This window comes from Monodon monoceros, unplaced genomic scaffold (assembly GCF_005190385.1).
Source record: "Monodon monoceros isolate NGI ecotype Baffin Bay Population unplaced genomic scaffold, NGI_Narwhal_1 Super_Scaffold_3, whole genome shotgun sequence".
NCBI classification, from domain to species: Eukaryota; Metazoa; Chordata; class Mammalia; order Artiodactyla; family Monodontidae; genus Monodon; species Monodon monoceros.
Window position 1 is genome coordinate 50,826,614 of NW_021703780.1, and position 144,179 is coordinate 50,970,792.

General features: G+C 44.5%; 1 protein-coding gene across 3 annotated transcripts; it reads left to right on the forward strand.

Annotated features, from left to right (window-relative positions):
* The first annotated feature begins 40,938 nt into the window (after positions 1-40,938).
* GPD1L (glycerol-3-phosphate dehydrogenase 1 like) lies at positions 40,939-97,992 on the forward strand. 3 transcript variants are annotated; one of them, XR_003796797.1, is made up of 9 exons: positions 40,939-41,084; positions 53,506-53,683; positions 67,220-67,360; positions 68,811-68,949; positions 75,491-75,603; positions 86,522-86,755; positions 86,994-87,100; positions 94,847-95,155; positions 96,157-97,992. XR_003796797.1 is itself a non-coding variant. In XM_029243931.1 (9 exons), exons 1-8 carry the CDS (start codon positions 41,038-41,040, stop codon positions 89,193-89,195), a joined length of 1,053 nt encoding a protein of 350 aa, XP_029099764.1. In that variant the 5' UTR covers positions 40,939-41,037; the 3' UTR covers positions 89,196-89,230; positions 94,847-94,922. The 3 variants fall into 3 exon arrangements, 2 of the variants coding, with proteins under 2 accessions (XP_029099764.1, XP_029099763.1); XM_029243931.1 differs by lacking the exon at positions 96,157-97,992 and adding an exon at positions 89,102-89,230 and having other exon boundaries at positions 94,847-94,922; XM_029243930.1 differs by lacking the exon at positions 96,157-97,992 and having other exon boundaries at positions 94,847-95,218.
* Positions 97,993-144,179: the final 46,187 nt, after the last annotated feature.

Consider the following 144,179-nt stretch of genomic DNA (forward strand, 5'->3'; position numbering starts at 1 on the left):
GACCTATTTGGGGAAAGAATCTAAAAAAGAGTAGATATATGTATATGCATAACTGATTCACTTTGCTGTACACCTGAAACTAACAGAACATTGTAAATCAACTATACTCCAATAAAAATATTTTAAAATAAAAATAAAAATAAATAAACTGGTCTAAACCAAAGTTGGGCCTCACTGTCTGGCACCCTCCCCATTCAATTACAACAACTACCGTTACTGATATGCCCGCTGCATCTTGGGAGGTGAGCATTCTCTCAGGCAGCAACCCCAGAACAATAAGTGCTAGAAGAAAGGGCCCCCCCATGCACCCCATCTGACAGAGAATGTGCCTCTGGGCTCACTAGGAGGGCTGGGCAGCAAGCAGGAGGCAGACGGCCCTCTCACTCCACTGGGCAGCTTCCTGGACTGGTTCTGCAGTAGGAGAATCTTAGAATGTGAGCAGAAAAATATTTTGCTTCTGTCAGAAGAAAGCCTCACAGGGACTTCCTTGGTGGCGCAGTGGTTAAGAATCCGCCTGCCGACGCAGGGGACACGGGTTCGATCCCTGGTCCGGGAAGATTCCCACATGCTACAGAGCAACTAAGCCCGTGCGCCACAACTACTAAGCCTGAGCTCTAGAGCCCAGGAGCCACAACTACTGAAGCCCGCGTGCCTAGAGCCCGTGCTCTACAAGGGAAGCCACCTCAAAGAGAAGCTCGTGCACCGCTAGGAAGAGTAGCCCCGCTCGCCACAACTAGAGAAAGCCCACTCGCAGCAATGAAGACGCAATGCAGCCAAGAAAAAAGAAGAAAGCCTCACGGTCACCAGAAATTGTTTTGGAAAACAGTGCAGTCCAATTCTCCATCAGCCTGAAGGGAGAAATCTGACACCTCCCTCAATGAAGGGGGTAAGAACAGTCCAGTCACCTGACCGGTGACCATCTCCTCATTCACAGAGTAGAGAATCTATACAACCTAGAAGAGATTCTGAAGCTTTCAAGGGAAAGGGAGCATCATTCTGAGGACTTCGGGGGAAAAAAAAAAAAAGTGTTTTTATATAAGAGCAAAAAAGTTGTTTATAAAATATCTAAAAGATCTGGAGTAACTGTAGCAGAGATAAGGGAGTTGCACTGAGAGTTCCAGAGATTTGCAAAAGGGTCCTCTTGAGACTTCGACAAAGTGCTGACTTCTGCCTGAATCTAGGGGGAAAACCACCAGAAAGGAGTAGGTGGACATATCTAAAAAATCAGAAGTAATGATACATGGGTGGGCCTCAAAAACATTATGGTCAGTGAAAGAAGCCAGGCACAAAGGACTGGGTACTATATGATTCCATTACATGAAAGGTCCAGAAAGAACAAATATACAGATAAAGAAAACAGACCAGTGGTTGCCTGGGGCTGAAGGTGGGAATGAGGGCTGACTGCAAACAGGCAGGAGTTATAAAGTGGCATGATGGAAATGGGCTAAAATGGATTGTGGTGACGTGTGCACAACTCAGTGCATTTACTAAAAATCACTGAATTGTACATTTAACCATGGATGAATTTCACAGTAGCTAAATTATAACTCAATAAAGCTGTTCAAAAAAAAAGAAACAAAAACCATATCCTAGACAAGAGGAGTAAAATAAATGGACAAAAAGCCTTATCTAGAAGTTAAGATGAACTAAAAGACTACTCCAAGTAAACTACAAAGACAAAATAAAAAATTAGTAACAATCTAGAAAAAAGTAAGATTAATATAAAAATTTTAGGAGCTATTAAAGAATTAATAAAGAGCTAAACTTCAGAAAAAATGTATTTTAAAAAACGATGAAAAGAACATAGAAATTTTAAAGGAGATGTGAAAAGACAAACTGAGGCTTATTGAAATTTTTGAGTTTGAGCAAAAATTGGTTCAAACCAGGCAGCATCCATCTAGCAGAGAGAAAGGAGCTCTGAGAAGCTACACAGGATAAAAGACTTTTTTTTTTTAATTGAAGTACAATTGACTTACAATATTATATTAGTTTCAGATGTACAACATAGTGAGTCGATATTTTTATACCTTACAAAATGATCACCAAGATAAGTACAGTAACCATCTGTCACCATACAAAGTTATTACAATATTATTCATGATATTCCCAATTCTACACATTATATCCCTGTGACTTATTTATTTTACAACTGGAAGCTTGTACCTCAATCTCCCTCACCTACTTCATTCATCTCCTACCCCTTCCCTTGTCAATCACCAGTTTGTTCTCTGTATCTATGAGTCAGTCTGTTTCTGTTTTGTTATATTTGTTCATTTGCTTTGTTTTTAGATTCCACATATAAGTGAAATTATACAGTATTTGTCTTTCTCTGTCTGACTTATTTCACTGTGCATAATATCCCCTAGGTCCATCCATGTTGTTGCAAATGGCAAGATTTCATTCTTTTTTACAACTGAGTAATGAAATGAAAGGCTTTTGTAGCCAGAAGGGAGCAGGAATAAGGAAGCTATACTAGGCAAAAAAGTGCGTTGGTGGGGCTTCCCTGGTGGCACAGTGGTTGAGAGTCTGCCTGCCGATGCAGGGGACACGGTTTCGTGCCCTGGTCCGGAAGATCCCACATGCCGCAGAGCGGCTGGGCCCGTGAGCCATGGCAGCTGAGCCTGCGCGTCTGGAGCCTGTGCTCCACAACGGGAGAGGCCACAACAGTGAGTAGGCCCGCGTACCGGAAAAAAAAAAAAAAATTTAGTTGGTAATCGCAGTCACTTTGCTTTAGGGCACGTCAGGGTCTATCAAGCAGATGACCTAATGGTGTTGATCAGGTGATTCCGGACTGACTAGTTTAAGATTCCTGGAACTCCCTGGTGGGCCAGTAGTTAGGACTCCGAGCTCTCACTGCCAGGGCCCGGGTTCAATCCCTGATTGGGAACTAAGATAAAACAAGCCACGCAGTGCCGCCAAAAAAGTAAAAAAAAAAACCAGAAACAAAAGAGAGATTCCATTTCTGGGAGAGGCTGAAACTGTAATTAAGTTAAGACTCTTTGGTATCATTGGGTGTGGCATAAGCAACTACATTTTGGGCCTGTTGTGTTGTTTTTAACATAGGTATAAAAACAAAGATGTAGGATTTTTTTTTTAAACTTAAGACAGAAGAAATACCCCTTAATGTTAAGAGTGATTCTCTCTCTTTAAGTTGACTATAAGTGGTATTTATTTTCTCCTTACTTTTCCAAATTCCCTGTAATAACACAATTTTGATTATAAATACTATTATACGTGTGCATGTTTATAAGTAATGATTTTTAAACTTTAAGTGAATGGATGATCTTCTAGAAAATACAAATTACCCAGATTGCTTTAAGAAGAAACAATAACCAACAAGGACCTAGTGTATAGCACAGGGAACTATACTCAATATTTTGTAATAATCTATAAGGGAAAAGAACCTGAAAAAGAAAAAAAAAAATATATATATATATATACATATATGTATAACTGAATCACTTTGCTGTACACCTGAAACTAACACAACATTGTAAACCAACTATACTTCAATTTAATAGAAAATAAACAGGAACTCCCTGGCGGTCCAGTGGTTAGAACTCAATGCTTTCACTGCGAGGGCCTGGGTCCGATCCCTGGTTGGGGAACTAAGATCCCAGAAGCCATGCAGTGCAGCAAAAAAAAAAAAAAAGTAATAAAATAATAATAAGTAAATAAAATACAGAAACAAAAAGGTATATTTGAAAATATTTAAAGTTTACGATTCAAAATGTTCTTATATTAGTATTATGTATTTTTTCTCGTGTGTGTGTGTGTGTGTTGTGTGCATGTGTTTGGACAACACTACAGGCCCCAAATTAAAACAGTCGTGTGGACAGAACACACCCTCCCCCACCCCCCCCCCCCCCTGATGTGGTCACCTGGCTGTGACTACATTCAGTCAAACAAGAAGAATGGATAAACCCCGCTGTCATCTGGTTGTTGCAGGTTGCGTACTTAGGGAAGCAGTTGCTAGGATGGAGCGGGGAATGCACGAGATTTACTGGGAGTGACACTGGCAAGAGAAAAAAGGGGAGGAAGCAGGGATGGGCAGGGTGAGATCTCAGACTGACTGTGAGGCAGACCTGGCAACATTTCTCCCTGTAGAGACATCCTCTGTAGGATGGAATTGGCCAAGACCTCCTATCGCTGTCCTACCTGGTCATTGGCCAGGGGATGCCCCAGGAGAGAGAATCTCAACTTAAAAGCTGATGCAGGTATCCAGAATATATAAAGAACCCTTCCAATTCAACAAGAAAAAGACAACGCAATTTAAAAATGGGCAAAGAGGGGAATTCCCTGGCGGTTCCGTGGTTAGGACACAGCGCTTTCATTGTCCTGGCCCCGATTCAAATCCTGGTCAAATCCTGAAGCTTAAGATCCCGTAAGCTTCAAGGCCGCCCCCCCGGGGGGGGGGGGGCGTGCTACCCACCACTGGCCAAAAAAAACTAAAAAAGAAAAATGGGCAAAGAATTTGAAAAGACATTTTTCCAAAGATATACGAATGGCTAAGGAACAAATGAAAAGGTGTTCAACATCATTGATAAATGGAATATTTATACATGGAATATTTCCTGCCATATCAGTAAACAAAGGATGTCACAGTCATCAACCCTCCAATGTGAGCCGGTGAGCTGGGAAGAAACTCAGGTCTGAAAAGAATACCTGCCATCTAGTGGCCATGAGACTGCAGCCACTCCCTGCGGTGAGCCCTGAGGAAACTCAGGAGGTGAAAATACAGGATGAGAAAATACAGGATGCTGGCCCCAGATAGCTGAGGTGCATAACAGAGGAATGATTTCAGTAAGCCCAGACTCCTGCATCTTTCCATACATAGAAAAGCGCTAAATTCCTTAACTTGAGATATCTGGTTTTCCTTAATTAACAATCTTTTGAGGTTCCCGACTACCTGCCCTTTGTTGCAAAACTCCTCCATATCCTGGTCCCTCCCCTCGCCTCCTCGGAGCATTTTCTCAGAGTTATCCGAAATGCTGTCTCCCGGGCTGAAGTCCTCATTTTGCCCCAAATAAAACTTAACTCGCAACTGGCACGTTGTGCATTTTTTTAGGTCAACATCATTAATCATTAGGGAAATGCAAATCAAAACCACGATGAGATACCACTGTCCACCCTCTAGGATGGCTATGATCAAAATGACAGATAGTAAGTGCTGGTGAGGATGTGGAAAAATTGGAAACCTTATACATTGCTGGTGGAAATGTGAAAGGGTGTAGCCACTGTGGAAGACAGTTTGGTGGTTCCTCAGTAAGTTAAACATAAAATTACCATATGACCCCGAAATTCCATTCCTAAGTTAATATACCCAAAAGAATTGAAAACAGGTGTTCAAACAAAAACTTACACACAAATGTTCACAGCAGCACTAATCACAATGGCCAATAGAGGAACCTTGTATAGATGCTGAGCGAAAGAAACCAGATACAAAAGGCCATATCTTCCATGTATTTGAAATATCCAGAGTAGGCAAATCCATAGAGAAGGAAAGTAGATGGAAAGTTGCCAGGAGCTGGGGGAGGGAGCAAAAGGGAACTGACTGCCTGATGCATTTGGGGTTTCCTTTTGGGGCGATGAAATGTTCTGGACCTAGACAGAGGTGATGGCTACACAATATTGTGAATGGACTAAATACCACTGATGGTAATTTTTACATTATGTTTATTTTACTACAATTGGGGGGAAAAAAAAAAAAACGCTGAGGCAGATTCTGAAGAAGCTAGAAGCTGGAAGCTGCCAGACAAGCACACTTCTCAGAGCTGGGCAACCAGCCCTTCCCTGAAAGGGGATGTGAGCGGTGCACCTCTGTGCCTGCCTCACCAAGCTTGTAATGGGAATGTTTTCAGCATACGAGGTGATCACTGCTCTCCCTCTTCACTCTTACCCCTTGGACCTTCTCCAGGCTGAGGAGCTGTCTTTTCCTCTGCACTGCCTCAGGGAAGGGATGACTCAGGACCTGAATCCAATCTTTACCTTTGAGTTTGGAAAAGAGAGGTCCTCTGGGCATAAATACAAAAGGTTTTGGAAGAATGTGGTCAAATTCACATTCCGAGTCCCAGGGGTTTACTGTTGGGTTAGATCTTAAGGAATCCTTGCTTGGGGTGGAAAAAAGGTAAGGGAGAGTGGTTAAAATTATTTGCTGAAAGAATGGTATCTCTCAACTTTATTTGAAATAGCAATTCAATGCAGCCTCTACTTGAAACTTGCAAGGGAGGGAACCTGGTTTTTGAGGGCAAAGGGAGTGAGGGAGAGCTGCCAGATAGATTTGGAGGTTCTAGAGGGGAAGGAGCCTGATTGTTACCTCTGAAGTCTTGAGCTGTCTCTGTGCAGCTGGCCTGGCAGAGGAGTGAAACGCAGTAGGTAGACAGAGAAGATCCCAAAGCACCTCCCAGAGCTCCCTGCAGCCCCAGGGAGGTGCAGGAGAGGAGCCAAAATGCACCCCACCCCCACATGCCCTGTGAAGGGGGCAGTTTTAGGTGAACTAGAGCCAAGTTCAAGAAGCCCAGCAGTAAGGGACAACATGGCACACCCAGCTGGAATCACATCCCAGGACAAATCAGGTACAGGCACATCTGGGCCGATGCCAGCTGGGATGGAAGTTAGCCCTGACCTCGCTCCCTCCCCACTGCATACGCCCCGGAGAAGGGAGGAGGGGGGACTGAGCTCGCTCTTGGTGAGTGACCCAGAGTGGCAGAGAACTGCCAGAATTGAGATTAAGTCTCCACGCCCTGATGGAATTTCTCAAAAGAAAAATCAGATTGACTCACAGAGAAACAAAGTTCTATTTCTTCTGTGATGTGTGGCTTCAGATATGGTGCCTGCCACAAAGGCAGTAAAGATTTTTCAAACTGGGGCTCTGGTCCGCATTCACAGCCCCATTTTCTACTCCGCGCGGGAAACTCCAGCAGTGCAGACCACTCGGCAGCTGGAAGCGCACCACATGCTCTTGTGCTTTCTCAGCAGACCTGTGACAAGTGTTTAAATGGCCATATGCCTTCCATTAAGAGGTGAGGGTCTCTGTCCTTTCCTATTGAAACTGAGCTAGCTCACCTTGGTGCCTCTTTTGTAACCCATAGGATGTGGTGGAAGTGACACGCTGTGACTTCCAAAGCTAGGTCAGAAAACTCCATGCAGCTTCTGCCTGGTTCTCTGGAAACACTCGTTTTTGGAGCCCTGGGCCACCAAGTTGGAAACCTGACCATCCTGAGGCCGGCCACCATGTCGTGAGGAAGACCCTGCCATACACAGAGGCCACCGTCAGGTATCCTGCTGACAACCCCAACTAAGGTCCCATCCAGTAGGCAGTATCAACTGCCACCCGTGTGAGTGAAGATGCTTCCAGATAATTCCAGCCCCCAGCTGTGGGGTCACCTGCAGCCTTGAAGTCCTTCTAGTTGGGGAGCCTGGATGCCCTTGTCTCCACTGTGCTCTTGTTGAATTGCTGATGCAGAGGGTCTGTGAGCATAATAAAATGATTCTTCTTGGCTACTAAGTTTTAGGGCAGCTTATTATGCAGTGGTAGGAACTAGAACATACCATCTTTCTCCACTTTGAGGGTTCAAAGTCCTATTCTTCCTTAAAAAGGCAACAAAAGCAACCCCACCCCACCCCATCCCCCGTGCACCACCAGTTCCAGGATCAGAATTGATCCTATGGTCAGCCTGCTGGGATGCTTAGTGGCACACGGCTGCCCCTCCCTTCCCTGAGCTGCCGCACTTAGTGGAGAGCCCTTCACGTTGCAGGATCTCACAGATGATTTGTTGAAAGAATCTTATAGGGAATTTCCTGGCGGTCCAGTAGTTAGGACTCGGTGCTTTCACACAAACGGCGCAGCGCGGTCAAAAAAAAAAAAAAAAGAATCTTACTTGAAATAACAATTCAATGCAGCCTCTCCTGGAAATTTGCAAGAACGGGAACCTGATTTTGGAGGGCAAACTAGGCTTACTTCTGAATGAACAGCCTGCTTTGAAAGGCTCCAGAGCAACCTAATTGTGTCTTCCCTTTAAAATTAATTTACAGTGTGAGATAAATTACAGTATTGTATTTAATTTCCCTTAACCTGCATTTTTCGTTGTTGTTGCATGCCTTGCCTTTTGAGATGACACAGGGCTGGTGCCAGGAGCTGGGGTGAGTGAGAAAGTCCGGGTGGAGCCCTGAGCGGTCTCCTAAAGGCACTTCCGAGTGTGGTTCCTGCCAGAGAACATTCCTACTCCCTCTCCATGAAGGCTCGGTTGGGCTTCTCCCAGAGGCAGGAAAACACTTGTGAGTCACTTAGGAGCTAGATTCCATTAATGACTATCAAAAGTAAATTTTAGTAGGAGCTGTTATGGTGATTATGATAAGGGTAAACTGATAATTGCGTTAATGCTAACAGATCAATCTGCAAAGAGCCGGCAGAGACGGTTGTGAAAGAGCCATATCGAGGGCGCAGAAGGTGAACCTCTGTGTACACAGCAGAGTCATCAGGAAATGGACACAACGTCAACAAGGGAAGGGCTGCAAGCTTGGCTTTCTACCTGGTGGGGGGAGGAGGGGCGGTGATGTTCCCAACTGACAGCGTTCAGCCTGCAGCCAGAGTTGACAAGCACTTTTGGAGGCGGTACTGGCCCTGCAGCTTGAAAATTCCATCAGCCTTTCAGATTTCCCGCGTGATCTTCCTCGAAGGGGAACTGGGGGAAAGCGGTGTTCTCCTCTCTACCTCCCCCACAGGGCTGACTCAGCAGCACGAAACAAAATCGCAGAAAGAATAAATGTGATTGGGACTTACCTGGTGGCGCAGTGGTTAGGAATCCTCCTGCCAATGCAGGGGACACGGGTTAGAGCCCTGGTCCGGGAAGATCCCACATGCCGCGGAGCAACTAAGCTCATGTGCCACAACTGCTGAGCCTTCGCTCTAGAGCCCGCGAGCCACAACTACTGAACCCACGTGCCACAACTGCTGAGGGTCGCATGCCTAGAGCCCGTGCCCCACAACAAGAGAAGCCACCGCAATGAGAAGCCCGCGCACCGCAACTGGGGAAAGCCCGCGCGCAGCAACGAGGACCAAACGCAGCCATAAATTAATTAATTAATTAAAAAAAAAAGAATAAATGTGATTATTCAAGGTTTAAAAAAAAAAATCCGGAATCTTAGCTCTACTGTTTGTCCTGAACCCACTTTCTTGTAGCTTCTTATTTCTTAGTTACAATACGGAAAATATTTGCATTGCAAAAATGGGGTCCTCCATGTATGAAAACACTGCTTGCTTTAAATATCCATCGACAGATGACTGGATAAAGAAGATGTGGTACATATATACAATGGAATATTACTCAGCCATAAAAAAAAATGAAATTGGGTCATTTGTAGAGATGTGGATGGACCTAGATAGAGTCTGTTGTACACAGTGAAGTAAGTCAGAAAGAGAAAAATAAATATCGTACATTAATGCATATATGTAGAATCTAGAAAAATGGTACAGATGAACATATTTGCAGGGCAGGAACAGAAATGCAGATGTAGAGACGTGTGGACACAGAGGGGGAAGGGGAGGGTGGGATGAATTGGGAGATTAGGATTGACATAAATACACTACCATGTGTAAAATACATAGCTAGTGGGAACCTGCTGTATAGCACAGGGAGCTCAGCTTGGTGCTCTGTGATGACCTAGATGGGTGGGATGGGTGGGGAAGGAGGTCCAAGAGGGAGGAGGTATATGTATACATATAGCTGATTCACTTCACTGTACTGCAGAACTAACACAACATTGTAAAGCAATTATACTCCAATTAAAAAAAATAATAACTGACACTCCACAGAATCAGTTTGGATGTACCCATCTCTCCCCTTTGCTTATCCCCCACTCCTGGTGGCTTTAGTTCTTCCATCTTCTTTAGACTCCTACTTCTCTCTACCTTTCCCTATCAAAAAAAAAAAAAAAAAAGATCAGAGATCTTCACTTTAAATGAAACCCACTTAATATAGTAACTCTTCTGGGCTTCTGCAACTAAGACTTTCTACAAAATGAGTAGCTCTATTTCCTGTGAAACTAATGCTGCTTCCACGGCAGGCAGACGGCAGGATGAGGATGCGGGAATGAGGAAGAGAGGCAGGAGGCCTTCCGTGTTCTAAACTGTAAATGTCTAAGACTGGCCCCAGAGGTAAACCAGACAACCACTCCTCCAACCTGTTCAGCCAACATTTGTCCCTCACCAACCAGGAAACAGTGTTGTTCACTCTCATCTACATGATTTCATGTGCGCCTGACAAGAATCGAATGGTGGGTACTCTTATTATCCTCATTTTACAGATGTGGAAATTGAGAGTTGTGGAACACAGAGAGTTTGGTGAAAACAAACGTACAGCTAATAAATGGAGGCGCAGGGGCATGAACGTAGGCAGTCTGACCCCACACCTGCTCCTCTGACCACTGCGCTGGGCAACATCTATTAGATTTTCCTTTCCTTTTCCTTCTCCCCAATCTTGATAGGTATCCCCCTCCCACCTCTCCACTCCCAACATCCAAAACTTCAAAGATCCAGAACCCATTCTCACACCTACCTTCTCTCCTGCACACCGTCATGGTAGCCTGGCTCTTTCCTCCATGCCCCAACCCCACATCCCACTGCCAACTGATCCAGCCATTGCCCCGGGATTGGTAATATCTGCTCTACACTGTCTACCACCTGTTGGCCCTCATGGGGGTGAAAGGGAAACGTGGAGCCTCAGGTCGGGGCACCAGCCCAGGAGAGGAGCAGCTGAGACCCACGTACTTAGCTCTGGAGCCTGAGGAAAGTAACCGATGCAAAGAAACCAGTCTGAGGTGAGAATGACCTTGATCTTTTATTGCATTGACTTGTGTGGGTATAGTGATAGGAATCATTCAAAGGAATAATAATTCATGGCATTATCAGGAAACCATTGACATTCAAAAATTATCTAATAGCATTCTCAAGATCTGTGCATTTCACTGCATATAAATTTTACCTCAAAAAAAATCTGTGGGCTTCCCTGGTTGTGCAGTGGTTGAGAGTCCGCCTGCCGATGCAGAGGACGCGGGTTCGTGCCCCAGTCCGGGAATATCCCACATGCCGCGGAGCGGCTGGGCCCGTGAGCCGTGGCCGCTGAGCCTGCGCGTCCGGAGCCTGTGCTCCGCAACGGGAGAGGCCACAGCGGTGAGAGGCCCGCGTACCGCAAAAAAAAAAAATAAAAAAAATTTGTAACCAAACCTTGAACTCTAATTAATGATATGCATGGGATTGTCCCAATGTCTGCAACTTTGAAATGCATTAAAAATCAGGTGTGGGGGGGGTGGACTTCCCTGGTGGAACAGTGGTTAAAAATCCACCTGTCAATGCAGGGGACACGGGTTCGAGTCCTGGTCCAGGAAGATCCCACATGCCGTGGAGCAACTAAGCCCGTGTGCCACAACTACTGAGCCTGTGCTCTAGAGCCCGCAAGCCACAACTACTGAGCCCGTGTGCCACAACTACTGAAGGCTGCATGCCTAGAGCCTGTGCTCTGCAACAAGAGAAGCCACTGCAATAAGAAGCCCATGCACCACAACGAAAAGTACCCTCGCTCGTCGCAATTAGAGAAAGCACGCACGCAGCAACAAAGACCCAACGCAGACATTAATTAATTAATTAATTTTAAAAATCAGATAAGGAATTCCCTGGCGGTCCAGTGGTTAGGACTCTGAGCTTCCATTGCCGTGGGCCTGGGTTCAATCCCTGGTCAGGGAACTAAGATCCCACAAGCCGTGTGGTGCAGCCAAAAACACACAAAACAAAACAAAACAAATCAGATAAATTGATGATGGCTAACTGGATATGTATGTGCTAAAGCAGCTTTAACAAAATGTTGTCAGTTACAGAAGCTAATCCGTGGGTATATGGGTGTTCTCTGTAAAACTCTTTCAACTTTTCTGTATGTTTCAAAATTTTCATGATGAGATATCCAGACAAAAACATTGACATAAATATGATTATAGATAACTAACAAATTGAGAAGAAAAAAAACACGAAAAATGTGTTTTAACTATAGAAAAGTATGGGATTTTTTGAGTCCTGACTACTTCTGTATGTTTTAACTGGCTCTGAATCAGTAAGCATACATCAAACAAGCTTGCTGGACTATTTGATTATAATATTATACTCTTGGCTTCAGGTAGCATGATACCTGTTCAGGCAGACAGTCTGATTGTCACCTTTAAAAAATGTATCAGGACAGGACTTCCTTGGTGATTCAGTGGTTAGGACTTGAGCTTCCACTGCACGGGGCCCGGGTTCAATCCTTGGTCAGGGAACTAAGATCCTACAAGCTGCGTGGCGTGGCAAAAAAAAAAAAAAAAAATTGTATCAGGACAGCTCAGAGACATTAAAGGAAGACAAGAAAGAAAGGCATTCCTGAGGGACTTCCCTGGTGGTCCAGTGGGTAAGACTCCACACTCCCAATGTAGGAGGCCCAGGTTCAATCCCTGGTCAGGGAACTAGATCCCACATGCTGCAACTAAAAGATCCCGCATGCCACAACTAAGACTCGGCACAGCCAAAACAAATAAAATAAAAAACAAACAAACGAAAAGTGCTATAAAAAATAAATAAATAAAAATTAACTAACTAACTAATGTAAATCAGGGCAGCCACGGTGGAAAATAGTTTCGAGGTTCCTTTAAAACCTAAAAATAGAACTACCATATGATAGAGCAATTCCATTCCTGGGTATATATCTGAAGAAAATGAAAATGCTAATTTGGAAAGACACATGCACCCCAATGTTCATAGTGGCATTATTTACAATAGCCAAGATATGAAAGCAACCTGTGTGTGTGTGTGTGTGTGTGTTTGTGTGTGTATGTATACATGCACAATAGAATATTACTCAGCCTTAAAAATGAATGAAATTTTGCCATTTGCAACAACACAGATGGACCTGGAGGGCATTCTGTTTAGTGAAATAAGTCAGAGAAAGACAAATAGTATATGTTATCATTTATATGTGGAATCTAAAAAATACAACAAACTAGTGAATATAACAAAACAGAAGCAGACTCACAGATACAGAGAACAAACCAGTAGTTATCAGTGAGGAGAGGGAAGGCGGGAGGGACAAAATAGAGGTAGGGGATTAGGATGGATTAGGAAGTACAAACTGCTACGTATACAATAAATAAGCTACAAGTTTGTATTGTACAGCACAGGGAATAGAGCCAATATTTTATAATAACTTTAAATGGAGTATAATCTTTAAAAATTGTGAATCACTATATTGTACACCTGAAACTAATATATTATAAATCAATTACTATGCCTCGATTAAAAAAATCAAAAAAATAAAATAAAATAGTTAACTAAAATAGCTGCTGGCTATATTCTCCTACAGGCAAGGTCTGGCCTCCTCTGCACTAGTTTGCACTTCAATCCTCCCACCTCCCACATGTATGGAGGTTAATTCAATGTGCTTCCAACAAGCTCATCATCTTTCTCTCTCCCTATCCATCAGATACCCAGGCTGGACACCATCACTCTCAATTCCTCCCTCTTTCTTATCCTGCACAGACACTCAGCTACCAAAAATAATATTGGTTTTACCATTTATCTTTATCCTAAATCTACCCCGTGCTCCCCACTTCTGCCCTCGCCAAGGGCACTATTCCCCCAGAGTAACGGTAGCCCCACTCTGTCTCCAATCGTTCTCTTCAGTTGCAGCCAGAATTAATGTTCAAGAAGGCAAATTTGACCATGTCTCTCTCCAGCTTAAAGAACACTTCATTGGTTTCCCCTGCCCTGGGGACAAAGCCCAGACTCTTTGGCATGGAGTACACAGCCCTCCTTGATCTGACACTGCTGCCTCTTCCCTCTCCTCGGAACCTTCTCCAGCCCCCTCTCTGTCCATCAGACACACAGGCGCTTCTTGGTTCCTCACAGGAGCCTCACTCAGGCTGTCCCCCAGGCCCCGTACATCACTCTTCTCCCCTCTGCATCTCACCTTCCCTGTGCATCCTTCAGGCACCTCCTCCAGAGCCCATTGTGGAGGCCAACGCTGAGAAGGTCCTCCTGCTCTGTCCCCGAGAACCCCAGACGCCCTGTCAGAACAGTCACCACATCTGATTGTATTTGTTTTTTGGTTTTGTCTTGTTTTGTTTTGTTTTTTGGCCGTGCCACGGGGCTGCTGGGATTTTAGTTCCCCGACCAGGGATCGAACCTGGGCCCTGGGCAGTGAAAACATGGAGTCCTAACCGCTGGACCGCCAGGGAAGTCCCAAGCACTTGGTTTTTTTTAAAATAAATTTATTTATATTTTATTTATTTATTTTTGGCTGTGTTGGGTCTTTGCTGCTGCGTGCAGCCTTTCTCTAGCTGCGGCGAGTGGGGTCTACTCTTCGTTGCAGTGCGCGGGCTTCTCATTGTGGTGGCTCCTCATCGTGGAGCACGGGCTCTAGGCGTTGCGGTGCGCGGGCTCAGTAGTTGTGGCTCACGGGCTCTAGAGCACAGGCTCAGTAGTTGTGGCGCATGGGCTTAGTTGCTCCATGGCATGTGGGATCTTCCCAGAACAGGGTTTGAACCCGTGTCCCCTGCATTGGCAGGCAGATTCTCGACCACTGCGCCACCAGGGAAGCCCCCCCAAGTATTTGTTTAATATCTGTTTTCCAGACAAATAGCAGGACTGTGGGTGCAAGGATGGTGTCTGCCCTTGCACCACTCTATTTTCAGGAGCGTGGCCTGGCACAGAGTAGGAGTGCGATAAATATTTGTTACGTAAGTGAAATCATAAATGAGTGATGGGATGAAGAAATGCTTTTTAAATGATCCGTAGTAAAATTAAAGTTACTTATCTATCACTAGCTTAGGTGAAGTCCTTGAGGGGAGGGCGGGGGAACCTGAGGTCCTTACAACCTAAAAACCTTTAAAGAATGCATTCTCCATTCAATTGTCAAGTTTCGCCTCCAGTCCAACGGAGGGGGCAGTTCCTATACAAGCTGCTGGATTTAGCAACTTGGAGAGCAACTTAGCCAACTTAGGGAGAGGGAGATGGCTACTTTGGGGCAGGAAAATCAATGATCTGTGTGTGCCCACTATGTGCCAGGCTGAGCGTCGATTTGGAGAACAGAGCCGGGGGAGGAAAAGGGGGCGAGAGCAGGAGCGACACTGGAGGAAATGTATCATCTAAGGGAAACCAGGGCAGAAACCTGGGGTGCTCCCAACACCCCGAATCAGAAACATGGAGGGAGGCAATGCTGGCCGCACTGGGAGGTGTGATTCTTGACCCAGCCTGACACGAACCTGATGTGTGGCCTTCGTCAGACCAACTTAGTCTCCCTGGGTCTCAGGTTCCCCATTTGCAAACAAAATGAAGGGTTTCACGCAGACGACCCTTACTAATAGTTCAGAACTTTTGTTAAATGCTGCTTTTCAGTGAGAGCTGTGAAGGAGGAAAGGTTTCCACACACTAGGAAGCCCCTTCGCAGGCGGAGACTGCAGGCGGCAGAGGGGGAAAGCTTCGGAGCCGCGAAGGAGAGCACAGCAACAGGGGTGCGGAGGGCAAAGCGGAGAGATTCCCGCACAGAGGATCGGTGCCGGCACTCACCAGCCCTAGAGGCTTGTCTGCTCACCCGCCGGGGCGGGCGGGGCAGGGAGCTGTGGCTCGGGCTTCGGTCGGAGCGGAGGGAGAGGACTGGGGTTGGCGGCGTGAACACAGCCTGCAGGGCGTTAGTGCACCACGGCTAGCCGGAAGGGAGTCCGGGGAAAAGTCTGGACCTGCCGAAGAAGCAAGAGACTTTTTCTTCCCTCTTTGTTTCCTGGTGCGCGAAGAGAGGGGATTAAGAGTGCTGCTTTAAGGAGCTCCAGAGACGGGGCGAGTCGTGGCTAAAAGCGCGGACCCCAGAGACGGGCATGAGACGCTAAGGCTGCTGCTGCCGCCACCAAGAAGGCTGTGTGCGAGCACAGGTCACCATCCACACGCCCCTTCCGGGGAGCCTGTGCAGCCCGCCACTGCCAGGGTCCCGGGATCCAGAGACAACTTCCCCAGGAGAACGCACGGTGCCCCTCAGGCTGGTGCAACGTCACGCCGGCCTCTGCCTCTGCAGGCTCGCCCCGCACTCCGTACCCCGCCCTCCCCCCAGCCTGAGTGAGCCAGAGCCCCCTAATCAGCTGCTACTTTAACCCTGTCCTTCCTGTTTGAGCGCCCTCCGGGGACCTACACACAGAGGCGGGGCCAAATCCAAAGCTGAGCCCCGGGAGCTGTGCGAACAAAGAAGAGAAAGGGAAATCTCTCCCAGCAGCCTCAGAAGCAGCGGATTAAAGCTCCACAATCAACTTGATGTACCCTGCATCTGTGGAATTCATGAATAGACAACGAATCATCCCAAATTGAGGAGATGGACTTCGAGAGCAAGATTTATGATTTTTTCCCCTATTCCTCTTTTTGTGAGTGTGTATGTATATGCTTCTGTGTGAGATTTTGTCTGTGTAGCTTTGCTCCCACCATTTGTCCTAGGGTTCTATCCGTCCTTTTTTTCTTTAAAAAATTTTTTTCTTAATAATTATTTTTTATTTTAATAACTTTATTTTATATTATCTTACTTTGTTTTATTTTATTTTATCTTCTTTCTTTCCTTCCTTCCTCCCTCCCTCCTTTCTTTTTCTTTCTTTCTTTCTTCCTTTCTTCCCTTCTTTCTTTCTTTCTTTTCTACTTTTTCTCCCTTTTATTCTGAGCCGTGTGGATGAAAGGCTCTTGGTGCTGTAGCCAGGAGTCAGTGCTGTGTCTCTGAGGTGGGAGAGCCAACTTCAGGACACTGGTCCACAAGAGACCTCCCAGCTCCACATAATATCAAACGGTGAAAATCTCCCAGAGATCTCCATCTCAACACCAGCACCCAGCTTCACTCAACGACAGAAAGCTACAGTGCTGGACACCCTATGTCAAACAACTATCAAGACAGGAACACAGACCCACCCATTAGCAGAGATGCTGCCTAAAATCATAATAAGTCCACAGACTCCCCAAAACACACCACCAGATGTGGACCTGCCCACCAGAAAGACAATATCCAGCCTCATCCACCAGAACACAGGCACTACTCCCCTCCACCAGGAAGCCTACACAACCCACTGAACCAACTTTAGCCACTGGGGACAGACACCAAAAACAAGGGGAACTACGAACCTGCAGCCTACAAAAAGGAGACCCCAAACACAGTAACATAAGCAAAATGAGAAGACAGAAAAACACACAGCAGATGAAGGAGCAAGATAAAACCCCACCAGACCTAAGAAATGAAGAGGAAATAGGCAGTCTACCTGAAAAAGAATTCAGAATAATGATAGTAAGGATGATCCAAAATCTTGGAAATAGAATAGACAAAATGCAAGAAACATTTAACAAGGACCTCGAAGAATTAAAGATGAAACAAGCAATGATGAACAACAGAATAAATGAAATAAAAATTCTCTAGAAGGGATCAGTAGCAGAATAACTGAGGCAGAAGAACGGATAAGTGACCTAGAAGATAAAATAGTGGAAATAACTACTGCAGAGCAGAATAAAGAAAAAAGAATGAAAAGAACTGAGGACAGTCGCAGAGACCTCTGGGACAACATTAAACGCACCAACGTTTGAATTATAGGGGTTCCAGAAGAAGAAGAGAAAAAGAAAGGGACTGAGAAAATATTTGAAGAGATTATAGTTGAAAACTTCCCTAATATGGGAAAAGATATAGTTAATCAAGTCCAGGAAGCACAGAGAGTCCCATACAGGATAAATCCGAGGAGAAATATGCCAAGATACATATTAATCAAACTGTCAAAAATTAAATACAAAGAAAACATATTAAAAGCAGCAAGGGAAAAACAACAAATAACACACAAGGGAATCCCCATAAGGTTAACAGCTGATCTCTCAGCAGAAACTCTGCAAGCCAGAAGGGACTGGCAGGACATATTTAAAGTGATGAAGGAGAAAAACCTGCAACCAAGATTACTCTACCCAGCAAGGATCTCATTCAGATTTGATGGAGAAATTAAAACCTTTACAGACAAGCAAAAGCTGAGAGAGTTCAGCACCACCAAACCAGCTTTACAACAAATGCTAAAGGAACTTCTCCAGGCAAGAAACACAAGAGAAGGAAAAGACCTACAATAACAAACCCAAAACAATTAAGAAAATGGGAATAGGAACATACATATCGATAATTACCTTAAATGTAAATGGACTAAATGCTCCCACCAAAAGACACAGATTGGCTGAATGGATACAAAAACAAGACCCATATATATGCTATCTACAAGAAACCCACTTGAGACCTAGAGACACATACAGACTGAAAGTAAGGGGATGGAAAAAGATATTCCATGCAAATAGAAACCAAAAGAAAGCTGGAGTAGCAATTCTCATATCAGACAAAATAGACTTTAAAATAAAGACTATTAGAAGAGACAAAGAAGGACACTACATAATGATCAAGGGATCGATCCAAGAAGAAGATATAACAATTGTAAATATTTATGCACCCAACATAGGAGCACCTCAATACATAAGGCAAATACTAACAGCCATAAAAGGGGATATCGACAGTGACACATTCATAGTAGGGGACTTTAACACCCCACTATCACCAATGGACGGATCATCCAAAATGAAAATAAATAAGGAAACACAAGCTTTCAATGATACATTAAACAAGATGAACTTAATTGATATTTATAGGACATTCCACCCAAGAACAACAGAATACACATTTTTCTCAAGTGCCCATGGAACATTCTCCAGGATAGATCATATCTTGGGTCACAAATAAAGTCTTGGTAAATTTAAGAAAATTGAAATTGTATCAAGTATCTTTTCCGACCACAACGCTATGAGACTAGATATCAATTACAGGAAAAGATCTGTAAAAAGTACAAACACATGGAGGCTAAACAATACACTACTTAATAACGAAGTGATCACTGAAGAAATCAAAGAGGAAATAAAAAAAATACCTAGAAACAAATGACAATGGAGACACAACGACCCAAAACCTATGGGATGCAGCAAAAGCAGTTCTAAGAGGGAAGTTTATAGCAATACAATCCTACCTTAAGAAACAGGAAACATCTTGAATAAACAACCTAACCTTGCACCTAAAGCAATTAGAGAAAGAAGAACAAAAAAACCCCAAAGTTAGCAAAGGAAAGAAATCATAAAAATCAGATCATAAATAAATGAAAAAGAAATGAAGGAAACGATAGCAAAGATCAATAAAACTAAAAGCTGGTTCTTTGAGAAGATAAACAAAATTGATAAACCATTAGCCAGACTCATCAAGAAAAAAAGGGAGAAGACTCAAATCAATAGAATTAGAAATGAAAAAGGAGAAGTAACAACTGACACTGCAGAAATACAAAAGATCATGAGAGATTACTACAAGCAACGCTATGCCAATAAAATGGACAACCTGGAAGAAATGGACAAATTCTTAGAAATGCACAACCTGCCAAGACTGAATCAGGAAGAAATAGAAAATATGAACAGACCAATCACAAGCACTGAAATTGAAACTGTGATTAAAAATCTTCCAACAAACAAAAGCCCAGGACCAAATGGCTTCACAGGCGAATTCTATCAAACATTTAGAGAAGAGGTAACACCTATCCTTCTCAAACTCTTCCAAAATATAGCAGAGGGAGGAACACTCCCAAACTCATTCTACAAGTCCACCATCACCCTGATACCAGAACCAGACAAGGATGTCACAAAGAAAGAAAACTACAGGCCAATATCACTGATGAACATAGATGCAAAAATCCTCAACAAAATAGTAGCAAACAGAATCCAACAGCACATTAAACGGATCATACACCATGATCAAGTGGGGTTTACTCCAGGAATGCAAGGATTCTTCAATATACGCAAATCAATCAACGTGATACACCATATTAACAAATTGAAGGAGAAAAACCATATGATCATCTCAGTAGATGCAGAGAAAGCTTTTGACAAAATTCAACACCCATTTATGATAAAAACCCTGCAGAAAGTAGGCATAGAGGGAACTTTCCTCAAGATAATAAAGGCCATATATTACAAACCCACAGCCAACATCGTCCTCAATGGTGCAAAACTGAAAGCATTTCCACTAAGATCAGGAACAAGACAAGGTTGCCCACTCTCACCACTCTTATTCAACATAGTTTTGGAAGTTTTAGCCACAGCAATCAGAGAAGAAAAGGAAATAAAAGGAATCCAAATCGGAAAAGAAGAAGTAAAGCTGTCACTGTTTGCAGATGACATGACACTATACATAGAGGATCCTAAAGATGCTACCAGAAAGCTACTAGAGCTAATCAATGAATTTGGTAAAGTAGCAGGATACAAAATTAATGCACAGAAATCTCTGGCATTCCTATACACTAATGATGAAAAACCTGAAAGTGAAATCAAGAAAACACTCCCATTTACCATTGCAACAAAAAGAATAAAATATCTAGGAATAAACCTACCTAAGGAGACAAAAGACCTGTATGCAGAAAATTATAAGACACTGATGAAAGAAATTAAAGATGATACAAATAGATGGAGAGATATACCATGTTCTTGGATTGGAAGAATCAACATTATGAAAATGACTCTACTACCCAAAGCAATCTATAGATTCAATGCAATCTCTATCAAACTACCACTGGCATTTTTCACAGAACTAGAAAAATTTTTTCACAATTTGTATGGAAACACAAAAGACCCCGAATAGCCAAAGCAATCTTGAGAACGAAAAACGGAGTTGGAGGAATCAGGCTCCCTGACTTCAGATTATACTACAAAGCTACAGTAATCAAGACAGTATGGTACTGGCACAAAAACAGAAAGATAGATCAATGGACCAGGATGGAAAGCCCAAAGATAAACCCACGCACATATGGTCACCTTATGTTTGATAAAGGAGGCAGGAATGTACAGTGGAGAAAGGACAGCCTCTTCAATAAGCGGTGCTGGGAAAACTGGACAGATGCATGTAAAAGTATGAGATTAGATCACTCCCTAACACCATACACAAAAATAAGCTCAAAATGGACTAAAGACCTAAATGTAAGGCCAGAAACTATCAAACTCTTAGAGGAAAACATAGGCAGAACACTCTATGACATAAATCACAGCAAGATCCTTTTTGACCCACCTCCTAGAGAAATGGAAATAAAAGCAAAAATAAACAAATGGGACCTAATGAAACTTCAAAGCTTTTGCACAGCAAAGGAAACCATAAACAAGACCAAAAGACAACCCTCAGAATGGGAGAAAATATTTGCAAATGAAGCAACTGACAAAGGATTAATCTCCAAAATTTATAAGCAGCTCATGCAGCTCAATAACAAAAAAACAAACAACCCAATCCAAAAATGGGCAGAAGACCTAAATAGACATTTCTCCAAAGAAGATATACAGACTGCCAACAAACACATGAAAGAATGCTCAACATCATTAATCATTAGAGAAATGCAAATCAAAACTACAATGAGGTATCATCTCGCACCAGTCAGAATGGCCATCATCAAAAAATCTAGAAACAATAAATGTTGGAGAGGGTGTGGAGAAAAGGGAACACTCTTGCACTGCTGGTGGGAATGTGAATTGGTACAGCCACTATGGAGAACAGTAGGGAGGTTCTTTAAAAACCTACAAATAGAACTACCATATGACCCAGAAATCCCACTACTGGGCATATACCCTGAGAAAACCATAATTCAAAAGAGTCATGTACCAAAATGTTCATTGCAGCTCTATTTACAATAGCCTGGAGATGGAAACAACCTAAGTGTCCATCATCAGATGAATGGATAAAGAAGATGTGGCGGGGCTTCCCTGGTGGTGCAGTGGTTGAGAGTCCACCTGCCAATGCAGGGGACATGGGTTCGTGCCCTGGTTCAGGAAGATCCCACATGCCGTGGAGCGGCTGGGCCCGTGAGCCATGGCCGCTGAGCCTGTGCGTCCGGAGCCTGTGCTGCGCTACGGGAGAAGCCACAACAGTGAGAGGCCCGCGTACCGCAAAAAAAAAAAAAAAGAAGAAGATGTGGCACATATATACAATGGAATATTACTCAGCCATAAAAAGAAACAAAATTGAGCTATCTGTAATGAGGTGGATAGACCTAGAGTCTGTCATACAGAGTGAAGTAAGTCAGGAAGAGAAAAACAAATACCGTATGCTAACACATATATATGGAATTTAAGAAAAAAAAAAACGTCGTGAAGGACTTAGGGGTAAGATAGGAATAAAGACACAGACCTACTAGAGAATGGACTTGAGGATATGGGGAGGTGGAAGGGTAAGCTGTGACAAAGTGAGAGAGTGGCATGGACATATATACATTACCAAACGTAAAATAGACAGCTAGTGGCAAGCAGCCGCATAGCACAGGGAGATCAGCTCAGTGCTTTGTGACCACCTAGAGGGGTGGGATAGGGAGGGTAGGAGGGAGGGAGACGCAAGAGGGAAGAGATATGGGAACATATGTATATGTGTAACTGATTCACTTTGTTATAAAGCAGAAACTAACACACCATTGTAAAGCAATTATATTCCAATAAAGATGTAAAAAACAATGCTGCTTTTCAGTGACACTTTTCTCAAAAGACAAAAATGAAAGAAGAACTTGGACGAATGAAACCCTTTAATGTTAAGGATCTTGGCTAGGCATGTAACAGTGCTCACTGTGGCTAAGTACTACTTTCTCACAAGGCTCTCTAACCTAATCTATGTTTTTATCTGGTTCTAATTGTCCTTTAGGATTTCAGTTGTTTTCAATCACAATAGCTGGTGTTTGAATGATATAGATTGTCTTTAGGATTTAGAAAGTTCTTTCAGGTTGGGCCAGAAAAAAACTCTTGAGTGCAGATATGGAAACTTGACCCAGGATGCAGAACTGAAAAAGGGAGAGAAAGGCTGGGGTGTGGGGTTCCAGCAGGACCTGCACTTGGTGCTCATGTGGCCATGGCCTGGCGTTACCACCTACTGACGTCTTTTACTTCCAGTTGTGAAGGACGTCGCAGTCATCAGCCACTGCAGCCACCACTGCCCTCCCACAGTGAGCCCTGAGGGAACTCAGGATGGAGTCAAAGGGCTGCCAAGCCCTCAGCCACTGAAGTCACCCCCCACTCCACCCCTACGCCCCCCCCCCCACCGTTCACCCTGAGGGGATTCAGGATGGAGAAAAGCAGGACACTGGTCCTAGATAGTTAAGGTGCATATCAAAAGAATGATTTCAGTGATCTCAGACTCTTGCATCTGCCCATACATAGAAAAGGGCTAAATTCATTAACTTGAGATGCCTGGTTTTCTTTAATTAACAGTAAGCCTTCGATGTTCTGACTACCTGTTTGATTTTTTTAAATTTATTTATTTTTGGCAGCATTGGGTGTTCATTGCTGTGCACGGGCTTTCTCTAGTTGCGGCGAGGGGAGGCTACTCTTCTTTGCGGTGTGCAGGCTTCTCACTGAGGTGGCTTCTCTTGTTGCGGAGCACGGGCTCTAGGTGAGCAGGCTTCAGTAGTTGTGGCTCGCGGGCCCTAGAGCACAGGCTCAGTAGTTGTGGCACACGGGCTTAGTTTCTCCGCAGCACGTGGGATCTTCCCGGACCAGGGCTCGAACCCATGTCCCCTGTATTGGCATGCGGATTCTTATACACTGTGCCACCAGGGAAGCCCCTATTCCCCAGTCTTGACGAGCACCATAGTGATCTTTCAAAAACCACGCAGTGGGATGTCATAAAACTTGAATTGTAGCCCTGAGTCATATCTAGGTTTTTTGTTTGTTTTTGTGGGTTGTTTTTTTTTTTTGCCATGTCATGCAGCTTGTGGGATCTTAGTTTCCCAACCAGGGATTGGACCCAGGCCCTCGGCAGTGGAAGCGCAGACTCCTAACCTCTGGACCACCAGGGAATTCGCCATTTCTAGTTTCAACTCCATTTCTTGGTTGCTGAATCAACCTGGGTATGTTTCAAGGGTACAATAGCAGAGCATTGCATTCCCTCTGGAGGAAGTGAGGAGTGATACTGATCTGAAATATCTCACTGGAAGAGGTGGCTGCTGACTATTTTTAGCACCAGAGTGACCAGTTTGTTCCCCATTTAATCTTGCATTGGGCTGGAGGCTGCCAAGGAAGCAAGGGGTTTAGAGCCACGTGAAGACCAGGAAGGCGGCCAAGTAGAAGTCCAGGGTCTCAGCTCTACAGCTCAGGATCTTTGGGCCTTAACATCAGAGTGACCAGGCCAGGGGTAAACAGACCAACACCAGAGGTTAAGGGCAGGGTCGTAAGAGTCAGATTAACCAGGATTCCTGCAAACTCACCATGTGCAATCAGGAAGACAGGGCAAATCACGTGAGCACTCTGCATCCCTGTCCCCTCCTCCATAAAGGACATTGACACAGTATCCCTTGGGACTACTTTGAAGATGAGATTCCTAGAGGATAAACCACCTGAGAACAGCAGCTGTGTCTTGGTCACAATTGTGCATTTGGCACCTGGCACTCTGCTTGACACTATATAGGTGCTCATTGAAAAATTATTGAATGAATAAATAAATGAATGATGAATGTGAAATGCTAAACAAAGAGCCTGCCTCACGGTAAATACTACTAGCATTGACTGAATGAATTACATAAAGAGCTTGGGACATGGAACACCACGGGGCTGATTTGTACAAGGGCTCACCTGGGATAAGAAATCTAAACGCAGGTGAACTGATCGGCAGTTAATGTGTCCTCTTCCCAGTAAAGCAGTCGACCTGGGAAAGCAAGGTGAGTAAAAATGTACAAAAAAGAGCACTCTTCTCTTAGATTCAACTTTAAATATGAGAACGCAAACCATCTCCCCCCACACGCAGCTTGGGCCCTGAGGACTGAGACCACCTGCCCCCCACACCCTTTAGAGGCTGTGTTGATTTAACTTTAGAATTCCACTGCCCTCGTTAGCATGACTACTGTTCCAGAAGATTACACCGAGACAAAAGGCTAGATTGTTCAGAACAGGAACTTCCTGAAAGATACACCACCCTTCAGTGGAAACCATCAACAGATACTTTGCACCCTAAGGTTCTTTGAATCCCTCAAATTCCTCGCCAGTCCTGCATAGTTGCCTCCTCATCCAGTCCTGGTCAAGGTCACAAACCGAAATCCTTATTCTAATCCCTTTCCACCTTGCCTTCCCCTGCCTTTGTGCAGGTAGTGTATGGCGAGCTATAAACTCAGCTTTGTCTTCTAGTTTGGTCCTGCTGGTGCCATTAGGGGCAGTTACATGGACAAATACAGTCATAGAATGTAAATAGTACAAAAGCAGCCGTTAAGGTGTCTGGTCCACCAAGGATGGGCCCGTCTAGCAGGTTCTCTTACAAACAGTCATGGAGTCTCTGCTCTGAGACCTCCATGCTAAGATCCCCCTTCCTGTGAGGCCCATTCTGTCTCTGTCCAGTTCTCTCTGTGACTCCCAAGAATCACGGTACTGCCTCTGGAAATACACCCAAAGACCGGTTTCTCTTCCAGGAATCAGCTGACAAGGAAACCATCAGCACTGAGTCCTTATCAGCTCTCTCTGAAGGCAGCTGCCCCAAAAAGCAGAATCTAAAACATCAGAGGGCTGCTCAGAAATCTCACCTGAACCCAAGCCCTCGGCAGTGAAGGTGCAGAGTTCTAACCACTGGACCGTCAAGGAATTCCCAGTAAATGGTTTTTTTTTGAATGGGGAATACATAAAGCCTGTTCCATCCTTTACAAACTCCTCAACCAAGATGAACCAAGCAGGACTTGAATCCCGGATGGTTTGAACATATTTTATTGCTGTTCTTTTGTTACAGAAGTAATACATATCTATTATAGAACATTTAGAAGATATACATTTTTAAAAGGTTACCTGTTCTTTCCCTCATCTAAATATTACCTCTGATCCTGAAGGTTTTACATGTTTATTGGTCCTTTGTGTTTCTGCTGGTACAAATTCTCTTTTCCTGTCTTGTGCTCATTTTTCTGCTAGGATATTCAGTTTTCTCTCTACTAAGTTATAAGAGCTCTTTTATATTAGGATATTCATCACTGATCTGTTCCATATTTTACACAATTTCCTGACGTTTAACTGGCAATGGAGGTGAAGGATCTGGACCCTATGGGAATAGAGGAAGGTACAGCTCAGGAAATGTCCACAGAGGTGGATCCTGGGGAGCATGGGGGAATTAAAACCTGGGGGAAAGTAGGGAGAAAAGACATCAAAAAGGAAAAACCAAGAACAAAGACTCAAGTCAGAGAAGGGCAACAAAAAGAGACCAAAGGCTGTGCAAGACGGTTTCTTTCCTTTTTTTTAATTTTTAAAAAATTAATTTTATTTATTTATTGGCTGTGTCGGGTCTTCGTTATTGCACACAGGCTTTCTCTCGTTGCAGAGAGCAGAGGCTACTCTTCGTCGCAGTGTACATGCTTCTCTTTGTGGTGGCTTCCCTTGTTGCGGAGCACAGGCTCTAGGTGCACAGGCTTCAGTAGTTGTGGCACATGGGCTCAGTAGTTGTGGCACACGGGCTCAGTAGTTGTGGCACACGGGCTTAGTTGCTCTGCAGCATGTGGGATCTTCCCGGACCAGGGATCGAACACATGTCCCCCGCACTGGCGGGCGGATTCTTAAACACTGCGCCACCACCACCACCACCGGATAAGTCCCAAGACGGTTTCTAAATGGATAGCCTGTCCCAAAGGACTGGGTGGGGTTCCTTTAGATTCAGCTAAATGTGATCAACTTTCCAACTTCCTCATTACTGCATGGAGAGGAGCCAAGACCACCAGGAATGGTTGCAGACGGTAGGGGAGAGAGACCCTAAGACCCTAGGTAAAGCAGCAAAGTCTATTAAGTTCCTCTTCCAAACAGACACACTTAAGGCTCTCTACATCCCCCTGACACTGTCAGAGGCTTCCTCCTTTATTTCAGACCCCTTAATGCTACCTCGGGAATGTCCCACCTGGAAGGCCTCCAAGCTTCCTGTAAACTCAATCCACACTGTCATGGAACCACTTGGTCCCTGTTTTAAAAAACAAAACAACAAGAACGTCTTGTTAAGTTTCAACTATCTTTAGACAATCCTGTCTACTGAATTCTGTCCTGGGCCCTTCCTGGATCTGTTTGAATCTAAGCTTCTCAGAATCACTGATGTGACACTTGGAAGGAAAGTGACTGTTTACAAAGGAGAGTTTACAGTCCTCCCTGTGTACCGTGCAGAGACCAGAGCTCAGCAGGCTACCTTGTTTTTACCTGCTCCCTTCTTGCTCTGTACCTAGCCCTTCCAATTTCTGCTCTTGTAAGCAGATAAGTTCAAGTGTCCCCCAAGAAAGAGAACCAGGCATGTCTTTCTTGACATAAGAGAAGCCATTTTTGGCCTAAGACATTTTATGATCTAAGCCTGGCCAATGCTTGCCCTTGAATGGGTCTCAGTAGTAATGATCTGAAGGGAACAAAAGGACAAACTATTGTTACCAAGAAAGAAAAGTAACAACAGCAAAGATAATAAACCAGTTGTAAACTCCCAGTTCTGTTTCATGGTAAAGATTAGCGTGAAGTGCTTTCTTGAGTTATTTTACAGAATTTAACCCTACCCTCCTCGGGGGGTGCTCAACAACCATATCAACTGGAACCTAAGGGATGATGATGTTGACTTTTCCTGACCACTGTGGCTTCAATCGGCTGAAGCTTGGACTCTGTCGACCTTTGTCCTGATTCTATGCTGACGCCTCACTCAGCTCAAGCCCCTTCATGAGCATGCATGTTCCCTTAGCTTAGAACTTCCCCAATTTTGCAGTTCAGGGAGACACTGCTTTGAGAAAGATCCCCAGTGTTCTCCTTATTTGCTGCAAGTAGTAAATCCTTCCTTCTCTCAATCTCTGGCTTGGTTGTGTCTTTTGGCTCGACACTCACCAAGAGGCAAACCCAGTTTTTGGATAACACTCTGAACTCAGACTGAATGGCATAGCTCTCCCTTTCCAGGCAAGCAAATACATTCAGCTTTCTCTTAGATGGGCAGTTAGTGATCTTCCTTTCTTACACTTAACACCCCATAGTTTAGTTAAGTTTAAGTGATTATCTGGTTAAAGTAATTAATACCAAGGTATGAATGACAGGTAGACTTTCATTTTCTCGGGAGTATTGGCATGTCAAAGGTTTTACCAACACATATTGATTTATTAATATATAATTGGTAGACCTGGGTTTATTTTTTAGGGGAGGGGCAGGAGAGGGGACAAGCAGGAAGGGAAACTCCCTATCTGTAAAATGGGCAGAAAGGAGTAGAGTCCCTCCCGCACCCACTCTCCCCCTTTCCCTGCAAAATACAGGTGAATCCCCTGCCTGGCATTGCCACCCCCATCACGGCAGTCCTTATCTGACCATACATTGTGATCACACCTGCTACAAACCAAAGCAGAGATGGGGTTTTTCTCAGTTTTGTCTTACCAGCATTACAAACACACACACACACACACACACACACAGAGTCATAAATATTTGTTAAATGAACAAACATGCTACAGTATGCGTATGTTATGATCCTTGGCTCACTAAAGTGAATCATTAATATCTTTATATGTGAAAGCGAGTTTGAAGTGTACATGTGATCTCTCTCCCCCTCAACTTTAAGGATGAGGCATATGCCCTCCACCCTGCCAGGAAACTACAGAATTCTCCTCTTGAGAAGTTAACCTGCTCTGGAGAAAAGTCATCAGGATAATGACATTTGGGAGTGCCTTATATAAAAGCCCTGCTGCCCCTCTGTTGACAAGCCCACCCAAGCCACCTAGAGGTGCCTCACGCTTAACTATGAACAGCTCACAACACCAAACGTGTGGAAAAGCCTCTGCCATGACAGATAACACACACAGGATAATGCAAACACAAAAGAAAATGAAGGGGAAAAAATCTATACTTAATATGTTCAAAGAGATAAAAAAGAACAATGAGAAAGAACTCTTGGAGACTGAAACCACCAACACAGCCTTTAAAAAAAAAAAAAAATAGAAGCACCAAAAGAGCTGAAAGATAAAAATCCAGAAAGTGACAGTGGGGGCAGGACTTCAGTGAAGGACACAAATGCTAAATGATGAAAGTTGCAGACAGAAACTACAGAGAAAATAGATAGGATCTAATTCCTCAAGAAATGAGACAAGAATTGAAAAACATAATAATTCCGATGGAAAGCGCATCACCGAATTTAGAAAGACCCGTGACAGGGCCATAATCATGAAATTTCAGGACACTGGGGTTAAAAAGAGGATCCTAAAAGTTTCAGAGAAAGAAACACAGGTCGTATAGAAAGGAACAGTGTAGTAGGGAATAATCTAAGTGGCTTTAACACAGAGATACATAAAATGGAGAAGTGTAATCAAAATAGAAATTTATTCCCAGCTCCAGCCATAGCTCAGAGGTAGAGCCTAGGGCTGGAAGGGTAGCTCAGGAATCCACAGTCCAGCTTCTAGTTCTGAGTTTAGGGGGCAAACCTAGGTCCCTCCATCATGTCTGCATCCCTCCTCGGGGAAGAGGGAAAAGTGAAAGGACTTTGGACACTGATTCCTTCCAGGTTACAATCTGGAAGTGGAGAGCAGGATTTCAACTCAGTCTACTGGCCAGAACTCAAGTCACGTGTCCAGAGAGCACTGCAAGGAAGGCTAGGAAATGTCATCTCCAGCGAAGCTAGAAGTCAGGCATTTTCTTACTAAAGGAAAAAGGAAGAATGGATCCTGGAGGACACACAGAACTGAACTGTATTATTTCACACATCACTGGATACTAGTGGCCAATGAATAACGTCTCCATAATTTGAGAGAAAATGATCTTTACCCAACGATGTCCTACTAGTCCAATATCAAGGTGAGGTCAGAACAAAGCCATTAAAGACGTAGAAACAGAATTTTTAAGAAGTTCTTGATTGATATGCTCTACTTAACTAAGGAGTAATCCAAGAAGAAGGACATGGGATCCAAGAAGCAGGCTTAGAGAGCAAATAGGTCAGGATGGTGTAAGAGACAGAAGACAGGGCTTCCCTGGTGGCACAGTGGTTAAGAGTCCACCTGCCAGTGCAGGGGACACAGGTTCGAGCCCTGGTCCGGGAAGATCCTATATACCACGGAGCAGCTAGGCCCGTGCGCCACAGCTACTGAGCCTGCGCTCTAGAGCCCACGAGCCACAACTACTGAGCCCGCGTGTCACAGCTACTGAAGCCTGCACGCCTAGAGCCTGTGCTCCACGGCAAGAGAGGCCACCGCAATGCGAAGCCCGCGCACCACAACGAAGAGTAGCCCCCTCTCGCCGCAACTAGAGAAAGCCCGCGTGCAGCCATGAAGACCAAAAAAAAAGAGACAGAAGACAGTGGGAAGGAAATCACTAGGTAAAGATAGGATCAATAAAATAGTCAATACATTTGATCATTTGGGGAAAACTACTGACAGGAATATACTTGATCCAATGGAGCAAATGATAAAACTTTAAGGATTGGTAGAAAAAAAAATGTCAGCAAAAAACCAAGGCAATTATTAAGTCCAAGGGGGAGAAAGAATACACGAGAGGAAATCTTATTATAATGCACTTCTCAGTGCTATAGCTAAATATGTTTACATATCATAAAAAGGCAAACTAATTACTGAATCGACCCCAAACTGTGATGCAATTACAGAGCAGAGGCTGTTGGGGAGGAAATAGGTGCATGTGGAGTGGTGGAGGTGGGGTGGGCACCAGTGTTAATGAAGTAACTCCCCATCTACTATTACAGGATATTTGAATTATACAAATCAAGAAGTAGCAGAAAACTTTATTCATAATAAGAGTGTAAAAATAATAGTGTAAAAATAAAGCGAGAATATTTTCACCCATCAAACTGGTGAAATCCCACAAGTTTGGTAATACACTCCCTCCCTTGGCAAGGCTCTCGGAAGAATGTAAACTGGCCTATTCTCTGTGGAGAGCAATTTGACCATACCTATCAAAATTACAAATGTGTGTACTCTTTGAACCAGCAATGCTGCTTATGGGAATTGATCCTAGACATATATTCACATGTGTGCAAAATAACATCTGAATATTCACTGCATCCTTTTTGTAAAGGAAACATTGGGGAAAATGCAAATGTCCATCTCCTTTAAAATAAATAAATAAATAAAGATGCTCTATTTGCTCAAATGGAGCAAATAGGGCATGATTAAATATGTTCTTTGCTGAGAAAAAGCAACATGCAGAGCGGTGTGTCTATGAGGTGACCATCAATGTGGTCCACCAGCACATCCAGCTCTCTGAGTCCTGGGCACAGGATATGTTTGCACTTCCCTGCCCCCTTTAAACAGTCAGACCCACGTGACATGCTTTGCTCAATGAACGGGAGCAGAAGTGACACATGTCACCTCTGGGAGGAAGCCTTTAGGGGCCTAAGAACAATTTGTTATATTCCCTGCCTCTTGCCATCACAAGCATGACACTCCAGATGGCAGAGATTCAGCTGGTTTGCAACCTTGCATGAGGAAAACGTGAAACCACCATGGGAGGACACAGAGCATGAATAAGAAAGAAGCCGCTAAGGTGTCTGGATGGTTTGTCACTGCAACACATTCTACTTCACCCTGATTGATGAGGGGTACTATGCCACCTTTTGTGTGAAAAAAAGAAAAGGAAATATATAATGTTATTTTCTTGTATATAGGTACATATAGAAAACTAACAGTGGTGACCTGAGGAAAGTGGATTGGGTGGGAAGTAGACTGATGGGAAATAGAAGGAGAGAGACTCTTTACTGTATCTCTTTCTACATGTCTTATTTTAGGACCACATGAACATATTACTTACTGCAAAACTTTACTTTAAAAAGAAATAGTAGCATAAGAACACTATTTAGAAATATGGAAGTAAATATCAGATGAAAGACCAAAAGTAGTTGAAAGTGGTTATTTCCAGGGAGTGGAATCTAGGGAGGTGGATTGTCACTTTCCATTTAGTAGTATTTAGTACAATACACAGTTTAAAACTATGTGTATGTATTACTTTGGTTTTTAAAAATTAAGAGAAAAAAACCCATTGAGAGTGACAGTGATATTATGAGGGCTAAGCTGTACCCAACTCTGTCTTGCATGGAGAACTGACCTAAGAATAGAAAATTTTTAATTCCTCCGAAGTGCCAATCTTTTACAAATTTAATCACATCTCTTATGCTGGCAGGTCATTTACATAAAACTACAACCAATCTTGAATACAGCTGGGCATGAATGTAACACAGGTATGGTATCTGATTTCATGGTCTGGAAAAGAGGAAAACTAGAAAAGCAACAGATGTTTTGCTTTTGCCAAGAAAGGCAACTTCTGCCTCAAAACACTCCCACCCACGCAGCGACCCAAGTCAGAAATCTGCAAGTCATCCTTAACTTCCTCCCCCCCTCACCCCTTCAAATGCAACCAGAGTGATCGTCTATAAGACAAATATGACCACATCACTTATCCGCCTAAATGCTTCAATATTCCCCCTCTGCCTTCAAAATAAAATCCCAACCCCTACAAGAGAACTCTCCATGACTTGGTCCCTGTCCACCTGTCTGCCTCATCTGTCTTTACCTCTTGCTCTATCCTCTAAGTGACTGAACTTTCAGTTCTCAAAGGAACCAAGAGCTAGGTTTCTTTTGCCTCCAAGCCTTCACATGTGCTATTCTCTCTGCCTCAGTCTTCTCCCATTTAATTACTACTCATCCTTCAGTTCAGGCATCCTTCTTCCAGAAAGTCTTACCTGGTGCTCTGGGCACAGTGAGTACCACTCCCATCTGTTCCCAGAGTCCCCTGTTTCCTATCAGAGCAACATCAGGTTGGACTCTATGGAAGATATTGTTTCTTTATCTGATCTCTTTTCCAGACTAACCTTTGCCTCTTTTCTTCAACATTGTATCCTCAGCTCCCAGCATATGGTAGGAGTTCAGTGTTGAATAAGTACACAAATAAGACTCAAATCTAGAACCAAGACCAGGTTAACATTTGATTTTTAATCAGGTGGAAACTGAATAAGTATCTCTGACTCTCTCTGGTAGGGTACAGTGCTGAGTCTGATAATTTCATCTTTAAAACTCCCAAGTTCTCCAAGTCATCCAAGGTGGCTGGTACACCAGATGTAATGAATAATAATACCCAGTGCTTGGCTAAGAGCTGGCTCCTAAATAAATGTAGGTTATAGGACTTCCCTGGCGGCGCAGTGGTTAAGAATCCGCCTGCCAATTCAGGGGACATGGGTTCAATCCCTGGTCTGGGAAGATCCCAATGCCATGGAGCAACTAAGCCCATGCACCACAACTACTGAACCTGCGCTCTAGAGCCCTCAAGCCACAACTACTGAGCCTGCGTGCCACAACTACTGAGCCCATGTGCCGCAACTACTGAGCCCATGAGCCACACCTGCTAAAGCTCGCACGCCTAGAGACCAAGCTCCACAACAAGAGAAGCCACCACAATGAGAAGCCTGGGCACCGCAACAAAGAGCAGCCCTCACTCGCTGCAACTAGAGAAAGCCCGTGCACAGCAACAAAGACCCAACGCAGCCAAAAATAAAATAAAATAAATAAATTTATATATTAAAAAAAAGGTAGGTTATAGTAGTATGATCTTTAAAACAAGCAACAAAACCTTATACCACCCCACTCTAAGGGGCTGGTGAAAAGGTACATTTGGTGGATACAACCTGGTGCACAACCCTTTTGATAATTTAATACTTTGGTATGAACAGATTATAATTGACACTGGCTACTGTTGTGTCTGGAACTCTATTTGGTTTTTTCAAGCAGCGAAATCTGCCTTTCATCTATTCTGTCTCTTTTCCCCAAGGAAGTGAGATAAAAGCCCATATACATTTCCAGAATGAGACACTGTTTTCTTTGGCCAAAAATCTGTACTTTCTAATTAGACTGTCAATACTAATACTGAAGATGGGCAATTTCAGTTGATGCCTGTTGTACCAAGAACAAATGTTACCACTGGGGGCTGTACGGTGTGTAATTAGGAAGCAGAGCAGTGATGCATGTACTGCAGGACAGAGTAGATAAAATGTTTCTCGAGGGCGACCCAAGTTTACATCTTCCCTGGAATTAGAGGAATGAATTTAACCAATACCAGCCTGTGAAAACATCTTCAGTGCCACAGAAAAATAAGGAAAAGAAAGACTTTGTGGGGAGAGTTTTCTCAAGAGCTTAATTTATTCTTTACATCCTTCATTTTGCGTTTTAATTATGTGCATAGTTTTTGGCATTGACTGGCATTTGCAATATGAAATAATGTTAAGTGGGGACGCAGGCAACAGAATAATGTGTCCTTAAGAGAAACTGGTAACAATGTCTCCTCAAGGGAGGGAACTGGGGACTGGAAAAGGGAGGGAGAGAGAATTTCACTGTATACCCTTTCCATCCTTTTGGATTTTGAATCCTGTGAATGCAGGAGTTATTCACTAAATTAATCAAATTAAAATAAATAAGATGAATCAAAATAAATGAAATGCGAATAGTATATGGCAAATGGTTTATATCCTTACTTGGAAAAAAAAAATGATGATTCTCTGTCAGACTTCCAGACAAGTAAAAATGTGTTTAATTTATAAAATCCTGGGAGCTATTTCAAAATATTTTTTCGACAAACCAATGTTAACTAAATGCCTTCTCGAGCCAGCTAAAGAAGGCATGTGTGTCCCATCACGGGTAATGTCGATGTTGCCCAATTGGTTAAGGTGGTGTCGGTCAGTCTTCTCTACTGTTAAGTTTTCTATCCCCTGTAAGCAATTTGCGTGGAAACTTTGACGCTCCGTAAATATCCTGTCCCTCATCAAACTTCTACCACTATTTTGGCACCCACTGACGACTGTGGAGCACCGTTCTTCCCTCTGTGTTTACTAGTTGGCATGCTACTGTAAGCAGGAGCCCTCCCTTCTGCTAGATTGTTTACGTATTTCTTTCTTTTTTCTTTTTTTTTTTTTTTGCGGTACGCAGGCCTCTCACTGTTGTGGCCTCTCCTGTTGCGGAGCACAGGCTCCGACGCGCAGGCTCAGCGGCCATGGCTCACGGGCACGGCCGCTCCGCGGCATGTGGGATCTTCCCAGACCGGGGCACGAACCTGTGTCCCCTGCATCGGCAGGCGGACTCTCAACCACTGTGCCACCAGGGAAGCCCTGTTTACGTATTTCTTTAAATCACCATAGACCCATGAATTTTTAGTTCATTCAAAGGGTTTAAGCCCATTACTATCATTATTTATTTATTTTTAGTTATTTATTATTTATTTACTTATTAGTTTTTTAAGTTGAAGTACATTGATTTACAACATTGTGTTAGTTTCAGTTGTACAGAAAACTGATTCAGTTATACATGTATATGTATATTCTTCTTCAGATTCTTTTCCATTAAAGGTTATTACAAGATATTGAATACAGTTCCCTGTGCTATACTGTAAATTCCTGTTATTTGTCATTATTTACTTTAATGCTTGTGTTGACACAGATTTTGCAATTCTCCCCTCTCTCATATTTGTTCACTATTCACTATTCTACAGCTCTTTCTGTTCCTTAAACACGGAGGCTATTTCCTGCCTCAGGGCCTTTGCACTGGCTACTCCCCCTCCCCGGAGTGCTGGCTCCTTTGATTCACTCAGGTGTCCCTGCTCAGAGTCCTTCTCTGATCATCTCATCTAATTTAAGGCTAATCCCTCTCTCCCTCTCCTACTTTCCCTCTCATTCTCCTCTTCTGTGTTTTCAACCTCTTCCTCTCTACTGGTTCCTTCCTAGGAATATTTCAACATGTTCTAGCCTTTCCCGCATAATTTAAAGGGAACAAAAAGCCCTATGAATTCTTCCCTTCCCCCTTCGGTTTCGCCGTCCCTCCCCACACATTCCTAGCCCTCATCTTCTGCTGACAGCCAAACTTCTAGAAAGCAGAGTCTACACTCTCTCAAGCGCTATTTCTTTGCTTTCCATTTATGCCTCCACCCACCAAAATCTCTGCCCAGAACTGAAACTGAAGTCTTCTCACCGGGCCCACCACCAAGGGCAGTGGTTAGCCCATACCAGACCTTTCCAGTGTGGACTGGAAAAAGGTATCCCTTCCTCAAGATACTTGCTTCCCTCTGTCAGAAAATGGTCCTCTCAAGCACACCAATCTGCAATGTCCACAATGTGCATGGCGCCCACTGGCCTTGTGCAGTGTGCTACCTGCACGACCATACTTTGCTGGCAGCCTTCTTTCTGCTAGCTTGAAAGATGCACTCTGGTCTCATCTTGTCTGACCACTCTCAAACTCCCCTGTGACCACCCCTCCTTCTGGAAATGTGGTCTTCCTTTGCAACCATAACACCACACTCTGCATTCCTGCTGCTCCTTTCTCATCCTCTCAGGCTCTTAAATGTTAAGTCCATTTCAGAGTCCTGTCCTGGTTTGTCTTCCTTTGATGCTTGACCCATCTCTGTGAGTGATGTCAATCACTTTCACTCAACATTTATTGAGTGTCTACTCTGTGCCTGGCAGTGTCCTAGGCACTGACCCCTTGGGATTTCCAAGTACATGCTGATGATCTGCAAATGTATCTCTAACTGCCTCCCTGAAATCTGCACATGGAATCCAAATGGACTCCTGAGACTTAACTTCTCCAGAACTGAGCTCATCACCCTTCTCTCCAGATCAATTCCTCTTCCTGTTTTAGCAAATGATACTCATTCAGTTGCCCAAGCCTGAAAGCTGGAGTCATCCTAGACTCCTTCCTCTCTCTGCCCCCAAGAAAGTAGTAGGTCTTATTTTTCTACTTCCTAGATTTGTCTCAGTTTCACCCACGTCTCCCCATCGCCATCACCACCACACCAGCCTCCGTCCTATCTAAGCCAGTATCACCTCTCATGTAGAATAAACACTGCATCACAGATGTAGAAAACAAACTTATGGTTACCAAGGGGGGGAAGAGGGGAGAGGGATAAATTGGGAGATTGGGATTGACATATATACACTACTATATATAAAACAGATAACTAGGGAATATCCTGGTAGTCCAGTGATTAGGACTTGATGCTTTCACTGCTGAGGGCCCGGATTCAATCCCTGGTCGGGGAACTAAGATCCTGCATGCCGCATGGTGTGGCCAATAGATAAATAAATAAATAAATAAATAAAATAGATAACTGATAAGGACCTATTGTACAGCACCGGGAACTCTACTCAGTACTCTGTAATGACCTATATGGGAAAAGAATCTAAAAAGGAGTGTGTATATATGTATAACTGAATCACTTTCCTGCACACCTGAAACTAACACAACACTGTAAATCAACTATACTCCAATAAAAATTAATTAAAAAAAAAAAAGAATAAACACTGCAGCAGGCTCCCACCTGGCCTCTGCCTCCTGGCCCTGACGATGTCAAGCTCCTCCTTTAAACCCTACAATGGCTTCTTCTGCCCTCAGGATTTAAGTTCTAATTCTTTGATATCATTTATAAGGCCAATTATGATCAGGCAGTTCCTCTACCTCCCTACCTTCATTTCTCTCCATTTACCCTGCGCCTCATACTCTTTCCCTTATTCCTTCTCCCTTCCAACCATACTGAGCTCCTTTTAGTTCCTGAGCATGTCATCTGTCTCTGAATCTTAGCTGATACTCTTCCCTCTGCCTGGAAGAGCTCCTTTGTGTGCCGACCCGCCGCCAGCCCTTCACCTTGCCAACAGCACCTTTTTCTTCAGGCTTCAACAAAGATCTTACTTTATTTAAGAAGCCTTCCGTGAGCCCCCAAATCTGGGACAGAGGCTTTTTTTCTGGGCTGCCATAGTAAATTACACTGTAGGGTAATTACCTGTCAACTGGCCCTGTATCTCCCGCTAAATGTAAGTATGTAAGAGGGGAGGGACCTTGCCTCTCATTTCATACTTCATCCCTGGGACCTAGCACCACAACTGGCACACAGCAGGTGCTCAGTAAACACACACTGAATGAACGAGTAGTCAGATGAGTGTAAGACACAGAGTCCCCAATTCCTGGCTCTGACTCCCCATGGGAACTTTGGGAAGTCTTTTTTAATCTTGCTGTATCTCTTGTCCTCACTTATAATATGAAAATACACTACAGATTGTGGCAGTTTTAAAACCTGGCCCCCAACTTCTCTGACATTGTCTTACTGAGAGGTGAGGCCTATGTCCCCTCCCCTAGAATTTGGCCTCTGTGATTTCTTGACCAAAAGATCACATGACAGAAGTGATGCTGTGATTAATTTAGGGGTTCAAGTCTTAAGAAACTGGCAACTTTCGTTTCCTTTCCCTTGAGATGTTTGCTGGTAGGATGCAGGCACAAGGGGAAGCAGCTTTTGGGGAGGCCCACCCACGTGGAGAACACTCAGGCCTGCAGCCCACCAGCCAGCAGTGGGCACCGACTTGCCAGCGTGCGAATGAGCCAGCTTGGAAGTGGATCCTCCAGCCCCCTTTGACCGTGCACCCCATGTGGAGAGAGCCTCCCCCTCTGATCCTGCAGCTAAAGAAATGAATGTGGTTGCTTGGAGATCTAACTTTGGGATGCTTTGTTAAACAACAAGAAATAACCAGGCGGATGCTGAGACCTGCAAGTGGAGTGTTGCTGCCACCTGACATGCAGCATTGGCTTTGGGACCGGGTAGCAGGCAGGAGTCGAAAGGCCCTGGGACGGTGTTAGGGACAGGGTAGGAGGCTGGTGGTGAGGGCTTAAGAGAACGAAGGAAAATGTTAGCTGGAGCCAAGAGAGTAAAGGAGACTCCAGTTATATAGGGAAGTTTGGAATAGTGTTGCTGTGCCTCCTGTAATGCAGAAAATCAGAAATGTGCTGCATGAACTCAATGACCTGGCTAAGGAGATTGCTAGGCTGAGTTTCTAAAGGGCTGCCTGGCTTCTCCTAGCTGCCTGGTGAGTTTTTACCAAGATACATGCATACCCCAGTTATGTTGTCAGGTGCTGTCTCCACGCACCGAATCGTATACACCCTGGGACTTCTCCAGGTCCCTCAAGAGTTCACATGTCCAATGAGATGGGCTAACTTGTCGTCCTCCAAGTTGTTTAACCCTCTTCTGGGTGACCCACAGGAGGCCAACCTCGGCAGCCCTGCTATCTTAGCTGACCAGGAGGGGGACTGGCAGAGGACCAGCCATCTCAGCACTGGATTGTCTCACTCCTCTGTCCTGGAGCTTCTCCCCTCCCCCATGACCTTCATTAAATCAATACACAAAAATGTTTATAATATATGTAAAAATGTAAAGCATAACCAACCTTCCTCTCCACTAGAACCACAATCCTGTATTTTGTGTTTCCTTCCCTTCTTTTCCCTTACAGGTATACTATGTATGTATATATCCCTGTTGATACATGTAATTTTGCATGATCTTTGTAGCCAGTCTAGAAAATAAATGACTACTCACTATGTCCATCCTGGCACAATATGTCATGCATCTCCGCTGATTGATAAATCCTGTATGATGTTGTGCAGAATGGGTCCACAGAACATCCAAGCAGTTCATTTTTATGCAGGTGCAGTTGCAGCATTGCGGAATGGGAGCGTCCATATAAAGAATAAATCTTTTAGGCAAAGGCTAAAAGTGAGCCGATCAGTTGGTGTGAATCTTGGCAAAGTATGTTGACTCCTCAAGTGCATGAGTTCATTACTTAATTAGACAAACCTGTTTGGTAACACAAATGGCAAGGGGAAAAAAATGAATAAAGCTTGGATAGCCCATCCTTCACATCATTCCCGCTTTGGTATCTTTCCTGGCAAATAACTGAGAGCTAACCACCAGTGAGGAGTGGAGGGCATGCTCTGTCTCACTCATTCTAAGTAGTTCCTTGCCTAAGTATCATAAATAACAGAAATAAATTTTTCATACAATGTAGAAGTGAAAACAAAAATAACAGTTAATCTTCTGGGCATCAAACTAATAAGCCTAGTATTTTTCTAGGTACTAGAGTATTTGTTTCCTCAGCCAGTCTCCACTGATATTTTAGTTCTCTGGTTCTCAATCTTGAGTCCTTTTGCAATCACCCCTTGAACTTTAAAAAATTTGAATGTTTTGTATCCCATTCCGGGAGATTCTGATGCAATTGGTCTGGGGTGCTGACTGGGCGTGGGGATTTTGAAAAGCTCCGGAGACTCAGAGCTGCAGCGGAGTTTCAGAAACCCTGGTTCACACCGCTTTGTCCTCCTCCTCAGGGTCCAGCGTGGCGCCTGGTGGAAAGTGATGCTCAGAATGGATACACAACGTCCCGTTTCTCAGGAAGGAGGGAAGCGTGGTCTCAGAACCGCAAACCTCCTGGTGTCCTGGGGCGAAGACCATGAGGAGGCCAGTCCTGCCAAGCCAGTGGGTGACGGCAACGCCGCCCGTGTCCAGGTCTCCCCCTCCCTAGAGCGCAGGTACTGTCCGGCCAAGTCCCGAAGGCCTCAGAAGATACACGGCCACCGCGAAGTTCGGCGGTGCCAGGTGGTTTCTTGTTTCCACAGGGAGGCGGAAGCTGAAGAGGATGGGGTGGCCACTTCGAGCTCTGGACCAAGCCTGGTTGACTTTAGAATCAATCCAGGCTCCTCTCTCGGCTCCAAATTGCAGCCCCGGCAGCTCTTCCCGAGAGGGTCGGAGTGGGGGGGCACCTGGGCCAGCCGGGTCAGGACTGCTCCGCGGGGACGCTAGTGCAGCCCCCGGCGCCCGGAGCGCGCGTCAGGTCGCAACCGCCTGGGGAAGCAAGGGGCGCGGCGGGAGCGTCGATCCAGGGGGCGCGGACTACAAGTCCCGACAGGCCTCGGGCAGGGCTGGGCGGTGCCGGAGCGGGGCCAGGGGCCAGCCGGGCCCGGGCGTGCGCGGTGGTTCTCGGGAGTGGCGGGGCGGGTCCTCCCGGCTGTCAGCTGTAGCCCTGTGCGCTCGGGCGGGGGTGGTAGCGGCCATTGGCCGAGAGGCGGGAGGGGCGGGCTGCTGCGAGCCTCAGCTGGTTCAGGCCGAGCGGGAGGAGGCGGAGGCGGAGCGGGCGGCCGGCCAAGGAGGCGCGCGCCGGTCTGCTGCGTTCCGGCCTGGCCATGGCAGCGGCGCCCCTGAAAGTGTGCATCGTGGGCTCAGGGAACTGGTGAGCGGCGGCGGGCCGGCGGCGCGGGCTCCGCCTGCGGGAAGCCCCTCTGCCGGACGTCCGAGGGCGCACGTCCCCGCCACGGCGTGGGCACCGGGCACCGCGCGTGGGGAGGCGGGGCGGGCGGCCTCGCTGCCGGGCTGGGCACCGCGCGTCCGGGGAGGTCGCGCTGAGGCACTGGGCGGGGAGGCCCTGGGCCCGTGTGCTCGCGGGGGCGGCGCGGAGAGAGGGGCGGCGCACCGGCGGGCACCTGTCTGCGCTCGCGGCACTTCGCGGCGGGCGCACGGAGGCCACCTGCTCGCCATGCCCGGGGGGTTTGCGCAACATCCTCAGGGCGTTCTTCATTTCTCCTGGGCACATCGCCTGGGTCGAGGAGTTGGAGGAGGCTCGAGCGTTCTTGCTGGGGTTTCCGAATCGAGGAAACCGAGGCAGAGGGGACTGAAGGGCGCCTGCTATCCAGGTCGAGGGCGGGGCCGGCTCTGCCCTTCCAAGTGCGGGTCCCGCTCCGGCTTCTGCGAAGCCTAGTATCTTAATAAAGTATCGGGAAGAAAATCCAAGTTCCTACAGGCCGGGATCCCCCAGTAGCTCAGGGACTTTGGGAATTCTCCTTTGGGGGGATGTTTGCGCAGCTTTGCTTCTCCGATAGGCTTTATTTGACTTTAGCGTTTATAAAGCACTTTGTGCCAGGCGTTCTTGTAAGCGCTTTAAATGTCAGCTCTTTTAGTTACCTTTCTGAAACTTACACAGTGGGATTATTTGGTGTGTTTGGGTTACTGTAGAGGAAAGTGGACTGGGGGAGAGGAGGCAGAATATGGTATAGCATCTGATATTTTCAGTCTTTTTTCCACAGCTGCGCCCTATTTTTCCCACATCCGAGGGACTAGTATAGAATAGTTCAGAGTGATGTCCTTAAAGTCCTTGTGTTTTTTGGTGGCCGGACACTAACCACTGTTCAGGCTTCTAGGAGTCCTGCAGCAATTGGTACTAGTTACTTGGTCTCCGTCTTTAAGACTTGGCCCAGAAAGTACTTCTTGCAGGAAACCTTATCTGATTCTCCACTTTTCCATCCGAGCAAGGTGAGGGCCCTCTCCCTGTGCCTCTGTTGCTGACATCTGTCATTGCAACGTGATGATTTATTTGATTATCTGTTTCCACTCCTCCCCTCCCAGCTCTTGAGAACAGCATCTACCTTAGTGCCGGGCATATGCTAAGTAAATACTAAGTGAATGTCTAAAAACTAACTTTTTAATGTAAAAATGTAATTGTATATGATTTGGCAATAATTCACATTGTTTAAAGGATACCAAAAACCCCACAAAAAACACAGTGAAACATCTCCCATCCACACTTGTCTCCCAAGGTACCTCCTGGAAGAAAACCACTGTTATCAGTTTATTCTGTTCTTTCTGGAAGAATTCTATCAGATGCAAGCGAATGTTTACATATATTCCTTTATCTCTCTGCCCTGCAAATACTAGGATATTATGCACTTTTCTGTAAACTTTTTTTTTCAACCAACAACAGAATGTTCTGTCCCACATGTAATGGAGTTGGTACCCGCCCACTGCAGAGCTTCGTATGGACTTTCAGCTGGACTTTGCCAGTTCTGATCCCAAGGTCACTTGAGTGAAATGTCAGCTGCCTTGTGGGCCGTGAGGCTGAAAAAGCGCCCATTCAGCGCGTGTTCTTTAACATTAGTTTCCTCTTCTGTAAGAGGCCACAGAACCACAGATGACAGCACCTTTTCCTCCTTTGCAAGGTGCAGGAGAAGTGGCATGGCTGGGCTACGCCAGATATGGGCCTGAAACAAGAGTTGTGAAGTGACTCTCCTGCGGCCCTGCCCCTCCGTCCCCCCTCCCCCCGCTGGCCCCATGCCCCCGGCTTCCCGCAGCTTCTCTCTGATGTACTTGACTTTTTCTTGGCTCACTCCAGCCCAAGGAAATGGAGTAGAACTTGGCTAGTGACACTGGAGCAGAGCAATTGAGAAATGTGCCAATGGTCTGGGCTGGCTGCCGGTTCCGTTAATGATGGGATCAGACTGGAACAGTCATTGGCTTCCTTGTCGCTGCCCTGGGTGCAGAGCCATGCTAGTCCTAGAGAGAGGCTCACGACCTCCCCAGAGAGATTCAGGAACTTAGGGACAGAAAAGGACACAGAGAGGCTGCCCAGGGGCCCACTGAGTGTTCAGCTCTGGTCAAAGACATTTGACTGTCTGCTCCATGCAGATATGGTGGTTTTTCCAGGGATAGGAACACAAGTGGACACCATCTCTTCCTTCAGGTCACAGATAGATAAGGATTTGGAAGATAAATTCAAAAGAAGTACAAAGTAGAATGAAATATCTGTCACAAGATTGGACGTTTTAGATTGTTTTTTTGGTTTCTGTTTTGAATTTTTTTTTTTTTTTTCTCACGTGGCATGCAAGATCTTAGTTCCCCAATCAGGGATTGAACCCGTGTCCCCTGCAGTGGAAGCACGGAATCTTAACCACTGGACCGCCAAGGAAGTCCAAGAGTAGACGTTTTAAATAGTGTTTTTAGTAATGTTTCTTAAAATGTGGTCCAAAGACAACTTGCATCAGAATTAGCACTGAAGCTAGACTTGCTGAATCATATTACCTGAGCGTGGAACAGATTTTTCCCTAAGAGATTTTAGCCTTCTGCTGATTTTAAAACAGGTTACCAAAAGACGGACCCTTCCAGATGCCCAGGAATAGGAAATTACTTAAGCAGTGTTTACATTTGGGACTTTTTTTAAAAAGAAATTTATTTATTTATTTGCTGTGTTGGGTCTTTGTTGCTGCGCCCGGGCTTTGGTTGCAGAGAGCGGGGGCTACTCTTTGTTGCAGTGCATGGGCTTCTCGTGGTGGCTTCTCTTGTTGTGGAGCACGGGTTCTAGGCACGCGGGCTTCAGTAGTTGTGGCGCACAGGCTTAGTTGCTCCGTGGTATGTGGGATCATCCCGAACCAGGGATCTTACCCGTGTCCCCTGCATTGGCAGGCGGATTCTTAACCACTGCGCCACCAGGGAAGTCCCTACATTTGGGACTTTGAAGCAGCTCAGAATGCTTATGGAAATAATGATGTTACATCTGTAGCTAAAAGGTGGCTCTAAAGCTCACATGGGTGCGTCCCCCAATGTAAATAATCATCAGTTGCTATGCAGATACCTGGAGACTGACGGGCCTGTCCCGCCCGCTAGACGGTGGGAGAGAGGAGGCCAAGGGGGCCTCTTGCATCCAGCTGAGCCCTGTTGTGCTGCCCCCTGTGAGGATGCAGGGAGGTGCTTCCTAAGCGGCATGGCTTTTCTTGGTCCTGGTGACTCACAATAGCAACAGAAAGGAAAAAACAAGCTTCTTAGGTTCCTCCAAAGATGAAACAAAGTTCCTTCACCAGAATCTTGGGAAGGGCACCCAGACACAGTGCAAGATGCAGCTCTAGAACTAAAACCTCAGGGTTGTATTTGCAGTCTAAGTCCAGAAACACCCCACACCTCCTTGGGAGGCCGGGTCAGGCAGCGGTGGAAGGAGGCACTCGGGATTCCTACCCCCTGGGTTTCTGGCCCCATCAAGTTCTAGGTCCTTGAGCAAACTGCTTCTCTCCAAGAATCATTGCTCCTGACATGGGTACCTGCTGTCTAGGATCATGGTGAGGATGAAATGAGATGATCTGAGAGAGTGCAAAGTGACTAGCACCCAGCAGTTGTCAGCTAATGAAAAAATGCTGTCTGTGTTAGTTCCATCATCCTTGACCAGAGCCATCACAAAACAGACCTTTTCAAGGTCAGTGGTTAATAAGGTGGAATTAAAACCCAGACCCTTCTAACTCCAATGTCCATGTTTCTATAAATTCTTAGCATTTTCAGTGAGAAGTGTACTTTTACCAATGCCAATCACAAAATGCTAAGGAATAGAGGCAGAAGAAGGGAGAAGATAAAAGAGCGGGAGGTGTTTCCGGGAGTTATCTTTTGCCCTTGTTTTCAGCACAGCTTGACTCCTGGGACTGAAAGTCAGGGAGAGCTTTGGCCTACTTTGCACCGATGAGTGAAGCTGGACATGTGGCTGACCCTTTTTGTCCTGTTGGAAACATCTGAATGCAGCCTGGCAGCTCTTCATCCCCCAGTGTCATCGTTTTTGACTGTGCTGCTCAGTGCCTGTGATGATTCTTGCTGTACCCCCACGTGGAGAGCTCGAAACAGTTTAGGCATCTGCGTGTTAGCTCCTCTGAGGTCAGAATGACTCCTTCCTGGTCCACAGGCGACGCTGACACACCTCTACTGTGGAAGCTGGAGGGAGAGGTAGTGGCGGTTCGGGCTGACCTGGGAGGAGACCCATTTCCCTCAGGAGCCAGGCTGAGGACACCTGCCAGGCTGATCCGCACACCTGTTTCTGTTGTGCAGTGTATATATCACAGCTATATTGGGGATGAGTCTGATTTTCATATCTTAGCCCTCTTTCACCCCTTTCATCATTCTTCACTTCCTCCCCTCCCTTAAGGGGAATAATCATAACAGTTACCACTTAGGGTCATTTTCTGTGTCTGGGATGTGCATTATTTCATTTAAATCTCATAACAAGTCTATGCGGTACTACTATTATTCCTAGTTTAGGTGACAAAACTGAGATTAGAAAACTTTTAAAGGTCAGTGGTTAATAAGGTGGAGTTGAAACCCAGATCTTTCTAACTCCAATGTCCGTGTTTCTATAAATTCTTATCATTTTTAATGGGAAGCATACTTTTACGTGAGAACAAATCCCATCATCACAAAAATATTGAGTAGCTTACCCTCCCCAAAATGTCTAGTATAACAATATTCCACTTAAGAAAAATCAAATTGAAATGAGGTCTTAAAAATCATCCTGGAGAGACTTCCCTGGCAGTCCAGTGTGTAGGACTCTGTGCTTTCACAGCTTGCGGCACGGGTTCGATCCCTGGTTGGGAAACTAAGATCCTGCGTGCCTTGCAGTGTGGCCAAAAAAAAAAAAAAAAAAAAATCCTGTTCAGTTTCCCTCCAAAGGAGGCATCCCATTTCTTGTAGACATGACATGATCATAGTTTACTGTTTTTAAGGCACCTGATCTTAAAATTAATCTAGTAAATTATTAGAAAAGTCTTATATTTGAGAGGAGAATCTGTCACCTCCAGCTTCTACCCATTAGTCTGTGAGCAGTGCTGAGGCGAGCCTACTCTTTTTTTTTTTTTTTTTCTGGCTGCGTTGGGTCTTTGTTGCTGTGGGGGGGCTTTCTCCAGTTGCGGCAAGTGGGGACCACTCTTCGCTGCAGTGGCAGGCCTCTCATTGCGGTGGCTTCTCTTGTTGCGGAGCACAGGCTCCAGGCACGTGGGCTTCAGTAGCTGTGGCTTGCGGGCTCTAGAGTGCAGGTTCAGTAGTTGTGGCGCACGGGCTCAGTCCCTCCATGGCATGTGGGATCTTCCCAGACCAGGGCTCGAACCCGTGTCCCCTGCGTTGGCAGGTGGATTCTTAACCACTGCACCACCAGAGGAGGCCGAGCCCACTCTTTTCTAAAACATGTCCCATTGGATAGAAGAGTCACATGTCCCCTAAATCTTCCCTGTGGCAGGCCAAGTAGTATCTCCAAGCCTCTCAATCCTTGCTGGTGGGAAGTCGTGTCTGGGGTCGTCAACCATCCAGGTCTTTCTCCTTCCCCTCATCCCTAACTCCCAGGCTTGATGATGTCAGGAACTAAGCCAGAAGTCCCCCAACTCCTTTAAGGTTATCCTAGTGGCACTTTGCCATCATTCTACTTTGGGGCTCAGTTCCTTCCACAGTTGGGTGCTTGGAACTTCATTGATTATCTGTTGCTGCCCCAATATCTCCCCTGAAACTTAATGGCTTCAAACAGCAATCATTGATTAGCTCCTGATTCTGGGGGTCAGCAATTTGGGCTAAGCAGGGAGAGTCTTCTGCTGGTCTCACCTGGGCTCACTCATAAGGCAGCGGTCAGGTGTTTAGTGGACTGGGGCTCTTGGTCCTCGATGCCCCCTTTCACAGTGGGCAGGCTTTGGCCAGGCTAATGGGGGCGACCGGCCACGTGTCTATCTTTCTGCAGCAGGCGAGCTTGGGCTTCTCCATGTCGTGGCTGGATTCCAACTTCAAGAGAGAGTTCATGTAAATTCCTCACATAAGTGGAATCATACAGTAATTGTCCTTTTTGTAACTGGCTTATTTCACTTAGTATAATGTCCTCAAGGTTCACTTCTTTTTGTAGCATGTGCCAAAATTTCTTTCCTTTTTAAGGCTGAATGATAGTCCACGGTATGAATATACCAGCTTTTGTTTATTTGTTCAATCCATCAGTGGACACTTGGGTTGCTTCCACCTTTTGGCTGTTGTGAATAATTCTGCTATGAACATTGGTGTACAAATATCTCTTTAAGATTCTGCTTTCAAATCTTTTGGGTATATGCCCAGAAGGGGAATTGCTGGATCATATGGTAATTCTATTTTTAGGTTTCTGAGGAACCACTGTATTGTTTTCCATAGGAGTTACACCATTTTATATTCCCACCAGCAGAGCACAAGGGTTCCAATTTCTGCACATTCTAACACTTGTTTTTCTTTTGTTTTAATATAGTAGCCACACTAACAGGTGTGAGGTGGTATGTATTTTGTTAATTGCATGTGATGCATATGATCATATGGCATATACAACTTTGCATCCTGTTTTTTGTTAAATGTAACATTCTATTTGAGGCTTCTCCTCTGCAGTTTGGATTTTGATAGACAGAAAGACTTTTTTCATCTGCTTCTCCCCCTCCTTTTTTTCTCTATGTGAAGTTGTTCACATTGATCTTTTTTCCTCTGTGGTTGCTATCTTTGATTTTTAACTTATAAAGCTTCCCTATCCAGAGATCAAATAAACATTCACCAAGTTGAATCTATTTTTAACATACTTTATTTTTCACATTTGCATCTAATACTCTGGCATTTGATTGTACTTTAAAAGCCCTTTAACTGCAAAGAATTACACAAAATGTTAACAGTGGTTCTCCCTGGGTGGTAAGGTGATAATTTTTTTTTGTCTTTCATGTATTGCTTTTATGAATAAGAAAGTAGATGTTATTTAAACCAAAACTGATCACCCTCTTCCCTTGGATCCACACGTAGGATCAGCTCTGGGCACGGGATGGGGAGAATCTAGCTGAACCCTTGTTTGTTCTCCCTAGAGAGTTTCCTCCTTGGTAAAAGAGGGATGGTCTGTGGCGTCCTTTCTGTGCCAGTAAGCTTCTGCACCCCATGCAGTTCTGGGAATTGTCAACCTGACTTGATAGGCATCCTGTTCCTTGGCTGATTAAAATGTCACATCTTTTTAGAGAGGAAGAGGTGAGTGAATGCCAAGGGGTTGGGGGAAGGGGGGTGTTGCCAGTGGAGGTTAGGACCTCCAGCACGTGAGTGTCTGTCCAGCTGGGACCCAAGGAGGGAGAGCAGAGTGGTGAAGACATGGCCTGGGCTGCGGATCTCTCCTCTTCCACTGACCACCAGTGTGATCCCGGAAGTTCAGTGTCTTCACTTGAAAAATGGGGATCGTGATAGTCCCTGTCTCAGAGGGTTGCTAAGGCTTAAAACAGATAATGTGGGTAAAGCATTGAAAACAGTACTCTGGTGGTAATCAGATTGTGATACCTAAATATATCAGATGAAGGGGTTATACCCCTTCAGTTTATACAATGTTATTTGTCAGTTACATGTCAATCAAAAAACAAAAAGCAAACAAACAGTGCCTGACACCTGGTAGTCAGCAAACCCCTGCCCTCTGCCTCTTGCCCCATCCTTCCCTCTCCCCTTCCCCTTCCTCTGCTCCTTTCTCAGCCTCCTCTCCCTGTCTCCCCCTGCTGCTCATAACCTCTCCCCTCCCCCTTCCTCCACCTCCCACCAGGTGTGGACTCTGGGTAAAAGCAGAGGACAGTCTCCATGGCCCCCGTGTTCCTGCACCTTTGCTCCACGAGCCCTTCCCTCTGGCTCGAATTCTCCCCCACCCCAACCTTAGACTTACCAGCTTTATCCCCTGTGTCCTATGTGCCGGCACAGTGTCTGCATGGCATAGGTGCTTAATGTGTATTCTCAACAAAATGATTCTACTCTACCCCTCAGCAAACAGGAATTAGTAGAAAGTGTGGGCTTTGGAAACAGATCTGGGCCAGAACTGCTGGCTCTACATGGACAGCGTGACCGGGTGACTTATTCATTCTCTCTGAGCCTCTACTTCTTCATCTGTAAAGTGGGGATAACGTGGCTGCTGGAAAGATGAAATGAGCTCTTGTGTCAAATACCCAGTGTATACCCAGCTGGCACTGGGTCGTGATTTCCCACCCTAAGTCCCTTTTAAATTTTGTTGGCATAATATTGCTGAGGTTGCAAACTAGTCTGTATTTTGAGGCCCAAGACTTGTTGATAAGTAATTCATGAGTCCATGGGAAATGTGATATTATACCCCAGAGTAAAGACCCAGGACTGGCCGTCAGCCGTCCTGAGTCCCCCTCCCAGTTCTGCCACTACCTGGTTGAGTAACCCAAGGTCAGAGTGACCGAGCCTCCTGTGTCGTGTCTTAATCTGCCAGGTGGAGGTTTAGATGGAATTAAACCTTCTTTAAACTGCCCTGGTCGCTTTTGTTTTGCTTATTCACTTAGACTTTCTTTAAAAGTTGACTTTAAAAGAAAACTTTATATCACCACTCCAAAGACCGGAAGTAGAAGGTAACAGCAGCCACCAATAGAATGGAAACAAAACAGTATTATAAAACCCTTGCCAGATACTGGTCCCTGCCAAGGCTCTGAGTGGAGGCCGCCTCGTACTTTGGGAAGAAGGGAAATTCACACCGGCTGGGGAGCTGGGAAACACCGCAACACTCACGTGAGACATTCGGCGCTCTCTCAGGGAGGCCAGGAGAGTTGAAAAGGGCACGCATGCGTCATTGTCACTTGGTGCTGTGTGTGTGTGTGTGTGTGTGTGTGTGTGTGTGTGTATGTGTGTGGGCAAGCGCTCAGCCATTGGGGCTACCTCTGGCCCCCACTCCTCACTTGGGGGAAAACCGGACTCATCGCAGACCTGGCGTTTAGTAGATGGACGAGCTGGCAGGTGGCGCAATGGCTGCTTGTGCCCTTGACCCAGCCGTGTTAACGATCTGTGCCTGACCAGGCTGGAACAGTTACAGGACAGCCCCTGAAACAAGGAGTCGCCACCACCGTGGCCATGGGACCCCAGCCCCGACCATGGCTGAGCCACACACAAACTGCCTCCATGGACTGGACTGGACGCAGTATTTTCATTTTATTTTAGACTCAGTTCTAATATATCTGTGCATGTTTTTAGACTGGTCCTCTGTAGGCCAGGCATCTTTTTAGGACAGGGTTTTCACTTATATGTGGATTTTATGTAGTTGCCTTCAAACACACGGGTTCTTCCAAAACACTCCCTTTGCTATTTGATCCTGTTCCTTACACATATGTGACAAACACATTTAGTACCATTTCAGAGCCACAAAGGAGTTTTGGGTATGGATTATACTTAAAAACAAAAACAACTTTATTCAGGTGTAATTGAAACACAGAAAACTCAGACATACTTAATATTTGATGGGTTTGGAGATAGGGATACACCCATGAAACCATCACCACAATCAAGGTAATAAACATCCATCACCTCCAAGAGTTTCCTCCTGCCCCCATCTCCCCATTTTTGGTGGTAAGAATATTCAGTACTATGTTAGCTATGGGCTTGTCGTATAGAATATATAGCCTTTATTACGTTGAGGTGAATTATATACTTTTGAGGTTTTATAAACAACAGAAAAGGTGGACAGCAAAGAAAATACTTGGTTCAAATGGAGATAGTACTGAAAGAGATTAAAGCAGAACAAATTAAAGTGTTTTCATTTCTGATCTCCCAAAAAATATATTATCGTATAAGTTATATAGAAAGAACAAGACTAGGCCTTATAGGCATTAGAATCTTTTTGTTCATCTCCCTGGATTCTTTTTTTTTTTTTTTATTTTTGGCTGAGTTGGGTCTTCGTTGCTGCGTGGGGGCTTTCTCTAGTTGCGGTGAGCAGGGGCTACTCTTCGTTGTGGTGCACAGGCTTCTCATTGCAGTGGCTTCTCTTCTTGCAGAACATGGGCTCTAGGCACGCGGGCTTCACTAGTTGTGGCACACGGGCTCTAGAGCACAGGCTCAGTAGTTGTGGTGCACGGGATTAGCTGCTCCGCGGCATGTGGGATCTTCCTGGACCAGGGCTCACACCCGTATCCCCTGCATTAGCAGGAGGATTCTTAACCACTGTGCCACCGGAGAAGTCCCTCCCTGGATTCATTCTTGAATTGAATTTCATGCTTCTTCCCGTTGTCCATCTCCTCCCTTCCCTCCCCTCCCCCATCCATGAGTGGCAGATCCAATAGCTTGGCCCAGAATTACCTGGAGTTACCTCAGTGTTGCTGAGTCTGATGCATCCCTTAGCTACCGCTGCAAAACAGCCCACCCTCTGCCAACTCGGTGCTGAAAATAACAAGCACATGTTGTTGCTTGTGCATCTCTGGATCAGCTGGTTAGTTCTTGGCTTAGCCCGGCTCCCTCACGTGTCTGTGATTAGCTGAGTGTTGGCTGGAAGCTCTGCTTTGCCTGCTTTTCCCATCCCTGATGCATGAAGCCCTTTTTGCTTCTCTGCAGAGGTATGGTCTTCCTCAGCACCGTTCCCATGTCTTCTCCCTGGACCCCAGCCAGGTCTGTCCACCGTGGTTCCCTCAGCTGAACGCTGGGTAGGTGAGCCTTCCCGTGGATTACCTGGGTTGCATCTGAGTCCTTTATGTTAAAAGTCCCTCGCAGTTTACCCTTCTAATCACGCGTCCCTCATTCCCTTTCACCTCTTATCACACACAGGATTGTGAATTCCTTTTACCTTGTTCATCTCTCAAGTGGGTGGGAAGCTTTTGAGAGCTGTGCCTTTTATATCACCAGCATCTAGCCCAAGGCATTATGGGCAAAAATAATTGGTGATAATGCCAAGTCTCCCAGGTAATTCTATTGTGCAGCCAAAGATAAACATAAGGATAACTGTCTCCAATCTGTTCTGCATCAGCTTGGCCCCACCCCCTTTCTGTCATCACCCCTTACTCCATTTCACGAATTGTCTGAATCGTTAGGAAAAATCATTAGAAAAAATAATGAATGCCCTGACACTTGAATTCTCAACGTGCTCTTTACCATTCTTTCCTTTGCTCCTCATACCAGGAAAGTTATCTAAGAAACTATTTCTCTGTTCAGATTCCTGTAAAAGAACTTGATTGGTTCAGCCGGGATTAGGTACCACCCGCGGCCTAATCAGTGTGCACTCAACACACCTGTGAGATGGGCACAGGTGCCCGCTGACCATGATCACCTCTGCCACGGGGACCAGCCGCACACCCGCGGCTCTTGTGCAGAGGACTGGCGTTAACTAGCATCTTCTCTTCCCCTGTGGGAAAGCCTATTGGAGACTGCTTCATTACCAGAAAAGGTTTGGTGAATAGAGATGCAGTAAAAAGGGAGCTTTTAGAGGCCTCTGGGTGTCTTCTGGGGGGGACCCATGCCCTTGCTCTGCTCCTTTTCTGGAATCCACTTGGGGCTTGTCTTTCCTTTATGACTGCACATGGAGCCTGTTGCAGTTCACCAGAACACAGCTTATTCTACGGTAGCTGCATATTAATCTCCTTGATGGATTTGAAATATAGCCTAGTTGCTTCGGAGACTTCATGAACACTTGAAGTGTTATTTTTATGCCATCTTTCAAGTGGATTTCTCTTCCTTCTGTGATACTCTCTTCCAAGATAGGTTGGTGCTTACTAGTTTCAAGGGGTGGTGCTTTCTGACCTTGTAGCAAATTCTGGGGCTTTCCTGATCATGGGGTGGTATTTCCAAGTGAAAACAACTAAGTTTCAAACAGCTTGGACTTCCCTGGTGGCGCAGTGGTTAAGAATCCGCCTGCCAATGCAGGGGACACGGGTTTCAGCCCTGGTCTGGGAAGATTCCACATGCCATGGAGCAGCTAAGCCCATGTGCCACAACTACTGAGTCTGTGCTCTAGAGCCAACGAGCCACAACTGCTGAAGCCCACATGCCTAGAGCCCGTGCTCTGCAACAAGAGAAGCCACCGCAATGAGAAGCCCACGCACTGCAACGAAGAGTAGCCCCTGCTCGCCACAACTGGAGAAAGCCTGCACGCAGCAACGAAGACCCAATGCAGCCAAAAACAAACAAATAAATAAATAAATTTATTAAAAAGCCAAACAAACAAACAGCTTGTGGCTGAGATGACATCACATCTGAGTTCTAAGCTCAGTGCTTGAATCAGAACACAAGTCTCCTGAAATACAATCTAGTGCTTTTTCTCTTCTGCCTGAGTGAGTTTGTTTTCTTTTCCACTGTTTCTTTTGCAGGGGTTCAGCTGTTGCAAAAATAATTGGTGATAATGTCAAGAAACTTCAGAAGTTTGCCTCCACGGTCAAGATGTGGGTCTTTGAAGAAACGGTTAATGGGAGAAAACTGACAGACATCATAAATAATGACCATGAAAATGTAAAATATCTCCCTGGACACAAGCTGCCAGAAAACGTGGTAAGACTTTGGTTAATTCTAAAAGTTACATTCAGCTGAGTTAGCACTTGGGACGTGGGGAGATGGGAAACCTGCTTCCCCGGTCTCCTGTTCCTCTCTACCACCAGGTTCATTGCTTGGTCCGTTTTGGTTTTCCTGACTCTGAACGTGGGCCTTGTGTTAGTTTGCTGGAGCTGCCATAACAAAGTACGATAGACTGGGTGGCTTAAACAACAGAAATTAATTTTCTCACAGATCTGGAGGCTTCACGTTGTCTGCAGGAAGAAATTTTCCTCTACCCTTCTAGGTTCTTCTGTCTGGTCTGAGAATTAAGTTGACATGAGACAGATTAACAGGAGAAAATCAAACAAAAGTTTAATAACATGTATGCATAGGAGAGACCCAGGAAAACTACGTCATTCACCAAAATGGCTGAAGCCCTCACCTTAAATATTATCCTCAGCTAAAGACAAAAGAGGATGTTGAAGGTGGGGATAGTCAGTTCTGGGAGGTGATGGGGAAAGCACAGTAAACAAGGGTAAGGTGGTTACGCAGATTTAAGTCAGTGCCTTCCCCTTTCCTGAGAGTTTCTAGAGATTTGGTCCTCCCAGCTCTTCCAGGTACTTGGAGGGAGACCCCCTTACAAATGGAGATTTCCCTCACGAATGTAAATATTTCTTACAAAAGGACAACTCCTACTTGGTTTTCAGTTTCCTCCTTGTCTGCTGTTTCTTAAAAAACAACCACCTTAAAATAATTAATGTGCCAGGGCTTTCCTGGTGGCTCAGTGGTTGAGAGTCCGCCTGCCGATGCAGGGGACACGGGTTCGTGCCCCGGTCCGGGAAGATCCCACATGCCGCGGAGTGGCTGGGCCCGTGAGCCGTGGCCGCTGAGCCTGCGCGTCCAGAGCCTGTGCTCCGCAACGGGAGAGGCCACAACAGTGAGAGGCCCGCATACCGCAAAATATAATGATAATTAATGTGCCAAAGAGGCATATTTTGAGGTGGCAAAATCTCCTACCCTACAAAGCCCAAGATCAAGGTGTTGGTAGGGTTGGTTCTTCTGAGGCCTCTCCTGGACTTTTCTTCTTCCCGTGTCTCCACGTGGTCCTCCCTCTGTGTATCTGTGTCCTAAGACAGACACCAGTCATGTTGCAATGGGGCTTACCCCAGTGACCTCATTTTAACATAATAACCTTTACAAAGACCCTGTCTCCAAATACAATTGCATTCTGAGGTACGAGAGTTAGGACTTCAACATACGAATTTTGGGGAAACACATTGCAGCTCATCACAGGCTACTTTCTTGGCATTCAGAGTGGTGGTCACATCAAAGCTAGAACTAATAATTTTGCCTTTGTATTGTGTCTCTTGGTAACTCCCAAGATACCTGTTGACGAAAAATTAATCAGTCGGTCTAAGAAAGAAGTAGAAATTTTATTCGAGCCAAATTGAGGATTATAACTTGGGAATAGCATCTCAGTGTTGAGAACTGTTCTGCCCATTAGAAGTCAAGGCATAGTTACATATGTTTTTTGAGACAGAGGGCTTTATGTTAAATGAATTACTGACAGTTCATACAATCCAAATCTGTACAAGATAAAGAAGGAATGTTATGTTTAAGGAGTTGTCTCCTTGATGCTAAGAGAACATTGCTCTTCATGGTTGAGCAGGTATTTCCGCCGATGGGGAAGGTTTGGTCCATGTGTAATGTAGATGCACAATGCACAGTAGGAGAGAGAGAGGAGGCCAAAGGGCAAAGAAAATTTTTTTTGTTTAATTTTTTCTTGTCTTGCCACAAAATATGAATTTTATTTCACATACCCTTTCTAAGCACATGGACTTTGGTCCATCCCTAGGCCAGCTAATGCACTGGTGAAACCATGCACCTCAGATTGGGACTTGAACCCACGTGCTGGGACTCAAACCCAGCCAAAACCCACAGTCTTCCAACTGAGGTCACACACCTGGTTTCAGGACTTAACGAAGCTCAGGTTCTTGATGTCTTATCGCAGAAAGAAGTCAGTGAGAGACAAAGTGAAAGGTAAGAAATGGATTTATTTAGAGAGGAACACACTCCACAGAGTGTGGGCCATCTCAGAAGGTGAGAAAGGCACCAGGGTATGAGGTTGTCAGTTTTTATAGTGGTGGGTAATTTTATAGGCTAATGAGTGGGAGGAGTATTCCAGCTATTTTGGGAAGGGGCGGGGATTTCCAGGAATTGGGCCACCGCCCACTTTTTGATCCTTATGTTACAGTGAGCATATACTGAGGCTCAAGGTCTGGTGGAAGTTGACTTGTCCACCATCTTGGACCCATTTGGTTCTAATCTGTTTATGTCATGTCCTTGGGCTATGTCGTTCTTTCAAAGGTTGTGCCCTGCCCCCTTCCCTCCTGTTTTATTGGTCTGTAATTAAAATCAAGGTCAAGACCTAAATTACCGAATAAGATTGGAGGAAATAGAAAATGGGAAGACTGACAATTTAAAATTCCAGCTTATTAGGCCTGAGCAGGAAAAATCTAGGTTATTGCCTCATTCCAGTGACTTGCAGAGGAAGGAGAAGGTGAACCTGAGAATGAAAATGGTGACCCGGCTGCTTGTGTGAGTGGAATTCGCAAACTCCTGTTCCAGATTCACCCCGATGGCTTTCTGTAAGAGTCTGTTTGAAAACCAGCCCAGGTGGCTGCCTGACTCCTAGCGGGGGAGACAGATTTGTTGGCTGATGAATGCCAGCAAGTTTGGAGATTGCAAAGACCTTGCTCACTGAGGATTTCCAATTGCCTTTGGCTACAGTGTTCATTGGTGTCAAGCCCTGTGCAAAGTAGTTTACATATATCATCATGTTACCCAGAAACTGGGTTTACCTCTTGGATTTATTACTTGGAGCAAGTAAGGAGAACACCAAGGATCTTTCCTAAAGCAATGTCTCCCCAGCAACAAAACTGGGGTAGTTTTTTTTTGGCAAGAAGTAGATTTATTAATATAGGACGCTTGTATGAGATACAAGCGGTCAGGTGAGGGAGCTCTGCCCTGAGGTTTAAGTGGGCTACAATTTTATAGTCAAAGGAAAGGGGGAGGGGAAAAATTGGGGAAGTTTTAAGCTAAGGGAACATGCATACTCATGAAGGGGCTTGGGTGGTGGACTGAGTGAGTCCAAGCTAAAGTGGATTGAAAGTTACAAGGGTCAGAAATGGTCAACATCATCATTCCTTAGGTTCCAGTTGATCTGGTGGTGTTTAAACCCGAGGCCGGTTTAAATCCTGCAAACCACTTAAGATAGTGCTTTAGGCCAGTCTAACTGGGAGTCTTTACAACTGATGTGTTATCTTTGCTATTGTTACTTCTCTTGCCTGATAAGTTTGTCCTTTTGATCATTAATTACTGAGACCTGTTCAAAGGCAAGCACTGTGGCTTAGATCACAAAATGGCTTAGGCCAAAGATGGCTTCTCTTCTGTCAAGAAAGCCATGCCTTGTTCTCTTTCTCCGGGGAACCCCATCCCTGTCTTGTTACAGTCTCATTTAATGTTCTCAGTGACCCTCTTAGGTTGGTGCTATTAGCTTTCTTACTGTGATGGTGATTCTGATTTTATAGGGGAAGAAACTAGGGCTCAGAGAGGTTAATGAACTTGCCCCAGGTCACAGAGCTGGTGGCTGGCACACCTGTTCCTGAGCCTGCTGAGTCATGGCCTTTTAGACAGTGATGACTTGATGACTTCCCTGTGTCACTGCACTAGGGCCGGGCAGCGTTTCCCTGCAGTTACTCCTGGTGCAGTAAGTGGGGAGAGGAAGGTTCCCTAGGGTTCTGAGCTGGGCAGTTAAGTTACCCAAGTACCTGATGGAAAGAGTAAAGGTGCCGCTGTTCCCGCGGCTCTGGAAGGCCTCTGAGGTCATCTCTAACCATGCTTGGTGCAGACCATTCCTCCGAGCTTCCCTTCTCATATCTGTCGGGATCAATTACTCCTTCCCTTCTGTAGAGAGTTCCTTCCACTCTGTGTGGACCACTCTGTACCCCCACCTGCCCCAGGCATGTGGGCTTGACTTTCTGGGGTTTCGTTCTCCCAAGGTTCCTAGCGTAGTGCTCAGGGAACGTGGGGGGAGGTGAATCTGCCAGATGGTTCTCTGCCTGCACAGAGAACAGGGGAGCAGGGGGGAAGGAGGGAGTCAAGAGCCATGTCCCTCAGAGCCTGGCCCATGACTGACTCCACCCCCCACCTCCCCGGGTGCCCAGGTGTGGACGAGGGAGGAACTCTCTGCTCCCAGATGGTTGATATCTGAAGCCTTGTAGGCTCATGACAATTAGTGTATCCATTCCCTGGACTGGACATTTGCATGGTTTCCGGTCGTTTGCTGTTATAGACAGTGCCCCCGGGAAAGGCCTTGTCTCTGTCCCAGGGATGGCATCGCTGGGTCACAGGGATGCAGCCTGTAATCTGCCAGATGGCATCACTGGTTTCCAGCGTGATAGTGAAACTGCACAACCCAGATTGGGACTTGAACCCACTGTCTTTTAATTAAAATCATACACCTGGTATCAGGACCTACTGAAATTCAGGTTCTTTATGTCTTGGCTCAGAAGGAATTCAGTGAGAGACAAAGTGATAGGTAAGAAGTGGATTTATTTAGAGAGGTACACATTCCATAGACAGAATGCAGTCCGTCTCAAAAGGCAAGAGCACCCAGGGAGAAACACACTCCACGGACAGAGTGTGGGTCATCTCAGAAGGCCAGAGGCCTCGGGGTTACGGGGTTGTTAGTGTTCACAGGCTGGCTAACTTCATAGGCTAATGAGTGGGAGGAGTATTCTAACAGTCTTGGAGAGGGGGTGAGAATTTCCAGCAATTGGACCCCACCCACTTCTGGGCCATTTATGGGGGGCCTTCAGTCATGGTGCCTGTGGGTGTGTTGTTTAGCATATGCTAATGTATTATAATGAGAGCTTAATGAGGCTCAAGGTCTACCGGAAGTCGAATCTTCTGCCGTCTTGGGCCTAATTGGTTCTAACCAGTTTATGTTGTATCCTCAATGGCTGTCCTTCTTTTAAAGGTTGTGCCCTGCCCCCTTCCCTCCTGTTTCAGTTGTGCCCATCTCCACACACCTAGTGGGGTTTGAGAACTCACATCCTGCCACATCCTTGCTGGCACTTGGTAGAGGACACCCAGGGTATTGGGAAGTTTTATTTCTTAAGCTGGCAGAAGGTACACAGGTGCTTGATTGTTTGTTTTTTCTTTGTGCTTTCTAGGTTCTAGAATTTGTATGTACGAAATATCTCATAATAAGTAATTTAAAAAGTTGAACAGTGGTGAAGCATGGTGGTGATGGGCACACCTTGGAGTCGAGGGCCTGCTCTGAGTGAGCCTGGGCAGCCCCCCTCCTCTTGGTAAGATGGGCCCCTGTGAGTAGTTTCCTTAGCGGTGCTGTGAGGAGTAAATGAGATGATTCACATAAATTGTTTAGTGTTAAGAATCTGTTACAAAGCTAGGGCTTTGTTTTTGTTGGTTTTTTTAAAACTTTTATGTTTATTTCAGAGTTTTTCAAATACCTCATTCAGTCATTTAAAAAGTCAACTAGTGTTAGACCAAGACCGATTATTGTTACCGTTTTTTAAGATGAAAAGCCAGACATAAGATTAATTGACTCAGAGTGAATGTGGATCTAGAGCTAAAAAGCTGGCTTTACTCATTTCTGTCTTGCGGATTCAAGCAGAAGAGATGTGCTGCATTTCATCCACGTCCAATTGTTTTTTATGACGTCTGCCACTTCTGCTGATTGAGACTCTGAGTCATCCTTGCTTGGTGCCCCCAGACTGCTGCCCGCCTGACCCTTCTCCAGGTCATCACGTGCTCATATGTGACCCCTCCACAGGGGAACCTTCTGTAACAATGACATGACCATGTCATCAACTTCTCACTAAAAACTGGGGCAGTCTGGGTTTCTGATTTCCCCTTAGACCTGAATGGAAGAACATTTCTTATTTCCTGTCACTGCAGGATAAAAATTGTTGGTCCTGTGTATGGCTGTCTGTCCAGGGCCTTTGTTTAGAGGAGGTCACCCAGGTAGAGAGCTCTTCTGCCTCAGTCCAGCTTTAACCAACCTCAGTGTGACACCAGTATTGACAATTGCAGCATCTTCTGTGAATTATAGTTGTCATGGCATCTCATCTTTGTTGTCTTCTTTTTATTTTTCCCCAAGTTTATTTATTTATTTATTTTTGGCTGCGTTGGGTCTTCATTGCTGGGCACGGGCTTTCTTTAGTTGCGGGGAATGGGGGCTACTCCTCGTTGCGGTGCGTGGGCTTCAGTAGTTGGGGCTTGCGGGCTCTAGAGCGCAGGCTCAGGTAGCTACGGCGCACGGGTTTAGTTGCTCCACAGCATGTGGGATCTTCCTGGACCAGGGCTCTAACCCATGTCCCCTGCACTGGCAGGCAGATTCTCAACCACTGCACCACCAGGGAAGCCCACATCTTTGCCTCCTAAGCCTTGCCAGCTCTGTTTTTAAAAACAGCTTTATTGAGATAGAATTCACAGACATACAATTTACCATTAAAGTGTACAATTCAGTGGCTTTTAGTATATTCACAAAGTTGGGCAACCATCACTGCAATCAATTATAGAATATTTCATCACCTTAAAAAGAAACCTCATGCCCTTTAGCAGTCACCTCTTATTTCCTCCTGTCCCCAGCACTAAACAACCACTAATCTTTCTGTCTCTAGATTTGTCTGTTGTGGACATTTCATGTAAATGGCACCATACAATACGTCATCTTCTGTGACTGGCTTCTTTCACTTAGCATAATGTTTTCGAGGTTATCCACGTTGTACCCTGCATCAGTACTTCATTCCTTTTTATGGCTGACTAATACTCTGTTTTATGGGTGTACCATATTTTGTTTATCCATTCATTGGTTGGTGGACATTTTGGTTGTTCCCACTTTTTGGCTATTATGAATGATATTGCTGGGAACATTTGTGTAAAGTGTTCTGTGTGAATATGTTTTCAGTTCTTTTTGAGTATATACCTAGGAGTACAGTTGCTGGGTCTTATGGCAACTGTTTAACTTTTTGAGCAACCGGCCAGACTGTTTTCCAAAGTGGCCACACCATTATACATATTCCCACCAGCTGTGTGTGAGGGTTTCAATTTCTCCACATCCTCACGAACACTTGTTATTATCTAACTTTTTGATCCCAGCCATCCTAGTGGGTATGAAATGGTATCTCATTGTGGTTTTGATTTTCATTTGCCTGATGGTTAATGATGTTGATCGTCTTTTCATGTGCTTATTGGACATTTGTATATCTTTTATATCTGAAAAATATAAAACAATATACCATTTGTATATCTTATATATCTGAAATGTGTATTCAGATCTTTTGTCCATTTTAAAAATTGGGTTGTCTTTTTTGTGTGTGTGTGGTACGCGGGACTCTCACTGTTGTGGCCTCTCCCGTTGCGGAGCACAGGCTCCTGACGCGCAGGCTCAGCGGCCATGGCTCATGGGCCCAGCCGCTCCACGGCATGTGGGATCTTCCCAGTCCAGGGCACAAACCCACGTCCTCTGCATCGGCAGGCGGACTTTCAACCACTGCGCCACCAGGGAAGCCCTGGGTTGTCTTTTTATTACTGAGTTGTAAGGATTCTTTATTAGATACAAATCCATTTTCAGCTACATAGTTTGGAAGTATATTCTCCCATTCTGTGAGTTTTCACTTTCTTGATGGTATCCTTTAAAGCGTAAAAATTTTAAGTTTTGATATCATTTTTAAACTTAATTAATTAATTTGTGGCTGCATTGGGTCTTCATTGCTGCGTGTGGGCTTTCTCTAGTTGCGGCGAGCAGGGGCTACTCTTCGTTGCGGTGCACGGGCCTCTCAGTGCAGTGGCTTCTCTTGTTGCGGAGCACGGGCTCTAGGTGCGTGGGCTTCAGTAATTGTAGCTTGTGGGCTCTAGAGCGCAGGCTCAGTAGTTGTGGCACATGGGCTTAGTTGCTCCGTGGTATGTGGGATCTTCCCGGACCAGGGCTCAAACCCATGTCCCCTGCATTGGCAAGTGGATTCTTAACTACTGCGCCACCAGGGAAGTACAAAAAATTTTAAGTTTTGAAATCCAATTTAGATCTTTTTCTTTGCTACTAACTCTCTGGATTTGGTTCCTTGCATAGGCCTGCATTCACTGATGTGTCCTCAGTGCCTGGAATAGTGCCAGGCATTATTTGTGGTTTGGCTTAGTGCCAGGGACAGCAGACGTGGTTGAGGGAGAGCTAACCAGGCTGGAGAGTTCTGTTTCAGTGCTTTTGGTGGTGTCCTGTGGGATGGAGGGTTAGGCCAAGATAATTAAAAAAAAAAAAAAAAAAATGACCACTGACTTGGGTAGTAGGGTTGCGAGTATATCTATTAATTTTGGCTTAAAGGCTTCTGGAAATTAGAATATCAGTTCAGTAGGAGCTTCAGTGTTAACTGTTTCCTGCCTGAGTTTAGCTTTTTCATTTTCATTGGAGGATTCATCTTCAATGAGGTTTGCTTCTCAAACCTAAGTGTTTGCTAGTTGACAAACCTAAGGAGGTTTGCTTCTCAAACCTAAGTGTTCCTCAGAACCACTTGGAGAGCTTATCTCAAACCTAAGTGTTCCTCAGAACCACTTGGAGAGCTTAACAGGGATCACTGGATCCACCCCTGGAGTTTCTGATTCACTGGGTCTCAGGGGAGGCCCAGGCATTTGCATTTCTAAGGATCTCCCGAGTGATGGTGATGCTGTTGGTTGAGGAACCACAGTTTGGGCACCACTGGTCTACATAATAAGTTTATATTACTCGTATAGTATTGTGGAATTCAGGGGGTTAGCAGCTTTCTTTTTTCCCCCCAGAAGCAACCTCACTTACCACGCTGGTATATTTATATAAGAATCATCAGGTAAGGTTGTCTGTACCTGAGAATCATTTTTCTGAGTGTAGAGCCAAGGATGTGAATTTCACATACAATCTTGGCCTATGTTGAGGTTAGGAGAACAGGAGGAAACCACAATATTTTTGAACCCCTACTGTGTGCCAGCTGTACTTTGCTCAGTGTATTACTCATGCTGTTGTGTTTAACCTAAATGCTTATTCCCTGAAGAATGTAGGCGAGTTGCCTGTGGTGTCCAGTTAGCTAACTTGTGGTAGAGGTGGGGCAAGATGCCCACACACTGCACAGTGATAGCTAATCCAGGGGGAAACAAAAGAACCTTCAGACTTGGCCCACAGACTTTACTGGCTCTGTTTTAAATGATTTTAATTATTATTAGTTTCTTTATTAACTTGGACCAAGAGCCCTGGATTCCTGGCATCAAGCGGACCAGCCATGATGCCTTTGTTCTGATTTGATTACCTGTCCTCCTTGCTAGTGAAAGGCAAGCCCTTTTCTTCTGAGCTGTCTTTCCCAACACATTTCAGGATCTTTAATGGTGGATACTCTCCGGAAGATTTTGGCAGGTGACCCATGAAATAGGTCAGCGTTTCCAAAGCAGTGTCCCGATTTGGTTCAGGGTAAAAGATAAGATAGAGGCTTAGCTAAAGCTTTAATTCTGAAAGAGGGTATTTGATTTACTGTGTTCATTGAAGAGAGCTCATTTTGATCCTGTGTAACAGGAATCACGGGCCGTGTGCACCACACAAATGCAGCTCGGGTTACAGGTTGCTTCTGTGGGTTAAACCCTACGCACTTGGGCAAGGTCAAGGACAATGGAAGGACATCAGTCCACGCTGAGTGAGCCCCCAGGCATATTGTCCCAGAGACCCATCACTCCCAACCAACCACAAGTTCTTTGATTTGTTGAGAAAGGAAATGTAAGAGACAGGAAGAAATCCTGGGCCCTCTGGCAGCTTCCATGGGAATATTTTGTAGCGGGGGACATAGGGATGGGCTGATGCCTTAAAGGTTAAGAATTTATAGGAGGCAGGTAGATTTTTCTGATGAGTAAGCTCTTTCACTTGTTTCATATCACTGCAGAGTGCTGTTACTTATATTAATTTGAAAGTGCTCTGTGAAATAGCTGTTAGGAAAGGTGATTTTTATCCCCATTCTGTAGGCGGGGTGACTGGTCAGTGAACAGGAGTCATCTGTCCAGGTCCCACAGCTGATCAGTTGCAAACATGGGACACAAACGTACATCTTTTCCATCTTTTCTCTGGTTCTGGTGTCCTTTTTATCTCACCATGTCAGGGAAGTACAAGGGTGTGTGTGTGTGTGTGTGTGTGTGTGTGTGTGTGTGTGTGTGTGTGGAGGTGGATGGGGAAGAGGAGAAACAACAGGCCCAGAGAAGAAGGGTTTTCATTAAAATTTAGGTGGCCAGGCTCTGTATGAGAAGGGGGTCGAGAGCAGAAGTCCCTACCTAAGTAAGGCTAGTAACCCAAGGGGGAGTTGGGGGGTCAGAGGTCTTACAAAGGCTGGTGCTTCTGGCTGGGACCACAGGGAGAAGAACATAACGTGTGTATGTGTATGAACGTAATGAGCCTTGCCAATCAGGGACAAACAGAGCCATTTTTGGGGCTAATGAAATAGAATAAGTAACTGCTTTTTTGGAGGAGGTAAAATCTCCAGATGCCAGGGAACTAATAGGCAGGTAGAGTTTTGGTGATGAGTCCTTGCTATCCAGCCTGGATTACCAACCTGAAGAAGCCCCTTTGAAGAGGAAGGCAGGTTTCCCCCGGCCTTTGGGGGTATGAATAAGGAGGGAGAAGTGGTAAGCTCCAGGTTGTGTTCTGCTCTATGAGGAACGACTTTGTTGCCATTCAGATCATCTTAAGCTGATGTTTTGGGTTATACGACTAAAAATTCGGGTAGGGCCAGTTTCAGGCGCGGCCTGACACAGTGGCTTAAATGATGTCAGTGAGACCCTGTTTTCCTCTGTTTCTCTGCTCTGCTTTCATTCACATGGGAGCCCCTTGGCAGGTCTAGGTTCTGCCCCTCACATTTGTAAAATGGCTGTAGCTGTTCCAGACCTTACACTGTCATCCCATACTTTTCAAGGAAAGACCCAATAGCTGTTGCAGAAGTATAAGGAAGCAACTGTTCCTCAGAAGCTCCAGCAAACATTAACTCCTATTGTTTTATGTGCCCATTGGCTTGAACAACTTAAGGACCATCCATGGAGCAGGGGAGGGGCCCATTCCACCCAAATTGCATGGTAGAATGGGAAAGCAGTAGCTTTTGAAATGAAATTTAGAGGCACTTTTGCTAGAAAGAAGGGGAATGAAGGCTGGGTGGTAAATGACAGGTCTTGCATACCAGCCAAAGGGAGGAGGGAGTGAAATAGTGCCAGGTAGATTCCCTTGGGGAATTTTTTCAGTGAGGGAGTAACTCTTGCACACGTTAGTTAATAGGCTAGACTAAGCTGTAAGGAGAGACAATGATGTGACTTTTAAAGGACAAAGGGATTTTATTTCCCTCTCACGTAATAGTGGTCTAGCAGCTTTGCTTCACACCATTGTTCTTGGTCCCATCTTTCTTCATCATTTCTGTGCCATCTCCTAGATCTAGGTTGTCAACTAGCACAAAAGTAGAAAGGGAAAGTGTGGAGGAAGCAGCCAATGTTTTTAAGGGCTCTGGGCCTTAAGTGGTGTGCACTGCTCCGTCTCACATTCTGTTGATGAGAACTTGGTCCTTGGCCTTGTGTAACTGCAATGGCTGCTGAGAAATGCAGTCCTGAGTTAGGTGACCAGTGACCAGCTTGCAGCTCTGTGTTTATGGAGAAAGGGGAGAAGAAATTTTGTCAAGCAGTTGGCATCTCCATCACAACTCCCAAACTAGATCTCCTAGGAGGCTTATCCATTCTGAATGATGTTCCTGTGGCAGATAGCACTTCCTCAGGGAAGTGCTGGGAACCAGGAGTGCTTAATGGGAACTATGTCAGTTTCAGTTAGGTTCAGGTACATACCACAGAAAACCTAAAATAGGGACTTCCCTGGCGGTCCAGTGGTTAAGACCCCACACTTCCACTGCACGGAGCGTGGGTTCGATCCGTGGTTGGGGAACTAAGATCCCACGTGCCATGCGGCACAGCCAAAAAATAAAAAAATTAAAAATAAATAAAGGAAAAAAAAAGAAAACCTAAAATAACAGTGACCTAAGCAAAGTAAACGTTTGTGCTTTTTTTCTCTTAGATAAAAGACGTTCATCACATCTTTTATTTATTTAATTTTGTTGCCCAACAGAACTTGATTGTAAATAAAAAAGAAATCTGTTATATACTTTTCAAAAAAAAAAAAAAAACCACGTTTGTCGTAATGATGCATCATGATGTCAGGGACTCTGTTTTGCCATCTCAGCATTTGCTTTCCTCCTCATGGTCCAAGATGGCTGCCTGAATTCCAGCCATCTCTTCACATTCCCTCTGGCAAAAGGAGGAAGAAAGGCCTTCAAAGGCATTTCCTGGAAGTCACACGCAACACTTCCATTTACACCTTATTGGTCAGAACTTAGTCACACAGGGCACCTAGCTGCAAGGGAGGTTAGAGATGTAGCCTTCTTTCCTGGCAGTTATGAGTCTCACCCTAAACTGGGGGTTTTCTTGCTGAGAAAGAAGGGGGAGAACAGACATTGGGCAACAACAGGCAGTCTCTGATAGAGACCACATGCCCCTGTGTCCTCACTTGGTGGCCTCACCTCTGCCTCTGGGTGTGTGTGTGTGTGTATGTGCCCATGTTAAATTTTAAAACCCATCTTTGTACTTATCTGAAGGGAAGAAATCATCATAATAGCTGACATTTATTGAGTGCCTACCCGCTGCCAGACTCTGTTCTATGTCATTTATTCTTCACAACAGCGCTCTTAAAGTGCTTACATAGGAGAGCTTAGCGTAGGACTGTTGACAGAGGCGTGGGCGGAGTCAAGGGAACCAGAAGGGCTCGTTGAAATGTCCAGAGATTAGCAGCAGCAGGAAGCCATGGCCACCCCTGAAAGGGCAAGGGGACAGACCAGTGTCACTCCACCGGCCCCACCAGAGCTTAGAGACGTGGAAGAGCGGCTGCCTCAGACCAGGTCAGGAGGTGGAGCTGTAGAAGGAAGCCAGGCCAGCAGCCCTGGGAGCCGGGTAGGAGTGGCCCCAGGAGCAAGTCAACACCCTGCCTGTCTCTCCTCCCACCTTGGAGCCCCCGACAGTACCCGCCTTGGGCTGAAGCCACCTGGAAGCCAGAGAGCAAGGGCACCTGGGGAAACAGCCCACAGAGTGCAGCCTCCTGGGGAGACAGTGGGGCAAAGAATGTTAGAAATGGATGCGGGGGAGTGGGGTGGGGGTGGGTGGGAGAGCAACAGGGAACCACCCGCACAGGATGGTTATGACCGCCTTTTACAGGGAAGGGGACCGGGGTGGGGAGAGGGTAGGGCACTTGCCCAGCTGGTAAGCAGCAGAGGCAGGACCCTGCTGGCCTCAGATGCACGTCTGCACGTCCCGAGTGGGGAAGGCAGCGCAAACACAGCTCTGATTTGACTGTCAGTCTGCACAGCGGAGGCATCTGATGCCTGGTGAGCGCGTGGAGAGATGTGTTTCTGACTGGGAGTGACCGTGTCCCCCTCGCCCTCGCAGGTTGCTGTTGCGAACCTCAGCGAGGCCGTGCAGGACGCAGACCTGCTGGTGTTTGTCATCCCCCACCAGTTCATCCACCGGATCTGCGAAGAGATCACGGGGAGGGTGCCCAAGGACGCACTGGGCATCACCCTCATCAAGGTGACGGGCCCTCGCTGCGCGCCGGTTACTGGGAACTTACTTTCCTCTTTCACCTCTTGGAGATAAGGAGCTGAAGGGAAGTTATGGCTGGTTTGGATTTGTTTTTTCAAAGATGCCTGGAAGAGAATCAAAACCACGCCATCCACGAGCCTTGCTCCTCTCACATTTAGGAGGGGCTGCTTTCTATGTAGAGAGGGTTCGCAGGGGCAGGGGCAGGGGTCGCAAGAGTGGGGTCCCCCAAAGAAAGAACCACCAGCTCTGGAAATCTTGCATGGTTTGCATTCGCTGGGAAATTAATCATCTTTACTTCCCACTCCTGGGTTTATTCCCGAAAGAGAGGGTTTTTAATCAGAAGTCCACAAACCACCCACAGTGGTCCACAGATAGAATTCAAGAGTTCATGGACCTAAATGTGGGGGTGGAATTGCATTTTTATTCATTTTAACCGCTAACTGAAACAAGCGTTTCCTTCGCTTATGAGTGAAGGCCACAGGCCAGAGTTTCAATGACAGTAGTAGGACCTTGACCCTGTGATCTATAGAAATTACAGGTATTTTCGTATCACTTTACAGTGGCTTCAGATATCTCAAAGTATCATTTATGCTCATCACTACTTGGAAATTATGATAATTATTATACCTGCCATGACATCTTTTTATAATTACATTGATAACATACATATACTACTTTGTCACAAATTTTTTTTTAACATTTGATAACTATATTTCAGTATAATTGTCTTCCTGGGTAATCTTATGTATTTTGCTTTATGCGTATGAAGTCTGAGAACGAGTCCATAAACCTCCCCAGGCTGCCAGGGGAAGAACCCTCTGTGAGAGAGTGTGTTCCATAGTGTTCATAGGTGAATGTTTATGAAAGCAAACAGTTCAATGTCAGTCATCAATAGACTGGACAGATGAGTGGTGGAATACTACACAGTAGTAAATGGGAATGAACCAGAGCATTCATGCAGCCGTGTGGGTGAATCTCCAAAGTAATAATATAGCACAAAACAGCACACAGGTGAGCAGTACAGTTTCATTTATAGGTTTTCAAAAATACACTGATATAACTTACTGTTTAGGTGTAGTTTTATGTGGCAAAATGATCAAGAAAAGCAAGGGAACAGGGCATAAAGCATTCAGGATAGGGCTTCACCCTGGTGGGGACCAGGAAACACTAATAAGGAGGATGCACTTGGGGAGAGACACAGGGCACTTCAGTGGTGTCCTTCATGTTCTCTTTCTTAACCTGGGTGGTTACATTTTCATTTAATTTTACTCTTTAAATGGTACATACACAGTATGTCTGTTTACTGTTGTAAATAAGAGAGGTTTTTCAAGTTGCGTATGCCATTGGAAGTCTGAATCTAGGTGACCTATAAAGCAATGATCTCCTGCCTCTTGTCCTTGGTGGTTCATTTTCCCCTAACTTGCTGACATCCTTGCAGGGCATAGATGAGGGTCCTGAGGGGCTGAAGCTCATTTCCGACATCATCCGAGAGAAGATGGGCATTGACATCAGCGTGTTGATGGGAGCCAACATTGCCAATGAGGTGGCCGCTGGGAAGTTCTGCGAGACCACCATCGGTGAGGGCCACCTGGGGAAGGGACATTGGGTGTCTTAACAGGCACACTTTCCGTTTCTGGAATTTTCTATAGTGGACTCTTCCCTCCTGCCCTTAACATTCTTGGGGTGGACATTCAGTGGGGTGGGAATTTTATGTAGGAGGCCATTCTGTGGGACTGAAGCATTTCAGTAACCTCTGGAGTGAAAGTAAAGCCAAGGAGACCATGTTGACCTGCTGTGATCCAGTAATGCATTATCGAGGTTAAACACAAAAACACAAGGGTACTTGTACCAAGAAGCAGGTGGTTACATCCATGGTGGGGCCTTAGAAACCCAGCTTTTCTTTTTTTTTTTTTTAAACAACAGGAATTTATTTCTTACAGTTCTGAAGGCTAGAAAGTCTAAGATTAAGGTTTAACCAACACTTTTCTATGATGAGGGCTCTCTTTCTGGCTTGCAGACAGCTGCCTTCTTACATGGGGGTGGGGGGGGTGGGATCAGGGAAAGCAAGTTCTCTGGTACGTCTTCTTATAAGGGAAACCCAGCTTTTCTTTACTCACAAATGCCAGGATCTGGATGCTCATTAGATTCCGAGGAGATCTAGAGATTAATGGGAATGATCCCCACTTTCAGGTGAATAAGCCCAAGGCCCAGAGAGTAAGTTACCTGCCCCAAGGTCACACAGCTAATATAGAACCCAGGCGTGAACTTGGGTCTCCTGTTTCTTGAAACAGAAAGCTCTTTCTACTCTTACACATTGGTGTTGGGAAAATTTTTGTTTCTTTTAAAAAGGGCTTTGGAATTCCCAAATGCCCATATTATAGGACTCTTCAGAAGAGTAATACTGTTGGGTTTGCAGGTGCTTTGCAAAAGTGTATTTAAGTTTATCTACCACTCCAGAACTTACTTCCACCCTTGTCAAACACACCAGCAATGTGAATCATTTCTCCTTGGCAGCTTTGTTAAAGGAAGCTCTGTTGTACAGACATTATCTGATTACAGGGGGAAATAGAGATAATCAAAAGAAAACCATTTTTAAAAAATTTCTTTAAAATTTTTATTGGAGTATAGTTGATTTACAGTGTTTTGTTAGTTTCTGCTGTACAGCAAAGTGAATCAGTTATACGTACCCATATATCTACTCTTTTTTAGATTCTTTTCCCATATACGTAATTAGAGTATTGAGTAGAGTTCCCAGTGCTCTATATGTAGGCCCTTATTAGTTATCTACTTTATATATATTAGTGTGCATATGTCAATCCCAAACTCCTAATTTATCCCTCCCCCTGCTTTTCCCCATGGTAACCATAAGTTTGTTTTCTATGTCTGTGACTATTTCTGTTTTGTAAATAAGTTCATTCATACCACTTTTTTTAGGTTCTACATATAAGCAGTATCATATGATATTTGTCTTTCTCTGACTTACAAAAACCATTTTTAATTTCATTTAAATTTCATTATTTTTTTCTATTTGTGGCAAACTATTTACGGCTGTAGTTGTATACTCTTATAATTGTTTCATTTACTTTTGTCAGCATACATCTTCATAGTTGCGTAGCATTCTGTTGACAATCCATTTATCTGGGCACTTAAAAAATTTTTTTGAAGGGGGAGAAACAATAATTTTGGAGAGGAGAGGTATCACAAATAGTAAAAGGAGGAAAACAAAATGACCTATAATAACATTACCCAGGTTGATATTTACAAGAGCAATGTAGTCACAGGTAAGAAAATTCAAATAGTACAAGGAGGTATAAATTAGAATTAAGATTGTAATTTCCCACCTATTCCCTCTTCCCAAAGAGAATCACTGTTAGCAGTTCCTATGTATCCTTCCAGAAAAAAAGTTTTCATATGTATGCTAGTCTGTATATAGGTTTTATTCTTTCATAGTTCTTTTATTCATCTATGCTTTTAATGTAGCCTGTCAAATTGTTCTGTAATTACTTTTATTTTTCAAAAATAATTGTTAACTAGTTGTTCCAGCTCAATCCTATTTGCCAGTAATCAATTTGCTAATCAGTTGGTTAGGATTGACTGGTTACACCAATCATTCTATAGGGTTGAGACTTCTCCAATCCTTGATTCAAAACTGTAGATTTGAGGGACTTCCCTGGTGGTCCAGTGGTGAAGAATCCGCCTTCCAATGCAGGGGATGCGGGTTCGATCCCTGGTTGGGGAACTAAGATCCCACATGCCGGGGGCAACTAAGCCCATGTGCCACAGCTACTGAGCTCACGCCTCAATGAGAGAGCCTGTGTGCCACAAACTACAGAGCCCACGTTCCCTGGAGCCCACGCACCACAACTAGAGAGAGAAAACCTGCACACCATAACTAGAAAGAAGCCTGTGAGCCACAACGAAGAGCCCATGCTGCAATGAAAGATCCCACATGCCACAACTGAGACCTGAAGCAGCCAAAAAAAAAAAAAAAACCTGTAGATTTTAGCTAGGATTTTTACATGCCTCTTGGCCTTGTTTCTCCCAGTTGGGTGCATTAGACTTTTTTGGTGTGTAACAGACAAATACACAGAAGTTACATCTCTTCCTCTGGCTTCTGTTTACCCAGTGCTTCTACTGCCTTCTCTGTGGGTTGGTCCGTGGCTGGTAAGAGTGACCTGAATTAAATTAAATTAACTGTTGAAAGTAAGATAGAACAGGAAAGTGATATTTTAAAATTTTTCTTATTTTATCTGAATTTAATTGTGAGGAAATATCAGACAAGCCCAAAGAAAGGGACATTGGTACAAAACAACTGGTCTGCACTCCTGAAAAATGGCAGTGTCATAGAAGATATTGAAAGGCTAAAGGAGAAGTCTAGAGAGACCTGACCACTAAGTGCAGTGCAGGATCCTGGGCTGGATCCTGGTTGCCATAAAGGCGACACTGGGGTAATGGGGGAGATTTGAATATGGGTTGTAGTTAGATAATTGTGTCAAGGTTAAATTTTCCGGATTTGATCGTTGTGCTGTGGTTATCCAGGTCTCCTTTCTTGATGGCATTAGCAGCCAACTCATTTTTAATTATGACAGATTCAGGAATCTTAGTCCACTTGAGTCTCCTGTGCAGGAGGAGGAAGATGGCATTGTTTTCAGTGTCTGGTAAAAATACTAACGAGCATGGGGCACTGCGGCACCCCCTTGTGGTGAGAAATCCCTTCCTCCTTGGGACTGACTTCACAGAGTCCGAGACTTCCACTCAACCCACAAATATTGTTCAAAGTCTGTTATGTATCAGTCATGATGCGAAATGTCAAGGATTCATAAGCCCCTTCTATGCAGAAGGAGCTTCTAGGTACACAAACAATAGGGAATTACAGACTGAGATGAGTGTTTTGAAGGAGTCTTATTAAATAGGTTGATTATCTCCAAAACTTGGTGTGGAAGAGAAGTGGGATTTTCCTGTCTTTTGGTTCATATTGAGTTTGGGGAGCCCTTCCACGTGGCTGATGGGCCTTCCCTGTTCTGGACCAGATGCCATGGGTCCCTGCTTGCTGCATCACTGCTCATGACTGGTAATAATAATACGATCAGTGCTTTCTTATCCATGATTTAAAACAATAAAAGATCTAAAAATTTAAAAGGTACATTTGATAATGCCATTTGCAGCAACATGAATGGACCTAGAGATTATCATACTAAGTGAAGTGAGTCAGACAAAGACAAATATCGTTTGATATCACTTATATGTGGAGTCTAAAATATGATACAAATGAACTTATTTACAAAACAGAAACAGACTCACAGACATAGAAAACAGTGGTTACCAAAGAGGAAAGGGGGTGGGGCTGGGATTAGCAGATACAAACTACTATATATAAAATAGATAAGCAACAAGGTCCTACTGTATAGCAAAGGGAACTATATTCAATATATAATATATTCCATATCCTATAATAGACCATAATGGAAAAGAATAAAAATAAATAAAAGGTGAATTTGAGAAAATGTAAGATTGCTGTAAATCAAGCTCACCTATGTGTAATTTGCAGCCACAGAGGTACCAGCAGATGCCACCTTGTATCAGTGGCAAATGGAGAACAGTCTTCTCCCTGCCATGTGTCAGGTTACTCACAGCTGCTGATGGTTGGATTAAAGTGGCTCGAGTGGGAGAAGTGAGGGCCTGTCTGTAACGCTTGTGAGCCTCCCTCCTGTCGGAGGCACCAGGCAGTGGCCATGGCGGTGAGGACAGAGGAAAAAGACAGGAATAACATCACAATGTGAGACCGGGGCTGGTTTGTCCAACCCAGGTGAAGAAACGGTGCTGCTGGTCTGGAGGACTGTTTAAAAAAGGAAGAGGACAGTTTGCTCAAGCGGACATACTTCTGATATTTGGACAGAGGAGAACTCAGCTAAATGACATCATAGCAATGCCTGTAGAATAGAAAATGTGTTTCTTTTTTTGTTGTTGTTTATTTTGGGGCCGCACAGCACGGCACGCGGGATCTTAGTTCCCCGACTAGGGATCGAACCCGTAACCCCTGCATTGGAAGCACGGATTCTTAACCACTGGATCACCAGGGAGGTCCTGAAAATGTGTTTCTAAGTATCGGGTGTAAGTATTTTAAATATTTTATTATATGATGGCAAATTTCCTTAAACCAAACAGAAGTAGGGAGAACAGTATCATGACACCACTGCCCATCTTTAGTAATGATTAACTGCTGGCTGGCCTTATTTCACCTGTTTCCCACCCTCTTTCCACTCTCCCCTGGATCATTTTGACATTATATTACTTCTGGGTGTAATTTTGATTGTTGACAATCCTCTTTTTTTCCTGCGTTGGAAGACCATAGTTCTGATTGTGATGTTTGTTGCTTGTTTATCTTCTCTTTTCCCACCCCTGAGAGGAACATAGCGTAGAGAGGGAGTGCGGGCCCTGGAGCCAGAGCACCTAGGTTAGAATTGGGGCTCTGCCTCCTACTAGCTGTGTGACCTAGGGCAACTTGGTAAACCTCTCTGGGCCTCCTGTCTGTCAATGGGGCAAATCAGTCATAGGCATGTAAGTATCAGCTATCTTATTATTATTATTATATAGACCTTTGTGTGATCGTTGTGAGCCTAGGCTGTTTTCACACCTGATTCCTAGTTAACCTCAGACAGTCCTGAGTGCCATAGTGTTTTACTCATGAGGCTAGAGGAGGTTAAGTCAGAGGTTTGCCAACTTGTCTGCCTATTGGAGTCACCTGGGGAGCTTCAGAAATTAGTGATGCCTGCTCCACCCCAGAGCTTGTAATTTAATGGGTCTGGGGTTTGGCCAGACTTTGGTGTTTTTAAAGATCCTGGGTGATTGTAATGTGAAAACAAGCTTGGGAATAGGCTTGAGAACCTCGAGGCAGGAAGGGCCAAAGTGCCATAGTCCCCAGGCTCTGTGTGGAGATCATCACGTGGGAGCTAGGTCTTGGCTGGTGAATTTTATCATCCTGATTTCTGGAGCCCTCCCAGAGCAGAGCGCCACCCTGCATCCCACCAACCAGAGCAGATCTCACATCAGGCTCTATGTGTAAAGTTTTATTTTTGTTTTGAACTGAAAGTCGCTAACCAAAAAAATAAGGTGAAAAGTACTGATCCTCTGTGTCATTCTAAGCATGGTCCCAAGGGAGGGGATACAACGGGAACAAAAATGAGGACCCTTTGAATGCATTTCCGTCTTCCACAATTGTCAGGAACATGTTTGTTGATGTTGTATCAGTTCTTTTGTTGCCATAGTGATGCTAAATAACAAACAATCCCAGATTCTCAGTGGCATCCAAAATAAGCACAGCTAACACGTGGGTTAGCTGTGGGTCCGCTGGAGGCTGGCGGATCAAAGCTGGGGTCGTTCTGCTCCTTTGTCTCATCTTCCTGTAGAGTCCAGCGGGCCAGCCAGGATGTATTCTCACAGTGAAGGCAGAGGGACAAGGGAACCAGCCCTACTGCTGCACAAATAGGCTTCAGGCCTCCACTGTGTCAGGTCTATTAATGTCCCACTGACCAAAGCCAGTCACATGACTAAGCCCAAGGTCAAGGGGTGGGGAAATCTGTCCCACCCTCTGTGAGTCCAGGCACATCCTCTGGTCAAGCCAAATGCTGGTAGAAAGGGATGTACTTTCCTCCCCTGGAAGGAGCTTATAAGTAAGTATGTATGGTAGCAAAAAGTTGCAACAGTTTTAGATATCAAATAATAGAAAGATGCTTAGATAAAATATGATGCATGTATGCAGTAAACTACAAAGCAGCCATTTAAAGTAAAGTAGAAAGTGTATGATGTCACTGAAAATTATTCCTGCCATAAACGGGGGAAAGCAGATTATGAAATCACATATGTTGTTCTCAATTTTGAGAAAAACTATGTATATTCCTATTTCAGTAAGTTAAAGATGTATGCCAAATTGTTAATGATCCTGTGGTGGGATTGTGGAATATTTTAATTTTCTATTTCTAGTCCTATGACTCTTCAAAATTTCCTATCAGGAAAATATGTTATTTTTGTAATAAGAAAAACGTCACTTTAAACTGTGTTAGATGCAAAAATTAAGATGAGAGGCTGTTATTAATTTCCTTTTTTCTAACCTTTCAATAGGCAGCAAGGTAATAGAGAACGGCCTTCTCTTCAAAGAACTTCTGCAGACTCCAAATTTTCGAATTACGGTGGTGGATGATGCAGACACGGTTGAACTGTGCGGTGCTCTGAAGGTAAAGCAGCCTTGATATTTACGCTCACAGGAGGAGTGATCACACAGGGCCACTGCTAGCGTCATTGCAGCCAGTCCTGAAGAATGGCCTCTGTGTTCTGTGCACGTACTTCTGGGGAGAATAGTGAATTGGCAGCCTTGTTTATCACTTCCTGCTTTGCCCCAGCCTTTCCTTGGTGGTTAGATTTCCTCTCTCACTCATGGTTGGCTTTTATTTGTAAATCTGGGAGAAGGGTGGGTGTTTGTTCTTTGGGAAATTGACAGCACTAACATTTGGAAAGCCAGGGACTACTTTGATTGTGGAGTCTTACCTGGGAGTGAAGTATTCTATTAATTTATACATTTCTCCTACTTACTGTCTTGAGCAGGAAGAGGAACTTGGCCCCTCTGAATGATGCTACTCTACTGGTTTGATGGTGTGGTTGGTTGTTGTTTTTAAAGGAAAAAAAAAACAATCTGCTGCTGACAGGTCTTTCTAAGAACAGCTTTATCTTTGCCTGTAAAGGGAAAAGATCAGATTAAAGAACCAGCTTCTATTGGCTAGTGGCTTGGGAGGGTCAAGGGACGTTTCCGCACTTGGTCTTGGGCTCCTGGCTTGTTCCCCTCTGCCTCTAAAAGTCGTGGTTGGGGTCCCTCTATCCTGACTATGGGGAACAGCCCACGGGAAGCTGGGCTGCATCTTCTAATCCTTCTCCCCTTGGAATCAGAGCTGCCTTCGCTGCCATCTCAAAAAAAAAAAAAAGGGAAAGTAAAGAGCTTCCATGTGAATGGATAACCCCTTTGAGTCACTTTTGAGTAATTTCTTTTGTAGCAGAAGCGGCCTTTCAGGAACTTGAGCACCTAGGGTAGGAAATTAAGTAATCTGGCATTCACCTCACTTTGTCAGGTGAAAATTGCAAAGATCAAAAGAATGCAGGGGAGACCAGTCCAAAGAGTGCCTTCCCATGCTTTCTCCAAAGTGTACACCTTTTTTCCTGGTCAGAATTGAAAACCACTTTGTAGAATTAATATCGTGTGTGTATGTGTGGTCACGTCTCCATACAATGAGAATTTTAAAAATTGAAGCCAACGAAAGACTTGGGCTCCCAGGCAGTCCATCTTTTGGGCCTCTCACTGTTGTGGCCTCTCCCGTTGCGGAGCACAGGCTCCGGACGCGCAGGCTCAGCGGCCATGGCTCACGGGCCCAGCCGCTCCGCGGCATGTGGGATCTTCCCGGACCAGGGCACGAACCCGTGTCCCCTGCATTGGCAGGCAGACTCTCAACCACTGCGCCACCAGGGAAGCCCCAGTCCGTCTTTTTGAATGCTGGTGGGGGATTCTCACATTGCACACCGCCTGCTATACATTTAAGATGCTGGCTTTGGCTGTGTTGTTTATTTTTGTTGGTTGAGATTTTTATGTGTTTTTAATAGTCCTTCATTAAACTAATGACAACTCGCCAGCAGTGGCACCATGAAGGCCTAATTGCTCAGCATGGTCTGTGTGCTCCAAAGCTCTCTTGAAGTGACTGGGTTATTTTTGGTGGTGGATGGGGAAGCTGTGAGAACCCACCCAGAACAAAGGAACAGGGGGAGAAGAAAGATTCTAGATTGAGGGCTCTGGAGAAGTTTCTGCTGATGGGACCACGTGCTGGTCCTGTGTCTGAACTGAGCATGGCTTTTCATGTCTGTTGGCAGGAAGCCTCCCCGCTACCCATGATAGAATGGTTCGTGAGGGGCAGAGGCAGATGGGGGTTGAGGACCATTTAGCATCCTTCCCCTGGCTTTCCTTTAAAACAGGATCAGTTACCATCATTGCTGCTGGCTTGCATCAGAGCTGGGAGTTTTGAAAACTGAGAAACAGGTGCTTTGGCAGTAATTGAGTCTAACCATCCCATTGGACAGATAAGGAGATAAGAGAGCCAAAGAGTAAATGACTCAACCGGCTGTATAAAAAAATTAAATTAAATTAAATTTTAAAAAAAAAAGAGTAAATGACTCAAACTTAGCAGATATTAGCACGGTCAGAATGTGATCATGGATTTTAAGATTCAGTCTGGTGTCTTTTGTTACTCTGGACGACCTGCCTTTTCTGGTTGGTGTCCAGGCAAGTTGAATGAAATGAAGCCCTCCCTTGCTAGAGCCTGCCCAACCAGGGCAAATGGGCATGTGTTTCTTTGATTATGTAATTAATCATTTTGTTGTTTTCTTCCTGATTATAAAAGGTAGTTTCACACAACAGAGAGGTGTAGAGAAGAAAGTGAAAATGACTGATAGACAGTCCCTACATCCTGAGATAATCACTATTAATGTTTGTTGTCTCCCCTGCCAGTCTTTTTAGCAAGCACACATTTGTTAGGTCCCCTTTTTAAAACAAAAACTGGATCTTACTGTTCAAGCAGTTTATGTTTTACTTTTTTAAAAAAATTTATTTTATTGAAGTATAGTTGATTTACAATGTTGTGTTAATTTCTGCTGTATGACAAAGTGATTCAGTTACACACGTATATGCATTCTTTTTTGTTTTTTTCCACATTAACAACCTGTAGTAATCTTCTCCACACTAAAAAAATTTTTGAAGTACACTTTTTTTTGTGCTCAAAAACATGAGGGCATTTGACTTACCAAAAAAAGGGGGAAAAAAGGAGGAAGAAAGATAACAGCTCCTTACAAGGATAAAAGAAAAAGAAAATTCAAAATGCAAAATCATGTTGTACCAGTGCATCTTACTGCTTCAGAATGTCCTTCACCTCTTAGCTAAATTAATCTCTTAATCACTACGGGAGTATTCCTTTTTAAATATCAACTTTATTTAGGCATAATTCGTGTATATTAAACTGCACCCAGTTAAATATATAATGCAGTTGGGTGTATATACCCTGAAAATCATCACCACAATACAGAACATTTCCATCACCCCAAACAATTCTATATGTCTTTTTTTGGTAAATTTATTTATTTTTGGCTACGTTGGGTCTTTGTTACTACACGTGGGCTTTCTCTAGTTGCTGCGAACGGGGGCTTCTCATTGCAGTGGCTTCTCTTGTTGCAGAGCATGGGCTCTAGGCACATGGGCTTCAGTAGTTGTGGCATGCAGGCTCAGTAGTTGTGGCTCGCGGGCTTTAGAGCGCAGGCTCAGTAGTTGTGGCACACGGGCTTAGCTGCTCCGCGGCACGTGCGATCTTCCCAGATAAGGGCTTACCTGTGTCCCCTGCATTGGCAGGCAGATTCTTAACCACAGCGCCACCAGGGAAGCCCACGTATATGTCTTTTTGTAGTTCACCCCTCTCTCCCAAGCCAGCAGCCACTGATCTGCTTTTGTACACTATAGAATTTTTATAATGGAGTTGTGCAATATGTACTCTTCTGTGTCTGGCTTCTTTCACTAGCAGTGAATTTTTGTTTTAATGTAAAGTTTAAGAGGTACTTCATATAGAAAAGTACAGAAACCATAAGTGTACAGCTCAACCTATGTTATTTTTTTTATTTAATTAATTTATTTTTGGCTGCATTGGGTCTTCGTTGCTGCATGAGGGCTTTCTCTAGTTGTGGAGCATGGAGGCTACTCTTCATTGTGGTGTGCAGGCTTATTGCGGTGGCTTCTCTTGTTGTGGAGCACGGGCTCTAGGCACGCGAGCTTCTGTAGTTGTGGCACACAGGCTCAGTAATTGTGGTGCGCGGGCTAAGTAGTGGCACACGGGCTTAGTTGCTCCGTGGCATGTGGGATCTTCCCGGACCAGGGCTCGAACCCCTGTCCCCTGCATTGGCAGACAGATTCTTAACCACTGCGTCACCAGGGAAGTCCTCAACCTATGTTATTTTTAATAAATACTTTATCAGGATTAAGTTTCATTAACAGAGACCCAAAATAATAGTGGCTGGGACTTCTCTGGTGGTATAGTGGTTAGGAATCCACCTGCCAATGCAAGGAACACAGGTTCGAGCCCTGGTCCGGAAGATCCCACGTGCCGCAGAGCAACTAAGCCCTTGCGCCACTACTGAGCCTGTGCGCCACAATTACTGAAGCCCACGCCTAGAGCCCATGCTCCACAACAAGAGAAGCCACCGCAATTAGTCCGCATACCGCAACGAGGAGTAGCCCCCACTCACCGCAACTAGAGAAAGCCTATGTGCAGCAACAAAGACCCAACACAGCCAAAAATAAAAAATAAATAAATTTATATAAATAAATAAATAATAAAACCTGTGCACTAAAACCAGATTTAGTTTCACAAAGAATTTTTTAAAAAATTAGTGGCTAAGCAAGGTAGAAGTTTATCTCTTTCTTGTGTAAAAATCCTGAATCCATATGACAACTCCATTCCACCGAATTCTCAGGGACCCAGGCTCCTTCCAGTTCACGAGGTATGGCTCTTGTACTTGTATTCCAAGATGGTGACCAGAGCTCCAACCATCACATCTGCCTTCCAGGCAGCAGGGTGAAAAAAAGGATAAAGGGCATGTGGCAGCTGTCTTTTAAGGCAGGTTCTGGGAGTCACAGTGTAACACTTTGGCTTCATCTTAATGGGCAGTTAGTACTTAATTGTGTGACTATACCTGCTGCAGGGGAGGTTGGGACATTTCCCCCTTTCTCTGGGTAGCCATATACTTGCATGAAAATCAGGAACTCTAGGACTCAGGAAGAGGAGGAGAGTAGATTGGGAGATACACCCATTACCTGTGCCACAGAGGCTCAGCATTCTTTGTAGGGTTGTCTGTGGTGAGGCTCACCACCCTAATTGCTGGGCGTGTAGGTTTCCTGCAGGGCTTTGGCTGTGATGAATGTACTGTGGGCCACAGCCTGGTGCCCAGTCTCAGCTAGGGCCACATGCGGCTGTGTGCATTTACATGCAAATTAGTTAAAACTTCTTTTAAAAATTCAAAATTCAGTTTCTGAGTCACAGTAGCCCCATTTCAGAGACTCAGTAGCCACATTAGTCTTAAGTGAGTCTCAGCAGCTAGTGGCTACTCTGTTGGACGAGCAGATAGCAAGCATTTACGTCATCGCAGAAACTTCTGCTGGACGACACTGCTCTCGCTAAGGCAGCTTCTCATCAGGGTGTGCAGCCTGGTGGGCTGAGCGTGGGCTTGACTTTGGGCCTCCTAGACATCTCAGCCAAGGTGGCCTTACACAGTACCCAACCTGCAAACCATACGTGGTACCTCGACGTAGTTAGGCTACACTTTTCAGGTTTCCGCGAGGCGAGGTCAGATGCACTCGGAGGTGGCCTCAAGAAGAGTCAGGCGGGTTGTTGGACTTACAGAAAATACTGACTTGGTTTTCAGCAGGGCCATTCTCCCTAGGTGGTGAGAGTGTTTGCATAAACTGCGGGTCACATGGGCTGCTCCTCCAGTTTTGTAGTCTTTTTGTGGGAGGGTGGGAGCAAAAGAAACTGAGCCCTATCCAACCCGCCCCGATTCAGGATTGCAGAGACCGCACTTCGTGGAGGATGATTGCCTCTGAGTATTGCTATCACCCGGGAAATGGGCAGGGGCTTAAGGACGCCTGTCTTCTGAAAATCATGGTATTTTTAGCTCTGTGTTTAAAATAGTGAATAAATTTTCACTATTCACGTGAATAGTTTAAAGCAGATTTAAATGCCCAGCGGATAGTGATAAATTTCACAGCTGAGCGCCCTCAGAGGACACCTGTTCGGGTGCTATTCAGGCATGATCTGACCAGCTCAGTGTGTTTATTTTTCTTTTGACAGTGATAAGTGGTAGGTGAGAGAGTGAGGATTTCAGGATGCATCATACGGTGATTAAACGGGCCCAGGATCCCCTTAGAAGGGAGGGGTTGACTCTGCAGTGGCCCCTCCTCCCCGTGGTGGGGAGGCCAGACATCCAGGGGAAACTGGGAGGTGGTCCCAACCTGTGTGCCCCTGGGCCACGGGCACCCTCCTCTGCCTTTTCTCTGAGCGCAGTGACGTAGAAGGTTAGAAGCACGCGTTGGAGCTCAGGGCTCGTGCATTACAGCTCGTGCTTGGATGCTTCCAGTGACTGAGAGCACACTCCCTTTGCTTCTGTCTTTTCCGTTGGGTGGGGTCAACTCTTCTTGTTAGAAAGTTCTTGTCTTGCTGAGCTGGCCCCTCTGTGCCTTCCACTCACCGGCCTGGAGCAGCCTTGCGTGATCTGCTCCCTGGAGAGAACTAGGAAGCTGGGCTGCCAGGGCTCGAAACCCAGCTCTCCTGATCCTGACTGTACAACCTTGGGTGGGCTACTTACCCAGGTGCCTGAGTTTCCTTGCCTCTCACTGTGTGTAGTAACAGGACCTTCCCTGTAGGAACGTTGTGAAGAGTAAATCAGGGAACACAGGTTCGAGCCCTGGTCCGGAAGATCCCACGTGCCGCAGAGCAACTAAGCCCTTGCGCCACTACTGAAACAGTTCAATAAGGTTAACTTTTTTTTTTAACATCTTTATTGGAGTATAATTGCTTTACAGCGGTGTGTTAGTTTCTGCTGTATAACAAAGTGAATCAGCTATACATATACATATACATATGTTCCCATATCCCCTCCCTCTTGCGTCTCCCTCCCACCCTGCCTATCCCACCCCTCTAGGTGGTCACAAAGCACTGAGCTGATCTCCCTCTGCTACGCAGCTGCTTCCCACTAGCTATCTGTTTTATATTTGGTAGTGTATATATGTCCATGCCACTCTCTCACTTCGTCCCAGCTTACCCTTCCCCCTCCCCGTATCAATAAGGTTAACTTTTGTTGTTATTTTTATTATTCTTTTCCATAAATCTTTTCTCCTCCTAGGCCTCCTGCTTTTGCCTCCTGAGCCTCCATGCAGGCCCAAGAGGCAGTCCTCTTTGATATCTGGTTGCAGAGGTCTCAGGAAGGTCTCTTGGACCCGGAGAGGGGTGGGAGTGGCCAGGCCACATTTGCCATACCATGGAAGCAGCAGGGGACAGGGAACAGTGGGCCCGTGGAGCCAGGCACCGGGGGCGTGTCCCATGTGCATCACTTACCAGCCGGGCGTTCTTGGCAAGCCGTTGACCCTCGTTGAGCCAGCCAGGGGGACAGGCACCCACTTGCCGGGGTTGCCATGAGAATTTGGATGAGACCGTGTGTGCAGTGGCCTGGTGGGCTCACTGTAGGCGCTTCGTAAATAATCTGCAGGAGCCCCTTGTTGAAAGGAAGTCCGTGTTATGTCCCATCCAGTCTGTAGACATTGGCTGGGCTTGGTTTGTCAGGTGACCTCCAGAGTGGGCCACGTTGTGAGGAAGGGGGGTTGCACAGGGACACAGCCCAGGAGGCATCAGAGAGCCATTTCCACAATCTAACCATTTGGAAGCTAGGCCTTGGCATGTTGCCATGGTAACTTCGATAAAACCATTTGGTGGGCTCACCAGCACTTGGCTTCGTGGTCTCTGTGGTCAGTCCCTTTGCACGTCCTTAGGTGTCTCTCTGTTGCCCCAGGGCTGTCCCACTGTCTGCAGTCCCAGGGCAGGCCACAACTGATCCAGATTCCCTAGAGGAATGTCACCAGCAGAAGAGCCTTGAGAGATCTCTTCCAAGCCCTGAATTTAACAACCAAGGCCAAGAAGGCTCAGACAGGTGGAGTGATTATCCCAAGGTCACACAGCGACAAGGCAGACTGAGAACCAGAAGCCCTCTGGATGTCATGCGTGTGCCCCTCGTATCTCCCTATGCACTTCCTCAGTTTGGCTGCTATGCCAGGAGGGGTGACTGGGCCCGTTTGGGCCCAGCCTTGGGTGTTCTCTCGCTCCTGGTCTCTGCACAGTGTCCCATCTAAAAGGTCCGGCTGTTCCATCCCAACTCAGCAGCTCTGGGGCAGAGCCACAGAATGGATCCCAGTTCGCCTGTCAGCATCTCTCCAGCTCCTTCACTCTGCCTGTCCCCTCTCCTCTGCACGTGATGCTGCTAGACGCCAAGCGCGCCCAGCCAGGAATCGCCCTCCCCCCATCCCTGTGCACACGCAGCAGGTGCTTGGGGCTGGTGGTTGCCGTCAGGTAGCTGCTGAGACCTACAGTCTGCATTGCCTGTGTGGTGGGAAGGACTGGAGAAGCTCACAGGTACAGGCAGAGGTGGTACCTTATGAAAACATGCTCCCGGGTCAGGAGGCTGGATTCCTCAGCCCCGCCTGCAGCTGTAGGAGCCGGGGTCTGCATGGATCCTGGCCTTTGCAGAGGAGTAGCCAGAACCAGAGTAAGGCCTGGTGTGATGGCTGAGGAAGGGAAGGTTCATTTAGGGCCCCTGCCCTCTGCTCCCTCATTCAGCTGTCTTCATCTGCTGCCACCCAGGGAGCCAGGAGAGGGTCCTGCTCTGTCGGAAGCCCACCGAAGCTTCTAGAGGGCTCACGGGAACTTTTTCATCTGAAGTGGCCGCGTCCTGTCAGGGAGAGCCTGGCCACATCAGTGCTGTGTTTGATCTGTCTTATAAAAAACTGCATATCAATCAGAGAAGACATTTTTCCTCCCCGGGTCATTCCATTTTCTATCTTATCCCTCAGATTTTATAGTCCTGAATGTTTTAAAAAATGTTCTGTCTTTAATTAATTTTTAAAAATTAGGGGGAGTGAGGAAGAAATGCACTTATTTTAGCTTATTTCTTATTGTTACTAACTGGCTTCATAGTTTAAGGTCTTAAGGGACAAATCCATATATAGGCATCAGGTATTATGGCAAAATGCTTGTGTGGTTAGACAGAGGCAGAATACTTGCATTTTTTCCTGCATTGAGTGCTCTTGGAGAGGGAGCTGGTAACATGGAAAGAGCTGGCAACCTGAGGGTTGACTGGTGTCCCAAACAAGTCCCCCCCCCGCCCCACCGCCACCCCCTGTCACCTCCACTCAGGCACTACTTGGCATATGTGACTGTCTGGTTTTACATAGGATTTGAGACCCAGTTCAGATGCCACTTCCTCCATGCAGGCTTCCCTGCTTTGAAATGAAGCTTCTCTGCACAATCTCGTCCTTCTGTCTCCTGATGTGCTTTTCTGTGTCTTTTCCCAGTGATATTGTCAACTCCTTGAGGACACCCTGTGTCTAATTCTATCTTTGCAGCCCCCTGCCCCCTGAGGGCACCCTCAGCCCCTCCAGGGTCCAGCGGGGCTTCCCACAGTGCACGCTCAGTACACATGGGTTGAAATGAGACCCAACCTTCAGTACCTCTTACGAATATCGCTTTCTGCTGAGCATCATTGTGATTTGTGCACAGGTTTTATTTTCCTGCTAAGTTGGGGGTGATGAACTTTTTCCAGAAGAGCTCATTAGAAAATGTGGGCTTTGCAGACCTTAAAGGTCTCTGCACAACTACTCAGATCTGTTGACAGCACACAGGCAACCACAGACAGTATGTAACTGAACGGGAGTTCCTGGTTTCCAGTACAACGTTACTTATAACACTTGGCCCTGATTTGCTGACCCCCGAGCTAGGTTATCAGCTTCTGAAGAGGCAAGTCTGTGTCTGATCTGCCTGGTGTGCAGCAAAGAGCCACGCAACAACCCAGCGTTTCAGAAATGCTCATTTAGGGATTATTAAATTTATTTATTTATTTACTTATTTTTGGCTGAGTTGGGTCTTCGTTGCAGTGCGCGGGCTTCTCATTGCGGTGGCTTCCCTTGTTGCGGGGTCATGGGCTCTAGAGCACAGGCTCAATAGTTGTGGTGCACGGGTTTAGTTGCTCCGCAGCATGTGGGATCTTCCCAGACCAGAGATCAAACCCATGTCCCCTGCATTGGCAGGTGGATTCTTAACCACTGTGCCACCAGGGAAATCCCAGGGATTATTAAATGAAAGAAAAGGCAGAAACTTGATCTGCACGTATGCATTCATCATCACGCAGCAATTCTGACCCAGGTACGCTCCCAACAGAAGTGCCTGCTCACGGCCACCAGAGGTCATGTACCAGGTGTCATAGCAGAGCCATTTGTAATGGCTCCAAACTGGAAACTACCCCTATGCCAATCAACAGAACAGATAAATTGCAGTATATTTGCACAATGGAATATAATGTAGCAATGAAAATAAATGCGTTATGTGTAAAAATACGGCTGAAGCTCACAAACGTGATGTCAAATTGAGACAGAGAAGATAGACACGAAGGATCACACCCTGTATGATTCTATTCATATAAAGTTTAAGGACAAGGAAAGTAAACCTGTGCCATTAGAAGTCAGGAGAGAGGTTACCTTTGGTGCAGGGGTGACCAGGAGAAAGTCAGAGGGGCCTTCCTGGGGCACTGGTTACGTTCTACTCCTCAATCAGGGAGCTGGTTACACAGGTGTGTCCGGTTTGTGAAAATTCATCAGGCTGTGCTATGATTTGACTACTTTTCTGTGAATGTTATAGTTGAATAAAGCATTTGATTTATTCAACTATAAAAGAAAAAAAGAGGGAGGGAAAAAAAATAAAATAAATAAAAGCACCTATTGCAAAGAAAAAAAAAAAACACCATTTGTTCAAACAGTATTTGACCAGAGACTACCATCCACCGTTCCCATTCTGGCTGATGCCCCCCTCTGAGCACAGGTGTGGGCTCTTTGCCCTGTGAATGGGAATATGGGAGCCTGGTCCCTTCTTTCTACTCTCTCTCACGGGTACAAAAGCAGAACCCTGGGTCGTGGGACTTCCCTAGTGGTCAAGTGGTTAAGACTCCGAGCTCCCAATGCAGGGGGCCTGGGTTCGATCCCTGGTTGGGGAACTAGATCCCGCATGCTGGAACTAAAAGATCCCGCATGCTGGAACTAAAAGATCCCGCATGCTGGAACTAAAAGATACCGCACGCAGCAATGAAGATCCCGCATGCTGCAACTAAGACCCGGCACAGCCAAATAAATAAATAAATGTTAAAAAAAAAAAAAAGAACCCTGGGTCGTGTGGGACCCAGGGGAGCCAGTGTCCCTGCCTTCCCTGCATTCTCTCCCCCAGCGGGCGTGTGATGGCATCCCCGGGCTTCTTGTCTCCTTTGTAGAACATCGTGGCCGTGGGAGCCGGGTTCTGCGACGGCCTCCGCTGTGGCGACAACACCAAAGCCGCTGTCATCCGCCTGGGGCTCATGGAAATGATTGCCTTTGCCAGGATCTTCTGCAAGGGCCAGGTGTCCACGGCCACCTTCCTGGAGAGCTGTGGCGTGGCTGATCTGATCACCACCTGCTATGGGGGCCGGAACCGCAGGGTGGCCGAGGCCTTTGCCAGGACCGGAAAGGTAACCCCCGGTGTGGGATCCCAGTCTGGGGAGAGCCACTGACCTGTGGGTGGAGGCTGTGTGTGCTGGGCTTGTCCTGCTAACCCCCATCTGCCTTTGCTTAAAAGCGCTTCATTCCTATACCCTCTGCCTTGTATGTCGTTATCTTTTCTTGGCTTGCAGCTCTCCTCCCCCACTCTGCTCTTAAAATAAGTGATGCTCTAGATTTTACAGATTGTTTTCATCCTTTGTTTTTAAGACCATCGAAGAATTGGAGAAGGAGATGCTGAATGGGCAGAAGCTGCAAGGACCTCAGACTTCGGCCGAGGTGTACCGCATACTCAAACAGAAGGGGCTGCTCGACAAGTAAGTGTCCCATTGTCCATGAGGCCAGGGGAGCGGCCATCATCCCCCCGCCTTGCTCACGACCCCCAGCCTGGTCAGCACATGAGCACAGGCACTTGATGAGTGTGTGCAGAAAGTTACTGCATTAGTTCCGTCCTTTGTGTGATGTGAGGGTCTATGGCAGGAAGCATCTGCCTACCCTGAAAATGAGCATTTACACAAAACACGAAACGAGGGAGGAAGGCTCAGCGCTGTAGGGCATAGTACAAAATAGGAAGTTTGAGATTCTGGCTTGTCCTGCAGGGTGTTTGGTAAGAGCTACATGACATACATTTTAAATTTTAAAAAAAGATTACTTTGTCCTTTTAATAAAAAGATACAGCCTTGTTAATGAAATGTCAAACAATTCAGAAAAGAAGGAAGGACAAGTTCCCCCCAGGACTCCAGCACTAGAGATGCCCTGTTTAAGGGGTGATGGGCAGCCTTGTACTCTCCCCACCCATCCTCTGCTACGTGTCCAGGCGGGTCACGTGTTAGAGGTGGCTTGGATCAGCTTGCTCTGCTGCGGGATGGAGGGAGGAAGCCCGGTAGTCCCGCAGAAGCTGCCCAGCGTCTGAGGCTGCCCCAGCCCTTCCTCTTGTTGATTTGCTAAGCCTGTCTTTGTAATCACGATGCTACCACACCACCCAGTAAATGCTTGTGTGGCACATCCTGGGCGTCCTTAATGCTCCTGTAATAGTCTGGAGAGGTGGGTGCCTGGGAGAGTGGGGAGCTGGTCCCCAGCGTGCACTTCTCTGCACCGGGAGGTGGGTCACGGGTCTGCCATCAGCTCCCTTACCCTCTACAGGTCAGTCTAGATGCTGCTGGTTCCAAGCACCTGCATCTTAACCCCACCGCCTGCATCCACCTCTCCCCCTTGTTCAGCCGTCCAGTTCCCTATTGGAAGTTAGAAATGAGGGGCAACAGAGCATTTGTCTTCCTTCCTTAATTTGCATTTGATTTTTTTGAAACGGCTTTCAATGCCAGCCGGGCAGAGGGGGGAGTCATAAACAAGCCTCGGAGGAGGAGAACTACCTTTTAATCATGATTAAAAGGAAAATACCCATGACATGCATGGTTTTCCTTACCTATTTAACAGCAGACACTGATGGGTTTGTGTGTGATTGGGGCTACTTTAATGACCGTTAAGTCTTTATCAGGAATTTTTGTTTTAAGTCTTTAAAAAAATACCTGGGTGTTTGATGATGGTGAGTCTCTCCCAATCACAGTTTTAAAGTGGCATCTGTGTGCAACCAAGGTAGAGTCCTAGGATCCCACAGTAGTATACAGATAGGATAGGGTCCTGTCCTTTGATAGGATTCTATGAGTTGACACACTGGCCGGTGTGAGCCTGTGTGTGTTGTCTAACTACTGGAGGATACAGGCTGGAACAGGTGTTCTGGGATCAGCACCTGCCTGTTTAAAAGCAAGTGTAACCAAGCAGGAGAAACCTGCCTCTCCACAGTAATGTCCCATTTTCTTCTGATTAGAAATCGACCCAGCCATCCCTGTGCTTAGTGAGGTCGCTGCTGGATTGAGGGGCACCTGCCCTTCTCCCAGGCCTAGTGTCGAGTCCCATGGGTCCATCCCCCACTGCGCCTGCCCCCAGTGGCACAAGTAGAGCCAAGTCCTGCTATTCTCCCTTTGCACCACCGCTTACCTGGATTTCTTTCTTTTCCATTCCAGCCATCACCATGCTGGTCTTCGTCCATTTCCTTCTCCCTTGCCTGCTATAGAAAGAGCGCTGAGCAGAAGGACAGTGGCCTTGTGTCTCATTAGCTGTGTGGTCTTGGGCAGGTCATGTTTTTAGCTGCTCTGTGCCGTTTATCCACAAAGCAAAGGGGTAGACCAGATGACTGCTGTGGTCACCTCTAACTCAGAGGCCTCCTGCTCTTAGAGAAGGAGGTCCACAGGCCTTAGGTTGGCATCTCAGTTGAGTACCAACTTTGTTTCTAACAGCATGTCCTGTGACCCCTGCTTTAGTGGAAGCGGACCTCCCTTGGCCCCAACCGCCTCCTTCTCAGACTCCTGTGTGCATCTGTCCTGCGGTTTGGCCTGCCTGGACACCCCCTTATGAGCATCTCAGCCATCATCGCCCGCAAGGCAAGCCAGGTCTGTCCTCAGAGAACCTCTTTCATATCCTCCAGATACAAATCATTTTCCCTGCTTTGAACTTACTGTTTAGAGCAGCAGTCGGCAAACTTTCTCTGCAAAGAATCACATAACAAAGATTTCATCTTTGTAGACCACATACAGGACTCTGCCCTACAGTCTTTGTTTCTGTTCATAGTTCTTTAAAAAGGTAAAAATGATTCTTAGCCTACAGGCGGCACAAAAACAAGTCACAGGCCAGACTTGCTTCTCAGGCCATGGTTTGCCAACCCCTGGTTTAGACACTATTGCTGCTAATGTGCTATGGGCTTAAAAAATTAAAGTCACACAAAAGAAAAAAAAAATTAAAGTCATACAAAAAGGCACACAGGGGCTTCCCTGGTGGCGCAGCAGTTGGGAGTCCGCCTGCCAATGCAGGGGACATGGGTTCGTGCCCCGGTCTGGGAAGATCCCACATGCTGCGGAGCGGCTGGGCCCGTGAGCCATGGCCGCTGAGCCTGCGCGTCCAGAGCCTGTGCTCCGCAGTGGGAGAGGCCACAACAGTGAGAGGCCCGCGTACAGAAAAAAAAAAAAGAAAAGAAATGAAAAAGGCACAGAGGTTAAAGTGGGTCCTGATCCCTACGCCAGATGGAGGTGGATTTCTCAGGGTTCAGTGAACTTTCCACATGGCCCTTTTGTTTGTGTGATGGGTAACGAACTCCACAGTCTGCTTTGTCCCTTTTCATCACTTCAGAATTTTTTTTTCTTTTTTTTTTTTTTGGCCGTGCCATGCAGCATGTGGGATCTTAGTTCCCCAACCTGGGATTGAACCTGTGCCCCCTACATTGGAAGTGTGGAGTCTTAACCACTGGACCGCCAGGGAAGTCCCCTAGGATATATATATATTTTTTTATATATGTAAATATATATATAAAAAAGGGGGGAGGAGAGAAGGGGGGAAAGAGGGGAGAAGGGGAGGGAGGAGGGGGAGGAGGCAGCGTGGGGAGAGCTGGCGCCCTGTGGAGCTGTCACTCATAAAGCAGAACTGGCAGGCTTAGCCTCATTTCCTTACTCCTCATGACCAAAGCATGAAGCTGACAGTAAACAGTGTGGGCTAAATCAGGCCTCCTCTCCTCTTGAGTCTTTTTGTTTGTTTGTTTGTTTTTTGCAGTACGCGGGCCTGTCACTGTTGTGGCCTCTCCCGTTGTGGAGCACAGGCTCCGGATGCGCAGGCTCAGCGGCCATGGCTCACGGGCCCAGCCGCTCCACGGCATGTGGGATCTTCCCTCACCAGGGCACAAACCCGTGTCCCCTGCATCGGCAGGCGGACTCTCAACCACTGCGCCACCAGGGAAGCCCCCCTAGGATATACTTTGAAAATCATTCCACATCTGCACCTAGAAGTCTCATTTAATGGCTGCAGAACATTCCATGGTGTGGGAGAACCTCAGTTTGTTTATTAACCAACCTTCTCTTGATAGACATTAAGACATTAATAGACATTGTTGGGGTTTTTCTGTTGTTGTGAAATTTGCTTTATTTAACATCCTTGTGCCTGTGTCTTTATGACCATGTGTGAGTATCAGGTGTTTGTATTAGTCTGCTTGCGCTGCCACAGCAAAATGCCACAGACAGAGTGGCTCACACAACAGAAATTTGTTTCTCACAGTTATAGAGGACAGAAATCGAAGGTGTCAGCAGGGTTGACCTCTCTGAAGCCTCTTCTTCCCGCGTCTTCTCATGGTCCCCCCTCTGTGTACGTCTGAGTCCTAGTCTCCTTTTCTTATGAGGACTGCAGCCGTATTGGTTTAGGGCCCATCTTTTTTTTTTTGGCCACACCATCCGGCGTGTGGTATCTTAGTTCCCTGACCAGGGATCGAACCCGAGCCTCCTGCATTGGAAGGCAGAGTCTTAATCTCTGGACTGCTGGGAAAGTCCCACGGTCCATCTTAATGAACCCTTTTCACTTAATTACCTCCTTCAGTGCCCTGTCTCCAAATATAGTCATTCTGAGGGGCTGGGGCATTGGGTGAGTTTGGGGGAGGGGTACAATCAGCCCATAACAGTGTTGTAAGCTCCTTGAGGCCTGGGGCCTCACTTATAATACTGCACATCCCTGCTCATGATTGAGGCCTGACACATCTAAGCCCTCAGTATCCATTAGTAGGATAGCTGATTTATTTGGTTTACACCCATTTTTTAATAAAATATTATCTTTTGTCTTCCTTTCACTTTTTGAAAAAAATATTTATTTTTTGGGAAGTATTGTTGCTGTGCAATATTATATGCTACAGGTGTACAATATAGTGAATCACAATTTTTAAAGGTTATACTCCATTTAGTTATTATAAAATATTGGCTATATTCCTCATGTTACAAAATATATGCATGTAGCTTATTTTATACATAATAGTTTGTACCTCCTGTTCTCCCACTCCTGTATTGCCCCTCCCCGCTTCCCTCTCATCCTTGCTGGTAACCACTAGTTTGTTCTCTATATCTGTGGGTCTGCTTCTTTCTTTGTTATATTCACTTGTTTGTTGTATTTTTTAGATTCCACATATAAGTGATATGGTACAGTATTTGTCTTTCTCTGACTTATTTCACTTAGCGTAATACCCTCCAAGTCCATTTGCTGCAAATGGCCACATTTTGTTCTTTTTTATGGTTGAGTAGTAGTCCATTGTTTAATATATACCACATCTTCTTTATCCATTCATCTGTTGATGACCATTTAGGTTGCTTCCATATCTTGGCAATTGTAAATAATGCTGCTATGAATATTGGGGTGCATGTATCTTTTCAAATTAGTGCTTTTGTTTTTTTTAGATATGTGCCCAGTAGTGGGATTGCTGGGTCGTATGGTAGTTCTATTTTTAGTGTTTTGAGAAACCTCCATACTGTTTTCCACAGTGGCTCTACCAATTTACATTCCCACCAGTAGGACTGTAAATTTTTTCCACATCCTGGCCAACATTTGTTATTCGTGTTCCTTTTGATGATAGCCATTCTGACAGGTGTGAAGTGATATCTCATGGTGGTTTTGATTTGCATTTCCCTGATAATTGAGCATCTTTTCATGTGCCTGTTGGCCATCTGCAACTCCTCTTTGGAAAAATGTATATTCACTTCTTCTGCTCATTTTTTAATTGGGTTGTTTGTTTTCTTGTTGTTGAGTTGTATGAGCTGTTTATACATGTTGGATATTAACCCGTTATTGGTCATACCATTTGCAAATATCTTCTCCCATCCACTAGGTTGTCTTTTCATTCTGTTTATGGTTTCCTTGTCCTCCTTTCACTTCTAACCTTCTTTAGAGAGTTCCCCAAAATGATCTAATTGGCTTCGTAGCATTTTAAAATTTAGAAAATAGCATTGAGACGGGCATTATAACCTAGTGGTTGAGTGTTGCCTACAAAGTCAGAAACTGTGCCTCAGTTTCCTCATCTATAGAGTGGAGATAATATTATCTACCTCATAGGGCAGTTGTGAGGGTTAAATAAATTACTTATTGATAGAAATCCCTCCTCTCCCTACCTCTGTATCACTTGTTAACATCTCATCTACAGAACACATTTTGGAAATGGCTGGTCATGAAAATTGCTCTTGGCTTCAAGAGCAACGCCCAGTTAAAATGCCTTGAACAGTAGGGTTATTTTTCCCACGTAACAAAGAATCTGGAGGTGGACATTATTAGTGTTGGCTCACTGCCTCTGGATTAGAAGCTTAATGATCTTGTTAACCTTCCCTCAAAGCTTCAAGATGGCTCCAGCAGCTCCAAGCATCACATACACAACTGCACTCAGGGGCAGGGAGCAAGGGCAGTCTGGGTAGCAGATTTTTCCTCCAGTGCCTCTCAAGGAGAGAAAGATCTTCCCCAGAAACTCTCCCAGATGTATTGTGTCTTGCTGGCTAGAAATTACTGGGCCAATTCTAGGTGAAAGAAAGGCTGCGAAAGTGAGCCTTAGGCTATTTCCAATCTCAATAAGGAGAGAAAGGGGTTGGGAATGGTTTCGGGTGGCCACTTAACCACCTGCCACCCTGCTTGAGGGACATAAAGTTGTTCTCATCTTAGGAAGAGGAAAACTCAGCCATGGAAGGGGTTGAAATCTCCAGGCTCTAACTCCCATTCGCAAGAATTCATTCAGCAAATACTCACTGAGCACCTGCCCCTTGCCTGCACTGGGCCAGGCTGTGCTGATGTGGAGGTGAACAAACTAGGCTTGGGCCCTGTCCTCTCGAACAGTCTGGGACCCAGTGGCCACCCTGTGGCTGCATTTATAAGCTGTTTATTTGTTGCACGTCCGCCATATGTCAAGTGTCGTACTGTCCACCTTACACATAAGTCAGTTACTTCAATAGTCTTGAGTGTCCAGCCCCATTTTGCAGATGAGCAACAGGGTCAGAGGGTTTGTGAAACTTGCCCAAAGTTAATAGGCTGTGGAGTCAGATTTGATTCTCTACCTGACTCCACAAAACCCCCAGAACATTCTGAACCTTAAAAAACCCACAGTGGGGCTTCCCTGGTGGTGCAGTGGTTGAGAGTCCGCCTGCCGATGCAGGGGACACGGGTTGGTGCCCCGGTCCGGGAAGATCCCACATGCCGCGGAGCGGCTGGGCCCGTGAGCCATGGCCGCTGAGCCTGCGCGTCCGGAGCCTGTGCTCCGCAACGGGAGAGGCCACAACAGTGAGAGGCCTGCGTACCACAAAAAAAAAAAAAAAAAAAACCCCACAGTGACAGACTGTCATAAAGACGTATGACTGATCGGCACTGTTTGCTGTTCTGACATTACATCGTCCTTATAGGATGCTTAACTGGATAATTTTCAGAATGGCTTTTAAGATTCCTGTGATTCCTTCAAGCTCACTTTAGGCTGTGTGTGTATGTGTGTGTGTTTAAAAGCCTGATTGAAATTATAAAGTTATTTCCTTAGTGATTCTTGCCATTAAAAAATAATAAGAACTTGCTGAGCCAGCAGTACCCTGGCATAATGTTATCTTTTCTTACAGTGGATTATTAGCTCACTCCTTCGTGCCCTCATCCATTTCAAACTTTCATTTATACCTGTGTTCACATCTTGGAAGAAAAGGCAGAATAAACCCCACTTCCAACATGAGATCAGCACTTCGCTAATTGTGGGTCCCCACGTTGATTCTTTTGAGAATGTTCCAGGCCTGCATTATTTATGGTGCTGTGTGGGCTGCCTCATCTTCATTCTTGGATGATTCTTCTTGGAGAAGCAAGAGCAGTACCTCCCTGCGATTTAAAATTTATTCTCCAACCTTTTAAAATAGTGACAAAAACTTGGATTCATTCTAGATTTGGCCAAGAGCCTGAGCCACAACTCTTGATGTCATTGACCACAGATCACCCCATAAAGACTACCCTGGGATGTGAGTGTAGACGGCGCACTCCAAACAGCGAGGCAGGGGATGGTTTAGGTTGTACCAAGTTCTTACAGCCACCGTGCAGAGGCTCTCTGCAGACCAAATAATGGAGGGATGTGAAGGCGGTCGCTTTATTTTCCAATACTAGCATATGCTAGTCTGTAGTCCGTTAGGCAGGAGAGAAAGACTAGTTGGTTCTGTGAGGTAGGCCAGATGGCTTAACTTGTCTTTTCCTGTCCCCTCGACCAGGTTTCCGTTGTTCACTGCGGTGTACCAGATCTGCTACGAAGGCAGGCCCGTTCAAGAGATGTTGTCTTGTCTCCAGAGCCATCCAGAGCATATATAAAGTGAATCTTTAAACCTGTCAGGGAAAGGCCTGCCTTTCCAATCAGTCATTTGGATTCAGATGGAAACCGGGACTTGGCAACAAGACGTTTGCTTGACCGTAATCCCATCATGGATGTGTATGAATTTTTACAGGTTCATTTTTGAATTGCGAGATGAAGTTCATTGGCTAAGATGTTACTGGGCAACATCTAGACGCACATATATGAACGTGTGAGTGTGTGTTCCTTTTTCATTCTGTGGATATTTCTATGAACCAAAATTAAAGGCCCTTTTTAAAAATCACTGTTGAAATTTTCCCACTGTGGTAGCTTATCAGATTGGAACTATCACAGCGAAAAGTTTTGGATCTAATTCCTATGTATTCCCGTGAAGGAATTTTTTTTTTCTCATTCTCTTGAGGTTAAAATTTAACCAATATTAACATGGTAAAGTGGACGAGTGAGTGAGTTCAAAGATCAACATACTGTAACTTTTAAACACTATCTCAAAGCCAACATAATTAACTGCTTCGATTGTGGGTTGATCTTTTTTTTTTAACAATTACTTATTTTTAATTAGGTAATCCACTCATCTATTTTCCTCTCACTGCAGTTTTCTGCATTTTTAGCCTCTTTTCTCTTCATTAGCTACCAGAATGTGCTTTCATAAAGGCTCAGCAGTGGCAGAAGACAGAAAACTCATCTGGGATTTTTCTGCTGTGACTGACACATTCTTCTGATTAATGACACTTGTATGATGCTTTTTGTCAGGTCGTACTTTTGTGCAAATATTTCCTTTAAGCCTCACAGATCCCCTGAAAGGGGGCTGCTGTTATTCCTCTTTTAAGGTGCAGTCACTGTGCCTTGTCGCCCAGTGAGTAGGGGCACAGACAGAGGCTCTCAGGCTTGAGAGCTGGTTTGAACTCACGCTAATTGGTTGTAGCAAATGCCATTTGCAGCCTTTCTTGAGGCCGTCGGCGGGCTTCCTGCAGCTGAGGCTTGCGTGCGTCCTTGTCTAGAAGGATATCACTCAGTGTGGACCTCACTCCAGCAGCTTCACTTGGAGTCTCTTAGAAATGCAGGTTCCCGGGTCCCACCCCAGACCTCTGAAGTGGGGATATTGTGTCTCTGCTTTGACATGCCTTCCATGTGTTTCAGTGCTCACTACTGTTTGAGAACCACTACTGTAGAAAATTTATTTTAGATTGGCATTTCTCAAATCATGTTCCATAGGAAACGAGTGTCCCGGGATCCAGTGGTGGTTCCAGTGTTCCCTGGCAAGGTCCAGTGAGTTTGGGAAAAGCTGCATCTGTACACCCCTCCTGAAGGGGTAGAATGTGTGTTAGTGGAACCTGTTTATTTAGCCCAGCAAGTCCCAGACAGATTGTGGAGATTTTTTTTTTTTTTTTTTGGCAAGGAAATTTGCCAAAGTTTCCAGGCTGAGGTGACCTTAGGACAGCTCAAGTATACCCTTCACTCTGCAAAAAATGAGGATGAATGACTACCTGTGGTGTTGTTCATTCTGAACCTTTACAGTTCAGGTCTGCCATGGATCTTTGACGCAGCTTTAAGGTGACACTATGAGGTACAGCCAAGTGGATGTCAACCTCGCTGAAACGCACATTGTGTGGACTAAGTGCTTTTAATTCTAGATTAGAATGAGAATTACTGTATCTTCGTAAATGTGATTGGTTTCAGGATAACATTGCAGTTACCTTACATAGTACTTGATAAGTGTTTAAGGGAATGTTATGAATGTCTTACATATTCATGGATTTTCAGTCACTTTGAGATTTTGACCTTTTTGTTTTGTTTTGTTTTTTTTGCGGTACGTGGGCCTCTCACCGCTGCGGCCTCTCCCGCCGCGGAGCACAGGCTCCGGATGCGCAGGCCCAGCAGCCATGGCTCACGGGCCCAGCCGCTCCGCGGCACGTGGGATCCTCCCAGACCAGGGCACGTACCCACGTCCCCCGCATCGGCAGGCGGACCCTCAACCACTGCACCACCAGGGAAGCCCGAGATTTTGACCTTTTTTATTTTCCAGCTTGGGACTTTTTCCCTTCTATACCCAAAATGATTATAGAACGGGTTTTGTGGGAATTTTAAAAACTCCTCTACACAGAAGTATATGAAAGCACACAAAATGCTACAAGTTTCATTGATTTTAGGGCCACTGTTAAGTCAATCCATTTTTGCTTGTCTCATAATTAATCTTTTGAAGTTTGTACATAGGTAACAAAGTGTTGCTTTTTAAGATACATAAAGGGCTGTAAGCTAATTGTGGTGTCTGTCAAGTAGGATCGTCAGATGTGAGGAATTCGGATTTTGTCTTTTGTATATTCTCACCTGCATTCAGCTTCCTACTCTGGGTTTTGTACTTGAGTGTTTTTTCTTTATAAATGCCCTCTTACCACTCTGAGGTCTTCTGACTGTACCTCTTGAACATAATTATAATATTCTGCACATATGGAAAAAGGTAAATTTTATATAAGTTTGTGCTTTGCTAACTGTAGATATTTATTACTCTACGAGTTATCTATTTTTATAACCACCTGTGGTCCATCATTTATTTTAATTCACCTTTCTTACTAATTATGGTAATAGGGGAGGGAGACATCTAGAAGAGAAGCTTAATTTATACTGTTTCAGCCAAATCTGTGAATGTAAAAACTACACTGTTGCCTTGTATAATCCAACCTACTATAATGTGGAACAAATACCTGTCTTGAAACCCATCCTGGCAGGTGGAATTGAGCTAAACTCCTTCTGGTTTTTCATTTAACTCTTAGCTATAACATTGGCCCCATGGTATCGGCCCAGGGAGTAGTGAGGTGCCACTGTACAAAGGAATCTTCAGTTTTTCCACTAGCTCTAATCTGAGCCTTTTACCTACACATGTACTATGTTTGTTTACAGACTGTAGGTGGATATAATTTAAAAGCTTGATTTAATAAACATTTAATCCCCCAAACCTGTGCTACTGATCCTGTTTTTTAAAATCAGCTTATTTAATAGTTTTATTTAAGAAGCTCTTTCTTTTTCTCCCTGAATTGTGTTGCACTGACAACAATAAAAAGGCAAATTTTAAAAGAAAGGCTTTATCTCTAATGCACTCCTCAAACACATCTGCTTCCATTTGTCTGTGTTCCTTTCTATTGCTTGCTGATCTTTTTATATAATTGTAAGTGTAGGATGGAGGCCTTCCAGTTGCAGCCATCCAGTGGACTGTGAGGGAAATCCCCAGGAGCCTGAAACAAATGGGGGCTGATGGCCAGAGCAGTAAGGCTTTGAGGTGGCTCTATGGCTTCAGGGGAGGGTGTGGGAGTGCTCTCCATTATCACCTAGGGGTTTGGGCTGTAAAACTTATGCTAGAACCTCCAAGGGCTACACTGTTGGGAAGAAAATGGGCTAAGAAAACACATGTATGGGAAGAAGCAAGAAAGTTGGACTCCGGGTAGAGAAAAAGGTCTCTGCTGAAAGCCTGTGATCATGCCAGCACCACAAACAGGCTTTGGGTTTGAATTTTTATATCCAGGAACCACAAGCCAAAGTTAGCATAAGCGTCGGAACTTGGGCCAGTAATGCCGGTAGGTAACTGACGGAAGCAAAAACAAAAACACCTGCAGAAATCACTCTGGATCCAGGCTGCACAGGCTTCCCATAAGTATGCACTTCCTACAAATATTCCCACTGAATATGCACTTTTAAAATTATAAAATAATTGCAAAATAGTTCATCGTGAGTGAAAGTCAACAGCTTTTTGAAAACAGAAGAATTAGCTGCCCAGATATTTAATTGAGCAAAATGAGAGATACTTTGAGGGGTAATTTTAAAAATAGAGACATAAAAGGAGGATTAAAGTATTAAGGTCAAATTACTGTTGGGGGTGGAGGAACAACCAAAGAGACTTGAAAACAAACCTATTAGAACATCTTGATATGAATATAATTTACATTATGTCTTTGGACAGATTAAAGAGTAGATTTGACAGAGCTGTAGAGGGAATTACCAAACTGGAAAATAGGTATGGAGATATTAACAGAAAGTAGCAGAGAAAATGAGAATTTAAGAAGTAAGTAGAGGATAGGATAAGATTCAACATACATCTGAGAGAAGTTCCAGAAGAAAGAAGAGGGAGAGGCAATTTTTGAAAAAAATAAAGTCTGAAATTTGTCCAGAATTTATTGTATGTGACCAGTTTTGTTATTCTCCCAAATATATTTCCAGTAAAATTTTACCACATAATCTTTATAACTTTTTATGACTACTTGTAAACTTAAGTTGATGGTGAACCTTTTCTTTATTTTGAGGAAATAAGTTGTATGAGAAAGCTATAAGCATAATCTACTACTTTACTGAAGGTGTGATTGATTTGAGTACTGAAGCGAGCTGCGTCCCCTTTGGTTTGGATGAGTACTGAAGCAAGCTGCACCCCCTTTCGTTTGGGTGGGAGGTGTAGCACTGTGGCAAGGCTTGGGTTCGAGATCATGCTTCATTGTCTTAGTATACATTTGGTCAAGGCAGCCAAGTCCTCTTTGAAGTGCATTTTCCTCTCATTGTTTAAGTGGGAATAATATCCGTGCAGTCTAGCTCAAAGGATTATTGTGAAGGTCACTGAAAAGCAGGAAATCTTTTTTTTTTTTTTACATCTTTATTGGAGTATAATTGCTTTACAATTGTGTGTTAGTTTCTGCTTTATAACAGTGAATCAGTTATATACATATGTTCCCATATTTCTTCCCTCTTGCGTCTCCCTCCCTCCCACCCTCCCTATCCCACCCCAGGAAATCTTAACATATTAAAGGAGAAACATATATAGCTGCTTATGGCAGAGACAAGGATATATATTAACTAAATTATAAAATTTTTTCTGAGATGCACAAACTACATTTCCCAGCCTCCCCTGCAGTTAGGTGATTGAATTCTGTCCAATGACATAGGGAAGAAAAACATGCCACTTCCTAGGGTTACGATTCTGTTTGTCTTTACTCTTTTCCTGCGTGCTGACTAGATATCAATTTCCAGGATGACCTGGAAGCCGTATGTTGGCTCTTAAAGCCTGGATTCCTACATGACTGTGTGGAGAAAGTCCCCCCACCCTCGGTCCACGTTGGACTGTGATAGTTACAAAAATCATCATTATGCCACTGAGACTTAAGTGTTATTTATTACAGCAGCTGGCATAACTTAACCCTAAGATGTTGCTAAAAAGACATTTGAGGAGTTAAGACGAGATGGAACTTACAGAAATATCAAGAGATTTCAGAGAATTTATACATTGGTCCCTATAGCATCCTAGTATCTTTTGGCATCGCTTGTTTGGACACAGGAGGCTGTATTGGAATGTGGGTGGGTACACTGTGGTTATGTCTGTTCCTCTCCTCCCAGGACTAACTAGCTAAGTCCAGACTTTGTATATGTAATTGTCCCTTCTCCAGAATTAATGCCGTCAAGGTCCAGGATTTATAACGTGTGCATATATATTTTTTTTGGGGGGGGGGTCATGCCACGTGGCTTGGTGGGATCTTAGTTCCCGACCAGGGATTGAACCCAGGCCCTGGCAGTGAAAGTTCCGAGTCCTAACCACTGGAGTGCCAGGGACCTCCCTAACATGTGCTTCTTTAACACTGGAGTGTCCTTAAGTTGTCTTCCTCATTTCAAAAGCTTCTAATTAGCAATGTCATTAGATTTTCGATAAGCCTACATTCCCGCTGTCAACTCTAAACCTTGTCTAGGGCTTCCCAGGTGGAGAAGTGGTTAAGAATCTGCCTGCCAATGCAGGAGTCACGGGTCCGAGCCCTGGTCCGGGAAGATCCCACATGCCGTGGAGCAACTAAGCCCATGCACCACAACTACTGAGCCTGCGCTCTAGAGCCCGCAAGCCACAACTACTGAAGCCCACGTGCCTAGAGCTACAACTACTGAAGCCCACGTGCCTAGAGCTACAACTACTGAAGCCCACGTGCCTAGAGCCCGGGCTCCGCAACAAGAGAAGCCACGGCAATGAGAAGCCTACGTACTGCAACCAGTAGTAGCCCCTGCTCACTGCAACTAGGGAAAGCTCACACGCAGCAACGAAGACCCAGTGCAGGCAAAAATAAATAAATTTTTTAAAAAAAAAGCCAAAAGGAGTGACTCTTCAGCTCCGCTTCAAAAACTAAGGAATGAAACATCTCTGAATTTTACACATTGAGTAAAATTGAGCCATTGGAAAAGTACCTTCATCATTGAACTCGTAATTTGTCAAGTTGGTGTTATTCAACTTGTTGCAAATGGAAATGCAGTGCTTTTATGCTTTGATAGAAGTGTCATTTGTGATTCTTTTTTGTTATACCTCTTATTTAAAATAATCTTTGGGAAACAGTCACTTGATTCCAAAATAAAGCCCATTTGCCCACTGCCCAAGTAGCCACTGTTACTAGTTTCTAATGTGCTCTTCTAGAATTTCATTTTACATAAGCAAATATATACTTAATCCCTTTCCCATTTTCCTACACAAAATAGAGCTTACTATACACCTTGCTTTTTTTTTCAATTAACATTATACCTTGACCATCTTTTATATCAGTGGTTTGTTTTAAACAACTTTTTAAGAACTGTTTATTTTGAAATAATTATAGATTCACAGGAAGTTGCAAAGATAGTACAGAAAACTCTCAGGGCCACCCAGTTTCCCTGAATATATCAACACCTAGTTTTTAAAATTGTAAGTTAAAATAATAGTGGTAAAGCACTTTTAGCTTTACTACTCTGGTTCTTCATATATATGAATTTATTTAATCCTCAAAATTTATCATCCCATATACAGATGGGAAAGCTAAGGCACAAAGAGGCTAAAGAACTTACCTAACAGAGATAGTAATTGATAAAGCCAGGATTTGAACTCAAGCAGGTTGCCTTCAGAGTTTGGGTTCTTAAATTTTAGGTTATGTCACCTCCTTTGAGTAATGGCCGTTCATGGTGAAACAAAGTCAGACAGTGACTGGAAAGGTCAAAGGTGCAATCACTCAATTCTTCCTGAAAACTTGTATACATACACAGTGTTCATGCATGTATTAGATATTAAAACATAATACTGTTCTTCAAAAAATCTACAGACAGGACTGTGGCACAGTGGCTAAGAATCCGCCTGCCAATGCAGGGGACACGGGTTTGAGGCCTGGTCTGGGAAGACCCCACGTGACACAGAGCAGCTAAGCCCTTGCACCACAACTACTGAGCCTGCGCTATAGAGCCTGCAAGCCACAACTACTGAAGCCCGCGTGCCCAGAGCCCATGTTCTACAACAAGAGAAGCCACCGCAATGAGAAGCCTGAGCACGGCAACAGAGAGTAGCCCCCACTCGTCACAACTCGAGAAAGCCCACACACAGCAACAGAGACCCAATGTAGCCAAAAATAAATCTATTTAAAAAAAAAAACAGGAATGGATAAAGAAGCTGTGGTACATATATACAATGGAATATTACTCAGCCATAGAAAGGAACGGAACTGTGCCACTTGTAGAGACGTGGATGAACCTAGAGACTGTCATACAGAGGGAAGTAAGTCAGAGAAAAACCAATATCATATAATATCGCTTATATGTGGAATCTAGAAAAATGGTACAGATGAACTTATTTGCAAAGCAGAAATAGAGACACAGATGTAGAGAACAAACGTATGGATACCAAGGCAGGGAAGGGAGGGTGGGATGAATTGGGAGATTGGGATTGACATATATACACTACTATGTATAAAACAGGTAACTAATGAGGACCTACTGTATAGCACAGGGAACTCTACTCAGTGCTCTGTCATGACCTAAATGGGAAGGAAATCCAAAAAAGGGGATATGTGTATATGTATAGCTGATTCCCTTTGCTGTACAGCAGAAACTAACACAACATTGTAAAGCAACTATACTCCAATTAAAATTAATAAAAAATAAATAAAACAATACTGTTCTAACACTTTCTCTTATAGTCTTAATATTGGAAAATATGGACCTCCCACATCCTTTAAATATCTACATATGTTTAATTATATGACTCTTCCATAATTTATTACAGATGAATACTTAGATTGTTTTCTCTAATTATGGTAATTGCTTCAGTAAACATCCTTGCACATGTATCTCTGTTCACTTAGGTAAGTAAATCTAGAGGATAAAGTACTAGAAGTGGAATGGCTGGCACAAAGTTATGTGTTTTATATTTTAACAAACACTGCCAAATTAACCTTCAGAAGGATGGCTGCAATTTACGCTTCTGACCTCATTTTCTTTTCCTGATTACTTCTATAACCTCTACTAGGGATACCTTTATAACAGAGATCTAAATCAAACCAATAAATCCGAGAAATACACAATTTTATATTTATCAAGAATTCAGGGGAATTACCTGGCAGTCCGGTGGTTAGGACTCGGTGCTTCTATTGCCGGGGGCTCAGGTTCAATCCCTAGTCAGGAATTAAGATCCCGCAAGCTGCAAGGTGTGGCCAAAAAAGAAAAAAAAAAAAAAAAGAATTTAGAAGTCTCTCCTACCAGTTTTACCATAAAAAGTAAAATTTTGTTATTCAGAACTGCAATTTTGGGCTTCCCTGGTGGCACAGTGGTTGAGAATCTGCCTGCCAATGCAGGGGACACGGGTTCGAGCCCTGGTCTGGGAGGGTCCCACATGCCGCGGAGCAACTGGGCCGGTGAGCCACAACTACTGAGCCTGTGCGTCTGGAGCTTGTGCTCCGCAACAAGAGAGGCCGTGGCAGTGAGAGGGCCGCGCACCACGATGAAGAGTGGCCACCGCTCGCCGCAACTAGAGAAAGCCCTCGCACAGAAACAAAGACCCAACACAGCCAAAAATAAATAAATAAATAAATACCATTTGAAAAAAAAAACCCTACAATTTTGTTAAAAAAGCCGTCTTACTAACAGCTGTAAGAGTTGGTGGTGCTGAAGGTTTATATAGGCACAGAATATGTCATGTAAGTGAGCTGTTCACGAGGAATGTTGAAATAAGAAACGTTAATTTAAAATTTAAAACATCATAAATTCGCTGTTTAAGCAAAACCCCAGAAGGCTCTTTCTTGTATCAATAAAAAGCAAGCTGAAATGGGTTGAGATGATTGTCAGGAAATTCCCGCTTCCAGTGAACGATGACCCTCCTATCCACTAGAGGTCGCTCTTTGGAAATGACTTTGCCTCAGGCAGTCGGCAGCTTGCAAAAAGTAGCATCATTGTTCCTGTGGTTTTTTGGTCAAGTGGCGAGAAGGCCACGCATTTCTTATGAGCTGAGTGGAGCTTGTGCTGGGCAATTGTCCAGTATCTAGGTTTCGTTTTGACTTTGTAACCCAGAACCGTAAGTTTTGATGTTTTGCTTTGACTCTGTTCTGTATCCACTTAAACATCGGACTGGATTTTGTTGCTTCTGGATTTCTTTCCCTTCCTTGATTTTGGACTCCCACTCATGTCTGTCTTTGTTAAATGTCTGTCTTCTTCTCCCTCTCATTCTGACACTGACATTCTGGCAAAAGCAAAAATATCTGCTTCCTTTTTATTCTCAGGAAAGACTCCAGGAACATATTTGGGGAAATGCTTCTAAAGGATGGACCTTCCTTCCATGCTTTAAAGAAGTTTCAGCCAGGAGGGTGGTATGCAGTGAAGAAAAAAACCTCTTCGCATCTGAATCTTCTCCCTGGTTTGCCTATTCATTATCTTTGGAGATAGTGTGATTTCCATTTAGAGGCTATTTTATCAGGAAGTGAATGAAATTTAAGCTTCAAGACTCTTACTTGTACTTATCCCTTCTACACAGCCTTGTACCTAACTTTGTTTTCTTAAATTTTTTTTTTTTTTTTTTTTGCTGCACTGCGTGGCTTGTGGGATCTTAGTTCCCCAACCAGGAATCGAACCCAGGTCCTCGGCATCAAAAGCACAGAGTCCTGGGGCTTCCCTGGTGGCACAGTGGTTGAGAGTCCACCTGCCGATGCAGGGGACACGGGTTCGTGCCCCGGTCCGGGAGGATCCCGCGTACCGTGGAGCGGCTGGGCCCGTGGGCCATGGCCGCTGGGCCTGCGCGTCCGGAGCCTGTGCTCCGCAGCGGGAGGGGCCACGACGGTGAGAGGCCCGCATACCAAAAAAAAAAAAAAAGCAGAGTCCTAATCACTGGATTGCCTGGGAATTACCTGTATTCTTTTTCTTAAAAAGAAATCACCAAGTTCTAAAAGCTTCTGGCCCCTTACATGGAGTCCACATCTAGTTTCAAGACTTTGGAGTCAAGTCGGGATTCAAGTTCTGGCCTGGTGGGACTTTGGGCAAATTACTTAACCTCTCTGGGCTTCAGTTTCCTTGTCTGTAGATAGTGTCAGGTTTCTTGAAGAGTCAGAACATGTATAAGTTGCTTCTTACAGTTCCCTGAACACATTAGGGAAGTTCAAGATGGAAAGAACCTGGGGAGAAAAAGATAAATCCATACTTGGTTTGAATTGCTTGGGGCCTTCTGCAGGGAGACGTCCAGGAGACAAGAGAACATTGTGGACCACAGATCAAAAGCGGATGAGCGTCAGAGGTGTTGGGTGAGGCCGTTATGAGGTCGGATTGCCCTGAGGGAGGTCTATGAGGCGTGGAGGGGAGGGGGTCTAGAGCCCAGGAACCACTAAATAAGACTGAGGTGCCCAGGGCAAGGCCTGGACAGAGTCCACGTTTCATTTTGTTTCATTTCAATCATGGCCCCAATTCCTGGGCCCTCCCTGAATCCACCTTGGCCATGAGACTTTACAAGACAGAGTCTATCTCCCAGCCCTTGCAGATAGGGCTTGGCGTGTGACTGGCTTGGCCAAGGCAACGGGGTGGAGGTGATGGAGTGTCAGGTTCAAGTCACATACGGATTTGCCAACTTGACTTTCTCCTGTACCTTTGCTCTCTTTAGACTACTTCTAGGAGGTAATATGAATCATATTTTAAATCTTTTACTACATACAGCAGCTCAAATTCATTTATTCTTAAGTGCTAGTTTTTCATTATGTGAATAAATCCCAATATAGTTATCCATTTCCCTATGGATGACATATAAGTTGTTGAAGGTTTTTACTAATACAGAAAATAATGGAAGAATATTCCTGTGCATGCCTCCTGTATACATGGGTGAGACTTTCTCATGTGTGTATACTAGCAAGTCATGGAATAGGCACACTTTAGATGTACTCAAATATTGCTAAATTGCTGCCCAAAGATTTTGGACCAGTCTACTCTTCCCACCAGCAATACATGAGAATATACATTTAGCATAGCTTAGTGTCATCACCCTAATTTTTGCACTTCTTTTTCCAATCTGATGGGTCTGAACTGATATCTGGTTGATATACTAATGTTTATTTCCCTGACTTCCAAAGAAGTGGAGCCTCTTTCCATGTGTATATTGACCCTTCTGGTTTTCTCTTTTGTGAATTGTCTGTGCACATCCTCTGTCTCTTTTCCTGTTGGGTTGTTTGCCTTTTTTTTTTTTAATAGACTTACTCCTACAAGGCTTTACATAATCTTTGTATTTTATATTATATATTCTATATAATATTAAAGATAGTATATAAAGAACATAATGTATATCATATATAATACATAAAAATATTATACATTCTTTATATGTTTTGTTGCTTATATGCACTGCAAAGATCTTTCACTATTTTTTTTTGAATAAATTTATTTATTTTTGGCCACATTGGGTTTTCGTTGCTGCATGCAGGCTTTCTCTAGTCGCGGCGAGTGGGGGCTACTCTTCCTTGTGGTGTGTGGGCTCCTTCTCATTGCGGTGGCTTCTCTTGTTGTGGAGCACCGGCCCTAGGTGTGCCCGCAGGCTCAGTAGTTGTGGCTCACGGGCTCTAGAGCGCAGGCTCAGTAGTTGTGGCACATGGGCTTAGTTGCTCTGCAGCAAGTGGGATCTTCCCAGACCAGGGCTCGAACCCGTGTCCCCTGCATTGCAGGCGGATTCTTAACCACTGTGGCACCAGGGAAGCCCTTTCAGTAATTTTGTAACAGCTTTATTGAAAGATAATTCACATGTCATACAACTCACCCATTTAAAGTGTAAAATTCAATGGTTTTTTAGTACAGTCAATTATAGAATATTTCATGAATATTTAGAATATTTTCATGACCTCGTAAAGAAGCCCCCTGCCCTTTAGCTAGCTCTTCTTTCCCCCCATCCCTCCAGCCCTAAGCAACAACTAATTTGCTTTCTATCTCTATAAATATGCTAATTCTGGACATTTCATGTAAATGCAATATTCAATATGTGGTCTTTTGTGACTGACTTCTTTCAGTTAGCATAGTTGTTTGTTTTGGGATTTTGGGGTTTTTTTTTTGCCACACCGCAGGCTTGTGGGATCCTAGTTCCCCAAACTGGAATCAAACCCAGGCCCCTTGGAGTGGAAGCATGGAGTCCTAACTACTGGACCGCCAGGGAATTCCCAGCGTAATATTTTCAAGGTTTATCCATGTAGTATGTAACAAGATTTCATTCCTTTTTATGGCCAAATAATATTCCAGTGTAGGGATGTACCACATTTAGTTTACTGATTCATCAGTTGAAGTAATGTTTACTGAAAAATGTGACCAAAGGGCTTCCCTGGTGGCGCAGTGGTTGAGAGTCCGCCTGCCAATGCAGGGGACACGGATTTGTGCCCCGGTCTGGGAAGATCCCACATGCTGCGGAGCGGCTGGGCCTGTGAGCCATGGCCGCTGAGCCTGTGCATCTGGAGCCTGTGCTCCGCAACGGGAGAGGCCACAACAGTGAGAGGCCTGCGTACCACAAAAAAAAAAAAAAAGTGACCAAAATTAAAAATTGTTCTGATTTCTGCCCATCTGACCTGATTGCTTACCCCTGTCTTCCTCCCACACATGATAAGAAAAGTTGTTTTGACCAAAATGATACAAAGGTTTATCCCTGGCTTTGAATTGTACTTTATTGATACGAAACCTTAATCCAATGCCCATAATTAAAGAGGTAGCTCTAGAGGCCCTTGGCATCCTCAGTGTAGCCCTGGATCAAGCATCCCCATCCCCTGAGCTTGTTAGAAGTGCAGGCTCTCAGCCTTCCCCAGACCTGTTGGGATTAAACTCCGGTTTAAGGAGATCCCCAGGTGAGATGTATGCCCATTAAAGTTAGAAAAGCTCTGCTCTACACTGCTATTTCTTACCCTGCGTCCATATTGAAACCACCTGGAAGGCTCTGCAAACGATTTTCAGATTCACTGGTCTTGAGCGGGTCCCAGATTTCCTGGGTGACTCCGCTGACCTGCTGGCCTGAGAAGCTCTGATAGAGATGTCTTTTAGGAGCAATCTCAACTTTTTCCTGTAAACCACTTTAATGTAGGAATATTTATTCTACATGTCGTAAGGGTTTGCAGTTCTGTTTAGCAAAACTGACTGGATGGCTCTCAGGAAGGGACCCGTATGTCCCTTTTCTAAGGAATTGGAGTATGATGGCCAGTTTCACCTCCGCTCTCTGACCTCCCATCTTAGTGGGCGTTCAAAGTTCTGCTGACGAAGATGGTCTGTGTTTCTCAAAAAACACAGCTGAAGCCCCTGTGCAGGGCATGCTGCCAGGATGTGCTGTTTTTTCTTGGTCCATTTTCAGCATCCAGTGTCCGAACTTGCTCTGCGAGGAACGGCTGCTGCTTGAAGCAGTGTTTACCCCAAACTGACTTCTTTCCTGCTTCTGCCAACAGATTAAATACAATAGGAACAAACATCTTGGGTAGACACCAGGATTTGTCTCTTTTTAAATAAACCCAATCCTGATCTTATCTTTGCTAAGGAAGCTCTGGCAGCAACAAGCTGTCAAATCTATTTCCCTGCCGTCTTCTCATCTCTCCGAGGATTTCCTTCTATGTGCTGGCTTCCTCTGTGCCCTGATTATGTGCCCTGTCGTGTTGTTATGATCTCATGGCTACGATGACCAGCTCACGGTTCCAGGTGGGCAGTACAACTCCACTTTGCATGTTGGTAGAAAGTTTCACCCCTTTACCGGGTGTTGTCAACATCTCCCTGCCACAGTCCTGCCCTACATCTGTCTCAGTGTCACAGCCATGCCCCAGCGCTGAGGCTGAGGCCACGTTTCCGAGTTAAAGGAAACAGGAGGGAGGGGGGCAGGAAGATATGTCTGTTCTGTGCATCCTGCCATTATCTAACTCACAGATACGTGTGCGAGGTCCTCTTTTTTTTTTAAATGGAAGTACAGTTGATTTACAATGTTGTGTTAATTTCTGCTGTACAGCAAAGTGGTTCAGTTATACATGTACATACATTCTTTTTTTTAATATTCTTTTCCATTATGGTTTATCCCAGGATATTGAATATAGTTCCCTGTCCTATACGGTAGGACCTTGTTGTTTATGCATTCTATATGTAATAGCTTACATCTGCTAATCCCAACCTCCCACTCCATCCCTCCTGCAACCCCCTCCCCCTTGGCAACCACCAGTCTGTTCTCTATGTCCGTGAGTCTGTATCTGTTTCATAGATAAGTTCATTTGTGTCCTATTTTGGATTCCACATATAAGTGATATCGTATGATATTTGTCTTTCTCTTTGTGACTTACTTCACTTAGTATTTATGATCATGCCTACGTCCATCCACGTTGCTGCAAATGGCATTATTTCACTCTTTCTTATGGCTGAGTAGTATTCCATTGTATATGTGTACCACATCTTGTGTGAGGGCCTCTTGAACTTTCTGTTACATTATATGCAGCCACCTCAGAGGTTGGGCCAATTTGACTTATTGGAAGGAGTGACTACACAAGAATCAAAGACCCTGAGGTTCCTGAAATGCACACCCAGCAGGGCACTCACGGGTGTTGGATGGCTTCTTGGGTTCTCTCCAGGGGTAGCTGAAATGCTAAGCTGCTAACTCGACCTGCTTCTCTCATACTGTGCCAAGGAACCCTGCTTTATTTTCCAGGCACCGAGTGTTAAATCTCCTGTGTTGGTGACACTTTCCTAATAACGGCTCTGGGACATTCCCTGTTACTTAAAGCAGGCTCCTTGGAGGGTTTTCTTCCAGTCAAGCCTTCTCAAACCTGGGCAATTCAAGGTGTGAGTCTCAGTTTGAGATAGGACAGACCTCATCTGACCCAGCATTTCAAAGCTCTTTACACAGAGCCAGTTCTGTATCCGACAGAAGCCAGGATCGCTTGCTCAGCAGCTGGTACCTGGGCCGGCTGTGGGCAATTACTCCTGTTTTTGATCTTTGCAAAAGACGTTTGCTAATTTGCTGGTATGCTGCCTCTCTGATCACATGACATGTCTGCGCCTGTGCCTGTGCGTCCTTTGTAAATAACAGCTTGTTCTTTTCTTTCAGCCAGTGCTTGCTTACCCTTACCTGCCCTTTTAATTTGTTTAAACTGGTTTCATTGTTGTAAATTAGGGCTCTAATAAATAATTCAGTAGCCTGAGCCCAAGTCCCCGCCTCGCGGAGGTGGGAGCCCCTGCCCGACATTTATTGGTGATTCCAGGGAAGGGTGTAGAGCCGTTTGCCATAAGATTTATTTTGTCTCCAGAACAGCCCACCACAACTTCTGAGCCGTCTCTGATGTCCTGCTGTTCTGACAAGGATTCGATGTGAACATCGTTTCCTTTCACTTGTAACTGTAGGAGAGTCTGTGTTCTTGTTGGTTCAGAGAGCTGTCTTCTTTGTTGGTTTCTGTTAGAGAACCTTCTGAAACAATAGCCGGGAGAGTGTGGGGGGGGGGGCAGGAGAGAGAGAGGACATGAAACAATGCTCTAGGAATTGGTTTCATTTGATCGTTCTGCCTAAGTTTCTAGGTTTGTCTGTCTCTCTCAGTCCCCCACCCCATCCCAGCTCTTTCTTCCTCGCTCTTGTTTCTTTTGCTCATTCCCAACCACCACATCCAGTCCCACCCACCTTAACTGACCTTAATACACAACATTATACGTAATTCCACCTTAATTGAAGTTCTAGTGTGCTCCGTTATTAAATGACAGCAGTCATATAAATTATTTTTTCCTTAAAGAAAAGGAAAGGGTGGTGATTTAAATGCTTTCTTTTTCTTATCAGTTTTGAAAATGCCATATATATGGGTTTATTAGCAAATTTTCCATCATCCTGTATGATCCCACTTTTTTCATTTTACATTAAATCAAGAGCATTTCCCCAGAGTATTACATATTCTTAAAAAATGTATTTGACTGTTTTTAAGTTGATGACATTTTAGTGTTTGTTTCTTTTTAATTTTAGGATATACCTAAATAACCATTGTTGAATTGCAGGTAACTAGAATTACAGGATTTAAAGTGTGTATTTTAAAAGTTAGTAGCCACGTAGGTGGGCCCAACTTACTGCGCACCCAGCTGGCATTGAGCAGTATCTTGGCAAAATACACCTTTGCCCACTGAATAGGTGAAAATGGTACCTTGATATTTTAATATTTTAATGTGCATTTCATTGATTCCCAGTGAATTGAAGACTCAGATAACAGCAGTAAGAAAAGGAAAGAAGTTTACTTGCAAGAAATATGAGACAGCCAGAAGGATCTGCTATTCAAATAAAAAAACACAGCAGGTCATTAAAGCCAAACACTGCAGAATTACCAAGGTGACTGACTTTACAGTTGGTATGTTCAGGACTGAAAACCAGCAATTTCCTTACAGGGTTATCATTTCTATGAGGTTGTGGCCAGACTTCAGACAGCAGCATTGCAAAAGTCAGGGATAAAGTTGTTTGCATTAAGTTGTCAGCACCTTACAGGCCATGCTCAGGAGTCCATTTATTCGAGGGGCTAGAATTTGACAGGCCTGAAAGTGTATTTTCCCCCAAACCCGGGACTTCATGGAAGCAAGATGTCAGTTTTGCTTCCGCAAGACTTTTTATGTGTAGCAAGGATCATGTATTTCTTCTTTTGTAACTATATATTTGTGTCTTTTGCCCTGTTTAATTTTATTGGGGTTTAGCTTTTGTTTGCTAGACTACTTGTATTTTACTTGCTACATATTAAAAATCCATTACTGTATATTGCAAAAAACATTTTTCCTGCGTCATTTGACTTTTGATATGGTTTGTGGCTTTGTTTTTTATTTAATTTTTTTAAATTAATTATATTTTTGGTTGCATTGGGTCTTTGTTGCTGCGCGTGGGCTTTCTCTAGTTGCGGCCAGTGTTGTGATGCATAGGCCTCTCATTGCAGTGTTGCGGAGCACAGGCTCTAGCTGCGCGGGCTTCAGTAGTTGTGGCACGCAGGCTCAGTAGTTGTGGCTTGTGGGCTCTAGAGCGCAGGCTCAGTAGTTGTGGCGCTCGGGCTTAGTTGCTCCGCAGCATGTGGGATCTTCCCGGACCAGGGCTCAAACCCGTGTCCCCTACATTGGCAGGCAGACTCTTAACCACTGTGCAACCAGGGAAGTCCCGGGTTTTGGTATTTTTTAATCATAGCTAACACATATTTTTATGTAGTCAAATCCACTGACTGTTTCCTTTATTATTTCTGTTTTGGTACCATGCTCAGAAAGTACCCAGCTGTTTCTCAGCTCTCTCTCTCTTTTTTTTTTCTTTTTGTTTTTTTTTTGTCTGGTTCACGCAGCTTGTGGGATCTCAGTTCCCCAACCAGGGGTCGAACCCCTGTCCCCTGCAGTGGAAGCGTGGAGTCCTAACAACTGCACTGCCAGGGAAGTCCCTCTTTTTTTTTTAATCGAAGTACAGTTGACTTACAATGTTGCATTAGTCCCAGCTCTTTCAATATCGCTTACAGGCAGTCCACAAAATGGGAGAAAATATTTGCAAATCATTAATCTAATAAGGGGTCAAGGGATTTTCCTGGTGGTCCAGTGGTGAGGACTCCATGCTTTCACTGCAGTGGCCCGTATTCCCTGGTTGGGGAACCAAGATCCCACAAGCTGCGCAGTGTGGCCAAATAATAATAATAATAAGTTAATATACAGAATTTACAAAAAACTCCTACAACTCAACAATGAAAAACCAAACAACGGGTGAAAAAGCGGGCAAAGGACTTGAATAGACACTTCTCCAAAGAAGATAAGTACGTGAAAAGCACATGAATAGATGCTCAACATCACTAGTTATTAAAGAAATGCAAATCAAAATCACAATGAGATACCACTTTCCATCCATTAGGATGGATATCTATAAAAATAATAACAAGAGTTAGTGAGAGGGCTTCCCTCATGGCGCAGTGGTTGAGAATCTGCCTGCCAATTCAGGGGACATGGGTTCGATCCCTGGTCAGGGAAAATCCCACATGCCGCGGAGCAACTAAGCCCTGTGTGCCACAACTACTGAGCCTGCGCTCTAGAGCCCGTGAGCCACAACTACTGAGCCTGCGTGCTGCAACTACTGAAGCCCATGTGCATAGAGCCTGTGCGCCTAGAGCCCGTGCTCTGCAACAAGAGAAGCTACCACAGTGAGAAGACCGCGCACCGCAACAGAGAGTAGCCCCCGCTCGCCGCAACTGGAGAAAGCCCGCGTGCAGCAACAAATACCCAACGCCGCCAGGAGAAAAAAAAAAAAAAGTTAGTGAGAACGTGTAGAAGTTGGAACCCTTGTGCTCTGCTGGTGGGAATGAAAAATGGTGCAATTTCTATGTAAAATAATACAGGGGTTCCTCAAAAAACTAAAATTAGAATTACCATATGATCCTGCAATTCTACTTCAAGGAACTGAAAGCAGGTATGTGTACACCCATGTTCATAGCAACATTATGCACAATAGCCAAAAGGTGGAAGCAACTCAAGTGTCCATCAATGGATGCATGGATAAACAAAATTCAGTATATACATGCAATGGAATACTATTCCTTAAAAAGGAAGGAAATTCTGCCATTTGCAACAACATGGATGAACCCTGAAGACATTACGTTAAGTGAAAGAATCCAGACCCCAAAGGACAAATACTGTATAATTCCACTTACATGAGGTGCCTAGAGTGGTCCAATACAGAGACAGAAAGTAGAATGGTGGTCACCAGGGGCTGAGGGGAGAAGGAAATGGGAAGCTGTTGTTTAATGGATGTAGGGGTTCAGGTTTGCAAGATGAAAAATTCTAGAGATGCATGGTGGTCATGGTTACACAATGATGTGAATGTACTTAATGCCACTTAAAAATGGTTAAAACGGTTTTATGTATATTTTACAACTTTAAACAATATATTGCTTATATTTTCTTTTAATTCTTTATAATTGTGCTGTGGGTTTTTTAAGGAAAAATTCTGATTGTGAAAAGTGTCAGCAATTCCTATCCACAGTGCAAGTTTCACCCGTCGGTGGTGGGAGGTTGGTTGTTGGGGTCCTGATGAAAACTAAACCAAAGGTGGGGCTTCCCTGGTGGTCCAGTGGTTAAGATTCCGTGCTTCCACTGCAGGGGGCGTGTGTTTTGTCCCTGGCCAGGGAACGAAGATCCCACATGCTGCACGGCCAAAAACAAAACACAAAAAACAAACTAAACCAAAGGTGAGTTAAGAATGGGGACAAACCTTGGGAGAGAGTTGGTGTGCCCATCAGGCTCTTTGATGACAAGGAATACAGATTTTCTTAGACTACCTGTTTCTATTTTGTTGTGTAACAAACTACTCCAAACTTTGTAGATTGAGAACAACCTTTTTATTACATCCCATAAATTGTGTGGGTCAGGAATGTGGGCAGGGCTCAGGCTGAGCAATTCTTCTCATGATGTTGATTGAGGTCGCTCAGTGGTACTCGCTAGTGGGGGGGTTTGCCCAGAGAATCCAATATGGTGCCCTGGTGGGGATGCCTGGAGGGCTGGGCTCAGCTGGGACTGTCAGTTGGAGAGCCTACATGACCTATTCAGATGGTGGTCTCAGGGAAGTCAGATTTCCTACCTGGTGGCTCAGGGCTCCCTGAGAGAAGGTCCCCAGAGAACCAGATGGAAGCTGCATGGCTTTTCTGACTCAGCCTTGGGAGTCACATAGAGTTACTTCTGCTGCATTCTGTTGGCTACAACATAAAGTCACCCCCTAGATTCAAGGAGAGAGAAATTACCTGCCACCTTCCAATGGGGAAGTGGTGAGGTCACACTGAGGGGAGCATGCGGGCTGGAAATATTGTTGTAGCCATCTTTAGAAAATGCAGTATCTCCTCCTGCTAAGAGAAAGAGGATTTATTATAAAACTCAACAGAATTAGGCAAACCCTGGAATGGAAGTAGAGTGGGACCAGCAGTCACTAGTCTGTGGCCTCCTTCGAAATCTGTGCTTGGGTCCCTGTCTGCATAGTTTTTCTTTCTTTTTTTTTTTTTTTTTTGCTTTGTTTTTCTTGATCTTCCTCAATTTCCGTTGACCTCTGCTCTCAACCCAACCGCCTCCACAACCTCTCACCTGTGACCTACTATGGCCTCTCCTGCCTTTCTCAAGCTTCCCCCAAAATGTCTTAGTTCAGATTCCTGAGACAGACTCTGATCGGCTCCTCTGATATTTCGCAGCAGCCCTTAGCCCAGTCATGGGAGGGGCTGGGAAAGAGGAGCAGGGTGGGTGTCAGATCCCACTGCCTCTGGTTTTCACACCTGGCTGCATATTGGAATTACCTGGCAGATTTTTTAAAAATCCTCTTGGCCTGTGTCCCACATCCAGATGTTCTGATTTCTTTGGTTTGGGGTTAGAGACTGAAAAGGGGTATTTTGTAGATACATGGTACCCATGCTTCTCCCACACTCAGGGAAGGCTGTGGATACCCTGGGAATGACCAAGAGGTCTGGACAGCAAGCTTGCCCGGGGCGTATCATTTACCAGACAGGGAAAGAAAAACAGGCTTTTCTTGTTCTGGGCTTTGATCGTGTGTTGTTGCTTGTTTGTTTTTTTCACAAATAAAATCTCAAAGAATTTGTAAGCTAGGAGGGACCTTAGAGACAACCTAATATAACACTTTCGTTTACAGATACGGAATAGGGCAACCACTTCTTCCGGGTTTGCCTGGAGCTGTCCCAGCTTTAGCACTGAGAGACCCACCATGCAAATCCCTCAGTCCCAGACAAACCAAGAAGGCTGGCCACACTGTATGGAGACTCATTAGCAATCCCTCCCCACTCTCCCCTTCTCCCAGCTTCTGGCAACCACTTGTATCTGCTCTCCATCTCTATGGATTTGCCTGTTCTGGACATTTCATATAAATGGAATGCTACACTATGTGGTCTTTTGTATCTGGTTTATTTCATTTAGCATAATTGTTTTTAAGGTTCATTCATGTTGTAGCAGGTATCAGTACTTCATTTCTTCTTATGGCTGGATAATATTCCATTGTATGGATATACCGCATTCATCAGTTGATGGACATTTGGGTTGTTTCCACTTTTTAAAAAAAATATTTATTTATTTAGGCTGCTCCAGGCCTTAGCTGCGGCATGCGGACTTCTTAGTTGCGGCATGCGGACTTTTTAGTTGCAGCCTGCGGGCTCCTGGTTGTGGCACGTGAGCTCTTAGTTTTGGCATGCATGAGAGATCTAGCTCCCTGACCAGGGATTGAACCCGGGTCCCCTGCATTAGGAACATGGAGTCTTACCCACTGGACTACCAGGGAAGCCCCTGTTTCTATTTTTTGGCTATTATGAATTATGCTGCTATGAATATTCATGTATGGTTTTTGTGTGGACATATGTTTTTAATTTTCTTGCATATACACCTCAGAGTGGAGTTGCTGGGTCATATGGTAACTTTACGTTTAACATTTTGAGAAACTGCCATACTATTTTTTACAGTAGCTGTACCATTTTAAGTGCCCACCAATAGTGCGCAAAAGTTCCAAATCTTCCACATCCTTGCCAACACCTGTTATTTTCTGCTTTTTTGATTATAGCCATCCTTGTGGGTGTGAAGTGGTATCTCATTGTGGGTTTTTTTGTGTTTTTTTTTATGGTACGTGGGCCTCTCACTGTTGTGGCCTCTCCCGTTGCAGAGCACAGGCTCCGGATGCGCAGGCTCAGTGGCCATGGCTCACGGGTCCAGCCGCTCCGCGGCATGTGGGATCTTCCCAGACCGGGGCACGAACCCGTGTCGCCTGCATCGGCAGGCGGACACTCAACCACTGCGCCACCAGGGAAGCCCTCTCATTGTGATTTTGATTTGCATTTCCCTGATGACTAATGATGTTGAGCATCTTTTCATGTGCTTATTGCCCATTTGTATATCTTCCTAGAGAAACTGATATTCACATCCTTTGCTTATCTTTAAATTGGATTGTCTTTTTATTATTGAGTTGTAAGAGTTCCTTATATATTCTAGATACAAGTCTCTTGTCAAATACATGATTTGCAAATATTTTCTCCCATTCAGTGGGTTTTCTTTTCATTTTCTTGACTGTGTCCTTAAAGCACAAAGGTTTTTAATTTTGATGAAGTCCTATTTACTTTTTCTTTGGTCGCTTTTGCATGTCCTAAGAAACTATGGCCTAATCCAAGGTCTTGAAGATTTTTTTTTTACAGTATTGAGCAGAGTACTTTTATTTTATTCTATTTTTAAATTTAATTTTTATTTTATATTGGAGTATAGTTGATTTACAATGTTGTGCTAGTTTCAGGTGTATAGCTAAGTGATTCAGTTATACATATACATCTATCCATTCTTTTTCAGATTCTTTTCCCATATAGGTTATTACAGAATATTGAATAGAGTTCCCTGTGCTATACAGTAGGTCCTTGTTGATTTTCTCTTTTATATATAGTAGTGTGTATATGTGTGAAGATTTAAACCTATGTGTTCATTTAAGAGTTTTATAGTTTTAGCTCTTATATTTGGTTTCTGATCCATTTTGAGTTAACTTTTATATATGGCGTGAGGTAGGGGCCAACTTCATTCTTTTGCACGTGGCTATCCAGTTATCCCAGCACCATTTACGAAAGAGACTTCTTGCCCCATTAAATGGTGTTGGCACCCTTGTCAAAAATTAATTGATCATAGATGTATGGGTTTCTTTCTGGACTCTCAGTTCTATTCCATTGGCCTATATGTCTATTCTTACACCAGTACCACACTGACTTGAAGACTGTAGCTTTATATTAAGTTTTGAAATAGGAAAGTTAGTCCTCCAGCTTAATTCCTCCTTTTCAAGATTGTTTTGGTTATTCTGGGTCCCTTGAATTTCCATATTATTTTAAAGATAAGCTTGTCAATTTCTTCAAAAAAGTCAGCTGGGATTTTGATAGAGACTGCATTGAATCTGTAGATCAGTTTGGGGAGTATGCCATTTTAACAATATATCCTCCAATCCATAGTCATGGGATATCTTTCCATCTACTTAGGTCTTCATTAATTTCTTTTAGTGTTTTATAGTTTGAGTGTACTAGTCTTATGCTTCTCATGTTAAATTATTCCTAAGTATTTTATGCTTTTTGATACTATTATAAATTGAATTTTTCTTAATCTCATTTTCATATTGTTCATTGCTAGTGTATATAAATATAATTGATTTTTGTACAGGTATACGTTAGAGATATTGTGGGTTCAGTTCCAGACACCACAGTAAAGTGAATATTGCAGTATTGAGTCACATGCATTTTTTGGTTTCCCAGGGCATATAAGAGTTATGTTTACACTATACTGTACTAAATGTGCAATAGCATTATGTCTTTAAAAATGTACATACCTTAATTAAAAAATACTTTATTGCTAAAAAATGCTAACCATCTTCCAAGCCTTTGGTGAGTCATAACCTTTTTGTAGGTGGAGGGTTTGAAATATTGCGAGAATTACCAAAATGTGACACAGAGACACGAAGTAAGCAAATGCTGTTGGAAGAAGGTAAACTAGACTTGCTTGATGCAGGGTTGCCACGAACCTTCAATTTATAAAAAACAGTATCTGCAAAGTGTAGTAAAGTGCAATAAAACAAGGTCTGTATACTGACTTTGTATCCTGCAACCTTGGTGAACTTGTTTATTAGTTCTAATAATTTTTAGTGGGTCCTTTAAGATTATCTATATATAAGATCATGTCATCTGCAAATAGATGACACACAGTTTATGTCTTCCTTTCCAATCTGGATGCCTTTTATTTCTAATATAACAAGCCTAGTAGACTTGTCAAATTGTTGAATGTTGAATAGAAATGGTGAGGGCAGACATTCTTATTTTGTTCCTGGTCTTAGGAAGAAAACATTCTGTCTTCTGCCATTGAGTATGATGTTAGTTTAGTTGATGTGAGCTTAGTTTAGTTTAGTTTAGGTTTGTTTTGTTTTGTTTTTTTCAAGTTTAGGAGGTTCTAGTCCTAGTTTGTTGAGTGTTTTTATCATGAAAAAGTGTTGAAGTTTGTCAAATGCATTTTCTGTGTCTGTTGAGATGATCATGTGGCTTTTTCCACTTTTTTAAAATTTATTTTTTATTGAAGTAGACTTGAATCACAATGTTGTGTTAATTTCTGCTGTACATCAAAGTGACTCAGTTATACATATATATACATTCTTTTTCATATTCTTTCCATTATAGTTTATCACAGGATATTGAATATAGTTCCCTGTGCTATACAGTAGGAGTGGCTTTTTCCCCTTGATTCTATTTTTGTGGTATATTACATTGATGGATTTTCAATTGTTGCCAACCTTGCATTCCTAGGATAAACCCAGCCTTCTCCACTCCCAGCCTGGGGACCTGTTACCATAAACCATCCCAGCCGGCCACTCAGCCCCTCCACCACTGAGGGGGCATCCAGATAAACAGGGCTCCTGGTCTGCATGGTGCCAACCTGTTCACCACTACGTCTATCAGGTCCTCTGGCACCTAAATAACCTAATGCTTAAGGGCTCAGCCAAGGAAACCACTGCTCTGCTTTTCCCAACAGTCAGAAGTAAGATTCTCAAACAAAAGAGGAAAAAAAAAAATAACAGGAGAGAAGTTTGTTTCTTTGTGGTCATTCACCTTCCCTGTTGGGTGGGCCAAGGGCTCCTTGGACCTGATTTTCTGGCCACATCCTATGGGATCTGCAGGCTAACTTGTTCCTGGAGAAGGTGTGTTTTTTCTTCCAACTATAGCCTCTCACCTGTTTGACAGGCCTCTTAAAATAAGATAATCCTCTCAGGGCTGGAATAAAATATGTGGACGTTTTGGGCAGGCTAATACTTTGGCATTCCTTCAAACTGATATATTTAAATCTTTGCTTAGGGACTTCCCTGGTGGCACAGTGGTTGAGAATTCACCTGCCAATGCAGGGGACACAGGTTCGTTCCCTGGCCCAGGAAGATACCACATGCTGCAGAGCAACTAAACTCGTGTGCCACAACTACTGAGCCTGCGCTCTTGAGCCCCCGAGCCACAACTACTGAACCTATGCACCGCAACTACTGAAGCCTGAACGCTCTAGGGCCTGCATGTTGCAACTACTGAAGCCTGCACACCTAGAGCCCATGCTCCACAAGAGAAACCACCACAATGAGAAGCCCACACACCACAAGGAAGGGTAGCCCCCGCTCGCCACAGCTAGAGAAAGCCCATGCACAGCAATGAAGATCCAATGCAACCAAAAAAAAAAAAAATTGCTTAATGGGAGTAGGAGGAACTGAGCTTCTATTCATGCACAGGTGTGAACACTTCACAGCATATACCTCTGCTGGCTGGAGCAGTCAGTGCACTTAACACACAGGGCAAAGGAAAAAAAAAAGATTTCTTTGTGTCTGCAGTGCCTCTCTCTCCAGTTTACTTATAGGATTTTGCAGAATTAAGTTACTCATTCAGTTTATCACTTACTATCATCAAGAGCAGGCCGGATCTCACTTTTATATTTATTTCATTGGATTTCCCCCTTCACCTCAGTTCCATGCTTCTCCCCATGAGTACCTACTGTAATGTGTAGATTTCTTTGGATATGAACCTACTTTGGGAAAATACAGAGAATTGTTTAATGTATGTATGTATTTGAAATGCGTGTAAATGGTAATTCAATTTCAGCTGCATAAGAATCACCTGGAGAAAACACAGATTCCTGGGCCCCACCCCAGACACTGATTCTGTGGGGCTGTGTGGGGCTGAGATTCCACATCTTTTTTTTTTTTTTTTTTAATATTTTGTCCGCGCTGCATGGCATGTGGGATCTTAGTTCCCTGACCAGGGGTTCAACCCTGCCCCATGCATTGGAAGCATGAAGTCTTAACCACTGGACCACCAAGGAAGTCCCTGTACCGCATCTTCTTTATCCATTCATCTGTTGATGGACATTTAGGTTGCTTCCACGTTTTGGCTATTATAAATAGTGCTGTTATGAACACTAGGGTGCATTAACTTTTCGAATTATAGTTTTGTCTGGATATATGCCCAGGAGTGGGATTGCCGGATCATATGGTAGCTCTGTTTTTAGTTTTTTGAGAAACCTCCATACTGTTTTCCATAATGGCTGCACCAATTTACATTCCCACCAACATAAGAGGGTTCCCTTTTCTCCACACCCTCTCCAGCATTTGTTATTTGTAGGCTTTTTAATGATGGGCATTCTGACCAGTGTGAGGCGGTACCTCATTGTAGTTTTGATTTGTGTTTCTCCAGTAATTAGCGGTGATGAGCATCTTTTCATGTGCTTGTTGGTCATCTGTACGTCGAGAAGTACTGTTTTAGATCTCTCTCTATTATATATATATATATTTTTTTTTTAAAATTTATTTATTTGGCTGTGTCGGGTCTTAGTTGCCGCACACGGGATCTTCATTGTGCATTGTGGCACACGGGCTTCTCTAGTTGTGGAGTGCAGGCTTCTCTCTAGTTGTGGCACGCGAGCTCCAGAGAGTGCAGGCTAAGTAGTTGCGGTGCGCGGGCTCTCTAGTTGTGGCGCACGGGCTTAGTTGCCCCATGACATGTGGGATCTTAGTTCCCCGACCAGAGATTGAACCCATATCCCCTGCGCTGGAAGGCGGATTCTTAACCACTGGACCACCAGGGACGTCCCTATTTTCTAAAATATCTTTATTTATTTATTTATTTGGCTGCATCAGGTTGCAGCACGTGGGATCTTCGTTGCAGCATGTGGGATCTTTTAGTTGCAGCATCTTTAGTTGCAGCATGTGGGATCTTTAGCTGCAGCGTGCAAAGTCTTAGTTGCAGCATGTGGGATCTAGTTCCCTGACCAGGGATCAAACCCAGGTCCCTTGCATTGGGAGTGCAGAGTCTTAGCCACTGGACCACAAGGGAAGTCCCCTCTCCCTCTATTTTTAAAGTTTTATCATTCAACATCATATTTGAAAGATCTGTCCATATTATTGTGTGTATCTTTAGTTCATTGATGCTGGCTGATCCAGGAATTCCATGGTCTGCCTCTCTTCAACAGTTTACTTTTCTACTCCCCAGTGATGGGCAGACATAGCCCTCTGTCACACATAGGATGCTGCAATGAATGTTCTTCTATATGTGTCCTCACGAACTCAGGAATGAGTTTCTCTGGGCATATCCCCAGGAGTGAGGCAGGCTGGGCTATGGGTACATATTGGCAAATCTAATTTCTCTAAGTATTTCCGGACTGCTTGCTTTCCCAGGTGTCTAAACCAGACCGGCTCCCTCACACAGCAGTGGGTTAGGGGTCCATAAACTTCTTAGGAGGCATAAAGGGTTTTAAACTTACATAATAAAAGAAATCTATCAGTCTCTATAAACAGCAAGATGAGAAGCAATATTTGGTTTCAGAAGTTTTAACAATCCAACACTGAGCAGAGATGTCTGTGCTGGTCAGGAAAACATATGCTTACACACACACATGCTCACACACACACACACACACAGACATACACAGAAACACACACACACACAGAGGCACACACACTCCAGCCCAAGGGCCTGGCCTGTGTCAGCACAAGCAGAAAGCATTTCTATTTCCTTGTCTTACCTCATTGACCGTTAACCCACACAAATCAGAGGCTGGCAGGTTCCCAGCCCCCCTGATCTGCCTCTGACCTCTGCTTTGTGAAGCTCCTAGAAGCACCTGGGCTGCTCCAGTGGCGGGTGGGGGAGACCCTAACTCTCAGACTCACCCAGCAGCTTTGGGACAGTGGCTCCACAACCCATTGTCCGAGATGATCTGATGTCATTCATGGGGTTTGCTTTCCTGTTGATTCCTGCCACTCTCAACAATAAGCACAAAAATAGACTCTTCCTGAGTCGTCCAGGCTTCAAAATGACCAGCAAAATGGTTTAGAAGATGCCTTAGTTGACCTTAAACTTTTTTTTTTTTTTTTTTAAACTGGTACGCGGGCCTCTCACTGTTGTGGCCTCTCCCGTTAAGGAGCACAGGCTCCAGACGCGCAGGCTCCGGACGCGCAGGCTCAGCGGCCATGGCTCACGGGCCCAGCCGCTCCGCGGCATGTGGGATCTTCCCGGACCAGGGCACGAACCCGTGTCCCCTGCATCGGCAGGCGGACTCTCAACCACTGCGCCACCAGGGAAGCCCGACCTTACACATTTTTGAAAGTTATCCTTTTTGACACTTGTAAATGAAGGTAAATTGGACGTTATACCGTTGGGGGTGCTGCAATGGTTGATGGCTTGATGGTGGGCAACATTCGTTGTTGACTAGAATGGCAGGTGGCGTTTCCTGTCTACCATCCTGAATCTGGTTAACTTGGTGACAGAGCTTAGGCTGAGGTGTGGGATGACCTGGATAAGGATCTTAACATACCCAGGGGGCAGTGGTGGGAAGGTGGTTGAGGATTGTGCCTCTTGGTCCAGAGCCCAGAACTGCATTCCTGAGCATGAGAGAGGCAGGTTGGGGGCTACTGTGATCATCTCACAGGGATAACAGTCGGGTGATGGAAGATGCACAGCCTTTCACGCAGTGTGCCCTCCCCCACGGAAGAGCTCCAGCAGCGCCTGACAGGTTTGAGAGGACCCCTCTACTGAGGGAAGAATTTTGTTTCCCCCAAAATAATGTTTCTTAGGTTTCCTCAAATTCAGAAAAAGATGAAGAAGAAAACAAAAAGGGTCCATAATCCACCACCTAGGAAACTAGCAAAGGTGACAAATACAAATACTGAAAAGTGTTTAAAACATGTTTTGTTTTTTCTGGCCACACCACATGGCTTATGGGATCTTAGTTCCCCAATTAGGGATCAAACCCAGGCCCTCGGCAGTGAAAGCATGGAGTCCTAACCGCTAGACTGCCAGGGAATTCCCTAAAACGTTATCTTATTTTTAAAGTTTTTTTTGATGTGGACCATTTTTTAAGTCTTTATTGAATTTGTTACAATATTGCTTCTGTTTTATGTTTTTGGTGTTTTGGCCGCGAGGCATGTGGGATCTTAGCTCCCTGACCAGGGATATTACCGGCACCCCCTGCATTGGAAGGCGAAGTTTTAAGCACTGGACCTCCAGGGAAGTCCCCCTAAAACATTATTTTAAATTCTATCTGTTACAGTTTACACTGGTAGTGGAAATGGAGGCTTGTTTTTTGTTTTGTTTTGTTTTGGGTTTTTTTTTGCTGTACGCGGGCCTCTCACCACTGTGGCCTCTCCCGTTGCGGAGCACAGGCTCAGCGGCCATGGCTCACGGGCCCAGCCACCCCGCGGGATGTGTGATCTTCCCGGACCGGGGCACGAACCCGTGTCCCCTGCATCAGCAAGCAGACTCTCAACCACTGCGCCACCAGGGAAGCCCCGAGGCTTGTTTTTTTTTAGCTGGAGCCAGATGGTAGAAGGTCTTGACTATTCCAAAATCTCGATTTTATTCAGATGATCTCAAGTGGCTTCTTGCATTTTGGGGGCCAAAGTTGGCGTTCAAAAGCTGAAGTGTTCAACCAAAGAAGTTGTTTTGAGAAACGTATGTGAGTTGCTTGCAGCCATCAGGAGCATATAGGTTGAAACGTCACACCTCCTCGGGGGCAGAAACTTCCAGAAAGAAATGAATTCCATTTATTGCTAAGCCTGCCGGGTTTGCTTCTTTAAACGTAAATCTCCGCAGCTTCCACCCAAACCTGTAGTTATATTGTCAGAATTGGGTCTATAAAGTAATACAATTCCTCTCTTGGGGTTGTAAGCAGAGATCCCATTTATCAGGGCCCTGGCCGCATTCCTTGTCACCCCGTGGGGGAGGGGAAGAGCAGCCTTTATGAGCAAGCCCTGTCGTAGACAGCTATTGACCGGTCTGCTCATGATAGTACTCCCCCCTCTGCTGGCTCTGTGTCTTGCCCCTATCCTGCCCCTGGTCCCATGCTTAGGGCCATCTTCTTTCAGATCTCACCCCATAGGCCACAGTGATTGGTAAACCCCTAACCCCAAATAAGCCAATCACATTATTCAATCTCTTCCTGCTGTAATTGGTATGAAGATCTACCCCAAGCTGGGCCAAAGGCAAGAGGACATCCCTCTCAGATGAAGGAGCTGAAGATAGGGGCCTGAGAATCACAGATAGACATGCCCTCCATGCCTGGGAGAAATCCACTGGAGAGAAGGAAGACAATGCTAGATGTGGCCAGTGGTGTTCCAGAAGGTGGCCACAGTCGTATTTCTCATTCCGAACGCTTTTCCAGAACCTGGCCACTCCCTGTCAAGAGGAGAAGTTTATCCCCAACCCTTGAAGCAGGGTGGGGCTTTGTGACTGCCCTCCCCTGGTAGGCAGGGCAGAGCGGTACCCTCTGACTAAGAGGCCAGCTCATAGGAGGCAATACAGCTTCCCCCCTGGCTGGCCCTCTGGCTCTGGCCCTTAGAATCCAGCTCTCATGCTAGCAGTAGTCACATGGAGAGACCTGCACCTGGAGCCCTCAGCACAGATGATCACCCAGTTAACAGCACCAATCTGCCAACATGATCGCGCTACCTTAGAAGCAGCCCTTAAGTGAGGCCTCCAGCTGACACCACATGGAGCAGAGACGAGCCTTCCCTTCTCTGCCAAACCCTGTCTAATGCAGATTCATGAGCGTAATAAGTGACTATTGTTGTTTTAATCTACTGATTTTTGAAGTGGTTTGTTATGTAACACTACACAATTGTTGGGCTTCCCTGGTGGCTCAGTGGTTAAGAATCCACCTGCCAATGCAGGGGACACGGGTTTGAGCCCTGGTCTGGGAAGATCCCACATGCCGCAGAGCAACTAAGCCCGTGCGCCAAAACTACTGAGCCTGCGCTCTAGAGCCCACGAGCCACAACTACTGAGCCCACGTGCCACAACTACTGAAGCCTGTGCACCTAGAGCCTGTGCTCTGCAACAAGAGAAGCCACCACAATGAGAAGCCCACACACCGCAACGAAGAGTAGCCCGCGCTCGCCACAACTAGAGAAAGCCCACGTGCAGCAACGGAGTCCCAACACAGCCAAAAATAAACAAATAAATAAATTAATTAAAAAAATACACAATTGTTATACTTGGGAACATGGAGAGTCAGTGAGGTTTTTTAAAATTTTTATTGAAGTATAGTTAATTTGCAATGTTGTGTTAGTTTCAGGTGTACAGCAAAGTGATTCGGTTATATGTATGTATGTGTATTTTTTCAGATTCTTTTCCATCATAGGTTATTACAAGATACTGTGTAGAGTTCCCTGTGCTATACAGTAGGTCTTTGTTGTTTACCTATTTTATATATAGTAGTGTGTATATATTAATCCCAAACTCCTAGTCACAGTGGTTTTTGAGTGCTTAGTTCCATTGTCTGTGAGGCCTACCAGCACCTTCTTGAAGTAATGAGAGCCTTGCAAAATCCTCTTTAATCTAAGATCGTTGGATTTCTCTCACTTGCTATCAAGAGTATCCTGGTTAACACTGGTAGTCATGATTAAGGAAGGGTTCTACTGAAATAAGAAAATTTCCTGACACCCGCAGGGCCTGGTACAACCCCAAGACTGTAACTTCTGGACTACTGGATTTCAAGAGGAATAAAATTGCCCCCCAACCCACCCACCGTTACCTTAAAAAAATCTATTATAACAGAGTTGCCAACTTTAATATTGTTACATTAGACCACTTTAAAAAAGTCAACTGCTATCTACTTTTACTATTATCTTATATAAGAAAGGATATTTCAATACTAAAAATGTTGGAAGCTCACCATCTCAGAGTAAAGAAGAGTCCTTTAAATTGAATATATTTGCTGTCATACAGAATTTACCACATTGACATTTTCCCTCCTTTTCATTATGGTACAATGTAAAGTTTATCATTGCCAGGCATTGGTCCTTGATATCTGGATATTGGAAATTTTGCTGGGTTCTACAGGAGGAGGGGAGCAAAGTTGAGGACAGCAGAGTCTACTCTCTAAGAACTAACTTTAATGAACCCTGGGATGGTGGATAAAGAGGTGGCCGGATTGGCATGGCTGGCCCTTCCTAGCAGCATTTTGTGCAGAGCTGTCCTGCAGAGAGACCTGGACGTTAATGAGGACCTTGATTCACAAAGCCGTATTGAATAGAATAGTTGGTATGTGGATTTGAGAACCAGAAGAGAGCCATCTCAGTGTTAATCACTTTTTTTTTTTTTTTGCTTGGGCAACTTACATCTCATTTTCCCTGAGTGATAAAAAGGAATGTCTTAGGTTGAATTTCCCAGAAACAGACTCTGAGACTAGAGTCTCATGTGAGACTGCCATAATGAAAAGGAGGGAAAAATGTCAATGTGGTAAATTTTGTATGACAGCAAATATATTCATGTGAAAGTTATGTATCGGGAAGTGTTCCCAGAAGAAACCCACGCGGAACTAGATGGTGGGATGGTCCCTTTGACTCAGGGCCACAGGGATTAAGGGCTCCTGGGGAAGGTCTGTAAACTGCCAGGCATTTGTAAGCCGGCGCCTGGCAGCCTGAGGGCTGTGTTAGGACAAAATACACCAAAGAGACTCAGCTAGGGAGTTTGTGTGAAGGGAAGTGGTAAAGAAATCCAAGGGGATGTGGAATGCTGGCACACCAACTAGGGGATAATATGCATACTGAGCACCTCATTTAGTTGTTGTGCTTGGCTCTTGGTCACTCCATAATTTAAAAAGAAGAAGGAGAAGGAAGAGAAGAGGAAGAAGAAGAGAAGGAGGGGGAGGAGGGGGCGGGAAGAGGGGAAAGAGGGGGAAGAGAGAAGGGGGGGAAAGAGGGGAGAAGGGGAGGGAGGAGGGGGAGGAGGCAACGTGGGGAGAGCTGGCGCCCTGTGGAGCTGTCACTCATAAAGCAGAAGTGGCAGGCTCAGCCTCATTTCCTTACTCCTCATGACCAAAGCATGAAGCTGACGGTAAACAATGTGGGCTAAATCAGGCCTCCTCTCCTCTTGAGTGTTTTTTTTTGTTTTTTTTTTTTGCGGTACGCGGGCCTCTCACTGCTGTGGCCTCTCCCTTTGCGGAGCACAGGCTCCAGACGCACAGGCTCAGCGGCCATGGCTCATGGGCCCAGCTGCTCTGCAGCATGTGGGATCTTCCCGGACCGGGGCACGAACCCGTGTCCCCTGCATCGGCAGGCAGACTCTCAACCACTGCGCCACCAGGGAAGCCCTTGAGTCTTTTTTTTAATACAATTTTTAAAGGTTACATTCCATTTACAGTTATTACAAAATATTGACTATATTCCCCGTGTTGTACAATACATCCTTGAGCCCATCTTACACCCAATAGTTTCTACCTTCCACTCCCCCAGCCCTATACTGCCCCTTCCCCCCCCACTGGTAACCACTAGTTTGTTCTCTGTATCTGTGAGTCTGCTTCTCTTTTGTTATATTCACTAGTTTGTTGTAGTTCTTTTTATTTATTTATTTATTTACTTATGGCGTGCTGGGTCTTTGTTGCTGCACGCAGGCTTTCTCTAGTTGCGGCGAGCGGGGGCTACTCTTTGTTGCGGCACAGGCTTCTCATTGTGGTGGCTTCTCTTGTTGCAGAGCACTGGCTCTAGGCATGCGGGCTTCAGTAGTTGTGGCATGCGGGCTCAGTAGTTGTGGCTCGTGGGCTCTAGAGCTCAGGCTCAGTAGTTGTGGCACATGGGCTTAGTTGCTCCGCGGCATGTGGGATCTTCCTGGACCAGGGCTTGAACCCGTGTCCCCTGCAAGGTGGATTCTTAACCACTGCGCCACCAGGGAAGTCCCTAGTTTGTTGTATTTCTTAGTTTCCACATATAAGTGATATCATATAGTATTTGTCTTTCTCCATCTGACTTATTTCACTTAGCATAATGCCCTTCAAGTCCATTTATGTTGCTGCAAATAGCAAAATCTCGTTCTTTTTTATGGCTGAGTAGTATTCCATTGTATATTCTCTTGAGTCTTAAAGAGACCATTCTTCCCACTGGTAGAGGGGAGGTTGTGTTGCTCTGCCCAGGCCCCCTTTCCCTGGCTGGTGCCCCCATTCTAGAGCTGCAATTGAGTTTTGGCTCAGACCCACTTTGCTCAAAGATGCCTACCCCCTACATGAGAAGGTGGGGCCTCCCAAGCGGTGAACAGGCTGATGTAGGAGTAAACAAGCCCAGCCCCCTGCCCCAAGGTGGGACACTCCCTCTCCAGGGTTCCTGTGAGCAGGCTGAGGCTGGACTTTGGCTGAACTCCCGTCTCCACGGAGCTTCAATCCCCGGCCCTATCCTGCCTCCCTTCATCCCTTACAGGTTTTTCCTGAGATAACAACCTCAATAAATCATGCACAGGACATCCTCAGCTCAGGCTCTGCTTTTAGGGAACCCAATCAAAGATAAATGGTTTAGCAGGAAGAGGTCTCAGAAGAACCAAGTCTTGGAACCCTTACTTGGATGATCTTAGGTTAAGATACTTAATTTTTTTGCACCCTCTGGTTTCTTTCTTTTCTTTCTTTTTAAATTTTTTTTCTTTTTTTAAATTTTATTGAAGTATAGTTGATTTGGAATGTTGTGTTTGGTTTCTTCTGTACAGCAAAGTGACTCAGTTATACAAATATATCTATTCTTTTTCGTATTCTTTTCCATTATGGTTTGTCACAGGTTATTGAATATAGTTCCCTGTGCTATACAGTAGGACCTTGTTGTTTATCCATCCTATGTATAATAGTTTGCATCTGCTAACTCCAAACTCCCACTCCATCCCTCTCCCTCCCTCCTCCCCCTTGGCAACCATAAGTCTGATCTCTATGTCTGTGATTCTGTTTCTGTTTTGTAGATATGTTGATTTGTATTGAATTTTAGATTCCACATATAAGTGATATCATATGATATTTGTCTTTATCTGACTTACTTCATTGAATATGATAATCTCTAGGTCCATCCATGCTGCTGCAAGTGGCATTATTTTATTCTGTTTTATGGCTGAATAATATTCCATTGTGTATATGAACCACATCTTTATCCATTCATCTGTTGAGGAACATTTAGGTTGCTTCCATGTCTTGGCTATTGTAAATAGTGCTGCTATGAACATAGGAGTGCATGTATCTTTTTGAATTAGAGTTTTGTCTGGGTATATGTTCAGGAGTGGGATTGCTGGATCATACGGTAATTCTATTTTCAGTTTTTTTAGGAAACTCCATACTGTTCTCCATAGTGGCTGCACCAATTTACATTCCCACCAACAGTATAGGAGGGTTCCCTTTTCTCCACACCCTCTCCAGCATTTGTTTTTTGTAGACTTTTTAATGATGTGGGCCCTAGTTTCTTTATGTGTTCATTCATTCGTTCGTTGACCAATGAACATTGGGCTAATCGTGTGACCTACCTGCAAGATGGTTAAGAAATTACAGTGAATTATAATTCATTGCAATTATAATGTGGATGCCCAATACAAACTGCAAAGCTCTAAAATGTAAGGGTTACTTTAGGGCTGCATTCACACCACCCTGTTATAGCACTTAACACCTCCCAATCTCAGATTCATGTCCCAAAGGGTGAAAGAGGACTGTATTTTCCTCCATCCTAGGAACCACTGTATTTCTTCAAATCTGAAATTCTGTCAACTTTAAGGTACATCATTATCTTGTGTACAATTAAGAAAGAAAAAAAAAAACACCCTGTCAATTAAACTAGGAGACAATGACTCCTTACCACTTAGAATTTTTATTTTATATTGATTGACAGAGCTCTTTTAGACTTATTTTATTTTGAAAATTTTCAACCATACAAAAAAGTTGAAACAATTTTACACCATATATCCACAGCCTTAAGCTGTCAAAATAACTTTTGTATATGGTGTAAGTTGGGGTCAGTATTCTTTATTTTATTTTATTTTATTATTTTTTTTTGGCGGTACGCGGGCCTCTCACCGTTGTGGCCTCTCCCGTTGCAGAGCACAGGCTCCGGACGCGCAGGCTCAGCGGCCATGGCTCACAGGCCCAGCCGCTCCGCGGCATGTGGGATCCTCTCGAACCAGGGCACGAACCCGTGTCCCCTGCATCGGCAGGCAGACTCTCAACCACTGTGCCACCAGGGAAGCCCTTATTTTTTATTTTTTTTAATAGATAGCCATTGTTCCAGCACCATTTGTTGAAAAAATGTCCCTTTCCTGTTGGATTTCTTTGGCCTTTTTAATAAGCTTATTTAAACATATATTTGATCATATATCCCTCTTGCATTTATGTAGAAGGAAATATATTTGTTGATTCATATATATGTATCTTATATATCATGTGTATGATATGCTACATATTACACACATATATACCCTGTATGTAGATATAATATATACATGAGTAATAAAATTCACATTTGTAATCTTATTCTTCTGAACCACTTTTCAATCCAGAGTCTTTGTGTAAATGTTTTCCAACATGATATTATCCTCTAAGACATCAAGAATGTCATATATTCAGGATCTCTTTAGAAAGTACTCCACTATTGTCTCTAGATTTTTTTTCCAATGACCTGATGCCCATTTTGCAAGTTTTGACTTTGTGCTTTCAAGATGCTACTGGAAGGGTCAATGGAAGATTTTCATACAACAACTAGGACTCATATTCCTTCTTCAAATGCTTCTTAAATGATTTGTTGACCAAACCATTGAAGGGTAGCAGTTAACCAGTATCACAAACAGGAATTATAGCTAAATTCACAAATTTGTAGGCAGAGATGACTACACCACAATTGCCTTACGGCCAACAGTGATTTTAGGACACCATTAATGACCCCTCTATTTCTGAGGTGTCAAAATGTGAAAAAGAAAAAAAAAGGCTATTCCAGCATTGTGTACCCAGTGCCCGGGCCTGTGCCTGCCTACCAGGTGATCTTCAACAAGTATTTCTTGAATAAATAGATTTTTTTTTTTTATCTTGAAAAGTCCTTTGACCTTCTATGTTCCTCTGTTCAGTAGTTCTGGCCTATAAAAATATACTGTCATTATGTTTTCCAAGTCCCAAACCACCTGCTTAATAACTATAAAACTATAGTGGTAGTACCCACATTACTTTATTATTTGTTTTCTTGGATTTTGCTAAATGCAATCTCAAGAGTAAAGGATCCACCAAATGTGTTTCCAAAATAAATTAAAACCGTGATTTTGAGAAACTAATGTTAAGTGTGGCCTGGGAGACAGGCTTTTCTGTTACAACTAAAATATCAGTGCCATAAATTCTGTGGTTGTGTATAGCTGCTGATTTCCATTTGAAGCAATGTTGTATTTAAATAGTACTTTAGGGATTTTGCTGGTGGTCCAGCAGCTAAGAGTCCATGCTCCCAATGCAGGGGCCCTGGGTTCAATCCCTGGTCAGGGAACTAGATCCGACATGCATGCCGCAACTAAGAGTTCTCATGCCACCAACTAAAAACCCCGCACACGGCAATGAAGATCCTGCATGCCGCAACTAAGACCTGGTGCAGCCAAACAAACAAATAAATAAATAAATAAATATTTTAAAAAATTAAATAAATAGTACTTTAAAGAAGAATGTATTTCCCATCATCAAAAAATCTACAAACAATAAATGCTGGAGAGGGTGTGGAGAAAAGGGAACCCTCTTGCACTGTTGGTGGGAATGTAAATTGGTACAACCATTATGGAGAACAGTATGGAGGTTCCTTAAAAAACTAAGAACAGAGCCATATGATCCAACAATCCCACTCCCAGGCATATACCCAGAGAAAACCATAATTCAAAAAGATACATGCACCCCAGTGTTCATTGAAGCACTATTTACAATAGCCAGAACATGGAAGCAACCTAAATGTCCATCAACAGAGGAATGGATAGAGAAGATGTGGTACTGGTACATATATACAATGGAATATTACTCAGCCATAAAAAAGAACTAAATTATGCCATTTGCAGAGATGTGGATGGACCTAGAGACTATCATACAGAGGGAAGTAAGTCAGCAAGAGAAAAACAAATATCGTATATTAATACATATATGTGGAATCAAGAAAAATGGTACAGATGAACTTATTTGTGGAGCAGAAATAGAGACACAGATGTAGAGAACAAACATATGGATACCAAGGCGGGGAAAGGGGGGGCTGAATTGGGAGATTGAGATTGACATATATACACTATTATGCGTAAAATAGATAACTAATGAGAACCTACTGTATAGCATAGGGAACTCTACTCAGTGCTCTGTGGTGAGGTAAATAGGAAGGAAATCCAAGGAAGAGGGGACATATATATGCCTGTGGCTGATTCACTTTGCTGTACAGCAGAAACTAACACAACATTGTAAAGCAACTATACTCCAATAAAGAAAAAGAAGAAAAGAGAAATGTATTTCCAATCTCATTACCATTAAGTATAAATGTATTCATTCCATCAATATCCTTTGTTACTTTAAATTCAGCTTATTTAAACCAGGATGGCATAGCATTTAAACCAATATGTAGTCCATCAAAACCCATTAAATATTCTGTGTTGACATCTATTCAGGCCTGTGACTTGATGTCAGGTTACATATAATAATAATAGTTGTTACTAGGTCCTTCTACTATATAGATACCTTGGAGAATAATCTTATTTGACTATAAAGAATCCAACTGGTCTCTTATCATATTTATGGCAGGATTTTCCCCCAAACACTTGGTGTTTCAAAAAGAAATGATCTTGTCAGTTTCCTGGTTTGGATAGTATACCATAGTCATGTCAGAAGTAACCATTAGGGGAAGCTGGGTGAAGGATACCTCAGACCTCTGTACTATTTTTGCAACTTCTTTTGAGACTTAGTCAGTTCGGGCTACAATAACAAAGTACCAGGGACTTGGGTGGCTTATAAACAGCAGAAATTTATTTCTTACAGTTCTGGAGGCTGGAAGTCTGAGATCAGGGTGCTGGCGTGGGTCGGGGTCTGGTCAGAGGCCTCTGGGTTGTATCCTCACGTAGCAGAAAGACAGGAAGCCAGCTGTCTGGCCTATTCTTTTAAGGCCAGTAATCCCATTTATGAAGTTTCCACTCTCATGACCTAACTTACCTCCTAATACCATCACACTGGGGTTAGGGCTTCGACATTTGAATTTTAGGCAGAAAAATATTCAGTCCATAACAAGACTATAATCATTTCAAAATAAAAATTTCAAAAAAAAAAGTGATCTTTTGGATCATTATGTCTTGGCTTTATGATTGGAAATTGATTTTTACACCATTAACAAGTAAAAAGAAATTGCCCCCTGGAAAAAGTATCTTTGCATTGATATTATTAATTTTTTTCACTTTTTTTGTTCACAAAGCATATTTATTCTAAGCTTTAAAGATTTCTTTTTAGGGACTTCCCTGGTGGCACAGTGGTTAAGAATCAGCCTGCCAATGCAGGGGACACGGGTTCGATCCCTGGTCTGGGAAGATCCCACATGCAGCTAAGCCCGTGCGCCACAACTACTGAGCCTGTGCTCTAGAGCCTGTGAGGCACAATTACTGAGCCCATGTGCCACAACTACTGAAGCCCGCGTGCCTAGAGCCTGTGCTCAGCAACAAGAGAAGCCACCGCCACGAGAAGCCCACGCACAGAAACGAAGAGTAGCCCCGGTTTGCTACAACTAGAGAAAGCCCGTGCTCAGCAACGAAGACCCAACGCAGCCAAAAAAAAAAAAAAGATTTCTTTTAAAAAAAATCCCACTTCAGTTGAAAGCAAAAATGATAGTTACTTCTGGAGAGTGGAATAGGGAGGAAGTAATTTTCATTTCTGGCATTTCTTTACTGATGGAATATTATACAATGAATTTTTATTGCTTTGATAATTTGGGGAAGGAAACATGCTCAGAGTAGACTTTTCCTTAAACAACTACAAGACTCAAATCATCCAGTGAAAATGTTCCTGAATATTCCTCATTGTCAGAGGGAAACCTTTTTCCATTTTTCGTGGTTCTGAAATTTATGTTTTAGGAATAATTTCAGCATGGGAATAAATTTATACATCAAAACTATTTCTACTACTCTGATAAATAAATATGAACTACTGAATTAAAACTGACTTTTTGCATGCATTTCGCCAAACGTTCTAGATTTTTTCCCAAAGGATTAGTTATTAAAATTTCATAAAACATCATTTTTATTTTTTCAGGAGCAAAATATATCATTCTCCAGTCACAGCTAAGTCATACACTATAAATAATTTTATCTTTCCAGCTGTGATATTACTGTAAATATTGAAAGATATTAATAATTTTTTTTTTTTGGCCTCGCTGCATGTGGGATCTTAGTTCCCAGACCAGGGATCGAACCCGCACCCTCTGCATTGGAAGCACAGAGTCCCAACCCCTGGACCGCCAGGGAAGTCCCCTTAATAATTTTTGACTGCATGGTAGATTCCATTTTTTCCAAACATTGGTTTTTGTTGTTGTTGTTTTTATACATCCAGATATAATTTTAATTTTTTTTCTTTTTCCTTTTTATTCAACTTTTATTTTATATTGCAGTATAGTTGATTTACAATGTTGTGTTAATTTCAGGTGTACAGCAAAGTGATTCAGTTATACATATATTCATTCTTTTTCAGATTCTCTTCCCAGATAGGTTATTATAAACTTTGGTTTTTCAGTAGCAGATGTTGTTAAATAAAAAGATTCTGAGATAACAAGCTCCTATTGTATAGCACAGGGAACGACATTCAGTATTCTGTAATAGACCATAATGGAAAAGAATATATCTGTATATCTATATATCTATATATACATATATATACACATACATACATACATATATATATACACACACATATGAATCACTTTACTGTACACCAGAAACTAACACAACATTGTAAATCAACTATACTTCAATTAAAAGGAAAAACAGATTCTGGGGTCATTTCTATATTTGGAACACTCCCTGGCTTTTGCTCATGTTCATCTCCTTTGTTTTCCTCTGCTTGGTATATTGTTGTAACTCTATCATTTATTTTTTTCTTTTCCCAGCATGCTAATGGCCAGTTGCTGGTTAGCTAATGGGCTCCAGCACAATTCAGTAAATAGAATGAAATCATTAACACTGGGCTTAGTCCATCTGCCTCAGTAGGAAATATCAGTCCTTTGGTGACTGGCGGTTAATCATTCAGTGAACAACTGATAGTCTTTGTAGGGAGACACCTTTACCAAACATGACCTGCAGTAGAATTAGGGTGACCAGGTAAGTTATCCTCAAGGTGGGACAGTTCTGAGAGTCAGAGAAGACACTTTTTTTTCTTTTTTTTTGGCTGCGCAGCTTGTGAGATCTCAGTTCCCCGACCAGGGATTGAACCCGGGCCAAAGCAGTGAAAGCCCAGAATCCTAACCACTAGGCCACCGGGGAACTCCCAGAGAAGAACTATTGGGTTGGCCAGAAAGTTCCTTCGGTTTTTTTTAAAAATATTTATTTATTTATTTTGGCAGCGCTGGGTCTTTGTTGTAGCACGTGGGATCTTTAGTTGTGGCATGCGGACTTCTTAGTTGCGGCATGCGAACTCTTAGTTGCAGCATGTATTTGGGATCTAGTTCCCCAACCAGGGATCGAACCCAGGCCCCCTGCATTGGGGGCGCAGAGTCTTAGACACTACACCACCAGGGAAGTCCCCCTTCGGTTTTTAAGTAAAAATAAAAGACACATTTTTCATTTTCTCCAAGAACTTTATTGAACAACGTATTCATTGTTTTGTTCCAGTACCTTCTGCCATTTTTCAGGCAACTTCATAGCTCCATCTTCCCAAAACTTTTTATCTTTTTGAGCAAAGAACTGTTCCAGTTGCCTTTTACAGTCTTCCAGGGAATTGAAATTTTTTCCAGTAAGAGAATTTTGTAAAGACTGAAATAAATGGAAATCCGAAGGTGCAATGTCTGGTACCTAAGGTGTATGAATCAGAACTTCCCAGCCAAGCTGTAACAGTTTTTGCCTGTTACAAAGGCAAAGAAACATGTGGTCTTGCGTTATCCTGATGGAAGATTATGCGTTTTCTGTTGTCGCTTTTTGTCGAGTGCTGCTTTCAGTGGGTCTAATTTGGAGCAGTACTTGTTGGAATTAATCATTAGGTTTTCCGGAAGGAGCTCATACTAGACGGCTACCTTCCAATCCCACCATATACACAACATCACCTTCTTTGGATGAAGACTGGCCTTTGGTGTGGTCGGTGGTGGTTCCTTTTGCTTGCCCCATGATCTCTTCGGTTTGACATTGTTGTACATATCCACTTTCATCACCCGTCACAATTTGTTTTAAAAACAGAACGTTTGGGCTTCCCTGGTGGTGCAGTGGTTGAGAGTCTGCCTGCTGATGCAGGGGACACGGGTTCGTGCCCCAGTCCGGGAAGATCCCACATGACGCGGAGTGGCTAGGCACGTGAGCCATGGCCACTGAGCCTGCGCGTCCGGAGCCTGTGCTCCGCAACGGGAGAGGCCACAACAGTGAGAGGCCCGCGTGCCACAAAAAAACAAAACAAAACAAAACAGAACAGAACGTGTTTGTTATGCTTCAGTAGAGAATCGCATGCGGAAATACTGTCAAGGAGGCTGTATTCACTTAACTTATGTGGAACCCAAACATCAAAGCGATTCACATAACCGAGCTGGTGCAAATGATTTTCAGCGATTGATTTGGATATTTTGAGTATGTCGGTCGTGTGGTATAACGTTGATTGGTCTCAGTGAATGTCTCGATTTGATCGCTATCGAAGTGGATTGATCAAATCCAACTGATTTGATCAATTTCAACTGGTCTACCTGACCCTGGAGCATCGTCCAGCGAGAAATCTCCAGCACGAAACTTCGCAAACCACTTTTGACATGTTCGATCAGTCATAGCACCTTCTCCATACACTGCACAAATCTTTTTTGCGTTTCACTTGCGTTTTTACCTTTCTTGAAATAATAAAGCATAATATGCCAAAAATGTTGCTTTTTTTCTTCTGTCCTCAATATTAAAATGGCTACACAAAAATTCACCAATTTTGATGTCTTTTTCTAAATGCAAGCTAATATGACAGCTGTCACAATACAATCTAACAAAATTGTTTCGACTGAAGTTAAAGACAACTAAGTGCTACTAGAGCCATCGTAGGGGAAAAAACGAACGAACTTTTTGGCCAACCAATATTACCATGAGACCTAGACAAGATACGTAAACCCACACGGGCTGAAAAAACAAAACAACTGAAATAAAAATTACCATCCATTTCAGATCCCTCAGTACTTTAAAGTTATGCTTTGAAAAATCATGTGCAATTAAGTTATTTAACTTGTGAAGAACTTTTTTTTTTTTTTTTTTAATAAATTTACTTATTTATCCTTGGCTGCATTCGGTCTTCGTTGCTGCCCGTGGGCTTTCTCTAGTTGTGGCGAGCAGAGGCTATTCTTCGTTGTGGTGTGCGGGTTTCTCATTGCGGTGGCTCCTCTTGTTGAGAAGCATGGGCTCTAGGCACGTGAGCTTCAGTAGTTGCAGCATGCAGGGTCAGTAGTTGTGGCTCTCGGGCTCTAGAGCACAGGCTCAGTAGTTGTGGTGCACGGGCTTAGTTGCTCCACGCCATGTGGAATCTTCCCAGACCAGGGCTCGAACCTATGTCCCCTGCATTGGCAGGCGGATTCTTAACCTCTGTGCCACCAGCAAAGCCCCGAATTTTTATTCAAAAGACTATTGTATAAAAGGCAGTGGATTTTTTTGCCTCACCACAGGGCATGTGGGATCTTAGCTCCCCGACCAGGGATGGAACCCATGCCCCCTGCAGTGGAAGCGAGGATTCCTAACCACTGGACTACCAGCACATGGGCTCGTTAGTTGTGGCTCATGGGCTCTAGAGCGCAGGCTCAGTAGTTGTGGCGCATGGGCTTTGTTGTTCCATGGCATGTGGGATCTTCCTGGACCAGGGCTCAAACCGTGTCTCCTGCATCGGCAGGCGGATTCTTAACCATTGCGCCACTAGGAAGTCCCTCAAGGCATTTTTCCTTTCCTTTTTCACCCATTGCTATTCCCAGCACTCTTTCAAACTGCAGTCCTAGCCACAGCAGATAATTATATATGCTGTCTGGCTTAAAGAGTAAATTAATTTTGCATGTAATTCCCCCCAGAATCTACATGACAGGCAATTCTATTTTATACGTTTTTTTTCAGAATGGCAATAAATAGCACAAGATAACTGATATGAAACCAACTATTTAAAATCTACTTCCTTAGATATTCCCAGTCCAAAAAGCAAAAGTTTTTCTAGAGGGACTTAGAACCTGTAAAATAAAATTCCTGCATGGGTCTTTAATGGCTGTGCCTATTGATAAATATGTTTGTTTTCCCAAGTCAGCTGCGTGGGGTGAGGTGGGCTGCACACACTCTGTGTACAGAGGCATTTAAAGGGAGCAAAGTCTTGTTTGCCATCCAAAGAGGCCACTCCATGGGGGCAGGTTAGAAATTATATTTGCATGTGTATTGCAGATACCTGAGCAGTAGGTACATTGAAAAAAACACCTGAATACTTGTTACATGATATTTTGACAAATATGGGTTGTCTCCTCTCTGGATGCCGGATCCAGGCCGCTATAGGGAAGAGTACTGAATTCAGGTCCTAGTTTTGAGCACCCTGGGTTGCTCTTGTGTGTGTGAAATGAGGGTTTGGAGCCCTATGGTCTCCAAGCCCCCTTCTCACCAAGAGTCCAAGCCCAGTCCACAGCCTTAAGGGAATGAATCAGGTGGAGCAGCTGATGCAAACAATTTTCTTTTTTGACAGCTTTTAGGCTTAACTAGATGGCACAGTGTGCCAAATGGGGGAGGTGACAAAGGAAGAGATGCTCTAATTCCTATTTGGATCCACAAGGCTCTGCACCTGGCCTGTGAGTCCACCAGGGATGGCCTTCTTTGGGATACTTAAAGGAATAGATATTCAGAGTAATAACATAAGACCTCTGAAGTCACCTACAACATTGCCTCATTTCCCAACAAATGATAATGATTATTATCACCTAAATAATAATTATTACTAGTAATAAACAGTAAGAAGGCAGACTTGGGACTTCCCTGGTGGTCCAGTGGCTAAGACTCCGTGCTCCCAATGCAGGGGCCCGGGTTCGATCCCTGGTCAGGGAAGTAGATACCACATGCCACAACTAAAGATCCTGCATGCCTCAACTAAAAGATCCCGCATGCCGCACCTAAAGATCCCACGTGCCACAACAAAGATCCCACACGCAGCAATGAATATCGCGTGTGCTGCAACTCAGAGCCAGTGCAGCCAAATAAATAAATAAATATTTTTTTAAAAAGAAGAAAAAGAAGGCAGACTCAGGTTTTGTGGGGTTTTCAGACTCAGGCTTCTGCAGTTTTGAGGGCCCTCTTGAAGAAAGAGAATACACAGTTATGAGTACAAAATTAGGCAAGAAATGAAAAGGCATTGGTAGGGGCCCCCATAGAGCCTTTGGAAGGGCCTGTGCAGTTAAGGGGCCTGTAGCCTTGATCTTCATGGTAAGTCTACCTTTGATGTCTACGATGAACAGTGTTAGAATGTTAGCTCCAGAGGGTCAGGGATTTTTTTCTTTATTGACATATAGTTGATTTACAGTATTTCAAGCGAATAGCTAAGTGATTCAGTCATATATATATATATATGACTGAATATATTCCTTATACATATATAAGTAATCCAAGGCACAGAGAGGTTAAGTTAGTTGCCAACGGTCACACAGCTAGAAATGGCAGACCTGCGTGTTCTGGCTTCAGGATCTGTGCTTCTGGCTACACTCCTGCCTCCCAGATAAGGCTCAGGGAGATCCAGGGACCAGCAATAGTTAAAAACAAGCCGGCTTTTATTCATGCCTGAAGTAGTTCCAAGCCTCTGGCATTTGCCTACGGTATGCAGTCCTTAGATACCACAAATAATGACTGCTCACTAGCAAGGGAGACCAACGTCTCAGTTTAGTCTTTATTAGAACCCAGACTTAGCTGAAACATATGAGAAAAGGAAGAACGGAGTTAAGTCACACTGTAAACCTACTTGGAAAAATGGGAAAAATGTTGGGTGCCTTTCCATTCAAAACCAGTGATTTCCAAGGTTCGAGGGAGTTACCTTAATCACTGTCACCTTGCCCTCAGCCCAGTCCTAGACCCAGCCCAGTGAGAGAAACATTTTCCCAAGGAGACTACCTGATATTGGGGAATTCCCTGGCAGGCCAGTGGTTAACGCTGCACACTTTCACTGCAAGGCCACAGGTTCAATCCCTGGTTGGGGAACTAGGATCCCACAAGCCTTGCTGTGCGGCAAAAAAAAAAAACAACAAAGCAAAAAACCAGCCTAAATGACATAAATATGATTTAAAAGAAGACTCAAATATATTTAAGTTGCATCCCATTCCCTCCACCACCAAAACAATTTTAAAAACCTTGCTCTAATATTATCAAGGAACTTGCATTCAAAGACATATTTATAAGGAGAATAACTAGGCCATCCCTCCAGGGAGCACCATCCATTTCCTTGTATCCTTGGGAAAGTGATTTAATCTTTTTTGAGCCTTTATGGTTTTTCCCCTGAAAATTCAATCAAGACACCGATGCTGAGCTGGAGGACTTCCGTTTGCCCCTGTAGTCTCCTCTCTACCCTTTCCCATCCTGCTCTGGTACCAAACTGCTCTGGAGGCTGCTCTCTTTAGCCACTCCGGAGCCTCAGCAGGAGATTGGAGGGAGGGGAGGGGAGGCCCTTGCAAGGCTAGCACAGGCTGACTGCTTCATCTTCTGTACAATGGCAACAGAATGTTGTGAGAATCAGGGATTAAGGGAACTGGGAAGCCTGTTTCCCCTACTGGCAGTTAAAGTGAGCCCTCCGGGCCTTGGGTGAGACCAGGGAAAGGGTTGGGAAATGGGTACCCATCTGCCACAAGCCCCTGCCTCCCAAAGCCCAGAAAAACACCCCCTGTGGCAGGTGAAGAACTAAACCTCTGGGAGAGGAATTAGTCTCAGAACTGAAACTGCTTAAAAGGACCCTGTTGGAAAGCCAGCTGTGTTGGTTATTAAACATCTCTTTAAGATCACAAGTTCAGTGCTTGGCCCTGCCAGTAAGAACTCTAGTGAAAGTATTCCTTGGGCAATTACTATGTGGCAGGCACAAATCCCTTAACTTACACTCACAAAAACCCAGCTAGACAGCGTGTACGACTATTATCATCTCCATTTTTCAGGTAAGCGATCTGAAAGTTCAAGTAGCATGCACAAGGTAAAAAAGTTAATCATGGCTGTTCTGGTTAGCTACTACTATGTAGCAAACCGTCCCAAAACTTAGTGATGTAAAACAACCACCATGTTATCATGTCAGGGATTCACACATGGACTCAACAAATATTTATTGAATGACAGCTCTGTGCCACCTTCTGTGCAAATCCATGGGGAAGAGGAGCTTGACTCGGTTTGGAAGAAAGACTGCCAGGTAAATGCCCATCTCCAATAAGGTCATTCCAACAGTGGAGGGTTGTTCACAGTCCAGTGATGGCACGAGGGAGGCCATAACTAAATCTTCTAGGAAGAACCCACAGAGAAGGACAAGTCTGAATTGGGTCTTTTTAAAAATTTTTTATTTTTTTTTAGATGTTGGGAGTAGGAGTTTTATTAATTAATTTATTTATTTTTGCTGTGTTGGGTCTTCGTTTCTGTGCGAGGGCTTTCTCTAGTTGTGGCAAGTGGGGGGCCACTCTTCATCGCGGTGCGCGGGCCTCTCACTATCGCGGGCTCTCTTGTTGTGGAGCACAGGCTCCAGATGCGCAGTCTCAGTAGCTGTGGCTCATGGGCCTAGCTGCTCCACGGCATGTGGGATCCTCCCAGACCAGGGTTCGAACCCGTGTCCCCTGCATTAGCAGGCAGATTCTCAACCACTGCACCACCAGGGAAGCCCTGAATTGGGTCTTGAAGCGTGAGTAGGAGTTTGTCTAGCAGAGACCAGGGAGAAGGGGCAATCAATCCAGACAGAGGATCAAAAAGCACCACAGCATCCACAAAGAGAAAGCTACCTATTTGTTCTAAAAGTTCGACTTGAACAAAATTGTCTTAGCTTAGATCTCCCCCAGAAGCAGACATGAGATGAGGATTTGAGTACAAGTAGTTTATTCTGGGATCTGAAGGGAACACGAGAAAAGCGCTGGGAAGTGATAAGGGGAAGGGAAGGCGGCCAATAAAGGGAGCATTGTTAAGTCAGTTACAGACTCTGGGCCCCTAAGCTTAATCCCTCGGGAAGCTCTCAGAAGTGGGGTGGAACACACGCCGCAGATTTCTCCCGACCCAGAGATGAGGACGCTGGGCTGCATATGCGCTGACTCCTCAGGGCCACGTTGAGGGGCGCATCTCTGCTTTTTAGCTCAAGTGTTCCTCCCTCGTGTAGGCTTGGTCCTCAGTCCAGCTTCCCCTCACAGTATTGAGAAAGGCTTCTCTTTCAACCAATCAGGATGCAGGGGTAGGAGTATCCCGACTGCCTTGAACCAATCAGGGACCAGCCAAGGGGCTGGGGGTGGGGTCAGGCTCATTCTCCCACCTTGGCAACCCCACAATGATGGAGGGGTATGATTGATGTTAGAGAGGCAACCTCAAAGTCCAACAAACCCATCCTGTCACACTGGAAGTTACCCTTCTACTTCAAGACCTGGTTCAGGAAGATCTAAGGAACCGTGGCATATTTTCATAGTTCCAGGTGGCTGCTTCTTGGAGCCAGGTATTGGGGAGATGACCCAGTTCCCTGTTCGTTCAGTTTTGTCTCTACTCTGCTGTATTTCATCGGTCACTGGTGCTCCTGAAATCCTACAGATTTAAGTTCTTTGGTTTTGAGTTTCAACATCTGCCTCAACCCTTTTTAGGAAACGTGATTCTTTCCCAAGAAAAGAAAAACTACGGAGTTGGGGAGATTGAAAGGTGACAAAGAAAAGCCCAGGATTGGGGAGATGGGCATTCGGGGGAGAGCACAGACCCTTTCCTGTGAGGCTAATTTGGAGAATAATAAAACAAAAGAGTCCCCTCCCCCAGCGAAGGTGACCTTGTATAAAAGGACAATTGTTCTGCTATGGTTTTCCATTATTTCCCTCCCATGCTGTCTGCCCCGCTTGATGGACTCTGGAG

Bases quoted from the DNA above. Each gene is read 5' to 3' on its own strand.
- GPD1L (XM_029243930.1), top strand. From the start codon at position 41,038: ATGGCAGCGGCGCCCCTGAAAGTGTGCATCGTGGGCTCAGGGAACTG. The intron at 53,684-67,219 runs GTAAGACTTTGG...TCGCCCTCGCAG, and splicing joins ACAAGCTGCCAGAAAACGTG to GTTGCTGTTGCGAACCTCAG. The intron at 68,950-75,490 runs GTGAGGGCCACC...ACCTTTCAATAG, and splicing joins GTTCTGCGAGACCACCATCG to GCAGCAAGGTAATAGAGAAC.